Source organism: Syzygium oleosum, unplaced genomic scaffold, assembly GCF_021117445.2.
Source record: "Syzygium oleosum isolate NSW1041296 unplaced genomic scaffold, Sole_v2.1 Sole_v2.27, whole genome shotgun sequence".
In the NCBI taxonomy this organism is placed as follows: Eukaryota; Viridiplantae; Streptophyta; class Magnoliopsida; order Myrtales; family Myrtaceae; genus Syzygium; species Syzygium oleosum.
The window spans coordinates 1778765-1921977 of record NW_026607511.1 but is presented as its reverse complement, the minus strand read 5'-3'; the positions used below and the strand labels follow the sequence as shown (position 1 = coordinate 1921977).

General features: G+C 41.2%; 5 protein-coding genes, 1 long non-coding RNA gene and 1 pseudogene across 7 annotated transcripts; all 7 read left to right on the top strand.

Annotated features, from left to right (window-relative positions):
• The first annotated feature begins 12496 nt into the window (after positions 1-12496).
• LOC130135048 (uncharacterized) lies at positions 12497-13285 on the top strand (annotated as a pseudogene).
• A 10928-nt stretch (positions 13286-24213) lies between these two features.
• Positions 24214-25485, top strand: LOC115669746 (acetyl-CoA-benzylalcohol acetyltransferase-like). Its single transcript, XM_030590880.2, has one exon. The coding sequence runs from the start codon at positions 24214-24216 to the stop codon at positions 25483-25485; it is 1272 nt and encodes a 423-aa protein (XP_030446740.2).
• Positions 25486-31514: 6029 nt separating this feature from the next.
• On the top strand, positions 31515-36264 carry LOC115663388 (acetyl-CoA-benzylalcohol acetyltransferase-like). 2 transcript variants are annotated; one of them, XM_056303377.1, is made up of 3 exons: positions 31515-31655; positions 32708-32903; positions 34478-36264. In XM_056303377.1, exon 3 carries the CDS (start codon positions 34539-34541, stop codon positions 35808-35810), a length of 1272 nt encoding a protein of 423 aa, XP_056159352.1. In that variant the 5' UTR covers positions 31515-31655; positions 32708-32903; positions 34478-34538; the 3' UTR covers positions 35811-36264. The 2 variants fall into 2 exon arrangements, with proteins under 2 accessions (XP_056159352.1, XP_056159353.1); XM_056303378.1 differs by having other exon boundaries at positions 31537-31655; positions 32753-32903.
• A 20213-nt stretch (positions 36265-56477) lies between these two features.
• On the top strand, positions 56478-63376 carry LOC115663387 (uncharacterized). The gene is made up of 3 exons (XR_004003432.2): positions 56478-56525; positions 56755-56869; positions 63353-63376. It is a non-coding gene; the product is annotated as an uncharacterized LOC115663387 (long non-coding RNA).
• Positions 63377-72998: 9622 nt separating this feature from the next.
• LOC115684325 (acetyl-CoA-benzylalcohol acetyltransferase-like) lies at positions 72999-74309 on the top strand. Its single transcript, XM_030609061.2, has one exon. It carries the CDS (start codon positions 72999-73001, stop codon positions 74307-74309), a length of 1311 nt encoding a protein of 436 aa, XP_030464921.2.
• A 41843-nt stretch (positions 74310-116152) lies between these two features.
• LOC115684312 (acetyl-CoA-benzylalcohol acetyltransferase-like) lies at positions 116153-116632 on the top strand. Its single transcript, XM_030609051.2, has one exon. It carries the CDS (start codon positions 116153-116155, stop codon positions 116630-116632), a length of 480 nt encoding a protein of 159 aa, XP_030464911.2.
• A 16051-nt stretch (positions 116633-132683) lies between these two features.
• On the top strand, positions 132684-134024 carry LOC115684313 (acetyl-CoA-benzylalcohol acetyltransferase-like). Its single transcript, XM_030609052.2, has one exon. It carries the CDS (start codon positions 132684-132686, stop codon positions 134022-134024), a length of 1341 nt encoding a protein of 446 aa, XP_030464912.2.
• Positions 134025-143213: the final 9189 nt, after the last annotated feature.

Genomic DNA, 143213 nt, shown 5'->3' with positions numbered 1-143213 from the left:
AACAAAGCAGACTTTACTACTTCTGAGGTAATCGTAGTGCGCCCATGTAGCAGTGAATCAGTAATGTGTTCCCATGACTCTGATAAAGAAGTTAACAAGATCATGCCCTCCTCTTCATCATCTAGAATCTTATCGATATTCTGTAAATCCATCATGAGTTTATTAAACTTATCTAAGTGAAATTTGATAGACATATATTCAGTATATCTAAACTGAAATATCATTTTCAACATGTACAAGGGATTGTTCAAACCCTTTGTTACATAAAGTGCCTGAAGTTTTGCCCACAATGTTGAGACATCTTTCTCCTTGACTACCTCTAGTAACACCTCATCTGACAGCTTCAACAGGATTATACTCCTTGCCTTCCTCATTATCACGTCCTTTTTCGCACATTTTATTGTTTCAGACAACTTATCATTGCCCTCCAATGCTTCGGCCAAACCTTGAGTTATTAATAGCGCCTCTATCTTAACGTTCCACAAACTAAAGTTGTTCCTTTCAATATCAACCTTCACTTCAGACATAAATGCAGCAACATAATTTCTAGATAATAATCACACAAGCAAAAACTCCAAATCAAAATCCAGAAAATCCTATCCTAAGGCATTAATATCAATTGTTGTGATATGGACGTGGAAGCGCTAATTGGATCTTACAATTTAAGTGAATGCAAAATCATCGAAGAAATGAACGAGGAACAGTAAATGAGATCTTTGGTCCGAGTATCAATAACTACGTTCATAGAGAAAACCAGTAACAAATAATCTACTATAATCGGTTCCAAGTTATAATTGTTCACACACTCAAGTGTTTTCCACATCTAGATTAAGCCAAAACCCAAATTGTTTATAAATAAGCAACTCATTTTGATGTAAAATTTACAGCATAAATTATCGTGTTTACATTTTTTTTTTGGTAAAGATTATCGTGTTTACATTTGTGTTGCCGAAAACGAAGAACGTCATGGGTTCTCTCTCTTCTTCGCGCGGCTCCACTTCTCGAAGGGAACACACGTCTTCCTTCTCTTTTCTTGAGCGGCTCCTTCTGTCCTGGCAGCTCATATGCACTTTACTCAAGAAACCCTAAGCATCCTTAGCTTTTCGACTAGGGGTGAGCGCGGTTCCAGGGTAGAACTGGGAACCGGAGAACCGGACCTGGTGGATCCGGTTTGGTTCCAGGTTCCATGGACAGAGGGTCCGGTTCCCGGTTCCACATTTTTAGGAATCGGGAACCGGAACCGGAACCTGGAACCGGAACCGAAACCAAAGACATAAACTTAGTATTAGCAAAAGGACACTATAAGTGCCATAACTTGTGTACGGCGCTCACTTTGGTGCCATAAGTTTTTTTTGGATCACTTTAGTGCTAAAATTTTTGAAAAACGATCACTTAAGTGTCATAAGTTTTTTTTGGATCACTTCAGTGCTAAAATTTTTGAAAAACGATCACTGAAGTACTAAAATTTTTTAAAAACAATCATTTAAGTGCTAAAATTTTTGAAAAACGATCACTTAAGTGCCAATCTCCGGCGAGCCACGTCAGCTTCAGAAATTAATAAAAAAAATGCCACGTCGAATTTCCGGCGAAAAATTGTGTACGGCACCGGAGTTGGCACTTAAGTGATCGTTTTTCAAAAATTTTAGCACTTAAGTGATCGTTTTTCAAAAATTTTAGCACTAAAGTGATCCAAAAAAAACTTATGGCACCAAAGTGAGCGCCGTACATAAGTTATGGCACTTGTAGTGTTCTTTTGCCCTTAGTATTTAGAAACCCTAATTCCCAAATGCTCCCTTCTCCTCCTGATTCACACCCGATCCTCCATCATCGTCCCTCCAAAGCTCCCTCCCGCTTCCGCTTCTGCCTCGCTCCTCGCTCCCGCTTTCGCTTCCGCCTCGCCCTCGCTCCCGCTTCCATACTCTCCAGCTTCGATCCCGCTTTCAAGAACCATGCTTTCTCGCCTATAGATTCGAAAGGAAGCACTTTCGCTCTCAGTGGCCTCTCCGTCTTGGTTTCGAGCCATTGGAACAAGCTTCCGCAAGACCGTAGAAGAAAGATCCGAAGCTCCGGGAGCCGGAGACTTGCCTTTTCTCTTGCTCCAAGGGCTGTTCTATTTCGGATTTTGCCCATCTTCTTGCTGATTCTTGAGGTGACCCAAGTGTTTTAAGTGTTGGGTGTCACTGATTTAAGTCGAGGTACGGAATGTAGATCTTTTCGGTTGCTGAACTGCAGATTTTGGTGCTTGTCTATGGTTTTGTGGGTCTGTTTGTTTTGATTTGAGATTTGCTTCTGGGAGTTTTGGGCTTGCTGTTCTTGGTGATTCTAGTTGGTTTAAGAGGTCAGTTAAAGCTCAAAACTTCCTAGTCCTTAATTTAAAATTAGAGTGTCCTGCTCTTACAGTTTATACCATCTCCGTGTTTCACATTTTACTAATTGATCAGCCAAGACTGAAAAGATCTTATATGTTTTGGTACTCCTGCAGCGATAAAAGAAACTTATGCCACATTGAGAAACTCCTTTCATACATCTAGTTCTTGGCTGTACATAGTACTGTGAAGTATATGTGTGCAAACATGTGCCTATTGTCAAATCGTTTTTCTGTTTTAACACTTGAAGAAGAATATAATCCTTTTGTTCATTTTTGGGTAGTTTCGGCCTGGATTTATGAAAATAAGTAACAGGACCTACACAGGAAGTGCTGTAAGATTGTGCAATGACGTCCTTACATGTGCTTGTGCTTGTGCTTGTGCATGTGCGGGCACTTCTGTGTTCTTGCATGTAAGAGAGACAGAGACTGTCCAATGTGGATGTCGTAGTCTACCAAAGTTCTGGTGGAAATTGACTAGCTCCATTCCGTCTAATATGCTTTTGTAATTGTCATTTGTTTCCTCAATATTTAGTCTTATGGCACTCCCATCTATTGACTTATTTAAGTTACTGTTAAATAGTGACGATGGTTTATAGTTGACTGTGTAGACTTTTGAGATCAGTGGAAATTAGCCATTGATTTCTTCCAGTGGAACAACTGTATAATTAAGAGCCTATGCGGCATTGGCTTCTTTTGTTTGAATCTTTAGAACTTTTGCCTTGTCTTGTTCCTTATTTGGCTTTTGTTAATGGATGTTGCAATTATCTGGAATTCTCTGGTCACGGTCTTTCATATAAGAACACAGAACTAGGAACAAGAATTTGCTAAGACTTGTATATAGTGCTTGAAGGGGACAGCTTTTGTTATTTGTTTGACAGCCGAAATGCAATATTTCAGTTTCTTTGTGTTTTGATCTTTAGTTTTTTACTAGCAGCTAGTTATAGTTCTTGCCTATCATATTCTAAGCAGGCTAAGTGGGAAACATAAGACGAAGTTTCATATTATCTTGTGTAGTCAGGCAGATTGTTCCTCTGCTACTTTTACTTTCTTGTAATATTCAAAGAACATGATTATGCTCAAGCTATGTTCCGATGGAAGATTGGAAATGGGCGCTCTGTATCCTTCTGGTTTGACTGGTGGCACAGCAGGGGCCCGCTATACTTGCTTTTTAGTAATGCGGAGATCTATCAATCGCGCATTCCTCAGGATGCTACAGTGCGATCTTTCTACGAAGGTTCTTGGCAACCTTCTAACACCCTTGCCACTATTATGGGTTGGATGGATCCCCTTCCGTCTATTGTGGATAGCTCGTTGGACAGCTTCGGTTGGACACCTCATCCTTCTAATTCCTTTTCTGTTACTCTTGCTTGGAATCATATCCGAAGGAAATGGCATCCAACCCCCTGGCATTCCTTCATTTGGGATCGGCACATAGCTCCTCGTCATGCTTTTCTCCTTTGGTTAATATCCCTTAACCGGCTACCTACCCAGGTATTCTTGTTACAAAATCGCAGGATTGCCGATGCTATCTGTGCCTTTTGTGGATCTACACCAGACTCAATCAACCATCTCTTCTTTGAATGCACTTCTACCAGTAGATTGGCTTCTCTTTGGGTGACAAATTGCAGGCTACCTTGGCGCAATCGTCCCTAGCAAGAACATATCCTTTGGGCTATGAAAGTTTGCGGAGGATCTTCGTTTGCCCACCGCATTTCTAGATTTTCCTTTGGTGCTCTATGTCACATTATTTGGACCGAAAGGAACAACGCTATCTTCAGGAACAAAAGCGTTTTCATCCCTGGTATGCATAAGCATCTCTTCAAAGTCGTGAAGGACAAAGCTATTTCCATGGGGACAGTTGAGGATACTTATAGGAACCGCATTGTCCAGAGAAAGTGGGACCTTCCTCCTTCTATCTTTGATTAATGACGATTTTGGCTGATATGGTGCCTTTTGGAGCGGATTCCGGAGTTGTGGGCTTCACCTCCATGGTTCGGTTTGGCCCAGCTTATTGTGGTGGTTTTGGTTTCCGGCGCCTTTTGTCTTTGCCGCTGGTAGTCTTGCTCCCGCTGCCCGGCCCTCTTCAAGATTGCCGGAGTTTTTGGCGTCGCCCATCCAATCTGCGGCTGGATTGGTTGTCTTTGTCTTCTTATTTCTTTTTTCCATGTTCTTAGCCGTCCTTCGGCTTGTTATATAGTTCCTGCTGGACCCTCTTGACCTTGTATGGACATTACTATGTCCTAATATGGTCATGAGCTGGTTTGGGCTTAGGTTGTACTTGGTGATTTGGAAAGTTATACATATTCTTACCTTACCAAAAAAAAATGATTATATGAATATATACATTCACACACCAAGGAAGGAGGATTGGCAGTGGAATGTAAGGGTATTGTGGGTAGTGATGATAGGTTATCCTCTTGGGACAGCTTATCTTACATCTTTTTTGTTTGCTGGTTGATATGTGATCATTTTAAGTCTAACATCACCTTCTACTCACAATTTGTTCGAACAATGTGCTTTCATTGTTCATGCCATTTTGGATATTTTCATTATCTTGCTGCTTTCCTCCTCAATAATTGTTGCAATTATAGTTTAGTTCTATCCAGGCATTTGTAAACTTGGCATTATATCCCTTGAATATCACATCAGGGCATTGTGTATGTATCATTCGGATGATCTAATATTGCGTTTATTTTTGTTTTGTTTAATTCAAAACGAAATTAAAAAAAAGAACCTGTTGGAACCTGGAACCGACCCTGGAACCTGTGACAGGGTAGGTTCCAGGTTCTAGGTTCCGACGGGTAGGTTCTAGGTTCCTCATTTTGCGAAACCTGTACCCGAGGGTAGGTTCCAGGTTCCAGGCGGAACCTACCCGGAACCTGGAACCGCTCACCCCTATTTTCGACTATAAAAAAGAAGAAGATGGAAAAGGTATAGCCTTTCTTTTTTTTATTTTTTACTTTTCTTTCTTTTCACTTGGCCCCACTTGCTTCTTTTTGTACGTCCATATATAAAAGGCACATGAGTCCACTTGTTTGATCGCGGAGATATATATTTTATAAAATAAGAGTGCCCTTTATTTTGTCTTCTAGTGGCAGAGCTTCTCGCAATCAAACTTGAAGACACATCAAATTTTGAACAAATCAAAATATTCCAATGGGTCAAGTTCGGTACATGACTAAAACTCGAGAAACAATTTAGTAGAACCAGCGGCGCCGATGAGATCAACTTGTGCAACATCAGATTGGTCAGGATGAGTTGTCATTAAACGCCAACATTGCTCTTTTTACGAAAGCATTATACTGCTAGTGCTCATCGCATCCGGCGCAGCCTTCAATGAGGCACGTGCACGACTTTACCCGAATAGATCAAGTTCTGTTATGACGATGCTCAAGGAAAAGCTTGCTATCTCATCTGAGGGTCACATCCTGATCTGTGGTATAAGATTTGCAGATTTTGATGAGCATAACGGATGGGTTATTACTTGTTATTGCTCCAATCAATGCAATGATTTTACTATCCATGCTCTCAGTGATTTATTTTGATTTAGTGTACAATATATAATTTGCTTTGCTAGTTGCTCTTCTAACTTTGACCTTCAGTTTCTGAACTGGAATTCCTTCGATACCCTAACCAACTGTATTGACCCTGAGAGTGGGCCACCATTAGATTTAAAGTGAAATCATTGATAAATCAAGCACTACCGCTAATAGAAAAATTATTTTTATCTAATCTAGTAGTTACATAATCATTGTTGACACTTAAATTTTGCCTAATCATTTAGAGTTTAATTGCATAGAAAATTAGGATTTAATTTTTAACCCCTAAACCAAAATATTTTCATCAAAATTGCATGGCATATAGACATTAGGTGCATTTGCATTAATAGGGTCTATTAGAACATATAAAAAAAAAGGTTTTCGGGCCAAGTCAGTCGGCCCATCCTTCTTATATTCTTTTTATCTTCACGCGGCCCATTCTTCATTTTCTTTTTCTTATTTTCCCTTGCGGGCCGGCCCTTTTTCCCCTTGGCCCGGCCCGCGACTATTCATCTTCTCTCCCCCAATGTCGCTGGTACGGGGGAGAGATGAGACCGAATAGGGAGGAGAGGAAGCAGAAGCCAAAGAGGCGCGGGGCATGTCGGCGTGATCCTCGGGTCGGGATTAGACCGGCCATGGCAGGCTAGTGGTGGCAGGGGCCATGCGCGCCTGCCTGATGGCCGTCCTTAAATCAGAGAGAGAACTTAGAGGGGGAGGGGGATCGGAAGGATAGAGAGAGCAACAGCAAGAGAGAGTTCGGACGGAGATTGAGACCGAGTGTAAGCGAGGGGTGAGGCGTCGGGGCTCGGCCGATCGCGACAAGCGAGGCGGCGGCTTGGGCGAGCACACGGCTGCGGGCTGGTGAGGCTTTGTGGCCGAGTCGGTGCAGGGATCGGCGTTCGGGCCGGCCATGGGAGTCGCGGGCAGGTGAAGTGTCGGGCAAGGGCGAAGCCGAGAGGCTCGGCTGAGCAACCTAGAGCACCGTTGGGGGCGCCCTCGGCCGGGCCGAGACGAGCGGCAGCTCTCTCTCTCTCTCTCTCTCTGATTGTCTCCATCGAAGTCGAGACGAGCGGCAGGGAAGCGTCGGAGCTCGGTCGGCGTAGGTACGGTCACCGATTCAAGGTCGTCCGCGACACAGGTTGAAGGGCTGGCCACAGTAGGCGCGAGGCGTAGCAGCATCGGAGGGGTTGGCATTTGAGCCCACCATGGCCGGTACGACGACGGCAAGCTTGCACGAGTCAGGTCGGCGGCGGTCGGTTCGGGTTTAGTCGCCAATCGCCGCAGCTGCGACGCGAAAAGAGGCGGCTCAGCGTCAGAGGCGAGCGGCCGCGGTAGGCATGGCGTAGACATGGCGAAGGCGGTGGCAGGAGGCGCGGCAGGTCGCGAGCGCTAGGTCATCCAGGCGAGTCGGGTCAACGGCCGTGAACCGGGTCGAGCATTCGGGTCGCGAGCGTTAGGGTTTCAAGTAAGTCGGGTCGGCGGCCGGTGACCGGGTCGAGTGCACGGGTCGCAATCGGGTAGGGTTTGGTATTTGGGCCAATTTTAAGCCTATTAGGTTTTATTTAGTTTTGGGCCTTTTAGTAGAACTTGGGATAGGTCTTTTAGGTTTTCGACCTTTCGTGGGTGGGCCGAATTTGGGAATTGGGCTAAATTGTTAGTTAGTTTTTTTTTTCCTAGTGGGCTTGGGTGTTTTGTTTTTTTATTTGAATTGTAGGTTTATTCTGAATTGGGCCCTCATGGAGCCCACCTCACGGTGGACCTGGGCCAGCGCGCCCGGCTCGGCTCCGACCCGGGTCCGTTTTATATTATTTTAACATTAAAAAAATTTCGAAAAAAAATTAAAATTTAAAAAATTAAAAAATTTCGAAAAATCAAAAAATATTATTTGGACTTTGGAATTGGTTTTTCTTGCCCTATTGTGTGATTAGTGTCATGTTTGATTGCACGTTGCTTGGTTCACACACTTTGAATCGCGCGTTTAATTTAACATCGCACGTAGTTGATTGGGCATGTTAGGTTCTTGAGTTGATTATTGCTTACCCTAGTTCGGTTAGGAATCGAATTTTGAGACTCCCAATTAGTGTGAACACGTTAGGCGGTAATTGAACAAGGTTAGGTACCGAAAGGGCACTAGTTGGTCAATTAGTGTAATCAAGTCCCCGTACCCATTGAATCTCTGATTCGTAGAAGTGAAGCATTTCTCCCATGCTTTACTTGGGTGTCTAATCGACCCACCAAAAACTGATTAGTGGCGACTCCTAGATAAAATTGATTTGCATGTTAATAACTTAAATCTAAGTCGCGAATTGATATGGGCTTGGGAGAGCTCGATCTAGGTTTAACTTAGTAATCCATTAGCCAAACTCCTTAGGTGGCGAGCGTCAGTTCGGGGAGGTCGCGACAGCTTGGCGACTCCGATGGGGACTTGAATAGAATTCTTAGTGGACTTAGGCCGTTTATCTTGTTCAATTATGTCCCTAATGTGAATGTTCTTGCAATTGGGAGTTATAAGGTGATGAGCGATTGTTGACCCCTTGTTTTGCAGGTTTGGGGTTTGAGAATGAATGTTTATTTTTCGAACTCTTGAAGTTTCATTTGTTTATAAACTATTGTGCATGCTTTAAATGTTTTAGCACTACATTGTTGCACACATAGCCATGCTGCCGAACCTGAATCGCGATAGAATACTTTAGGATGGTGTTAAGAAAAATACAATCTCGAACGCGAGACTGCGACGTAGAGGTTGCCTTTCTTTTCCTCGAAAATTCTCTCTTGGTGTCGTAAGTGTTTATCTTTGTCCGTGAAACTGCGTGATTGTAGGATATTCCTTTCGACTGAGCCGAAATTAAGAGGACCTGGCACCAACGCAAGACTGCGACGGTCAGATCACCCTCTTAGCTTCACTTTGTTAAGCCGTCTAGAGTAGGAATCAGCCACACGTTACATTTGCATGTTTATGTGATTGAAAGTTTGTCATCCACTGTAAGTATGGTTTCTCTCTTTACTTGTTCACTTTTGGTTGAAACTTTCATTTTTGAAATTCGTGGAAATCAATCGAATGCCCTAGGTGATCTAAGCTTATAATTCAAAATTTCGGGCAATCACTCTTGACAGTGAGCCTTGGGCATAAATCTCAAACATCTCCGATTTGGCCCTACAAAACAGATGATCTTATCTAAATTTTCAATAATGGGCTTAAAATCACATTTTGTATAAAAATTCTTCCAAGTCAAGATTGTATTTTGAGGCACAAAATTGAAATCACATTTTCAACAAAACTCTTTCTTGTTCACATTTCGGAATCGGAATTCAAATCACATTTTGTGTATTCTTCTTAAAATAAGAATTGTCTCGTCTTTTCAAAAATCGAAATCACAAATCAGTCTTTCACAATTGATGCCACATCTTCTGCATGAAACTTTTGGAATAGAATGGGCGTTCGATTGATACCCACGATTTGATCTTTTAATGATGTATCCTCTTACTACGAAATCTTGGCGAAATACCAAATCCTCGCAAATAGGGATCATGGGGCACGTATCGTCGCCTTGCTTTCGTTATAAGAGGCGTCTTCATTGAGAGATCACTTTTTTCATTCATGTACTGACATTGTCTTCCTTTTGAAGGTTATACGCAACGGCCCTTCTTTGGAATCTTCTCGCTCGATCACACCAAGAAGTGGACTTAGAAGCTAGGATGAGATTTGTTCATTGCACTCTTCTATGTAAGAGTTTTTTGTACTTTGTCATCATCTTTATTCTTAGTAGGAATCATGTTTCGCGTTTTGAGCATTGATTGTGAACCCAATTGAATGTTTTTGTAAATCATGCAACTCAAATTCAAGGTCATAAGTAGCCTTTTGCTTTGGGTCCAATTGGCGATGCTTCAAGCTACCCATATGGATTGAATTTCCACAGAGACTTGGGAGAAACATTATGGGATGGTAAAATGTCGTCGTTCCAATAAGAACTTATCATGCAGCAATTGACTTGTTTTCCATTTTCTTTCATGAAAACAGGTAAAATGAAAGGGTTGTTCGAGATTGGCATTCACTTTCCCTACAAAACAAAAGTGTGGGTCCTTTGAACTCGAGGCGCATGCAGCAAGGCATGAGCGTCGAAGGAATTGCGTCGTAGAGAGTACAAAGTGATTCTCATTGTAATTGCCAGACGGATAACAGAAGAAAAGAATCATTACTCACAATGGGTTAGCAATGAAGTTTTTTTTTTTTTTTGGTAAAGGTAAGAGTTTGTATTACTTTTCTGAATCACCAAATACAAGGAAATGACAAGAGAAAACCCCGAATCCCGAATCTACATGAAGTCCGAAAGAGGGGGGGCACTCAACAAGGCAAAAACGAAAAACTAACAACCAACAATGCTAGGTACAAGATAGAGAAACTACACAACCAAATTATGAAAAAATGGAAGGTGAGAGTTCCCAGTTCCTTTGGAGTCGCCTATTTGTAGGTGTGTCAGCAATTTTCCCTAAGGATAGAGCTTTATCCTTCACCAGCTTGAGCAAGTGTTTGCGGATTCCCGGAATAAAGATACTCTTGTTTCTGAAAAGAGAGTTGTTCCGCTCAATCCATATGATGTGACAAAGAGCACCGAAGGAGAATCTAGCGATTCGGTGCCGGAAGGAAGTGCCTCCACAAACTTTGAAGGCCCACGAAAGAAGCTCCAGCCATGGACGATTGCGCCATGGCAGATTGCATTTGGTTGCCCAAAATGAGGCCACCGCTGGTAAGTAACATTCGAAGAAGAGATGGTTGATGGAATCGGGATAGTACGACGTAAAGCACATAAACCCGATTCAATCCGACGATTCTGCATAAGAAAGACCCGGGTAGGTAGCCGTTTTAATGACACAATCCATAATAAAAAGGAGTGGCGGGGGGTCAAGTGAGAGTCCCATATAAAGGAGTGCCAAGGTGCTGGATTGCCTTTCTTCCTTATGTGGTTCCAGGCCTGGGCCACCGAGAAAGATTCAGTCGGGTTTGGACTCCAGGTAAAGCTGTCCGGAGTGTCATCATCTAATCTTGGAAGATGATCCATCCATTCCAGGATAGAGTGGAGGGTTGCTGATGGTTGCCATGTAGAGTGGAAAAAATCCCGAACCGAAAAGTCCCGCGGGATCCGAGATTGGTATATTTCCGTATTGTTGAAAAGTAGGTAGAGGGGGCCTCTTGTGTGCCAGCAATCATACCAAAAGGATATCGACCGGCCATTGCCAATTTTCCACCTGAAAAGGGTCTGGGCTGAGACTCGCAAGTCGAGAATCTTCTTCCAAGTCCATGAGCAAAAGGTGGGCTTGGGTACAACCCAAAAGTTCTTCTTTAAAAAGTTAGAATGTATCCATTTACACCACATGGATTCCTTATCGGTGAAAAGGATCCATATGTGCTTTAGAGTCATGGCTCTATTATATTCAGTAAGCCTTCGTATCCCGAGGCCGCCTTCATCTTTTGGGAGACAGACAACATTGGATTGGCGAGTTGGCAGGTCTAGAAGACATAATTTCTTGAAGTTACAAAGTATACTGTCCGTCTTTTCAAACTCCATAAATAATCTCTTGGAATACACATTGGATTGGCGTTTGATTCATGCAAACATTTGCATGATGAAGTCTCCTCGCATCCTTAAGATTTTAAACTGGAATATAGGCGGCTTTTGGATTTAAGGCAACTAAGGCTTTAGGCACGTTAGCCTCCTAGATCTCCATTTGATGCACTTGCATAAATTGCTAAAGCACTACCACACGCTCTTCATCCGTAGTGGCTGGCTCTTCGATGGTGGGTTCACGATATGAACTTGGAATTTCTGGGGCTCACCAAGACACTGTTGATTCATGGTACAACTACAAGTGCCTATCAACATTGGTGTGATAGATCTAGGATCTACAGAAACTACGCGAAACATTTCACCTTGAATGTGATGCATTCCGAGGATGATTGAATTTGCTTGTCTAGGGAACAACTTCCTGATTCCATAGGAGAACTAAGTTTTCTAAGGTACATTGCTCTTAATGGTTCAACAATCAAAGAAATTCCCAGTTCAATAGAGTCCTGAACATAACTTGAGAAACTAAGTTTCATGTTGTGCAGATCGCTTGCGATACTTCTGATATAATTGGGAATCTCAGATCATTGACACAACTTTTCCTTGGTCCTAATTTGCTGACAGAGTTACTTGTTGCTGTGGGTCACTTATCCCGGTCAGAATACAGTCCATTAGAGATATGTCGAGCCTCATCGATATGGTCTAGGATAACACCATGATAACAACATTGCTAGAGTCTATAGGAATGTTTGAAAGGCTTCTCACCTTAAGACTAAGTCAATACGCACAACTCTAGCAATGACATGCTTCACTTGGGAAGTTGAAAAGTCTGGTTTACTTACCAGGAACTTCTGTCATAGAATGACCCCAGGAATTTAAGATGTTCACAAGCTTGACATCATTGAAAATGAGAAGGACAGCTTCTAAATGTGGAAGACAATCCATAACTGGTTGAACCTAATCAATCCGATGCCCTAAATCATATTGTTCTTCCAGAGTCGTTTACAAACTGCTGTTTATTGAGGGAAATGGGTGCTCATGCTTGGGGATTTTTGGGAAGAATCTCCGACAATTTTGAAAAGACTGCCTCCTTTCAGGATTTGGATTTGGGTCGTAATGATTTTTCTAGCTTTCCATCTAGTCTGAGGGAGCCTTGTACTTCTAAAAAAAAAACTCGATTTATCTCATTGTATCTGCCTCCACTTCTCGCGAGCTTGCTTGAGTCAAATATGGCGAATTGTAATGCGTTGGAGCGCATGTACGACTTGACAAATGTGGATGGTTTAGATGGAGCTGGACTTTACTAATTGCAGCAATTTAGTTGATGTCGCTGGTCTCCATGAAGCATCTAAGGCATTTTATTCCTGGTTGTTTGCAAGCCATGCATCCTAGCAATGAAGAGAAGAATTGAAAAGGTTGCTCCAAAGCATTTGGACAACTTGAATATAGTTGGGAGTGAGATTCCATGATGGTTTCATCAGAAAGTTTCTCATTTTGTTGCTCTAAAGAACCATGAGATTGGAGGAATAATTTTTATTGTTGAGGTTTCTCTGGACATTGTAAACCGGGGAAATTTTCCACTACTAGTAATCGTGGACATTAGAAGAAGGCTTCTCAGGCGTGAAGGTCTGATATGCACCGCGATATTGTACCTGATAGGGATCCCCGACACAAGTGAAGACCAGCTTTACTTGATTATATTTCCAGAATTCGAGCCAATGGTTGGGAGCTTAAAAAAGGAGATCACAAATTTTATTACTGGTAAGAGATCATCACGATCTCTCGTGCTTGCCTTGAAGCAATATGGAAAAGGCTAGTTTCCCACTAATGAAAGATGGAAGGACTTGCGGCTCTTGGCATAGACGATGATACCCTAGTGTTCATAAAGAGCTCCATTTCGAGAATCCACTAAGCCTTTACGCTTCACCATTTTCGGAAAACGAGTTCGAGGAGGGATGACATCTGAACATTCCTAAATTTGAAATTTGACCTTACGGTCACATTCGTAAATCCATTTCTTTCTTCAATCGTCAACATGGATGAAGAAATGCTCTTAAATTTTGTGCTTCGGGTAATCCCTGTTGTTCTCAAAGCAGAGTCCGCAGAAATTTTTCATCTTAGAGAATCTCATACCAATTTGACAACCTTCTCAAAAGAAGAAATGTGCGAAGATTCCTCAGCACCAAGGCTACGTCCTGGGTTGGTGACATCTATAACTCAGGGGAAGCTCTTTGACGGGTCCACATATATGGATGCGGATTATTCAAACGATATTGTCAAAAGACAAGAAGAGGAATGAGCTATGATCCATTTGGAATTGCTGAGCATTAGTAGCTGTAATTTTTGCGCCTTCAAATAGCTTCTCGGCATTTAATCCGGCGTGGAGATGATTATTGGTGGTTCGCGAAATGATCCTTCAAGGCGTGGATGTACACGAGCAAGAATCAGTCTTCAAATGGTGCCCCCGAGTAAAAGGTTGTAATCGTTCCAAGTTAAATTCGATTTATTTAAAGAATGACTTGTTCCTCCCCTTGTGCAGAATTTGTGAGGACAAAAAGAGTTGATGTACAGCAAATTTCCGGGAATCGACAGGATTGCATGAGGAGGACGACTTAGTCCATAACTGCGCCGCCCCAAAAAGAAAAGGGTGTATATCGTTCCCAAATTAGTCCAACCGAAAATGGAAATGACTTGTGCCATCTCTCGTTTTGCAGATGAAATAATGTGTTTGACCATGGCGACAACAACTTCTTCCAAGAAAGCATGATGAGGCAATACACATTGAAGGGGAGTGTATCTGATCATAGGAGCAACGCCTCCTGTCAACAAATCGTGACAAAACCATCCAATTTAGCACAAAAGGATGTATTGTTCCTAAATTAAGTTCAATCGAGAATGGAGATAACATGTTCCATTTCCTTTTTGCAGGGTGATAAACAGGGCAGGTCACTGAAAGGGTGGTAACCCTCACCCATGATGCATGATAAAGCGGAGTCATTCGATTCAACACAAAAAGGGTGTATCGTTCCTAAATTAGTCCAATTCAATTTTGGGATCGAACTAACATGTCTCATCTCTCATAGACAAAGGCGCACATTGACCGTGGAGGCGACGCCTCCTACCAAGGAAACATGCAATAGATGGGGCAAAGCATCCAAGGGACAATGCCATCAAATATCGAAACAATGCAGAAAAGTCAAGGTGAAGAAAGCAGATGAAGGGAGTTGCCAAACATACAAGGAAGCAAATTCAAATGAAAGGAGTTGTCAAACACTCAATAATGCGAATTCAAATGAAGGGAAACATCAAAGATCTGGAGGACAAATGCAAACGAGGGATAATGTTGTATCGTTCCCAATTTTTCAATCCTTAAAGGGTCTTTAACTAACACATTCCGTCTTATTCTTTATAGGGTTACCAGGTCACTGTACCACAGGTAAGTATCCTTCTTTCTAAAATCAAAGGGAAGTCAAATGGAGAATTTTCATCGCATAAAAAATCTTTGATATTTTTTAGAAACAACAAGCGCTAAAGTGGGAATTAAAAGAGCAAATTTGCGCAAAAGTTTGGAATGTCGTTTCATCCAAAAATTGCCTTTATGCTTGACGAATCATTCATTTTGAATCAAAATTCCCTGTGGAGATTGATCAATTCATGATGATCTCAACGAAATGAAAGGGAGATGTTAATTATGCCAAATGAGAAACACTTAAGATGAGGAAAGGCAAACCATTTCCAAACACGTTCTATAAGCACTTTGAGAAGAGCAAAAAAGAGAAACTCGTGTTGTTTAAGGATGAGAGATTCATTCGCGAATAGTACACAGATCGAAATGAAAAGAGGCATTTCCTTCTTATATCCTAAACACTACAGGTGATCATAGTTAAGCCCCCTTGAGCCTTCACATGTGAAGAATTTCTACAAAATACCCCTGTCAAGAACCACCCCATAATGGGGCAAATTTGGATGTTTTGGTTGACATTCCTTAGAGGAAAATGTGAGAAATTTTTCTTTGCTCTCACTCGCATCAATCTTTTTGTGGTAACTTCAAGTGAGTCCTTATGAAAGCTTGAAACATCCCGAAATGAAGAAGAGCATTCATTTCTCTACCCAAACACTCATACCTTTTGTTCAGCCGAGTTGAGCTTGAATATCCATTTCTAAAGCCCGAGTGATTGATTTCCCATACTGGGGCAAGGCACATAATTTACCAAAGCAATTGGTGTTTGTGTGACAATGTGTGGAAAAATCTCGAAAGTTCTAGGAGCTCAAAAGAGTCAAAAGACCAAAAGTCAAGTGAAAACTAGGGGGCATAAAAAAGCAGTGTGCCTTGTAAAAGCAAGGCCAATGCCCATTAAAAAAAAAAAAGAAGCATCGAGAGAAGAATTCTTTCGTGAAAAAAAAAAAGATGTCAAAAGAAAAATACTGGCAAAAAAAGAAAAATCATTGCAAAGGCAAAAACCGTTAGAAAAAGAGCAAAGCTCTTATGTTGAAATGATTAGCCGATGGACTCTCGAGACGGGTCAAGGAGTCATGCGCCTTTTGAAAAGACTAGATGATATGATAATGATGCCACGATAATCATCAGCTCTTAAATCTCTTTTGAAAAACTTGAGCCTTTTGAGCCTTTCACCAAGCCAATGTTACAACCCTTTCCAAAGCCTCTTCTGATTGGGATGGTTCAAGCAAAAATTTGGATTCCAAAGAAGCTACCGCTTGAAGAAGTGGGGGCGAGGTTATTTTATCTCATCTTAAGGTTTCTTGACTTGTAAACCTGGCAAAGATGCTGATCAATAATTATTTCATTTCTTGGCTGATAATGCTTATCCATTGTTGAAACCATGACCAAACCCACATTACGGTCCTTAAAAGACCTCTTGGATTGCTCAGTGCGTACTTATTGCGAATGATTCTCGAAACCTTCGACACTGGTAATGTGAGGTATATGGAGAGATCATGTCTATTTTCCACATTAATGGGTGGAATCAAACTGCCTTCTTGAGAGCATGTGAGGAGTCCTTTCTGACTAAGAAGTTCCCATTTGGCATACTTAACGAGCCCTTTTCATGAGCCAAGATTATTTTGACAAAAAATTTGTCTCTCGAGGGAATTTGAGAATTGATGATATTTTCCAAACCCGATGGCAATTATATGATATTGAATGATGCCGAATGTTTGCTAGACAATTGAAATCAGCTTGAATTGCTCATATAATCAACACTTCCTCAGTGATGATTTTCTTTTGATAGTGTCTTTCGTGACATTCGAATGATAATGATCTCGCTTGGTATGCTTTCCTTACCAAGACGCCTGTTATAACGTATTCCATTAGATGTGCAGTGGCCATTTCGGAATCTTTTTGCTTGATATATTTATAGCTTCAGAATTGTACGGTGAGCTTTTGTAGCCCGGAGCACCCCTTCGACCTGGTGAGCTTTCGCAGCCCAGAGCCTTTTTCCTTGCACGGTGAGCTTTTGCAGCCCGGAGCACCCCTTCGACCTGGCAAGCTTTTGCAGGCCCAGAGTCTTTTCTTTTTCCTTGCACGGTGAGCTTTTGCAGCCCGGAGCACCCCTTCGACCTGGCGAGCTTTCGTAGCCCAGAGGCTTGTTCCTTGCTCGATGAGATTTCGCAGCTCGAAGCACCCCTTCGACTTGGCGAGCTTTCGCAGCCCAGAGTCTTGTTCCTTGCCTGGTGAACTTTCGCAGCCCGGAGCACCCCTTTGACCTGACGAGCTTTCGCAGCCTAGAGCCTTGTTCCTTGCACGGTGAGCTTTTGCAGCCCGGAGCACCCCTTCGACCTAGCGAGCTTTCGTAGTCCAGAGTCTTTTTCCATGCATGCCCAGAACCTTTTTCCTTGCACGGTGAGCTTTTGTAGCCCGGAGCACCCCTTCGACCTGGCAAGCTTTTGCAGGCCCAGAGCCTTTTCTTTTTCCTTGCACGGTGAGCTTTTGTAGCCCGGAGCACCCCTTCGACCTGGCGAGCTTTCGCAGCCCAGAGTCTTGTTTCTTGCCCGGTGAGCTTTCGCAGTCCGGAGTACCCCTTCGACCTGACAAGCTTTCACAGCCCAGAGTCTTGTTCCTTGCCTGGTGAGCTTTCGTAGCCCGGAGCACCCTTTCGACCTGGCGAGCTTTCGCAGCCCAGAGTCTTGTTCCTTGCACAGTTAGCTTTTGCAGCCCGAAGCATCCCTTCGACCTAGCGAGCTTTTGTAGCCCAGAGTCTTTTTCCTTGCATGCCCAGAGCCTTTTTCCTTACACAAATAGCTTTTGCAACCCAAAGCACTCCTTCGACCTGGCATGCTTTCGCAGCCCAGAGTCTTGTTTCTTGCACGGTGAGCTTTTGTAGCCCGGAACACCCCTTCAACCTGGGGAGTTTTCGCAACCTAGGGTCTTTTTCCTTGCACGGCGAGCTTTCGCAGCCCAGAGTCTTTTTCCTTGCATGGTCAAAGCCTTTTGCCTTGCACGGTGAGTTTTTGCAACCCGAAGCACTCCTTTGACCTGGCGAGCTTTCGCAGCCTAGAGTCTTGTTCCTTGCACGGTGAGCTTTTGCAGCCCAGAGCACCCTTTCGACCTGTCGAGCTTTCGTAGCCCAGGGTCTTTTTCCTTGCATGGCGAGCTTTCGCAGCCCGGAGCGCCTTATCGACCTGGCGAGCTTTTGCAGCCCAAAATTTCTTTCTTTACATGGTGAGACTTCATTTAGCCAAAAACCCGTTCTTACACAGTATGGCGGGTATAAAAAAAAATCCAAGTCAAATCATCTCGCATGCATCTTCCTATGCTCTCCATGAACAAAATTTAAGTGTCTCTTATCTTTGAAAGGAACCTCTTCGAGCCCCCCTTCAAAGAGGGGCAGTTGTCGACACTTAAATTTTGCCTAATCATTTAGGGTTTAATTGCATAGAAAATTAGGGTTTAATTTTTAACCCCTAAACCAAAATATTTTCATCAAAATTGCATGGCATATAGACATTAGGTGCATTTGCATTAATAGGGTCTATTAGAACATATCCAAAAAAAAAAAAAAGGTTTCCGGGCCAAGTCAGTCGGCCCAACCTTCTTATTTTCTTTTTATCTTCGTGCGGCCCATTCTTCATTTTCTTTTTCTTATTTTCCCACGCGGGCCGACCCCTTTTCCCCTTGGCCCGGCCTGTGACTATTCATCTTCTCTCCCCCAATGTCGCTGGTACGGGGGAGAGATCAGACCGAATAGGGAGTAGAGGGAGTAGAAGCCAGAGAGGCGCGGGGCATGCCGGCGTGATCCTCGGGCCGGGATCAGGCCGGCCACAATAGGCTGGTGGTGGCAGGGACCATGCGCGCCTGCCTACTAGCCGGCCTTAAATCAGAGAGAGAACCGAGAGGGGGAGGGGGACCAGAAGGATAGAGAGTGAAACAGCGAGAGAGAGTTCGGACGGAGATTGAGACCGAGTGTAAGCGAAGGGCGAGGCGCCGGGGCTTGGCCGGTCACGACAAGCGAGGCGGCGGCTCGGGTGAGCACATGGTCGTGAGCTGGTGAGGCTTCGCGGCCAAGTCGGTGTAGGGATCGGCGTTCGGGCCGGCCGTGGGAGTCGCAGGCAGGTGAAGTGTCGGGCCAGGGCGAAGCCGAGAGGCCCGGTTGAGCAACCTAGAGCACCGTTGGGGGTGCCCTCGGCCGGGCCGAGACGAGTAGCATCTCTCTCTCTCTCCGATTGTCTCCATCGAAGTCGAGACGAGCGGCAGGGAAGCGTCGGAGCTCGGTCGGCATAGGTACGGTCGCCGGTTCAAGGTCGTCCGCGACACAGGTTGAAGGGCCGACATCCAAGCTGGCCACAGTAGGCGCGAGGCGTAACAGCATTGGAGGGGTCGGCATTCGAGCCCACCATGGCAGGTGCGGTGACGGCAAGCTCGCGCGAGTCAGGTCGGCGGCGGTCGGTTCGGGTTCAGTCGCCAGTTGCCACGGTTGCGACGCGAAAAGAGGCAGCTCAGCATCAGAGGCGAGCAGCTGTGGTAGGCGTGGCGTAGACACGGTGAAGGCGGTGGCAGGAGGCGCAGCAGGTCGCGAGAGCTAGGTCGTCCAGACGAGTCGGGTCGACGGCCGCGAACTGGGTTGAGCATTCGCGTCGCGGGCGTTAGGGTTTCAGGCAAGTCGGGTCGGCGGCCGGTGACCGGGTCGAGTTCACGGGTCGCAATCGGGTAGGGTTTGGTATTTGGGCCAGCTTTAAGCCTATTAGGTTTTATTTAGTTTTGGGCCTTTTAGTAGAACCTGGGATAGGTTTTTTAGGTTTTCGGCCTTTCGTGGGTGGGCCGAATTTGGGAATTGGGCTAAATTGTTAGTTAGTATTTTTTTTTCCTAGTGGGCTTGGGTGTTTTGTTTTTTTATTTGAATTGTGGGTTTATTCCGAATTGGGCCCTCATGGAGTCCACCTCATGGTGGACCCGGGCCGGCGCGCCCGGGTCGGCTTCGACAAGGGTCGGATGTGGAGATCCAACCCAGGTCCGTTTTATATTATTTTAATATTATATTATTATTTTAACATTAAAAAAAATTTTGAAAAAAAATTAAAATTAAAAAAAATTAAAAATTTCGAAATATCAAAAAATATTATTTGGACTTTGGAATTGGTTTTTCTTGCCCTATTGTGTGATTAGTGTCATGTTTGATTGCACGTTGCTTGGTTCACACACTATGAATTACGCGTTTGATTTAACCTCGCACGTAGTTTATTGGGCATATTAGGTTCTTGAGTTGATTATTGCTTACCCTAGTTCGGTTAGGAATCGAATTTTGAGACTCCCAATTAGTGTGAACACGTTAGGCGGTAATTGAACAAGGTTAGGTACCGAAAGGGCACTAGTTGGTCAATTAGTGTAATCAAGTCCCCGTACCCATTGAATCTCTGGTTCGTAGAAGTGAAGCATTTCTCCCATGCTTTACTTGGGTGTCTAATCGACCCACCAAAAACTGATTAGTGGTGACTCCTAGATAAAATTGATTTGCATGTTAATAATTTAAACCTAAGTCGCGAATTTGTATGGGTTTGAGAGAGCTTGAGCTAGGTTTAACTTAGTAATCCATTAGCCAAACCCCTTAGGCGGCGAACGCCGGTTCGGGGAGGTCACGACAATCATGATCTTATAATTGTCATCGTGTTTCTATTCTTGATATTTGTTATTAGGAGGCAAGTGTGAAATGTGTTAGAGAATTTCCACATCGGATAATTTGTGTGGTGTAAAACTGTTAATATATCTTAGTTATCTCATAACTCATTGGTTTAAGCTTTTGAGTAAATGTGGGTCTAACCGGATATGTTGAGGGGTTTAGACTTGGATTTTCTCTTGGTGATCTCCCCATGCAAAAGGTATCAGGCTTCTGTCCCACGCTCCCAACATTTGTTGAGTTTGTCTTGGATTATGTTTCGGGTATTTGATTCAAATTGAGTTTTGATACCCGAACTCGTGGTATGGAGTAATATAAATATTATTTTTTTTAAGTTATTAGGTTTTACAAAAAGGAGAGACATAAAGAGTTTTAGGTTTTCTCGAGTTACCTTTTGTAATCCTTGAATTTCCATAATAGATTTGGTTTCTTCTCTCCCCATGGTTTTCCCCACTAGGGTTTTCCATGTATATTTGTGTTTGTGTTTTTTTCTTTTCACTTTTAATTTCATTGTAGTTTCCGCATAAGTCATAATAGTATTTAAGTTGATAGACTATAGGGAATAGGTGATGTTCAAACCTAAGGCATGCCAAAAGCGGGAAATCTAAACACCATCACCTTATGTGGAACCGGGCATTCACAAAGGGGGTTGTAGTGACCAGGCCCCGGTGATTGTTGTACACAAGTGGTGTTATAAATATGCCAGGTTTCACGCAAGGTGAGACCTTCTACGCCTCCTCTTTTGGCGTGCATTAGGTTTCTTTATACAATACCTTGTTCCATTACGCTTATTACTAAAACATGAGTCGGAAAGAGTCTTAGGTTTTTTTGAGCCACCTTTTGTGATTCTTGAATTTCAATAGTGGATTTGGCTTCTCCTCTCTATTTGGTTTTTCCACAAGGATTTTCCATGTAAATCTATGTGTTTTTTATTTTTTCAGTTTTAATTTCGTTGTAGTTTCCGTATAAGTCATAATAGTATCTAAGCTTCAGGCTTGAGGGAATAGGTGATGTGTGGAGACCTAAGGCATGCCAAAAGTGGGAATTCTAAACGCCGTCGCCTTTCATAGAACCAGGCATTCACAAAGGGGGTTGCAGTGACCAGACCCCGATGATTGTTGTACACAAGTGGTGTTATATATATGCCTGGTTTCACAGAAGGTGAGACGTTCTACACCTCTTTTGGCATGCATTAGGTTTCTCTATACAATACCTCTTTCCATTAAGCTTATTACTAAAATTGGAGAGCATTCAAAAATTTCTTATGATTGTTTTTTCTTAAGTTATTAGGTTTTAAAAAAAGGAGAGAAAGAAAGACTCTTAAGTTTTTTCAAGTCACCTTTTGTAATCCTTGAATTTCCATAGTGGATTTGGCTTCTCTTCTCCCCATGATTTTTCCAACAGGGATTTTCTATGTAAATCTGTGTGATTTTTTATTTATTATTCTTAGTTTTAATTTCGTTGTAATTTCCACATAAGTCATAATAGTATCTCAACTTACATGCTTGAGAGAATAGGTGATGTGCAAAGACCTAAGGCATGCCAAAAGCGGGAAATCTAAACACTATCACCTTTCGCGGATACGGGCATTCACCAAGGGGGTCACATTGACCAGGCCCCGATGATTGTTGTGCACAAGTGGTGTTATATATATGCCTGGTTTCGCAAAAGGTGAGACCTACACCTCCTCTTCTGGCATGCATTAGATTCTTTATACAATACCTCTTTCCATTAAGCTTATTACTAAAATAGGAGAGAATTCAAAATTTTCTTCTGGTGCTATAATCATATAAAACCCAACATCATCAAATAATGCAAAAAAGAAGACTAGAACAGCATGAAACCCGTGGAAAGGAACAGTACTATGATGGAGATTGTACATGGAAGTACTTTTTCTGTGGGGTCACCATCACATGGGTGAAACCCTTTCCACGCAGTCTTCACCATAAAAGGTGCTTTCATGCAAACTGACGAACATAGTCTCGGAGTCTTTGTGATTGCTAATGCATAATTATTAATTTATGCAAGCTGTATCCCATTTAGCAGGGGCGAACACGGTTTCAGAATAAAATCGGAAACAAAAGAACTGGACTGGCGGGTCCGATTCCCAATTCTAAGGAGGGAGATTCCGGTTCCCGGTCCTATTTTTTAAGGAACCGCCGGTCCCCGGTTCGGTTTCCGATTCCTATAGGTACCAGAATAGAAATCGGAATTGCAACCGGGTACCATAATTGTAAAATTCCTACTTTTCTTCTCACTTTTTTGTCCTTGTGGTTTGTCCAATAACTAGTCTTTTGTTTTGTTTAACTAAAAATGAAATAAGAAAAAAAAAAGAACCTGTTAGAACCTGGAACCGACCCTGGAACCTGTGACAGGGTAGGTTCTAGGTTCCACGTTTCGATGGGTAGGTTCCAGGTTCCAAAAAATGAGGAACCTATACCCGATGGTAGGTTTTAGGTTCCAGGCGAAACCTGTAAGGAACCGGGAACCGCTTGCCCCTACCATTTAGGTAGGAAAATGATACTTCTGTGAATCCAAATGCATTAACATGATCTACAATCATGTTTTAATTTATTCATTGTGATCTTTGAATTTTAGCCCAATGTGCAACGTTGTTCATAAATTTTTAATTTATTCAATTTGGTCTTTGAACTTTTGGTACATATTCAATTTAGTCACTGGATTATATGAAAATATTAAATGTTGTCCTTCTATTAATTTAAGTTAATGGAATTTGCTGATTTGACTTCCAGTTCGGTATGTCAATAAAAAATAAACATTACATACGAATTATTCACATGAGATATTCAACTCGAATTAGAATATAATAATCCTTTTAATTTTTTTAAATTAAAAAGTGATTATCCACGTTATTTGATGATATGGATTATTATATCCTAATTTTAGTTAAATCTCTTTCGTGGATAATCTACATGTAACGTTATTTTTTTGTCCACCCTTCAAACTGACCGAATTGGAAGTCCAATCAACAAATTCTATTATCTTGAATTAATGGAATGATAACATTGGATATTTCCATATAGTCTAGAGACTAGTATGAATATTTATCAAAAGTTTAGGATTATATCGAACAAATTAAGGGTTCAGGGACGACATTATACATTAGACTAAAGTTCAAGGACCACGTTGAACAAATTACAAGTTCAGGAATAATATTGCACATTAGGCCAAAATTTAGGGACTACATGTGTAATTATCTCATGGTATTATTAGTTTGATAGAGAATGAAAACAAGTAATGGAGCAAAGGAGGACCGGTAGCAACTTAATGGATTCTGCATTACGAGGGCTTGTACATTGGATGCTTTTTTTCTGGTTTTTACTGTCACACACTCAACAGCATAAGGCGGCCAATTAACCTGCAATTACAAGAAAATCTCTGCAAGAGCTTACGTGGTGGCTCTTTTTTTTTTTTTTCATCAAAACCTTTTACAGCCGCCCACAGACTAGATTTTTGTTGGATTATCTAGGAGTTCTCTTATAAATAAATGGTTGTTGAGCAAATATTATCTATATAACCAATCTTCACCCACCAGGTTTGAGTGCACCGATTCCAATTTGTTGGGGAATCTTGGAGTGACCGGAAGAGATTCAAGTATGAAGATCGAAGTGCAAAGCAAGAAACTGATCAAGCCATCGGCTCCGACGCCGAACCACCGTCGAAAGCTAAACATTTCATGCGTTGATGAGCTTGTGCAGCCACTGTACGCCGGTTTCCTTTTCTACTACCGGGCTGATGGCGAAAACCATGAAGAGGATATTTTCCAAAGGATTTGCCTTTTGGAGGAGTCGCTTTCGGAAACTCTAGCGATCTTCTACCCTTTAGCTGGTCGGTACGTTGAGGAAGGGCTCTTTATTGACTGTAACGACAAAGGAGTAGAATTTGTGCACGCCAAAGTGAATGGCCAGCTCGATCAGCTCCTCCAGGGAGAATTTGACACAGACCTACTTGGCCATTTGTCCAAGTTCCGAATGGGACCAGCCAGCAATCCCCTAGTCATGATTCAAGCAAACGTGTTCGAGTGTGGGGGACTCGTGATCAGCCTGCGCTCTTGTCACAAGTTAGGCGACATGTGCACCATGGCGACATTCATGAACTCATGGGCTACCGCGTGCAGGAGCGGAATCCACGAAGTAGCCTCGCCGTATTTCGAGCTGTCCTCTCTATTCCCAGTGAAGGGGTCGGGGGTAACTCTTATGCCTCCACTTCTTGCTGGAGTAAAACTCACGATGAATCGGTTCTTATTCAGTGGCGCGGCCCTATCGAGATTAAAACTAGCTGGGCCTAAAAATGTGCGGATATCGAGAGTGGAGGTCGTGTCCGCACTGTTATGTAAGGCATTTGTAACTTTGGATCGAGCTAAACACGGGCGCCTGAGGCCCCTTGTCATTTGCCAGAGTATGAACTTGCGTGGGAGAGTTAATCTACCAATACCAACAAATGCGTTCGGTAACTTCATCACCAAGGTCACCGCCCGACACACGATGCATCAGAGCAGCCTGGATTTCGAAGTGTTTGTGAAGATGATCCAGGATATGTTCGCGAGCGCCAAGACAAGGTTTGCAGCGATAGCGGACAGAGAGTCGTGCATGGATATGGTGAAGGAATCTGCAAGAGAATACAAGGAAAGGGTTAACAGTGACGAAGATAATGTGGTGGACTTTACAAGCTGGTGTGGTTTCCCATTCTATGACATCCATTTTGGGTGGGGGAAGCCTGACTTGGTGAGCAACGCATGCAATCCTGTCCGTAAGATTTTTCTCATTGATAGTAAATCTGAGGGTGGAATCGATGCATGGATTACAGTAGGCCAAGAGGAGAAGGTTCTTCTTGAGCAAGACCCTGACATTGTTGCTTTCACTTCCTGAAAATTCTATTGGCAGTGGGCGGAGCGGTTGCGTGCACTCCCTTCCATCCAAATCGCGAGATCTGTTGAGATATAATAAAATTGATTTTCGTTGTTGAATTGTCAACATCTCTTGAGATCGATGGTAAACCTCTCCGTAGCGTTGTTCTTTCTCAGAGATCTCAATCACTCGGGAAGCATGTGGTTCATGACTTCCAAGTTATTCGGCTGCAATTACTCTATAAATAGAGTATTATGTGAAGTTTAGGAGCAAGCCACAAGGGCAAAAAGTTGCGGGTGTGTCCTTGTACAAGCTAGCGAGCTTTAAGTGTTTTGTGTGTGGTTTGAGAAACTATATTGTAATAATTGTGTGAGACAATACTTTGTTTGAGTGTTATATTTGTTTCGCAGTTTGGTATAACAAGCACGTCTCCAACGTCCTATTACAAATTCTCATTTTACCATCGCCGCTATGTTTCCGCATCGCAACAAGATCCGGGAGTTATTATTGCCTGCAGGGGGCGTTTACAAGCACCCATTGGTGGTAAAATTTCTCTAAATCTGGCTTCAGGTTCCCAATAAAGGTGGACAGACCCACCAAGCTATACGGAACTTATGTACTTCGATGCAAGCATTGGATGTCTAATAAGAGAATATTTACTTAGTAGGCTTGTTGTAATTTGGACACGATAAATCCGGCGAAATCCCCCGATCAGTCCTCTTAGGCCAGCATCTTGGCTCACCGCTGCCGCTGCCGCCGCCTCCAGTACTCACTGCCCACCATCTGCACAATCCAAATGATCTCCAAGACATTCCCCACCACGCTCGTTTGCGTCGTGCCACCCAACTACCCGTCTTTCTCTCGCTTCCTCGCTCATTCCCACCCTTGTCCTCTCTGCATCATTCATAGGTCACAGATCCGTGGCACTCGTGGTGGGCCATCATATATGTGGGCTCTCGACCTCCGTATTGGAGGTCCCCAGCTCCACAGAGAGAGAGAGAGAGAGTCGCGGCCAAGATCGCCAGAGACGACAGCTGCGGCGGCTGAGACGACTGCCGAACAGCGCGGCAGTGGCACGACAGGCTCTGCAATCGTCAGACCTACATTAGTCAGGGCTGGGGAAGAAGGGAGGGAGAGAGGAAAGAAAAAAATAATGAAAAATGCAAATAAAAAGACGAGAATAAACCTCAACCATTCAATACTCATTATGCCGAGGCGTCACTCGGACGGGATACACTTCAAGTGTTAACCAAGCACAAGAACTGCAGTTTGGACTCCACCGAGAATGCAAGAAATATTTTCGTGGATAATAAAATTATTTATTTATTTTTATTAGCGATGTAAGTTATCATTTTTTTAAAATTATTTTTAAAATTATTTATTCAAAATACGCGTTTGCACTATTTACTTTAGGAAAATTGTCTACCTGTTTACTATTTGTTATTTCCCTTTTCTAACCCTCAACCTTCTCTCACTGGCTCGACATCATACCTCTCTATCTTTGCCTCGAGCTCTAACCTTTGTGGCCATGGCCACTAGGTCTAGATCAAGTGACGTCATCGGAAGAAGAGGAGAGGGAGGGGGGAGAAGGTCGACTGCGGTGGCGAACAAATGTGTTGTGGGTGTGAAGGTTAGGATTCACGGGGAGTTGAGGAGCTTGGAGATTATAAGAGGGGTAATTTGGTTCTTTCGGAGTAGGGATTTTATCTACCTGTACCCAACTAATAATTTAAGAAACAAGAAATGGAATTGCTCTTGGTAAAATATGAAGTATGTATTCGGTACATTCTCATAAAATGCAGGGAAAAAGCCACAAAATCTTCAAACTATGTACACGGTAACACATTTACCTTGAACTCTTTTTTGTAATATATAAAACCGCAAACTATGTTCAATATGACACATTTATCCTAAAGTTTTTTTTTATGCTATAAAAAATTCCAAACTTGTACCTTGGCGACATGTTTACCGCCAAGGTTTTGTTAGATTATTTTTCAGTCAAAATAATATCGTTTTTATTTCATTTAAGTTCCGTGGACGCCTTGTCAACATGGTTTGCTTTCTGGTAAATTTTTAATGGTTCTCATTAACAAAATTTTGACGGAGGTAAATATGTCACATAGGTATAAATTTGGGATTCTTGGAGTCACAAAAAAAAGTTTAGGATAAATGTTTGGGCATAATTTAGAATTTTTGGTGATTTTTGCACTAGAATGTAAAAGGCAAAGGTGTGTTATGCAAAACTGGCGCAGTTTGGAAAGATACACCTGCAAAAGTTATAGATATGGATATAAATAACATATAGGAAAATGCTAGCGCTAGTGAAATATGTACAGTGAAATGATTTGGGTTTTCAAATGTAATAAGCACACGTCTTCCTTCTCTTTTCTTGAGCGGCTCCTTCTGTCCTGGCAGCTCATGTGCATTTTACTCAAGGAACCCTAAGCATCCTTAGCTGTTTGGCTACAAAAAAGAAGAAGATGGAAAAGGTATAGCCTTTCTTTTTTGGGATATGTGCATTAGAAGTCTTAAAACTTGTCACAAAAATGCAATTGAGTCCTAAAACTTTCAAAAAGTGTAAACAAGTCCTAAAACTTTTCACGAAAGTGCACTTGAGTCCTAAAACTTGTCACAAAAGTGCAAACAAGTCCTAAAACTTGTTACAAAAGTGCAAACAAGTCCTAAAACTTTCAAAAAGTACAATCAATGGAAGGACTTGATTGAACCAATTTGACAAGTTTTAGGACTTATTTGCACTTTTTTAAAGTTTTAGGACTCAAGTGCACTTTCATGACAAGTTTTAGGACTTATTTGCACTTTTTGAAAGTTTTAGGACTCAATTGCACTTTCGTGACAAGTTTTAGGACTTTGAATGCACTTACCCCTTTTTTTTATTTTTTTATTTTCTTTCTTTTCACTTGGCCCCACTTGCTTCTTTTAGTACGTCCATATATGAAAGGCACATGAGTCCCCTTGTTTGATCGTGGAGATATATATTTTATAAAATAAGAGTGCCCTTTATTTTGTCTTCTAGTGGCAAAGCTTCTCGCAATCAAACTTGAAGACACATCAAATTTTGAACAAATCAAAATATTCCAATGGGTCACGTTCGGTACATGACTAAAACTCAAGAAACAATTTAGTAGAACCAGCGGCGCGATGAGATCAACTTGTGCAACATCAAATTGGTCAGGATCAGTTGTCATTAAACGCCAACATTGCTCTTTTTACGAAAGCATTATACTGGTAGTGCTCATCGCATCCGGCGCAGCCTTCAATGAGGCACGTGCGCGACTTTACCCGAATAAATCAAGTCCTGTAATGAAGATGCTCAAGGAAAAGCTTGCTATGTCATCTGAGGGTCACATCCTGATCTGAGGCATAAGATTTGTAGATTTTGATGAGCATAATGGATGGGTTATTACTTGTTACTGCTCCAATCAATGCAATGAGTTTACTATCCATGCTCTCAGTGGTTTATTTTGATTTAGTGTACAATATATCATCTGCTTTGCTAGCTGCTATTCTAACTTTGACCTTCAGTTCCTGAACTGGAATTCCTTCGATACCCTAGCCAACTGTATTGACCCTGAGAGTGGGCCACCGTTAGATTTAAAGTGAAATCATTGATAAATCAAGTACTACTGCTAATAGAAAAATTATTTTTATCTAATCTAGTAGTTACTTCATCATGATCTTGTAATTGTCATCGTGTTTCTATTCTTGATATTTGTTATTATGAGGCAAGTGTGAATTGTGTTAGAGAATTTTCACATCGGATAATTTGTGTGGTGTAAAACTGTTAATATATCTTAGTTATCTTATAACTCATTGGTTTAAATTTTTGAGTAAATGTGGGTATAATCGAATATGTTGAGGAGTTTGGACTTGAGTTTTTTCTTGGCGATCTCTCCATGCAAAAGGTATCAGGCTTCTATCCCACGCTCCCAACATTTGTTGAGTTTGTCTTGAATTATGTTTTGGGTATTTGACCCAAATTGAGTTTTGATACCCGAACTCGTGGTATGAAGTAATATAAATATTATTTTTTCTTAAGTTATTAGGTTTTACAAAAAAGGAGAGATAGAAAGAGTTTTAGGTTTTTTCGAGTCACCTTTTGTAATCCTTGAATTTCCATAGTAGATTTGGTTTCTCCTCTCCCCATGGTTTTCCCTGCAAGGGTTTTCCATGCATATTTGTGTTTGTGTTTTTTTCTTTTCACTTTTAATTTCGTTGTAGTTTCCGCATAAGTCATAATAGTATTTAAGCTGATAGACTATAGGGAATAGGTGATGTGCAAACCTAAGGCATGCCAAAAGCGGGAAATCTAAACACCATCACCTTATGCGGAACCGGGCATTCACAAAGGGGGTTGTAGTGACTAGGCCTCGGTGATTGTTGTACACAAGTGGTGTTATAAATATGCCTGGTTTCACGCAAGGTGAGACCTTCTACGCCTCCTATTTTGGCGTGCATTAGGTTTCTTTATACAATACCTTGTTCCATTACGCTTACTACTAAAACATGAGTCGAAAAGAGTCTTAGGTTTTTTCGAGCCACCTTTTGTGATTCTTGAATTTCAATAGTGGATTTGGCTTCTCCTCTCTATTTGGTTTTTCCACAAGGATTTTCCATGTAAATCTATATGTTTTTATTTTTATTTTTCTCAGTTTTAATTTCTTTGTAGTTTCCGTATAAGTCATAATAGTATCTGAGCTTCAGGCTTAAGGGAATAGGTGATGTGTGGAGACCTAAGGCATGCCAAAAGTGGGATTTCTAAACGCCGTCACCTTTCATAGAACCAGGCATTCACAAGGGGGGTTGCAGTGACCAGGCCCCGATGATTGTTCTACACAAGTGGTGTTATATAAATGCCTGGTTTCACAAAAGGTGAGACGTTCTACATCTCTTTTGGCATGCATTAGGTTTCTCTATACAATACCTCTTTCCATTAAGCTTATTACTAAAATTGGAGAGCATTCAAAAATTTCTTATGATTGTTTTTTCTTAAGTTATTAGGTTTTATAAAAAAGAAGAAACAGAAAGAGTCTTAAGTTTTTTTGAGCCACATTTTGTAATCTTTGAATTTCCATAGTGGATTTGGCTTCTCTTCTCCCCATGGTTTTTTCCGCAAGGATTTTCTATGTAAATCTGTGTGTTTTTTTTTATTTATTATTCTCAGTTTAATTTCGTTGTAATTTCCACATAAGTCATAACAGTGTCTGAGCTTACATGCTTGAGGGAATAGGTGATGTGCAGAGACCTAAGGCATGCCAAAAGCGGGAAATCTAAACACTGCCACCTTTCGCGAATCCGGGCATTCACAAAGGGGTTCACATTGATCAGGCCCTGGTGATTGTTGTGCACAAGTGATGTTATATATATGCCTGGTTTCGTGAAAGGTGAGAACTTCTACACCTCCTCTTCTGGCGTGCATTAGATTCTTTGTACAATACCCCTTTCCATTAAGCTTATTACTAAAACAGGAGAGAATTCAAAATTTTCTTCTGGTGCTTATATCATATAAAACCCAACATCATCAAAAAATGCAAAACGAAGACTAGAACAGCACGAAACCCGTGGAAAGGAACCCTTTCCACGCAGTCTTCACCGTTAAAGGTGCTTTCATGCAAACTGACAAACATTGTGTCAGAGGCTTTATGATTGCTAGTGTATAATTATTAATTTATGCATGCTGTATCCCATTTAGCAGGGGTAACACGATTTCAGAGTAGAACTGAAAATAAAAGAGCCGGATCGGTGGGTCCGATTCTCGATTCCAAGGAGGGAGGTTCCGGTTTCCGGTTTCATTTTTTAAGGAACCGTCGGTCCTCGGTTCGGCTCCCGATACGGGAACCGAAACCGGGTACCATAATTGTAAAATTCCTAATTTTCTTCTCACTTTTCACGATCCACTCTCAATCTCAGCTCTCAAACTCTCATTGACGGCGTCACACTGAACCTTCCGCGTTCCACCCTGACGCCGAGCCTCTTCCACCGCCGCGACGCTGAGCCTCTTCCGTCACGACGCTGAGCCTTCCGCGTTCCATCGTGACGCTGAGCCTTCCGCGTTCCATCGTGACACTGAGCCTTCCGCGTTTTGCCGCGACATTGAAACCCTTCCGCCGTTGCGACGCTAAGCCCCTTTCATCACTTCGCTTACCTCGTCTTCTGCTACATTCAAGAATCAGGTAACCAAAATTTCTTCTTTGCCTCCTTCTGGTTCATTTTTGTAGATGAGGTGACGGCAGTGGCCGATTTGGTGTTGCGTTGTTGACGACTCTAGGGTTTCTGTCAATTTGGCTCGTGCGGTTGTTAGAGCACTTTGAAGTTGGAGTTTTGTTCCTGCTTGTTTGTTTGCTAAAATTGTTGTAATGGCTGAGTTGATTTTTCGTTTGGGGCAAAAGGGCATCTGAATGGGTATAGATATAGCCATGGCCAGGTCTCTTTGCTTTGAACTAATTTTTCCGAATTGGTATTAGTATAGATAAAGCATTTCTATCTATTTTTCCTTACTTTTTGACTTGTAGCCGTAGCCTGTAGGAGTTGGTTTTGGTTTTAAGTGAATGGAAGTGGGAAAAATAGAGTGTGAACTCTGACTTATATAAATTAATCAAGTGAAAAAATAGAGTGTAAACCTTGACTCTATTCGCCTCTTTCCTAGTGATTCACGATCTAACAAGTCAAAAACTCAACACTGCCACACGAAATCAATTCATCCGAATGGGTAAAAGGGCATATGTTTTTTCCAATTAGAGGATAGCTTTGTCTGTGCCACCCTAGTCTGAACAATATTTCCAAGGAAAATCTGAATACTACTCAATTCTCCCCTACTTATGGATTTGGTAGAGAAATTGACATCTTTTCTAGTCTAGAGGAGCTTGGAGGGGAATATGGGTTATGTGATTTTGTCCTTGTGTTGTGTCTGCTTCTTTTGTTGAGAATTTTCTTATGGGTAGGTTTGGGATGTGATCATGGGGGAAAGGGTGATCTTTTTAGATCCAGTTGGGGTCAATGCAAGCAAACTTGAAATCATGAGTATAGCTTATGTCACCGGGAAACTTGCTACTGTCAAGAATTTATCTCGTTCGGTCTTTCTCCGATGGCTTTAATGTAGAATATTTAGAAATTGTTATTACTATGGATATGGTTGTGGTAATTGATCTCGGCTCATTTATGCTTTATCATTTGTGGTATATATGAAAAATCTGATTTGATTGTGAGTATATGGACTAAATTGCAGCTTGGAGGAAGACACTGGATTAGTTTTTAGATTTGTCATTGGTAGGACTAATGATGGGGTGAAGATGATGGAATTGAAAAGGGAAGTGGCACAGTATGATGACTTCTTACTGTTGGATATAGAAGAGGAGTACAGCAAACTCCCCTACAAAACGTGAGCGCCATTCTCTCTCTGTGTGATCGGCTTTAAATTGCAGGTTAGCTTTCTTCAAAACCGCCTATGCACTTTTTGATGCTGAGTTCTACGTTAAAACAGGATGATATCTATCTCAGGCCATCATTTTTAATCTTGCTCAACATATATGTCAACATGTATGGCTGTTATTATTGGTATTTTTTACACATACCACAAATGATGTCATGTTCTTTTTTTGTGATATCCATCTTGATTTTGATGAGAGTCTTCATCCTTAGTTGCAAATGATAAACAAATCCATTATGTAACAGGCCACTCTTTATTCTTTAGACCTTTACAATCTTCGTGGTTTGTCCAATAACTAGTCTTTCGTTTTGTTTAACTAAAAATGAAACAAGAAAAAAAAAAAGAACCCGTTAGAACTTGGAACCGACCCTGGAACCCGTGACAAGGTAGGTTCCAGGTTCCACGTTTTCATGGGTAGGTTCCGGGTTCCAAAAAATGAGGAACTTGTACCCGATGGTAAGTTTTATGTTCCAGGTGGAACCTGTAAGGAACCGGGAACTGCTCACTTCTACCATTTAGGTAGGAAAATGATACTTCTGTGAATCCAAATGCATTAACATGATCTATAATCATGTTTTAATTTATTCATCGTGATCTTTGAATTTTAGCCCAATGTGCAATGTTGTTCATAAATTTTTAATTTATTCAATTTGGTCTTTAAACTTTTGGTACATATTCAATTTAGTCACTGGATTATATGAAAATATTAAATGTTGTCCTTCTATTAATTTAAGTTAATGGAATTTGCTGATTTGACTTCCAGTTCGGTATGTCAATAAAAAATAAACATTACATATGAATTATTCACATGAGATATTCAACTTGAATTAGAATATAATAATCCTTTTAATTTATTTAAATTAAAAAGTGATTATACACGTTATTTGATGATATGGATTATTATATCCTAATTTTAGTTAAATCTCTTTCGTGGATAATCTACACATGTAACGTTATTTTTTTGTCCACCCTTCAAACTGACCGAATTGGAAGTCAAATCAACAAATTCTATTATCTTGAATTAATGGAAGGATAATATTAGATATTTCCATATAGTCTAGAGACTAGTATGAATATTTATCAAAAGTTTAGGGATTATATCGAACAAATTAAGGGTTCAGGGACGACATTATACATTTGACTAAAGTTCAAGGACCACGTTGAACAAATTACAAGTTCAGGAATAATATTGCACATTAGGCCAAAATTTAGGGACTACATGTGTAATTATCTCATGGTATTATTAGTTTGATAGAGAATGAAAACAAGTAATGGAGCAAAGGAGGACCAGTAGCAACTTAATGGATTCTGCATTACGAGGGCTTGTACATTGGATCTTTTTTTCTGGTTTTTACTGTCACACATTCAACAGCATAAGACGGCCAATTAGCCTGCAATTACAAGAAAATCTCTGCAAGAGCTTACGTGGTGGATCTTTTTTTTTATTTTTAATCAAAACCTTTTACAGCCGCCCACAGACTAGATTTTTGTTGGATTATCTAGGAGTTCTCTTATAAATAAATGGTTGTTGAGCAAATATTATCTATATAACCAATCTTCACCCACCAGGTTTGAGTGCACCAATTCCAATTTGTTGGGGAATCTTGGAGTGACCGGAAGAGATTCAAGTATGAAGATCGAAGTGCAAAGCAAGAAATTGATCAAGCCATCGGCTCCGACGCCGAACCACCGTCGAAAGCTAAACATTTCATGCATTGATGAGCTTGTGCAGCCACTGTACGCCGGTTTCCTTTTCTACTACCAGGCTGATGGCGAAAACCATGAAGAGGATATTTTCCAAAGGCTTCGCCTTTTGGAGGAGTCGCTTTCGGAAACTCTAGCGATCTTCTACCCTCTAGCTGGTCGGTACGTCGAGGAAGGGCTCTTTATTGACTGTAACGACCAAGGAGTAGAATTTGTGCACGCCAAAGTGAATGGCCAGCTGGATCAGCTCCTCCAGGGAGAATTTGACACAGACCTGCTCGGCCGTTTGTCCAAGTTCCGAATGGGACCAGCCAGCAATCCCCTAGTCATGATTCAAGCAAACGTGTTCGAGTGTGGGGGACTCGTGATCAGCCTGCGCTCTTATCACAAGTTAGGCGACATGTGCACCATGGCGACATTCATGAACTCATGGGCTACCGCGTGTAGGAGTGGAGTCCACGAAGTAGCCTCGCCGTATTTCGAGCTGTCCTCTCTATTCCCAGTGAAGGGGTCGGGGGTAACTCTTATGCCTCCACTTCTTGCTGGAGTAAAACTCACGATAAATCGGTTCTTATTCAGTGGCGCGGCCCTATCGAGATTAAAACTGGCTGGGCCTAAAAATGTGCGGATATCGAGAGTGGAGGTCGTGTCTGCACTGTTATGTAAGGCATTAGTAACTTTGGATCGAGCTAAACACGGGCGCCTGAGGCCCCTTGTCATTTGCCAGAATATGAACTTGCGTGGGAGAGTTAATCTACCAATACCAACAAATGCGTTTGGTAACTTCGTCACCAAGGTCAACGCCCGACACACGATGCATCAGAGCAGCCTGGATTTCGAAGCGTTTGTGAAGATGATCCACGATATGTTCGCGAGCGCCAAGACAAGGTTTGCAGCGATAGCGGACAGAGAGTCGTGCATGGATATGGTGAAGGAATTTGCAAGAGAATACAAGGAAAGGGTTAACAGTGACGAAGATAATGTGGTGGACTTTACAAGCTGGTGTGGTTTCCCATTCTATGACATCGATTTTGGGTGGGGGAAGCCGGACTTGGTGAGCAATGCAGGCAATCCCGTCCGTAAGATTGTTCTCATTGATAGTAAATCTGAGGGTGGAATCGATGCATGGATCATAGTAGGCCAAGAGGAGAAGGTTCTTCTTGAGCAAGACCCTGACATTGTTGCTTTCACTTCCTGAAAATTATATTGGCCGTGGGCGGAGCGGTTGCGTGCACTCCCTTCCATCCAAATCGCGAGATCTGTTGAGATATAATAAAATTGATTTTCGTTGTTGAATTGTCAACATCTCTTGAGATCGATGGTAAACCTCTCCCTAGCGTTGTTCTTTCTCAGAGATTTCAATCACTCGGGAAGCATGTGGTTCATGACTTCCAAGTTATTCGGCTGCAATTACTCTATAAATAGAGTATTATGTCAAGTTTAGGAGCAAGCCACAAGGGCAAAAAGTGTGATCTTTAAAATAGAGAGGTAACAGTCGTTGCCCATATGTGAGGGAGAGAAAAACTAAAAGAGTTGCGAGTGTGTCTATGTATAAGCTAGTGAGCTTTAAGTGTTTTGTGTGTGGTTTGAGAAACTATATTGTAATAATTGTGTGAGATAATATTTTATTTGAGTGTTATATTTGTATCGTAGTTTGGTATAACAAGCGCGACTCCAGCTTCCTATTATAAATTCTCGTTTTACTATCGCGGGCTTTTACGAGCTGACTTAATCTCAACAAGGACTCGGTTACGTGGGACTCACATGGACCTCATAATTTTGAAGGGCTGAGATTGAGTGGGCTGACGAACACTCGGTGTAGGTAAAATTTCTCTAAATCCGGCTTCAGGTTCCAATAAAGGTGGACAGACCCACCAAGCTATATGGATCTTATGTACTTCGATGAAAGCATTGGATGCTTAATAAGAGAATATTTACTTAGTAGACTTGTTGTAATTTGGACACGATAAATTCGGCGAAATCCCCTGATTCTCTATGGGATATTAGTATTGGTGAAAATGAATAATTTACTAAGCTCAAATATATCATGCCCTAGCAATTTAAGGCGTGGTGGCCGAAGGGAGCATATCCCATTGGTCAATGTTAAAGTTGAGGCAGTGAGATAGAGTCTCAATACGTTATGATTAAAACTCCTTGAGATTGCATATTATCTATTGTGGGCCGATCTTTATTCTACATCATGACAATTCGACAAATACTAGAGATATCTAATTTCGGTAATAATTAGTTGTCCAGTACATGATATTGATTCCAAGGATGTTCTTGCATTAGTTTTTGACTGCACGGATAGTTGCGTGTAGCCATGTTCTCGCTCTGCTACATCATGTACGAGAGATTGTGCAACTCTAACCCTCTCGTAGGGTTTCTCTCCTTCGGAAGAACTACCATCTTCCTCATAGGGAGTCTTCCTCTCCCTTAGTTAGAGTCTACCTCTCCACTGTTGGTAGTTTGTAAAACAAACGAAGAGGTGCCTCGTCCCACTTGGCAGTTACTTATTAGCGGTTATATCGGAAGGAAAGGTTGTATCTGTTTATACATATTTTTCGCTATTAATTACACAACATTTCTGTTCAATAGATTATTTTCTTCCATTTTTCATTTCTTTCATATTCAGCCATTGTTTTCAATTGTTTCCTTTTGAGAGTTCTTCTGGTATTCTCATTGAAACTTTGTTGTATCCTGGAGAATTTTTGCCAGTAATCATTAGCAACATTTGTGGGGCAAATAATTCCTTAAAGAGAGAGTTGTCATAGCTCAAAGCCCGACTCCATTCTTCTGCCCAGTCACTTGATTTTTCCCCAACACTTCGGCAACAATGGAGTCAGAGTCAATCAAAGTCATGAATCAAGACATGGTGAAACTGGACCAATTTTTTTTTTTTTGGGTCAGAAAATTGGACTAGTTTGATGGCAAGAATTTCGCCCGTTGGAAAAACAAGATGATGTTTCTTCTCACTACCTTGAAGATTTCCTCCATTCTGGATTCCAATCTGCTGCCTATAGAGGATCCAAAGCCTACCATTGAAGTAAGACAGCCAAGTGCAAAAGCCGTTGAAAGGATCAACAAGGAGAGGAAAAAACTTGAAGAGGACGAGTTGCTTTGTCGTTGGCATATTCTGAACACATTGTTCGAGGGAAAAGTGTCAAAAAAGTCCTAAACCTTTTGCATTAATGCCAATTGAGTCTTAAACCTTTTTTTGATGTTAATTCAGTCCTAAATCTTTTGCGTTGGTGCCAATTGAGTCATAAACCTTTTTTGGTGCCAATTTAGTCCTAAACCTTTTGCATTGGTGCTAATTCAGTCTTAAACTTTTTGCATTGACGCCAATTTAGTCCTAAATCTTTTTTTGGTGCCAATTCAGTCCTTCGACACGTGAATAGCTATTAGCCCGAATGACTGAATTAGCACCAATGCAAAAGGTTTAGGACTGAATTGGCACAAATGCAAAATGTTTAGGACTGAATTGGCACAAAAAAAGGTTTCGGACTAAATTGGCATCAATGCAAAAGGTTTATGACTGAATTGGACCTTTGCAAAAGGTTTAGGATTGAATTGGCACCAAAAAAAGGTTGAGGACTAAATTGGCACCAATGCAAAATGTTTAGGACTGAATTGGCACAAAAAAAAAAGTTTAGGACAAAATTGGCACAAATGCAAAAAGTTTAGGACTTTTTTGACACTTTTCTCCATTGTTCGATTGATTGTATGATTTATTCACTGAGATGATGTGACATCCTGAAAATTGGTCCATTTGGGATTTATAAAATACTGAGTTTTATCAAATGTACTCGTAGTAAATTCTCACTCGGAACTGATCATTCCTGGGATACTAACCATTGGGGAAAGGCTGACTGGAGATTTAAATTCGTACGACTAAGAGAAAATTCGATCGTGAATTGGCTTTCGACCATAAAATCGTCGAGGTGACATTTTGAGCCACTGTTGGCCGATCCGAGGATAACTAGGGGTCAGTTCGCCACTGTCATAGTAGTAGATCGCTGGTGATTCCGCTGGACCACGAAATGAATTGACGAACGATCCTGAACTTATACCAAACGATCGTGCCCCTCGGATCTAGTGATTGATCCTCGCGATTTAAATGACAACCGAAGTCATCGCGAACCGAATGAACTTGCACGTGACTCGATTTATTATCAGTCACAGGTCGAATATGCGAATTTCCCCAAAAAGCCGCCCGTTAGTTTGAGAAACACTCGAGTTGCGTTTAATAAAATTTAATTATTTAATTGAGCCCAAATTAGACATCGGAAAATTAAGAAGTCACAACGGGACGTTAGGACGACGTTGCGGTTAGAACGTGTAATTTTGGATTGTCCCGATTCCTTCAGAAAAATTCAATTTTGGCGAGAAATGAGAGAAAGGACCATTTTGCCCTTGGGAATTTATGAAGGGCATGTTTTATGAAGGAGGGGTATTTTGGTAATTTTGCCATAGTTTTGGAAAATGACAATTTTACCCTTGGACTTTTTGAGAAATTCCTGAATTGCCCTTGGATATTTTGGGTAAGACTCGATCTCGGCCGTCGGTTTCAAGATAAGATCGAATCTGGGCCATCGATTTCGTTTGTGAGAGAGGGGCAAGATTGTAATTTGCCATTTTGGTCCAAGTTCCACTATTTGAGTCAAGACTCTCTCTCTCTCTCTCTCTCTCTCTCTCTTCATTCTCCCTCTTCTCTCTCCGGCTAGCCCCCTCCCCACCATGAGCTTTCTCTCTCTCCCTCTTTCACCGCCGATCGCCCCTCCCTTCGCCTGTACGCCGGCGTCGCCGCTCACAGCCCGCCGTGCCGCCGTCCTACGCCGCCGTACTGCACCACCATCACCACCCCGTGCCGTCCGTCTCTCTCTCTCCTCACCCGTGGCCGTGACCCACGGCAAGGAAGCCGTGCCGCCGCCGTGCGTCGATCGCCGTCCGTCGAGCCAAGCCGCGCCGTTCGCTGCCGTCCTTGCCAATTGCCGCCACTTGTCGCTCTAGCCGAGATAGTCTAGGGCTCGGTAAGTCGCGCCCTAAACCCAATCTAGGACATTGGGTATCGACAGGTGATTTTAGGTTGAAATCGGGTTTATGTGGATGTGAAATTGTACGATTAGGATGCGGAATCAATTAGCGGGCCTAGGATTGAATTCGGGACATTTTTAATGGATATTTCGAGGCCAATAGGTGGCTGTGATTGGCTGTTCAATGGGCTGTGATGTACTAATCGGGATGAAATTTGGATATTTAGAACCGGCGATTAATTGTGAGAAAATGTCGTGAAGGGCCGGAATTGATTTGCCGCCGTTTGGTTGGGGAAAAATGGCAAATTGTGTGTTTAATGTGTGTTTGAAATATCACTGAATTGTGGTGATGAAATTGGGTGCGTGGTTGCATAATTAATTGATTGAAATATGCCTATTGTGTGCACGCTTGGGCCAGACTGAATGAATTGTTAACTTGGGCATGTCAAATGTGTAGTGAGCATGAATTGTGTGTGAATTGATGCGTGCTCGGGCCACATGTGACTGGCCGATTGAGTGGCAAGTAACTGTTGAGCATGTGCATGAGCAAGAGAGTGAATGTGGTGTGGCATGTGCGATCGTGAAAATTGTGCTGTCCTGAGGCGTGTACTTCAACGCGGGTTGTGCAGTAGGTGATAGATGTTGAGCCTGAGGCGTGTACTGTAATGCGGGCGAGATACATGGCCTGAGGCGTGTACTGTAACGCGGGCCCTAAAGTGTTGTGATAAGTTTGTCGCAGTGGACCTGAGGCGTGTACTGTAACGCGGGCCACTGGCGAGAGTGTAAAAAAGATGTGGTTAGACCGGAACGAATGCGCAAGAATGAGAATTGAGCATGCATGTGATTGCATATATTGTGGTTGCGACTAACGTGCAGGGTGCAAGCAGGATAGGCCAGGTAAGATCAATTGATGTGTCTGCTATATGATGAGTGTGTGTGTGTGTGTGATTATATTTCGTGATTGTCTGGAGGTACGTGATAGCCTAGGTGGGGTTTAGGGGTGTACTTACTGAGATATATTCTCATGGTTGTTGCAACCAAACATTTCAGAACCCCGGCAGGAACCATGAATCCCCCGCCGCCGTCGCCGCCGGAACGTTTTGGGGTACCAGTACACATCGAGTATAAGGTTACAGAGTTTCCTATGGGCGACAACATGACCTGGATTAAGCACAGTACCACGGTATTTGTAGAAGTAGGACTACCTTTATGGGAGACCCATGTATACACTGCCTGGTTTTCCGGGATGGAGTTGATGAGTTCGGGCAAGTCAGGGGTTTTGATGTTCCTTTTGATTTGGTTGGGGATTGGGACCCGTCTGCCATACCTCCTATAGACGGGGAATTGACTAGTGCGGAAACTAGTTTAGCGCAATCTGGATTGCATCCAGCCCCAGTAGCACAAGGATCTTCAGGGGCTGAGCACGAACCCGAGCCCGAAGGATCGCAAGCAGAATTCGACCCGATGACATAGATTTAGAACCAATTCCCAAGGAGGAACCAGAGGAGGTAGAGTCCGAGGCAGAACCCGAGAGTGAGCCTGATGAGTCTGAGGAGGAACCGGAGTATATACTCCCATACAAGCAGTTTATGGATCCCAATTTCGTACCTGAGGACGACTTCTTTGGGGGACCGGCTGAGGAGGATCAGTATGAAGTTCCAGCCGAATCGGGAGACATTAATCATCCGATTGAGATTGAGGCAGAGCCGGAGTCCTCGGAGGACCAGACCGTTCAGGGGAGTTCAGATTCAGACGACGAGGAGTCGGACTCAGAGTGGACGCCGAGTAAGGGGCGTAGGGGCTAGTATCGGGGTTGAGAATAGGTTTTTGGAAGAGTACCATTTTTGAGGTTAGAATACCAGGTCATCGAACCCTTTTTGCTGTCGGTGGTTTGTAATACGGTGTGCAATTGTATATGATGGTTGTAACTTGTAAATATTTTATAAGTTTGATAATGGAAAGGAATATGTGTATATTCTCCCTGAATGTTTCCCCAGTTTTAAATTGTCCGGGTATAATTGGGTTATCCGCTGTTGATTTAAATCTCTGATGTTTATAAGTGAGGTCGGCGATACCCTAGGCTGTCGCTTAAAAGGACGAGTAGAGGGTGTCGTGCCCTAGATGGGGTTCGGGGCGTGACATCCCCGTTTGAATTGGTATCAGAGCAAGGACAGCTCGATCTAAACTGGTCGAAGTTGGAGTGATAAGGAGCAGAGAACCCGGGGTAGTATTTTGGGGAGACTTTAGTGAGTTATAGGGCGAAATAAGCTACACGTGCCTCCAGATTGTTTGTTGTGATTGATTGAGTGAGTTGATTGTGGTAATTATTGAAATGCAGGTGCATCTGGACTCGAGGTAAGTGTTCAGACCCTATTGATTGTGGTCTAGTGATGGTAGTGATTGATTGCCTGCTGAGTAAATTCTTGCGTTAATTTACTGCCTAGGACTAGACTGATCTAGTTGGCCTAGGTTACTAATTCCTGAGTGGAATTATAGCAGGTAGGAGAGTGGTAGAATTGTGACGATGAGTAGCGAAGGAAGATGTGTAGGAAGAGTCCCAAGAAGGGGCGCAGGGAGAGGAACAAGGGGTAGAGGTCGTGCTCGAGCTAGAGCTATAGAGGACCTTGGAATAGGTGCAGGAGCGATAGAAAATCTTGAAGTTGATGCTGGAGCTGCAGTGGACCCCCGAGTCGATGTTAGACCTGTAGAGGACCCTAGAATGGAAGCGGTCATGAGGACCCTAGAGCAGATTGGTAATATAATAGGACAGCAGATTCAGGAACAAGCTGCTACGATTGCCCAAGCTGCCGAGGCCGCTGTGGCCACTGCTGTCGTTAATAATAATGAGAATCAAGGGCAGGGGCAAGGGGTTGTGAATAGGCCAATGCACCAATTGGTAGAGCAGTTTATGAAGTTAAAACCGCCTAAATTTTCTGGGAAAGGTGACCCTGAGGCTGCACCTCGATGGGTAGAGGAACTTGAGAAAGCTTTTGAAGTATTAGAGTGCACTGATAATGAGAAAGTAACCCTAGCAGTATACCAGTTGCAGGATAACGCGAATGATTGGTGGAAGGCCACCGGGGATAGAATATTTCCGGAAGGTACTGCCCGGACTTGGACTGCTTTTACTGAAAGTTTTTATGAGAAGTATTTCTCGGCCAGTGCCAGGGAAAGGAAGTTAGCCGAATTTATGAGACTCCGCCAAGGCCTGATGACGGTAGATCAATACGAGGCGGAATTTGCGAGATTGTCTAAGTTTGCGCCGAGAATGGTAGAACATCCCGATGATAAGGCGCGAAGATTTCGGGATGGATTGAAGGTTGATATTCACAGCCAGTTGTTATTGGTAAATCTGAGGACGTACGAGGAAATATTTGATAGAGCTCAAGTTCTAGAGCGAGATCAAGTGGAAAGGGCTGTTGCTTCTGGATCGATGTTTGTCCAGGGTAGAGACAATCGTAATCCTGGGAAGAGGCCGATGTTGGATAATAGACGTTTTACTCCTTTCATTAGAAGAAATATTAGGAAGTCAACCCGAAATCAGAATGGTCCCTGTAGAATATGTGGAGGTAGGCACGCAAATGGACCTTATCCAACCCGGGGCGGAGCGTATTTTGGATGTGGAGGATTTGGTCACCATATAAGGACTTGCCCCAATCCCAGACAGAACAAGCCACCTGCGTTGCCGCCACCTCGGAACGGAAATCAGACTGGAGTGGATCAGACAGCAAATCAGAATAGGCCTCATGCACAAGGACGAGTGTATGCTATGGCCAGAAGAGAGGCTGAGAATGCACCAGGGGTTGTCACAGGTACGATTTCTCTGTGCAACCATGCTGCGTATGCTTTATTTGACCCTGGGGTGTCACATTCTTTCATATCAAAACAGTTTGTTGAGTTGATTGGATTGGAACCGCAAATGCTTGATGTTGTGTTATGCGTGACGACTCCCTTGAATGATAAAATACTGGTCTCATTGGAGTGTACAAATTGCAAGATCATAATTGGGGATAGGGAGGAGAAGATTGATTTAGCAGTTCTAGATATGTACGATTTTGATGTGATAGTGGGTATGGATTGGCTGTCTAAGCAGAGGGCCGTAATGGATTGCAATAGCAGGGTGATCCAATTTAATCCCGTTGGACATCCGGAATTTAAATTTGTGGGAAGTCGAGGAGGACCCTCGATTCCATGGATTTCGTCGCTAGAAATGACGAAGTTGCTGAATGAAGGGTGTCAAGGATTTCTAGCAGCTGTAATTGATTTGACAGTTGAAGAACCGAGGCATGAGGATATAGCGGTAGTGTGCGAGTATTCTGATGTGTTTCCTCAGGAATTGCCGGGATTATCGCTGGAAAGAGAAGTAGAGTTCGTAATAGAGTTGGTACCTGGAACCGAATCGATCTCGAAAGCACCTTATAGGATGTCGTTATCGGAGTTGAAGGAGTTAAAGGTGCAGATGCAAGAATTATTAGACAAAGGATTTATTTGTCCCAGTGCGTCTCCGTGGGGAGCGCCGGTGTTATTTGTGAGGAAAAAGGACGGATCATTGAGATTGTGTATTGATTATAGGCAGCTGAATCAGGTGACAATTAAAAATAAATATCCCTTGCCGAAGATTGATGATTTGTTTGATCAGTTGTAAGGGGCTTCGGTGTTCTCTAAAATTGATTTGAGAACGGGATATCATCAGTTGAGGATTAGGAAGGAGGATATACCGAAGACGGCATTTAGGACAAGATATGGACATTATGAATTTACTGTAATGCCGTTCGGATTGACAAACGCCCCTGCTGCCTTTATGGATATGATGAATCGAGTGTTTAAGGAATTCTTAGATCAATTTGTGATCGTGTTTATAGACGATATATTAGCATACTCGAAGAGCCTAGAGGAAAATAAATTTCATTTGAATCGAGTGTTGCAGACTTTAAGGGAGAATGCGCTGTATGCTAAGTTAAGCAAGTGCGAATTCTGGCTCAGTCGAGTAGCATTTCTCGGTCATGTAATTTTTAGGGAAGGAATCTCAGTGGACCCATCAAAAATTGAGGCAGTAATGAAATGGCCTAGACCAACGATGGTAACAGAAGTTCGAAGTTTTCTGGGCTTGGCTAGATATTATCGCCATTTCGTGGAAGGATTTTCGGCGATAGCAACGCCGTTGACGCATTTGTTGAAAAAGGAAACAAAATTTGAATGGACTGATAGATGTGAAAGAAGTTTTCAGGAGTTGAAGCATAGATTGACATCAACATCAGTATTGACGATTCCATCAGGATCTGGAGGGTATGAAAGGATTAGGGTGTGTACTCATGCAAAATGGGCGAGTAGTGGCCTACGCGTCAAGGCAGTTAAGACCACATGAGTTAAATTATCGGACGCATGACTTGGAATTAGCCGCAATAGTATTTGCCCCGAAGATTTGGCGACATTATTTATGCGGAGAGAAATTTTAGATCTATACCGATCATCAGAGCCTTAAATATTTATTTTCTCAAAAGGAACTTAATATGAGGCAGCGTCGGTGGATGAAATTGTTGAAGGATTATGATTGCGATATTTTATATCATCTCGGGAAAGCTAACCGGGTAGCCGATGCGTTGAGTCGGAAGTCAAGCCTAGCCCATTTGATGGTCAAGGAGTGGACTTTGTTAGAAAAGGTGCGAGACTCGGAGTTTAGATTCGTAGTAAGTCAAGTCTCGAGTTTGCTGGCTACGTTTAGAATTGAACCGGAAATTCAGGCTAAGATTAGAGTGTTGCAGTCTGCGGATCCAGAGATTCAAAGAATTTTAGAGATGGAGGAAGCCAAAAGAAAGCCAGATTTCCAGGTATCGGAAGATGGAATATTAAAGTTTCGTGGACGCTTATGTGTACCCGACGATGCAGAGCTTAAGGAGGAAATTTTATCGGAGGCGCATCGTAGTGATTATAGTATTCATCCGGGGAGCACGAAAATGTATCAGAATTTGAGGCAACATTACTGGTGGAATGGTATGAAGGCGGAAATCGCTAAACACGTAGCTAAGTACCTGACGTGCCAGCAGGTAAAGGCACAGCATTGTAAGCCTGGAGGATTATTGCGACCCTTGGAAATTCCAGAGTGGAAGTGGTAGCACATAACTATGGATTTTGTGACGGGGTTGCCAAGGAGCCAAAGGGGCCATGATACTAGATGGGTGATAGTCGACAGATTAACAAAGTCGGCACACTTTTTGGCCGTGCGAAAGGATTTCACATTAGATCGATATGCTGAGTTGTACGTGCAGCAGATAGTTCGTCTACATGGTGTACCAGTGTCGATAACCTCAGATCGTGATCCTAGGTTTACCGCCAGCTTTTGGAAAAGTCTGTAGACGGCGTTAGGATCCAAGTTACAGTTTAGTACGGCTTACCATCCTCAGACAGATGGCCAGTCTGAGAGGACGATTCAGACTTTAGAAGATATGCTTCGGGCATGTGTATTGGACTTTCAGGGTAAGTGGGAAGAGCAACTGCCTTTAGTAGAATTCGCTTATAATAATAGTTTTCAGCAGAGCATAGGAATGGTGCCCTTTGAAGCGCTATATGGCAGGGCTTGTAGGACGCCCGTGTGCTGGGACGAAGTGGGAGAAAGAACTATAACCAGGCCAAAGTTAGTCGAGCAATCAATTGAGGCAGTTAAGGTGATTCGTGAAAGGCTGAAAACAGCTCAAAGCCGTCAGAAGAGTTATGCAGACAGAAGGCGAAGGCCTTTAGAGTTTCAAGTGGGGGATCATGTATTTTTGAAGGTGTCGCCCGTAAGAGGACTGTCCAGGTTTGGTAAAAAGGGCAAGTTGAGTCCGAGGTACGTGGGACCTTTTGAGGTTTTAGAAAGGATCGGGGATCTAGCGTATTGCCTTGCTCTTCTCCTGAATTTATCGCAAGTGCATAATGTGTTCCATGTGTCGATGTTGAGGAAATATGAACCGGACCCGACGCATGTACTGAATTATGAGGAGATAGAAGTAGATGACAAAGTGTCATATGTCGAGAGACCGGTAAGAATCAAAGATCGTAAGGAGCGAGTTTTGAGGAGCAAGACAATCCCGACGGTCAAAGTTATTTGGGAGCACCACGGGACTGAAGGCGCAACTTGGGAAAGTGAAGAGATGATGCAACGTCTATACCCCTAGCTGTTTGAGTAGTAGTAAGATTTGTAAATTTTGAATAGTGGTGAGATTTATAAATTTCGAGGACGAAATTTTTGTAAGGGGGGAAGAGTTGTGACATCCTGAAAATTGGTCCATTTGGGATTTATAAAATACTGAGTTTTATCAAATGTACTCGTAGTAAATTCTCACTCGGAACTGATCATTCCTGGGATACTAACCATTGGGGAAAGGCTGACTGGAGATTTAAATTCGTACGACTAAGAGAAAATTCAATCGTGAATTGGCTTTCGACCATAAAATCGTCGAGGTGACATTTTGAGCCACTGTTGGCCGATCCGAGGATAACTAGGGGTCAGTTCGCCACTGTCATAGTAGTAGATCGCTGGTGATTCCACTGGACCACGAAATGAATTGACGAACGATCTTGAACTTATACCAAACGATCGTGCCCCTCGGATCTAGTGATTGATCCTCGCGATTTAAATGACAACCGAAGTCATCGCGAACCGAATGAACTTGCACGTGACTCGATTTATTATCAGTCACAGGTCGAATATGCGAATTTCCCCCAAAAAGCCGCCCGTTAGTTTGAGAAACGCTCGAGTTGCGTTTAATAAAATTTAATTATTTAATTGAGCCCAAATTAGACATCGGAAAATTAAGAAGTCACAACGGGACGTTAGGACGACGTTGCGGTTAGAACGTGTAATTTTGGATTGTCCCGATTCCTTCAGAAAAATTCAATTTTGGCGAGAAATGAGAGAAAGGACCATTTTGCCCTTGGGAATTTATGAAGGGCATGTTTTATGAAGGAGGGGTATTTTGGTAATTTTGCCATAGTTTTGGAAAATGACAATTTTACCCTTGGACTTTTTGAGAAATTCCTGAATTGCCCTTGGATATTTTGGGTAAGATTCGATCTCGGCCGTCGGTTTCAAGATAAGATCGAATCTGGGCCGTCGATTTCGTTTGTGAGAGAGGGGCAAGATTGTAATTTGCCATTTTGGTCCAAGTTCCACTATTTGAGTCAAGACTCTCTCTGTCTCTCTTCATTCTCCCTCTTCTCTCTCCAGCCAGCCCCCTCCCCACCGTGAGCTTTCTCTCTCTCCCTCTCTCACCGCCGATCGCCCCTCCCTTCGCCTGTATGCCGGCGCCGCCGCTCACAGCCCGCCGTGCCGCCGTCCCACGCCGCCGTACCGCACCACCATCACCACCCCGTGCCGTCCGTCTCTCTCTCTCCTCACCCGTGGCCGTGACCCACGGCAAGGAAGCCGTGCCGCAGCCGTGCGCCGATCGCCGTCCGCCGAGCCAAGCCGCGCCGTTCGCCGCCGTCCCCGCCAATTGCCGCCACTTATCGCTCTAGCCGAGATAGTCTAGGGCTCGGTAAGTCGCGCCCTAAACCCAATCTAGGACATCGAGTATCGACGGGTGATTTTAGGTTGAAATCGGATTTATGTGGATGTGAAATTGTACGATTAGGATGCGGAATCGATTAGCGGGCCTAGGATTGAATTCGGGACATTTTTAATGGAAATTTCGAGGCCAATAGGTGGCTGTGATTGGCTGTTCAATGGGCTGTGATGTACTGATCGGGATGAAATTTGGATATTTAGAACTGGCGATTAATTGTGAGAAAATGTCGTGAAGGGCCGGAATTGATTTGCCGCCGTTTGGTTGGGGAAAAATGGCAAATTGTGTGTTTAATGTGTGTTTGAAATATGACTGAATTGTGGTGATGAAATTGGGTGCGTGGTTGCATAATTAATTGATTGAAATATGCCTATTGTGTGCACGCTTGGGCCAGACTGAATGAATTGTTAACTTGGGCATGTCAAATGCGTAGTGAGCATGAATTGTGTGTGAATTGATGCGTGCTCAGGCCACGTGTGACTGGCCGATTGAGTGGCAAGTAACTGTTGAGCATGTGCATGAGCAAGAGAGTGAATGTGGTGTGGCATGTGCGATCGTGAAAATTGTGCCTTCCTGAGGTGTGTACTTCAACGCGGGACGATGCCCGGTATTACCGGAAGACTGCCAGCCTGAGGCGTGTACTTCAACGCGCGTTGTGCAGTAGGTGGTAGATGTTGAGCCTGAGGTGTGTACTGTAACGCGGGCGAGATACATGGCCTGAGGCGTGTACTGTAACGCAGGCCCTGAAGTGTTGTGATAAGTTTGTCGCAGTGGACCTAAGGCGTGTACTGTAACGCGGGCCACTGGCGAGAGTGTGGAAAAGATGTGGTTAGACCGGAACGAATGCGCAAGAATGAGAATTGAGCATGCATGTGATTGCATAGATTGTGATTGCAACTAACGTGCAGGGTGCAAGCAGGATAGGCCAGGTAAGATCAATTGATGTGTCTGCTATATGATGAGTGTGTGTGTGATTATATTTCGTAATTGTCTGGAGGTACGTGATAGCTTAGGTGGGGTTTAGGGGTGTACTTACTGAGATATATTCTTATGGTTGTTGCAACCAAACATTTCAGAACCCTGGCAGGAACCATGAATCCCCCGCCGCCGCCGCCGCCGGAACGTTTTGGGGTACCAATGCACACCGAGTATGAGGTTACAGAGTTTCCTATGGGCGACAACATGACCTGGATTAAGCACAGTACCACGGTATTTGTAGAAGTAGGACTACCTTTATGGGAGACCCATGTATACACTGCTTGGTTTTTCCGGGATGGAATTGATGAGTTCGGGCCCATCAGGGGTTTTGATGTTCCTTTTGATTTGGTTGGGGATTGGGACTCGTCTGCCATACCCCCTATAGACGGGGAATTGACTAGTGCGGAAACTAGTTTAGCGCAATCTGGATTGCATCCAGCCCCAACAGCACAAGGATCTTCAGGGGCTAAGCACGAACCCGAGCCCGAAGGATCGCAAGTAGAATTCGACCCGATGGACATAGATTTAGAACCAATTCCCGAGGAGGAACCAGAGGAGGTAGAGTCTGAGGCAGAACCCGAGAGTGAGCCTGATGAGTCTGAGGAGCCTAAGGAGGAACTGGAGTATATACTCCCGTACAAGCAGTTTATGGATCCCAATTTCGTACCTGAGGACGACTTCTTTGGGGGACCGGCTGAGGAGGATCAGTATGAAGTTCCAGCCGAATCGGGAGACATTAATCATCCGATTGAGATTGAGGCAGAGCCAGAGTCCTCGGAGGACCAGACCGTTCAGGGGAGTTCAGATTCAGACGACGAGGAGTCGGACTCAGAGTGGACGCCGAGTAAGGGGCGTAGGGGCTAGTACCGGGGTTGAGAATAGGTTTTTGGAAGAGTACCATTTTTGAGGTTAGAATACCAGGTCATCGAACCCTTTTTGCTGTCAGTGGTTTGTAATACGGTGTGCAATTGTATATGATGGTTGTAACTTGTAAATATTTTATAAGTTCGATAATGGAAAGGAATATGTGTATATTCTCCCTGAATGTTTCCCCAGTTTTAAATTGTCCGGGTATAATTGGGTTATCCGCTGTTGATTTAAATCTCTGATGTTTATAAGTGAGGTCGGCGATACCCTGGGCTGTCGCTTAAAAGGACCAGTAGAGGGTGTTGTGCCCTAGATGGGGTTCGGGGCGTGATAGATGAAATCTGCTAGAGACATATGGAATGCACTGGAATTAAAGTGCAAGGCAGAGGAGCAAGGTACCAATAAATATTTGATTGAAAAGTATTTTAACTTTAAATTTGTTGATATAAACTCTTTCTGGAGCAAGTCCATGAATTGCAAGTGCTTGTCAGCGAAATTCGTGCCCTCAAGATTAACATTCTAGAATCCTCTCAAGTTGGAGCAATTATTACAAAATTGCCTGCAAGTTGGAAAGATTATGGAAAAAGGATGCTGCACAAGTCAGAGGACTTCACTTTGGACCAAATTCAAAAACATCTTTGAAGTGTGGAAGAGTCACGTTTACATGATAATTTTAGCTTATATGAGACCAAAGTGAATGTTGTGGAGGGTAATGATTTCAATCCAAAAAATCACCAGAACTTGATAGTCAAGAAACGTCATAAATTTTATGAAGACACAGAATGAGAAAATACAATTCTAATGGTACTATCCAAGCTTTTAAGGCTAGGTTAGTGGCCAAGGGGTATAGACAAAAAAAAGAATAGATTATTTTGATACATATGCTCTTGTAGCACGTATAACATTTATTCAATTTTTTTTTTCTTTAGCATCCATATATGATATTTGCGTTCATCAAATGCATGTCAAAACTGTATTATTGAATGGAGATATAAATGAGGAATTTATATGGAATAACTAGAGGGTTTTATTCTTCATGGAAATGAAAGGAAAGTATGTAAATTGGTTAAATCTCTTTATGGGCTTAAACAAGCACCTAAGCAATGGCATGGAAAATTTGATTCAGTCACATTGTCAATGAATTCAAACACAATAGTCCTGATAAGTGTATTTATTCTAAATTCACTAAAGATTATGTTGTTTTAGTTTGCATATACATTGATGATATGCTTATTTTTGGAACAAATATGACTGGAGTTATTGAGACTAAGGAGTATCTAACTTCCATTTTTAAAATGAAAAATTTGGGCGAAGGAGATAATATCTTGGGTATTAAAGTTAGAAAACATAGCGGGGGTTATTCTTTGAACCAAAGTATTTACGTTGAAAAAAATGTTAAGTAAATTTAAACATCTTGGTTTCAAAGAAGTGAGTACTCCATATTCAATTGAATTATAATAATGGTAGAGCAATAGCACAACTTGAATAGGCGAGTTCTATAGAGTCTTTAATGTATGCAATGCATTGTACTAGACTTGATATTGCTTTTCTCCATGTGTAAGTTGAGTAGATATACTAGTAATCCAAGTAATTTGGAATGCTATTACTGGAATTTTTTATTATCTGAAGAGAACTAAATATTTGTGATTGTTTTATAATGATTATCCGGTTGTATTAGTAGGATACACCGATGCTAGTTGGATCACTAGTGTGGATGACAAACATTCAACTTCCTGATGGATTTTCACATTAGGTGGATGTGCTATATCTTGGGCAAGCAATAAACAAACATGTATAACTCACTCAACAATAGAATTTGAATTCATTGCTTTAGCAACAACTGGGAAAGAGGCTGAATGGATTAGAAATTTGTTAGTGGACATCAAATTGTGGTCTAGTCCTATGCCTCCTATTTCTATCCATTGTGATAGTCAGGTTACTATGGCAAGAGCTTATAGTAGTACTTATTAGGGCAAGTCTAGACATATCAATCTAAGATACGATTATGTGAGACAATTGATTCAAGATGGTACCATAACAATTGTCTATGTGAGGTCAAGCAAGAATCTAGCTGATCCCTTTACAAAGGCTTTACCAAGAGATGTGGTAAAGATGACCTCAAAAGAAATGGGGCTAAAACCCTTTGACCAAAATCATTAGTAATGGTAACTCAACTTAATACTATTATATTACTAGTTATAAGGTTTAATGGGTAAGAACAAGTTACAGAAAGTGATTGTTTGATATTGACATGAGCTTGGATATGAGAAGTCAGTATCGTCTGTTACGTTATGTAGGCTGAGTTATATTCTTAATGAAGTATAATGCAATTTAGTAATGTGTTTATTAGTAATAGAAACACATGGTAGATACTTCACCTATGTGAGTTTAGAAGTGGTGCCACTTCTCACGAAAGTTAGGGTTACTTTCTAGAGAGTTAATGAAATAGGAACAATCACAAGGCCATAATAGTGTTTAGTAAATTATAGAACTTCTCATTCAAACAAAATGTTAGTATATGTGCGGTTTGTTCGATTCTATTATTACGCATATTAATCTTGTGAAAATTTGGGCCGTATATTTTTAAAATTTTATTTTATTTTTGTTTTACAAATCAAGTAGGGGATTGTTAGTAGTTTGTTTGTAAAACAAACAAAGAGGTGCATTGTCCCACTTGGCGGTTACCTATTAGTGGTTATTTCAGATAGATACAACCTTTCAAAGGTCGTATTTGTTCATACATATTTTTCTGTTCAATAGATCATCTTCTTCCATTTTTCGTTTGTTTCATATACAATCATTGTTTTCAATTGTTTCTTTTTTGAGAGTCCTATGCTATCTGGTATTCTCATTGAGACTTTGTTGTATCATGGAAAACTTTTGCCAGTAACCATTAGCAACATTTGTGGGGCAAATAATTTCTTAAAGAGAGTGTTATCATGCTTCAAAGTCTGATTCCATTCTTCTTCTCGATTACTTGATTTTCCCCCAACATCCACTTCATTGGAGTTTTCTCCTTCTTCATCGCATCAACTTCACTGATTTCCTTCTTCATCCATTTCTCATTCAAGGTCGCTGACTACCCCCTGACCGTAACGAGGACGATCTGTTTCGTTCGTGCTGTCATGTTCTTTGCTGGTTGCGTGCCAATGAAGGAGATGCTCCTTCAGCATCGACTTGTTGGAGCTCGGTGATGCCGGTGCTCGAGTGTTTCCCCGTTACTTTGATTGCTGAAGTTAGTCCCCATTTACTCCTTTGAACTGGAGTATGGTGATACTTTTGGTGCTGTTACGGGATTGCTTGATTAGTTTAATAGATGATTTTATACAAATATTTTGAGGCGAGGTGTATGTGGTTCTACATGTTTTGTGTAATTGAGTACACACAAAGCGTTTGTTTTCATGCCTGGTAGAAAGCTGTCGGAGAATTGTGGCGTTTTCATTGTGATTGGTGATTGAGGAGTAAATCTTTTTCTGTGTTTTGTGGAAAAGGGAGGCGGGCCAATATATGCCCCATCGTAGCTAGGGGTATGCAATACTAGTTATCTAAATTATCCTATATGTTAAGGAGAAATCTATCTAAAAGTCTATTCTAATTTATTCTAGAATCCACCCTAACATGAAATCTAACCTATGATGCAAGTTTTGTAATTTTTATAAATGAAGAAAGTAATCAAAGATAAGCAAAATATCATCCACCAAATATAACGACAATTCAAAATTGAAAACATCATCTCAACTTGTAATTTTTGCAAAAATAGAGTCAATATCCTAATCTTAAGGCTTAAAGATCAAGATAAATTTTCTAACCGCACAATCTAATAATTTTATCTAAGGGCTCATAGATGGATTAAAAAGATTATATCGTGTTGCGGACTAGGAGATAAATCCGAATCGATATATATCTATCACTCAAAATATGCATGTTAGATATTGATAAATATATATTAGGTAATAAAATATCCTAATCAAATTTGGATGGTATTTTACCTAATTTTGTGGATAATGTTGCCAAATTTGAACTTCAATGGAATCGGCTCGGATTCAGGGCAAGGTGGGACTCACGGATGGTACCTCGGCCAAAGGGAGCATGGTCAAGGTTTGCTGGATGGCTCGCGGCGGTACTCTTAATAACCAGTGAAATTCACAGCTTGGCAAGGAGTGGGTTCCGGCTTTGCTTAGGGATACGTCTTGAGGAAACTCGGTAACTAGAGAAAACCTGCACAAAACTGAACCAAGAACACCAAGGAGAGTCTCCTCACTGCTCTGACCAGGGCTGGAATAGCTAACGGCTCGGAGGTGTCGCAACTCAAGGCAGCACAGGGAGTTGCGGCGGGAGCAGAGGCACAAGGCTGGACGTTGCTGGTGTCATCGGATGACCGCACTGGACTGAAAGATCGCCGGAATTGCTGTGGGATCGTCGGTCTAAGGAAGAACGTGTCGTGGACAGCAGCAGCGGCTGTGAAGGAAACCGGCGCAGGGAGACGTCAAGCGCGGCTTGGCATGGAATGACGTCACGGCCGGGCTGAGCAGCGAGCTGGGAACGTCAGGGAGGATCGCCGGAGTTGGAGCAGCTTCACAGGCGTGACAGGATGAGGCCAGGAGACAGGCGGCGCCACCGAAATTCGTCGGCTTGCTCGTTTCTATCTTTTCTTTTTTATATGCCTCGATTTTCCTATTAATTCATGGAGAGATGATGGAGTTGATAGTGGAAAGTGTTGGCTGGGCTGGGTCCGCCTCATTAGTGGGGCCCAGCCGACTAAAATAAAGAGAAAAGAAGAAAAGTCAAAAAGTCAAAAAAGGCAACAAAAGCATCCAGAGAACAGGGGAGAAAAAGGAAGAAAAGGGACTGAGCCTTGTGATTCCGATTCGAGGGCAAACGTTATTGGAATTGGGTCAAATTTCAGTATGTTGTTCGTGGGACCGAGGGCTATGAGTTGATCGGTTTCGTTCGTTGAGAATCTCCTTCGAACTCTCCATTCGCGATTAGGATTTTTTTTCTTCATTTTTGTAAATCTACTTTTTGGTGATGGAAATATTGATGTATTATTGATGTTGTGCCTCTAGTGTGTGACTAGATAAGAACTTTGTGTATTATATTATTCTTGGCGATTAGTGGAAGATTTTGGGACGGTCCGTGATTTTTCCCTCATTGGATTTTCATGTTAAATCTTGGTGTCGTTGCATTTGTCTCCTTATATTGCTAGAATATTATTAGTTATTGTTAGGATTAAGTTGATTTCGATCGATTTAATTGTGAGAGACATATTTATCTTTGATTGGGCTTGGTTCTTGGTGAATTGTTGGCCCGGTTCTCTCCAACAGAAAGTCATCCTGCATCTTCCTTCAAGCTGGACCCAATATTGCCGTAAACATGCTCATAGAATGGTCAGCCTTCCTGCTCCTTCATGTTGACCGAATATTTGGCGCCCAATAAAGATCTCCATATATTTTTTAACCCTTATTTAAAATCATATATATCCGCATGCTTTGGTCACATCGTAGGTTTGACAAAATCTTACGCGCTGCGGTTAAGCTCAAAACTTCCCTCACTTGAGTCCATTCATCGCCGGTCCGATAAATATTAAAATACTCATAATAATCTGTATGCAATTTAACTGATCTTTTTGTTTTTGAGTCACAATCGATTCCTAATTTTTATATATAATAAATACCTAAATTGATCGCTAGAATTTAGGTGTCAACAGCTGAGCTCAAAGAGGTTTTGTTCAAAGATAAAAATGATACCTAAATTTTGATTATTGTGAATACAATGTGATGATTTTTTTTTTTTGTTAGGATATGGATCTCAATGAGTCCACACCTATTTTCTAATATGATATGAAAATGAAAATGTTAATGCAAAGATAGAAAACATTTTTGCAGTTACTTACATGAAGATTCGGGAAAATAAACTAGGGGTACGGAACAGTTTTTGAATACCTGCCAAGTATTTGGAATCCCACCCAGATATTTGAAAGGCTTGAAAATTTCTGGAAAGTTATCTGGAAATCCACTCAGATATTTAGATAACTAATCTAGAAACCCACTCAGGTAGTTGAGAAAAGTTATCTGTCAACCCACTTAGATTATTGGTCCTACCCACTCAAGTAGTTGAGAAAAAGTCATCTGGGAACTCACTTAGATGATTGGATAGACAACCCGAAAACCTACTAAGGTAGTCAAGAGAAGTCACCTATAAACCCACTCAGATGATTAGATGGACAACCTAAAAAGACCACTCAAGCAGTCAAGAGAAGTCATCGCAATCGCATGGTTAAATGCCGAAGCAGTTCAAGAAGCTCCACGCAGCATCGGCAATATGTTGAATTGTTTGCTTTCGTTTGCCAAATAAATATCGAGCTTCCAGTTATTTAATCGGACATATGCTTAATTTACACGTAATAGGCAAGTGTGGCGGGGCCTTGAGAGATATGCGCTGATAGTATCACGAAAGTTTGATTTCTGAGGGATACAGGGCACTTATATACAGGTGAAATGTGATAATCATGCCCTCTGCATTACAGAGATATCTCTTCTTGCCATGCTATTCCTAATTGGATTGATGTAACTTTAACTTATCAGTTAACCTATTTGATGCTGTTTAGATGCATAATAAGTTGTGTAGTGATGTCCAACAAATTCATTACCTCAATCTTTGTATAATGGTCGCGTCTTTTTCATTTAATTGTCATTAATTGACGTTCTTTATCTGTTCTCAGTGGAGATCATGATTCACGCGTACCTTTACACTGGCACTGAAGCATGGACCAGGTCACTCGGATGCAAAATTGTCGACGAATGGAGGTCGTAAATCTCCAACGAGCAGGTCGCTGGGTAAGTTCTTACTTCAGCCCGTCTTTTGCAGTACTACTTGGTGTTGGAAATATGGGATAAATTGATGGGTGAATGAATGAGAAATTGATGCTCAAAAAACACCCTTGAGTTGGAAGTGGGAAGAGGAAAAACACTATTCCCACATCGGAAAAGAAAGAAGGCTATGGAGTGCTTTATATACAGTTACACTTATTTGAAGTGGTAATTATCATAGCACAAACTCTCTTCGCTCGCGCGCAGCGCGAGGGGTGCAAATCCGACACCCGACAAGTTGAAACTTAGGCGCGAGCGCACATCCCGCGTACACGATTGCGGGACCGAAAAGTGGGCCTCGCGATGAGCCCAATTTTGCCTTCTAATTTATTTTTTCAACTCAAACTGTTACGAATTTCGTAACGTCAGAATTAATCGTCCGTTATTCGTATTGATTTTGTAACGGCAGATTTAATCGGCCGTTATTATTCCCGAAATGCTCTCCCTCTCCCCTGCGTTCTATTTTTATCGAAATCATTATTCCTCTGTTTTTACACGCTCTCGCATTTACCTTGTTTTTAGGTAGTGTTCATTTCGAGTTTGTTCAAGTTCGCCGAAGCTTGGAAGTGCCCCCGCTCTCTTCTTCGCTGTCAACCGTTGTATCCTCGTGAGACGACGTTCACGAAACCTCGGTCGCGTCTTCGGAGGGAACGAACATTTTTAAGGAAACCGTGTCAAACACAGCCTCGGTATTCATTTGTATCGATTCCAACTTTATTATTGCAATTTCGTTTCTTTACAATACTCGTATTGTTTGTAATATTTATGCTAATGCCGATTTGAATTTTCGTAACAATCTTAAAACAGATTCGCGCTTTTACAAATTCAAATGGCTACTGGTAAAGAAGTCGTGGATGTGGCTGCAGGAAACGATGGTGTCGATGTGGCTGCGACAACATCGCCAAAAACTCGCCTATGCCTCGCCGTCCAACCGCCTCATCCTCTGTTCCTTCTGTTTTCGTCCACCATGGTGAGAAACCCGAAAAGTTCGACGGATCGAACTTTAAAAGGTGGCAAAGAAAAGATGCTGTTTTATTTAACAACCTTGAATCTTGCGAGATTCTTGACTCGAGGAAGCTCCTAAGTTATCCAATGAAGAAACGGATAAGCAAGTCTTCAACGCCGTTGAAGCATGGAAGCACTCGACTTCCCGTGTCGGAACTATGTCATGAATGGCCTACATGACTCATTGTACAATGTCTATTGTGCAAAAACGACGCAAAGGAGTTATGGGAAGCCTTGGACCGAAAATATAAAACAGAGGATGCCGGAGCAAAGAAATTTGTTGTCGATCGATTCCTTGATTATAAGATGGTGGACTTTAAAACCGTGATCAGTCAAGTGCAAGAAATTCAAGTGATCTTGCATGAAATTCTGGGAGGGAATGATCTTGAGTGAAACCTTCCAAGTGGCTGCTATTATTGAAAAGCTACCTCCGGGTGAAAGGATTTCAAAAACTATCTCAAGCATAAGCGAAAGGAAATGAACCCGGAAGAGCCGATTGTTAGACTTCGAATTGAAGAAGACAATAGAGGATTTGAACGCAAAGGGTTCAATCCGACTACAGACTAAGGCAAATGTTGTGGAGCTTAGGCAAGGCCACAAGAACAAGAAGATTGCCAAGCCAAAGTTGGGACCAAAAGGAGGAGTTTCCAAGAACAAGTTTCAAGGAAAATGCTTCAACGTGGTAAAATGGGGCATAGATCTATGGAATGCGAGACTGAAGAAGAAGAATTATGAGACAAATATTGTGAGTGGCATCGCTCAAGACGTGTCAAACATAAACCTTTACGCAATGGTTTCAAGTAAACTTAGTTGGGTCCAATCCGAAGGAATGGTGGATTGACACCGGTGCTACTAGGCACATATGCTCCAATAAGGACACTTTCACAAATCTTGAACCAATTAATGGGGAAAAGGTTTTTATGGGAAACTCGCCTCTTCTCATCGAAGGCCAAGGGAAGGTGTTGCTGAAGATGACCTCGGAAAAGAGCTAACTCTCAACAATGTTCTTTATGTGCCGAAATCGAAAGAACCTGGTTTCGGGTCTCGTTGAACAAGCATGGATTTCGTATGGTATTTGAGTCGAGATAAAGTTATTTTGTCTAAATCCGAATGTATGTGGGAAGGGATATGTAACGATGGGCTTTTTAAGCTCAATGTAATGACAATTATCAATAAAGATAATAAGTCTTCCGTTTATTTGCTTGAGTCTTCCAATTTATGGCATGGTAGACTAGGACACGTTAATTATGATACATTGCGTAGATTAATTAACTTGGAACATATACCTTCATTTCAAATTGATTCAAAACATAAATGTGAAATTTGTGTTGAGGCAAAATTAACGAGATCATCATTTCAAACAATTGAAAGAAACACCGAACCCCTTGAATTAATTCATAGTGATGTTTGCGATTTGAAATTCGTACAACGAGAGGTGGTAATAAATATTTTATTACCTTTATCGATGATAACACTAAATACTGTTATGTGTATTTGCTTAAAAGCAAAGATGAAGCCTTAGAGAAATTTATTCTCTATAAGAATGAAGTTGAAAATCAACTTAATAAGAGAATTAAAAGATTGAGAAGTGATAGAGGTGGCGAGTACGAAGTACCAATTGGTGAATTTCGTGCACAACACGGAATTATACATGAAATAACTGCGCCTTACTCTCCTCAATCAAATGGTGTTGCTGAACGTAAAAATCGCACATTGAAAGAAATGATGAACGCGATATTACTAAATTCAGGTTTGTCTCAAAATATGTGGGGAGAAGCTATATTGTCAAGCAATTACCTTTTAAATAAGGTACCTCGAAAGAAAGAGGATAAAACCCCTTATGAGTTATGGAAAGGTAGGAGACCATCCTACAAACACTTGCGAGTGTGGGGGTGTCTTGCAAAAGTGGCGGTTCCAACACCAAAGAAGACAAAGATAGGTCCTAAAACAATGGATCGTATCTTTATAGGCTATGCACATAACAGTAATGCATATCGATTTCTTGTACATGAATCTAAAATTCCGTTATACACAAGAATACGATCATGGAATCTAGGAATGCATCATTCTTTGAAAATGTATTTCCTTGTAAATCCAATGATGGATCAAGTTCATCTAAACGAAAGAATGAAACTATGAATGAAGAAAGTCACGATTCGGCTCATGAAATTCATGACTCGATCATGAACTAGAACCGAGACGTAGCAAAAGAGCAAGAGTGGAAAAATCTTTTGGAAATGATTTTCTAACTTATTTGTTAGAAAAGGAACCATTAAATTATGCGTAAGCTGTAAATTCTTCCGAGGGACCTCTTTGGAAAGAAGCAATAAAAAGTGAAGTTGATTCTATTTTGCAGAATCATACTTGGGAGCTAGTGAATCTTTCTCCCAGTTGTAAGCCTTTAAAGTCCAAATGGATTTTTAAAAGGAAAATGAAAGCAGATGGCTCTGTTGATAAGTACAAAGCCGACTTGTGATCGAGGATACAAACAACGAGAAGGCTTAGATTACTTCGATACTTATTCTCCCGTGACGAGAATAACTTCCATTAGGATGATACTTGCAATTGCAGCATTGCGAAATCTCGAAGTACATCAAATGGATGTAAAAACAAACTTTCCTAAATGGTGATTTGGATGAAGAAATATACATGGAACAACCCGAGGGTTTTATAGTTCCAGGACAAGAAAGGAAAGTCTCAAATTGGTGAAATCATTGTATGGCCTAAAACAAGCACCAAAGCAAAGATGACATGAAAAGTTTGATAATGCAATGATTACCAATGGTTTTAAGATCAATGAATGTGATAAATGTGTCTACATTAAAGAGACGACAAATGGCTATGTCATTTTGTGTCTTTACGTAGATGACATACTAATTGTTGGTAGTGATGATAAAATGATCAAATCTACCAAGTATATGTTGAATTCAAGATTTGACATGAAAGATATGGGACCTACCGATATGATTTTAGGAATTAAAATCACAAGAACATCGAAGGTCTTATTTTAAACCAATACACTATGTGGACAAGATTCTTGAAAAATTCAACATGAATGATTCCGGTATTGCTAGAACACCATTAGACAATAGTCTTCATCTTTCCAAGAATAGAGGAGAGGGTATTTCTCAAGTAGAGTACTCTAGAGTTGTTGGAAGTCTAATGTACTTAATGAGTTGTACTAGACCGGACATTGCCTATACGGTTGGTAAATTAAGTAGATATACAAGCAATCCGAGTGCCGACCATTGGAAAGCAATAGTGAGAGTATTCAGGTACTTACGATATACTCGAATTATGGCTGCATTATACCGGATACCCAAATGCCTCGAAGGATATAGTGATGCGAACCGGATATCTCGATATAAAAGACTCAAAATCTACTAGTGGATATGTATTCACACTAGCAGAGTGCCTCTATCTTGGAAATCCCAAACAAACTGTTATAGCATCCACAATGGAATTTGAATTTATAGCATTAGATAAATGTGGTGAAGAGGCCGAATGGCTACGCCATTTCTTAGAGGATATTCCAAAATGGCAAAACCCGTGCCACCAATAAGTATATATTGTGATAGTCAATCTGCGATTGGAAGAGCACGAGTAATATGTATAATGGTAAGTCTAGACATATACGTCGTAGACATAATACCATTAGACAACTACTCTCAACAGAATTATCTCTATTGACTACGTAAAGTCAAGGGATAATATTGCGGATCCGCTAACCAAAGGGTTAAACAGAGAGTTAGTTGAGAAATCGACAAGAGGAATGGGACCGAAGCCCATGAAAGAATAAGTTGGTATAAAGGAAACCCAACCTAGTTGACTGGAGATCCCAAGATCTAGGTTCAAAGGGACAACCTAATTATATAAACTTAGTGATATCACTTTGTGGGGTTATCCCTAAAACCATTCCTATATAAAATAACAAAGTGATATTGTAATGGAAAGGATAGCATTTTGCTTTAATGATTCTTAAGTGGAGTAAACAAATTACTCAAAATTAAGTAATCACCTATGTGAGAGAGAAGTGGGGCCGCTTCAAGGAGAATTATTTAAGGGCTAAATTCTTTAGAAACTCTTGAGAACCAGGTTGATGTTCATGGCCAAAACGAACATAACTATGAGAACCGAACAAACGTTTAGATGATTCCTGTGAAGTGTATGGTTCATTTACATAAGAAAGCCGAATGCTTCAAGGACATCATGTCTACTGGACAACTAGTAAAGTAAATATACTTTCACAAGGGAAGGTTCAAAGGGTAATACCTACCTATCCTATGTAGGTTTCAATTGTTGAACACTATCACAGAGTCAAAACTAAAACAATTTTCATTCATGTGGGGGATTGTTGGAAATATGGGATAAATTGATGGGTGAATGAATGAGAAATTGATGCTCAAAGAACACCCTTGAGTTGGAAGTGGGAAGAGGAAAAACACTATTCCCACATCGGAAAAGAAAGAAGGCTATGGAGTGCTTTATATACAGCTTACACTTATTTGAAGTGGTAATTATCATAGCACAAACTCTCGCCTCGCGCGCAGGCTGCAGGGTGCAAATCCGACGCCCGACAAGTTGAAACTTGGGCGCGAGCGCACATCCCGCGTACACGATTGCAGGACCGAAAAGTGGGCCTCGCGATGAGCCCAATTTTGCCTTCGATTTATTTTTCAACTCAAACTGTTACGAATTTCGTAACGTGCGGCGCATTTAATCAACCGTTATTCCCATGCGTATTGATTTTATAACGGCAGAATTAATCGTCCGTTATTCGTATTGATTTTATAACGGCAGAATTAATCGTCCGTTATTCGTATTGATTTTATAACGGCAGAATTAATCGTCCGTTATTTGTATTGATTTTATAACGGCAGAATTAATCGTCCGTTATTCGTATTGATTTTGTAACGACAGATTTAATCGGCTGTTATTATTCCCAAATGCTCTCCTCTCCCTGCGTTCTATTTTTATCGAAATCATTATTCCTCTGTTTTTACACGCTCTCATTTGCACTGTTTTTCGGTAGTGTTCATTTCGAGTTTGTTCAAGTTCGCGGAAGCTTGGAAGTGCCGTGCTCTCTTCTTCGCTGCCAACCGTTGTATCCTGGGAGACAGGACGTTCACGAAACCTCCTCGGTCGCGCACTTGGAGGGAACGAATCTGTTTTAAGGAAACCGTGTCAAACACAGCCTCGGTATTCATTTGTATCGATTCCAACTTTGTTATTGCAATTTCGTTTCTTTACAATACTGTATTGTTTGTAATATTTATGCTAATGCCGATTTGAATTTTCGTAACACTTGGCACTTGCAAAGTATGATCTTACTGACGAGTACTCACCTTCAAATAGTAGAAATGTCGAAATCGCTCACTCACAGGCCATTGTGGGTGATTATGCTATACTGCTCTAAGCATTGAAGCTTTTTCCAACTTGTTTCAGGTATCTGCAAGGGTATGACCACAAAACCTCACATTTGTAACTATCAAGGTCAGGAACCAATGAACTTTCTTACCAATCATATCTTAAGACTCACAATTCGCTATACGAAAAGACAGAACAAGGTCACGACATCATCATGACGAGTGTGCTGTTTTCTGCATATTTTGGTTGCTCCGTCAAAACAACTGGAATGTGGCACAAAGCGATAGAATAATGCCGATAATATTTACTTGATCTCTGTGGATGAAAGATGTGTCAGTGTACAAAACAATGTCAAAAGTTCTTCCTCAATGTCTAGGACAAATTGAAAGCTGTCTGTGTTTAAATCCTACTGAGAAGCTCAATTTATCTTTAACGAACTAGTTTTGTATAATGTTTGAAGATGAGCTATTTGAACTTCGAATTCACAAATCCTGACCACTGGGTAGTTGATACCGAAGATAAAACCCCTTTGTTTCACTTTCATGGCAAATAAGCAATTCCATTCTCTGTTTTACTGGAATGCACTCAAGCCGATCAATTTCTATTTGCACATGTGCCGTTCATTGTATTAATCATCTCCTTGCGTGATGCCAATTATAGTCCTTTTGTCATCGGTGCAGGGAGCGGGCCATACGGTCCCTCAGTTCAAGCCACAGGAATCATGGGACTCCTATACTCGTTGGTTTGATGGAAAACCAATATGGCATGACTACATTGCCTCTGGTTTACTGAATTGAAATCCTTCTACCGTTTAGGCTAAGAGCGGGACAAATAGAACATGTACTCAAAAAGTTCATCAAGTTTTCAATAAAATCTGGGCTTTGCAGTTTCTTAAGTTGTCCACTGCTCTTAACACAACCGACTTGAATTTGGTTTGCATTCTAACATAGGGAGAGATCAGTTTCAAACTTTTGTTCATTGTCTCCAAAGAGACTAGAAGAAATGAGCTTTTGTTATTGCACCCGGTAAAGTTCGACCGATGTAATCCTCCCTAATCATGCACTCATTCTTGCTATACTTTGTGACTTTATGTACTTATTACTGATCTTCGGGTTAGGCTAATAGGTGTTGTTGTAATTTAAAATCACGCATCAAATCTTGTGAGGCAATACAATGAAGATCCCTTAGAACCCAAAACCCTGTATCGTTTATGGTATCCAAGGAATAGTGCTTCCGCGATGCCAAACGAATTTTCTTGCTCCTAATCTATCATGGCTGAAAAAAACAAGTAAACATCTATAATCAATCCTTACATCAAATTTCATCTTGATGAATGTTTTGCCCAATTACCACTTAGCTTATGACTACCGATGTTCCATACTGGCATGCCCAATTTCATACTTGGTTGATTAGATATGACTTACTTGGGGAAAAGTATCAAAAAAGTCATAAACCTAGTGCATTTATGCCAATTTAGTCGTAAACTTTTTTTTGGTACCAATTCAGTTCTAAATCTTTTGAACTAATGCCAATTCAATCTTTCTGGCTAATTTTGGCTGGATTTTGCTGACGTGGATGCCAGTCGGCCTACGTGGCACCGTCAGCGCTAACGTGAATAATTTTTAATAATATTTTAATATTTTTTTCGATTTTTTAATTATCTTTTTCTATTTTTTTCTTTTCTTTTCTTTCTTTCTCCCTTCCTCCCTTTGTTGGTGACCGGCCACCGGCCATGGCCAGGTGGGCTGCCCTCGCCTGGGCGAGGGTCGTTGTTACTCAGTCAGGCGAGCCTCGACGTGGATTGGGTGACCCCTGGCTAGGTTGAGCGAGCCCTGGCGAGGGCTCCCCTTGCCAAATCTGGAGAGGCCAACCCTCACCTAGGGCACGGCGGCCTGGGCGAGGGAAGCCTCGCCAGGGCTCGCCCTCGTGCAATCGAGGGTCGCCCTAGCCCAGGCCAGGACGGCCTCACCGGCCATTGCTCTTGCCAAGGCGACACCCGGTGAGGCCACCGTGGCTTGGGCGAGGCCAGCCTCGCCAGATCTGTCGAGGCGAGCCCTTGTTGGGGCTCGCCTAGCCTGGCCGGGTAACGACGGTCCTTGCCCAGGCAGGGGCAGCCCGCCCGGCCATGGCCGGTGGCTGACCATTGCTTGTGGCCGGTCACCGACAAGGGGAGGAAGAAAGAAAAAAAAAATCAGAAAAAATATTAAAATATTATTAAAAATTATCTGCGTCAGCGCCAACGGTACCAAGTAGGCCGGCCAGCATTCACGTTAGCAATATTTGGCCAAAATTAGCCGGAATGACTGAATTGGCACTAGTTCGAAAGATTTATGACTGAATTGGCACAAAAAAAAGGTTAGGATTGAATTGGCATCAATGCAATATGCTTATGACTTTTTTGACACTTTCCCGACTTACTTGGGTATATCAATGGCATACTCCCTTGTGCTCCTTGTACAATCGCAGTGAGCTGAAGGAAAGCCACAAACAGTGAGCCCAGCTTGTGCAACATCGGGTTTGTCAGAATCAGTTGTCGCTAAATGCCACCATTGCATCAATTTCTAAAAGTATTATATTACTGGTGCTCGTCGCATCTGCAAACAACCTCCAGTGAGGACGGTAGAAACTTGCGCGACTTCACCTGGATATATCAAGTTCTAGAATGATGATGCTCAAGGAAAAGCTTACTCTCCAATTTGAGGGCTACTTCCAGATCCGGGGTACAACAAGATTTGCAGATTTCGATGAGCATTATGACTGGCTTACTGCTTGTTAGTGCTCCAAACAATGCAATGATTTTATTATCCACGCCCTCAGTGGTTTATTTCGATCTAACTGCTGCTCTTCTAACTTTGTTCTTACTCATAACTAGCTTTTTAGCAAGGGCGATTCACAAAATTTTTTGTGTCTCAGTAAAAACATAGATTACATTATTTAAGAAGGATACGATACAAAAGAGTGATTTTATGGAGTAGTTCTGTTTATTTAAAGGATAGAAATCTGCTATTGCAATCTAATGCAACATCGGTCTTTTTCCAATTCTCAATGCTTGGTAAATCACTTTGCAGTATAGTTTTATTGGAAAGAAAGGAATGCAAGAGCATCTTTTAACATAGATAACCCCCAACTGAGCTTAGCCATTGGTAGAGAAAGTACTCAAAAGATGCAAATACTGGTTAAGAGGTTCAAAGCAGATATGGATCACGCCAGTGAGTGCAATGTTCAGCACATCATTGCCAGGGGCCGGCGAGGGCTGCCCTCGCTCAAGGCCGGCAGAGGGAAAAGGGAAAAAGAAAAAAGAAAAGAGAGAAAAAGAATAAAGAAAAGAAGAGAAAAGGAAAAAAGAGTAAGAAAAAAAGTAAAAATGGAAAAGAGAAAAAAAGAAAAAAAAGGAAAATTTTTTTAAAAAAATTCGAAAAATATTAAAATATTATTAAAATTTGTCAATGTCAATAATGCCGTCTTACATGGCACAACCGTTGTCGACGTAGTTTGGCTAGCATCCATGTCAGCGATTTTCGGCTAAAATTGACTGGATGGACTCAATTGGCAAAAATTAAAAAGGTTTAGGATTTAATTAGCATAATTAAAATATTTAGAACTAAATTGATAAAAATGCAATAAATTTAGGACTTTTTGGATAAGTTTCTCGAAAATTTCCAAATCCAATTTGGTAACCCTCCACTCTTCTATTATAACTATTTATCTTTCTGTACATATACTTAGACACAATTTTGTAGGCAAAAGGACACTATAAGTGCAATAACTTGTGTACGGCGCTCACTTTAGTATCAAAAGTTTTCGCTGGCTCACTTAAGTGCCAAATCGGAGGAAAAACGATCGCTTAAGTGTCAAAAGTTTTTTTTGGATCACTTAAGTGCTAAAATTTTTGAAAAACGATCACTTAAGTGCTAATTTTTTTGAAAAACGATCACTTAAGTGCCAATCTCCGGTGAGCCACGTCAGCTTCAGAAATTAATAAAAAAAAATGCCACGTCGGATTTCCGTCGAAAAATTATGTACGGCACCGGAGTTGGCATTTAAGCGATCGTTTTTGAAAAATTTTAGCACTTAAGTGATCGTTTTTCAAAAATTTTAGCACTAAAGTGATAAAAAAAATTTATGGCACCAAAGTGAGCACCGTACACAAGTTATGGCACTTGTAGTGTTCTTTTGCCCAATTTTGTACCTCAAAAAGTGTTGTTTTGACTCATGTAAAAGTTTGATCTTTTCAAATTTGAACAAATGATCAATCATTTGACTATCCGAATAATTTCGCTTTTTGAATTTTCTATCAATCAATCTCTACATTCAATTGAACTTCTCTAAAGGTGAATTCTTCGTAAATTCTTTAGATGTGGCTTTTAAGTTTTTGTTTTCCTCGGTCTTTCATATATTAGCTTTTCAAAATATTTTCAAAACAGATAATAAAAAAAGGAAAAGGAAAAATGTGGAGAAGAGGTGATACAGGAGTATTTAGTAGGAGTGTGCAAATTCCAAGGTGGGTGGGGTATTTGCACTTTTTCATATTTACTGGTTCCAATTTTTTGAAACCAAGAACCTACCCCCGTAGGCTCTTGGAATGACCCTAAAATATAGAACTTGTTAATTCCACGAGTTCCAGAATACCATGTACTACTATGTATTTTTCTCAATTTTTTATTTAATAAAATTTATCTCAATTTTAGTTATTAAAATATTGAATATTCAAGATAACACATAAATGGATTACATGTGACCATATATATTCGTGTCTAATAGTAACATAATTCTAAAACTTTTTTTTTGTCAAAGAAACATATTATTCATTTCTATGGATATGTAATAGAGATACGTAGTTCAATTGCAAATCAAGACAACAAAACAAGTTCCATATGAGAAGATGAATCATCATAATAAGGTTATAGGTCATACGCTCAAAGAGCAGATTTGGGATTTCTTCAAACCAAAATCAGTGGCCGATCAACAGATTTGTCTTCAGTAATGAGCACATACAAAGATCTTCATCTGTTGCTACGACTTTGCCTTTCGCTGGTGCGTGCCTTGGTTCGGCGTCCCCATCACCATCGCCGTGCAGAGTAATAAGGTTGAATGCACACATATTTGACGCCTGTGAGAGCGAAACTTTCACGAAACTCTTCTGATCTCCTTTGAGACTAGATTTGTACACCAAAGAAACTCGAGGAAAGCGAAAACCCAAAATTATAATACACAAAAACCTCAAATCTAGACTAGATTGGGATAAAAGCCTCCCCGAAACGGAAGAGAGGAACTTCTAGACTTAGACTAGATCAGAAGAGAAAAGCTCCTCAAAATGGGAGGAATACAAGAAACAGAGAATAGTGAATCAAATCAGCCAAAAAAAAGTAAAAAAGGGAGGGAGGGAGAGATCTCGCTTAAACCCCCCATCCGTGAAGGTTGAAGAAAAAAGATGTATGAAGATAGGAGGGAGACAAGAGAACCCTGGAGAGGAGAGTGAAAAAGGTAAGGCCTGGGGTTACATAATTCTAAAACGTTAATAACATTAAAAGTAAAAAGGGAAGAAAAGACAAAGAATTAAATCAACTTGCACCAATCGTTATATCCATGAGTTTAGATGAAAACCTGTCCCAGTGCACCAATCAACCGTTAGCTATTATACCATTTGGTGGGAATGCCCAACAACATGCTAAGTCTCGAATCTGTAAATATATTCAGTTGAACTCACATTTACTTGAAAGTTTATACCAATGAATTATGAGCCAACTATGGCATATTAATAACCTCACACCACACAAATTCTTCAATGTGGGGCTTTTCCAAATACAATTCATACGCGTATCTCAATAGGTCTATCACGCTTGGTGGTGTGCTGAGTTAGTTTAGTGCTCTTTTGCTGCAATGAGACTATTGTGATCTGTCTTTTAGCTAAGATTCGATGATTACACATGGCCACTTGATTAATCTAGTGAGTAAAGAATCCTCATTAAAAACCTCATGTTTGCCTTGCCTTTTGCGTTTGATGTGAGGAATAATATCATAATGAGTGCCTGAAAAATGAATAGATAGAATTATCACGCCAACGATTTAATTAAATGATCAATGATTACACACGGCCACTCGATTAATCAAGTGACTAAAAATTCCTCATCGAAACCCCATGTGTACGGTGTTAACTGACATGCTGATAAAAAAAATGATGCCAAACTAACCGACAGTTTCAAAACAATAGAATAAACTTAATGGGAAGCACATTTCGACCAAAAAAAAATGTGAAGCACATTGAATTATGGTACTGCCATTTCAATATCAAATCAGAAACTTGACATCCTGTTCATCTATGTCAACATGTGGAGGCGATCTCCATAAGAAAGAGGGGGAAGAGCCAAATCAAATGTGAGGCATCATTAAGCAACAACTAAGTCATATAAGAACATTCATAGATAGAATTAGCACACCACCATTTAATTAAATGATCATTGGCACATATGGTCCCTTGATTAATCATGTGAAGGACGAATACACGTCAAAATTCCCGTGTTTACGAAACAAATTGATTAGCTGGTAATAATTGATGGCTTGCTAGAATAGAATATACTTAGTGTGAAGCAGATTAACTTTTGATAATTGTTAGGGTTAATACCACAAAAAATCCCAAACTGATATACATGTGACAACAAAAAACTCTGAACTAGTACACCTGTAACAAATTTTTCCCCCGTTAGTTTTCGTTGAATTGGATTAATATTACGAAATCACTTCTGATACGGAGGATAAAACGCCAAACTGGTACATACGTCAACTGTCACATGTCATTTAACTCAGTAATTCGAATGTAAAATTCAATGAAAACTAATGAAGGCTAAATTAGTCCAAGGTGTATCAGTTTGGATTTTTTGTGGTCAAAAAATTAATTTGAAATAAGTTTGTTATAAATGTACAGATTTGGGGTTTTTCATGAAATTAACCCTAATTGTTATAATGAGTCTTGAGTTTGAGCCTGTTGGACGGGAATCCGGCCCGAATAAAATGTTTCTTGATCGTGGAAATTGAAAAGAAAGAAAGATGGGCACATTATTTTTTCGTTGCTACTGGAGTCGGTCAAGCTATACAAGAAAGGAAAGCCCACGAAAGTTGAAGTTTTTGTTTCTCGATGTCTTGAATCGAGCAAATCAGACTACAATTAGAAGTCAGCGCAAGAAAGAAATAAAAGAATAAAAAAGGAAATGCTGATATCCGCTTGCCTATTTTCTCTCGGTAGGACTTCTTTGACTGGTCTTACTTGGAAATCCCTCCGGCGGTGCTGTACAATATATATTTGTTTAATGGCTTGTGTCGGAGATTCGAGCTTGCATGTGTTTTGCAAGCCACACCGTGAACGTTGCAGAGTGGGGTTTCGGAGAACTGCACAAAGAGTTTTACATCAAAGATCTCATGTTTGTAGTTGATTAAATTTTGTGATAATATTTATCAATATTTTTGCGAGATTGAAAGATTATTTTGTGAAAAATCGTGTGACTAATCACTGTGTGAGATATTGAGTGTAATTGGAAGTCAAAAAACACCGAAAATATTTTAATGATTCTAGTGTGATTGTAATCTTCATTATATCGCTTGATCTACAGTCGAATTCGTTGCCCGTTGACATAAGTCACTACGACCTTCGAACCATATAAATTTAATGTCCGATTTATTTTTTTATTCCGTCCATTATATTGTTCGATTGCTTGCTTTCTGTAACTATAATTCCATTTTCATGTAAAATCTGAAACTTGACAACCTGTATATCTATATGCACATGCCAAGGAGTGACGATGATATAGATGCAAATCCACAATATAGCGTAAATAAATTATATCGTGTAGATTGATCTCGTTTTACAAGTATATTCTTCACAACAAAAAAGTAGAGAGCAAACATGTATATATCTATAGTCTATAGTATTTTTTTAGGGAGAGAGTTTTCTTTTGATCTTTCCACTTAGTTACCTTTGAACCAAGTTGTGATAATTGCTTGAATTAACTTAAATGAATACATGGGATTTTGTCATTTCGCAATTGAAAGTCAAAACCGCCATTAAAATTTACACTCTCCTACTTTCCACTGCCCAAGCGTAAGTAGTTAATTGTCATACAAAAATGAAATAGAACATATAGTTGCCGGTTCTTAGCTAGGAAACTATTTATCATCTGAAATTATTTCATGGGCATTAGCGGCTCAATGTAACGTAAATGGCGCGTATAACACACACATGGTCCACGTTCACTAAGAAAGTCTTGTTAGTCGGTTCTTTTGTTTCTCATGTGGCGTTTTTGTAATACGATTGTGCTGCATAGTCTGTACTACGAGGAATATTGTCCAAAAACTCATAAACTTATTGTACGATGATCAATTTAGTCCTAAACCTTTCAAATGTGTCAATTTAATCATAAACCTTTTAACGATTTGCCAATTTAGTGTTTCTAGCCTATTTTGGCCGGAAATTGGTAACGTAGCAGTAGAGCCTCGCCGGCGATCAGCTCTCGTATGTGGGCCGGTTGTCGGCCATTGCTGAGGCACAAAATTTAGAATAGCAAATATTTCCTTTTAAGACTTAATTCAATTAATATGTCCCCCTTCCTTATCCTAAATCAAGACATTTCACTCCAAAATATATATTTGACTATATGGATTTAAATTTTAATTCAAGACGATATATTTATATCTCAACTTTACCTCCACTAAAAAAGGATGGCACATTGGCAAATTAATTTGTACAGGTGCGGTGGTGTTCTGTCGTTTTAATTTTTCCCTCTTTCTTTTTTTGGGTAAAAACCACTAAAAATTCTAAACTATACTCACTATAACACATTTACCATAAACTATTTTTTGTAACACAAAAAACCGCAAACATGTACCTATGTGATACATTTACCCAAAACTTGTACTGTGTGACACATTTATCCCAAACTTCTTTTTACTAAATGAGCTTAATAAATGAGTGATGTGACTGAATTTCGACTATTTATCTTTTATTTTTCATTTGTCCAGTAATTAGAAAAGGTAAATTTAAGGTTTATTTTTCCTTGAATTTAGAATATGCTGCTGTAGATAATCTGTGATCTTTAAGAGAGAAGGAGATAATTAATAAAAAAAAACTACATCTTTACTCAATTGGCTTGTCATTTAATTTTTTTGAATCAAAAATATTTATATCCGAACAATATGTATAGGAAAGGAAATAATCTAATCTATTAAGGATATTAGCTATACTAGAAAATAACGAAATATTAAATACTATCCCTAATATCTAATAATATTCTCTAATAAGGAAATCTTTAATATTCACAAATATACTTCATCAGCTGAATTTAATATCAGATTGTTTTGAAACTAATACTGCATGTATGTTATAAGAAGGTGAAAATAGGGCGAGGTGCACATGGCCAAAAAATGTGATAGGTCTAGAAGGTATTAAGTATTAGATCGTACCTCGGATGGATATAATATATACCATCGTTCCTCACATTGTTCTTAAAACAAATATTGATGTGGGAGATAGTAAAAGGACATACAACTAAGAAAAGTGTCTCACATGCAGTCTTAAGATGCATGTTAATTCCAAGACTAAAATATCGTCTTGGTGCGCTCTATAAAACGCGCATTGGCACTGGACAGATCTTGCACACTACCATATTCACCATCCTTGTTTCACTAGACATCTTCCATAGTTGCACTTCTACACGTCTTGTGAAGCAATCCAAGAATGAAGGTGGAAGTACAATGGAGGAAGTTGGTCAAACCGTCAGCGCCAACGCAGCACGACCGGCGAAAATGGAGGCTAACATCACTGGATCGGCTTCAGAAGCCAATTTACATAGGCGTTATCTTCTCCTATAGAGATAATGCTGAGAACCCAGGAGTTGATATTTCTCAAAGGCTTCACCAAATGGAGGAGTCACTTTCCAAAACCCTGACACTCTTTTATCCTATGGCAGGGAGATATATCGAGGATGATGGTTGTTTTGTTGACTGTAACGACCTTGGAGTGGAGTTCATCCATGCCAAAGTGGATGGCCAGATGGATAAGCTTCTCCATGGAGACCCCGACAGGGATTTCCTCATTCGTTTGTCGGAATACCCGACCAACGTAGTAGGCAATCCGTTGGTTGTGATTCAAGTGAATGCGTTCGATTGTGGCGGATTAGCAATTAGCGTGCGCTTTACACACAAGATCGGCGACATGTACACCATGGCCAAGTTCATCAATTCGTGGGCTTCCGCTTGCCGAGGTAATGTAGACACGATAGCCTGTCCAAGTTTCGAGTTGTCATCTCTACTCCCAGCGAAAGAGCTGGCGGTTCCAAACTCTGGTCCACAACGTAATGGCAACAAGGAACTCATCATGAGTAAGTTTAGGTTCAGCGCTAATGCTTTATCGAAGCTGAAAGCCTTAGCTAGGGACAATGCAAAGGATTCGATGGCCAACGATTCCCAGCATTCAAGGGTGGAGGTTATTTCGGCACTAATAGTTAAGGCTTTCCTCAATATTTGCCGAAATAAACATGGCGAAAAAAGGACTTTCGTAGTCTGCATACCAGTTAACTTGCGCGAGAAAATCAATCTGGCAATACCCGCGAATTCTTGTGGCAATCTTGTCGTTGATGTGTGGGCGCGATCTGGTCAACCAACGGCTGGCAAAAGCAAGTTGGAGTTCAATGGAATGGCAAATGTAATGCGCGACATGATAGCGTATGCCAAAACGAAGTACGCAACAGTAGTAGACGGGGAGGAGTTATGCTCGATGGTGGGCGATTCTCTAGCCGAATATGTCAAAATCGCGGCCAGAGGCAAAGATAGTCTGTTTGGTTTTACTAGCTGGTGCCGGTTCGGGCTATATGAGAATGACTTCGGGTGGGGAAGGCCAGTTCTCGTCAGCAACGCGCCATCGAACTTCAAATCAATTTATCTTATCGACGATGAAGAGAGCGGAGGAATCAATGCATGGATAACCATGGATGAAGCTGAGACGATTCTTCTTAAACAGGATACGGAAATCCTGAAATTCACTTCCTAGTTAGAGATAGAGATGTTGCCTGATAATATCATTTGTAAAGTCATCATTTCTTACAATAATGTGAAGAGGGACAATGAAGATGATGAACTCCAGTCTCTAGTATTTGTAACATCTGTTTGGTTTCTTGAATAAAGATGCTTCTTGTGGACAAGATCAACTCTTGACTAATGTTTACCAGTTTATTAAGTACCTTCTTATTGCAGTTATCTTATCTTCTAAAGGGGTTGATGTAATTCCATTTTTATAGTATGATTGCCACTGGAAATTCATTCACTTAAAGTTATGAGTGGGTGTATAATACATAAAGGGTTGGGAACCTAGAGTTTGTTAAATTTTAAATTCACCTCCTTCAGTGGAAACTCAAATACCAACCGAAGGATTAGCTTCCCTTTCCTCTCTCTCTCTTTCCTTTCAACCCAGTACATCGACTTACCGCCGCCGCGAGTATGGCACATTGGCAAATTAAATTTGCACAGGTGGGATGTGTCCTGTTCTTTTTTGCCCTCTTTCTTTTTCCTTCCTTCCTTCCTTTTTTTTTTCTACTTTTTTTTTCCTATTTCCTTATTCTTCTCTGAGCACCTCTTCTTCTCGCCCGCCACACATCACGTCAACGATACGAGCAGTCATTTTTAGGAAAACATGTTCCGAGTCATTTATTTTTTGCGAAACAAACAGAGCCTAAATTATAGTTACGGAGAACTTTAGCTACTACTAAACAGCAGCATTGATTCTTTTGCTTGGACACTTGGCTGTCATTGAGAGCAATTTTGGTCACACATTGATCACGGACATCTACATAGACTTTAACAACAAAATTACACCCAAAATTACACTTTCACTATTGACTTGCTAATTTGAGGATATACATATTCTGTTATGGTAACCGAGATCTATTCATTTGACGAAAATTGGAATAGCTTATAATCGTAACTACAAAATACATAATGCCTCCTGGGAAAGCCAATAAGAGAGATATTCATGTACGAAAATAGAACTTTTTAATTGCCACCATCTCCATTAGAAAAGGTTCATGTTATAATTGGTGCTCCACTATCTTCATCAGCAAAGCTTTGAAGAGTCACAAAGCTTGTCTGTCTAATTTACATTTCAAGCTTTTCCTCAAATCCATTTGATGGTGATCATGTATCTCATGATATCTCCAGGGGGCGCTTTTACTTAATCAATCCATTTGACTTAATGCTAAATCTTCTCGAGTATCTAGCTTAAACTAACAGTTTGTGGCCACCAAAACCTATTAGACAGTAGAAGTGATATCCTGAAGTTCAAAGTTTATTGCAGGGTTGGATGCCTTGCATTTTCTTTTGGGGCCTATCTTGGACTCTGGCCAATCTTTTTTGTCCACATCATTAACAAAATGGTTTACATTTTATAACTTAGCGCTTCTACTTCTGTACAAGGCTGATAGGACGAAAAAAAATCTCGAGCGTGCAAAACCGAAAGCCAGGAAGCCTCTTTCCAAGAGCTAAGAAATGCCCAAGACACAAAAGGGCCGGAGATGCGCCAATAATGTGACTTGAAATTGTGAAATCATGGAAGATAGTGTAACTCTTTCACTTATGGATTATCACGCTCCATGTTGTGCTGAGTTAGTTTAGTGCTCAATTGATCTAACAACGCTATGGTAAGGTCTCCAACCGCTCTTTACATATATGTCTTCTCTTTGCTGTTTGTGTCTTATATCTTCTATCATTGTTTTCACCAGTTTATCTCGTCCACAACATTGGATTTCTTCAGTCGATGATTGCATAAAAGCATCTGTATGTCTCTTCTAGTTTCTATTTCTCCTTCCATTTTCCCTTCTACATGTCTTGCTGGAGTGAATGTCCTTGTGTTTCGATCATCCTCTTCTGCTCACCTCCGAGCACAAACCCATTCCATACCATATCACCTCCGCGCCACCCTGTCTTGTCTATGTATAATTCGTAACAATACGTGGTATGGTCATAGTCGGAGAACTTTGATCATCTGTTTGGAATTATGAAGGTCTTCAGTTTCACTTATGCTTCAGTTTCACTTATGGTGTAATACTAGGCTTAATTTTGACTGTTTTAGCTGTCGGAGCAGCTCCGAGTGAATCCCTCATTACTCACGTACACGCGTCGATGGCACTTTACCCTTTAAACATCATGCATGGTTACATATTCCGCCATTGTCCTAACCGTTATTTCAACCTCAGGCTCGGTTAATTAACTAAGAGAATTCCAACTTCGATAACTGCGTTCGAAAGGAATCTTAGCAAGGACCCTGAAGTAATGTGGCTTAACAGCGGACCCGGTTACTCCAGCTTTGACGGAAATGTTTATGAACATGGTATTTGACTTAAGCACCGAATTGATACGATGATCTTTTCACACTACTTGTAGAAAAGTCCCATTTTCATGTCCATACCTATTGCAGGACCATTTAATTTTCAAGCAGGAAAGTCAAAAGGAAGCTTTCCTACACTGCAGCAGGAACTAAAATATATTGTACCTAGGCATAGCCAAGCTCTTCGCGCGCACGCCGGAGGGGGAGTTGGAAAATTGTTTTTTCAAATGAGGTTGGAGATTACCCCACACATCTAAATGTGAAAAATAAAGAAAAGAGAAAGTCATGAATAATTAAGTACACATTTAATTACTTAAGAAATATCATGCAGGATACTCAGTAGAGTTTTATAGAGTGCCTTGCACACGATACAGGGGGGATTACACCCGAAACTCCGGAACCTATCCTGTAGCCACCTATTCCAAAATTTCGAAACCTGAAACCTGCCATACGAGCTCTAATATCCACTCTGGAATCCATCCTACCACTAAGGTGTCAACTTTTGGGTGATATATCTAAAGTGTAAATTTGTCCCCTAACTTTAACCCATTAAGCTCAATTTGACTTAACCTTTAAGTTTTTAAACTCATCTTCACATGACCTTTAATGTTTAAACAACCCATTTAGACACTTCTATATCGCCCAAATAACTTAATAAAACGGTGTCACTAAAGGTATGTGACACGGGCACTGTTATTACATCCAGAATATCATATAACTTTACGACAAATCTTGTCATTAAATATAGAAACTTCATAAGATCAACATAGTTTTACAATATCGTGACATATTGTAAAACTTCTCGCCAATTACTTGTTGCCACCCCAAGAACCATAAATCTGCCGTCGGGTGTGATGGGATGGAAGACTACCATACCATAGAAAACATATAAGAAAACATTATGGATTGACATGGGACACTCCCCAAAGCATGTGAGAAAACTCCAATTTGTGTCGGACTTGCAGGAACATATCATATGTCAATTTTGTAATTAAAAAATTGTCCTATGTGACCAATGGAGTCGTGACAAAGGTTGTTGGCATGACAGGACTGTCTCTAGATCCTCCAACCATTTCTAACATTATTCTTTGTGAATGAGACAAAGCAGGGTTTCTTCATTCTGAGGCTGGTCAACGAAGGATCCGTAAGAGTTTTTGTGATGTGGGCTACATTAATTGATATTGTAATTTATCATTTTACAGGATTGGTATAATAAAGTAAGATATAAAGATTTTTAAATAGTCTAATGTACGACTGACTAGTGTGAGTCGAGTAAAGCCCGACCCATGATGAGAGGACCTGACTTAAAATTTTATAAATAGAGTTTAAGTCTCTCCTCTAACCTGGATATACAAATGATCTCACATAAGGAGCAGATGCTAACTGTGAGAGGCAATCTCATTGAACCAGTATACAGAGGGTAATAGAGGAGAAGACTTGCGCTAAGGATTATCGCTATTTCGCATCAAGAACGATGGATTCTAAATCAGGTGCGTAAATCTCTTTTACTCGATTAATGTGTTCTAGATTCTAGTTATGGAGATCTTATATGTCATTTTATTGTGACCAACAGGTGGTATCAGAGCAGCTATAGCATAGAACTCGAACGTACTGTTTTTTCCCATTTTCGTGAATTTTTTGTTCTTCAAAAATTGATTTTGATTGCATAAATGGAATGTACTCGACAAGACAAGTGTTTTGATGGGTGGCACGCCACCAGGAGATGTTGCATGCACTCCCACGCGTAGCCCCACGTCATGGGCGGCGGCATGCGGCGCCCAGTGCGTGCAAGGGAGCTGACGTCATCACGACGTCAGCAAAAAGATACGAGACCCGCGAATAGGTACATGACCCGAACCAACTTGTTAGCTCGACCCGGTTGATCGGGTGACCCCCGATCCGTTGACCCACCCGAACCAATTCATCCGTTGACCGGACCGGTGAACTGGTCGGACCATAACCCGTTCGAACCAGCAACCGGTCAAACCATCAACGGTTGGACCGGTTAACAGGCTGAATAAACCAGAAGCGCGTGTGTTCCACGCACCGTGCAATGTGGAGGCATGTGAGGGCACGTGGAGGCTCCGATTGGAGTGTTCTTGGTACCTATGTTCTCGTATTGAGATGCTCTACAGTGTGGTATATTTATTTTATATTTTTTATACTTTTATGGGTGTGAAAATACACATGGAACCCTATATATGTGTATTTTTTAGAGTATCTTTAAGTATTTTCATGTTTTTCTCTATGGTTTTGGAAATATAGAGGTTAGCTCACATGAATGTTATCACATAAAGAATGTGTAGCGTGTAATTCATTGTCTATTAATGAATTGAACAATGTAATTAGCATGGCATGTGATTTTAGGGACAAATTGCCCCTGTCTTCAAGTCTAAAATTGCATGTATATAATGAATGTGAGACGTAAAGTTTATATCCCTGGTATGAGAGAGTTTCATTGATTCAATAGAGTTGTGACTGCCAAAGTGGCACACTTAATTGGGTTTGAGAAATATCAATCTCATATTGTGGTGGGATGTCTCTTGTTCTAGTGCATGATCATACTCCCAAAGGAGGTGATTGTGTATTGGTTCATGGAGAGACACATGTACGTCATATAGTGGTCATACACCCAAAGGTGGTGAATTTACCAAGCTTGTAATAAATTCTCATGGCCGCTGTAATGTGGAAAGTATATAACTATATGTCATGTATTTTGCCTAAAGGTGTTTATATGATGATGTATGTAACTTTCAGGATGTGTACTTATAAGATTTTCAAGTTATATAGTTCTCACATGATGCTAATTATAAACATTGTTTGTTCCAAATCAGTCATCTTCTCTTTAAACGGCAACTCCATTGTGATTGAGGTTCTGACAGGTTCAAACTTTAACAAATGGAAAGAGCATTTTATGCTTGGGATGGAGCTGGCAAATGTTCATATTGCTCTTACTGTGGAGAAGTCGACAGATCTTACTAACATCAGTATAAAAGCCCATAAAGTACAATTTGCTAAATGGGAAAAGAGCAAAAGAATTTGCTCATTGTTAATGAAGCGGTCCATTCAGGAACACTTGAAGAGTGGTTTGCCAGCTGACTGCTCTGCTAGTCAAATGATGGAGACTTTGGAGGCTAGAAACCGAGTCTCGTCTAATGCTGAAATTGGAACACACTTGCAAACACTTTTCAGCATGAAGTATGATAGTTCTACTGGAGTTAGGGATTACATTCTAAGGATGGTAGACCTACAAATAAAACTTTAGGTTCTTCAAGTTACTATTCTTATTGCTTGCATTGTGCATCCAGCTTTAAACAACCTTCCACCTGATTTTGAGATTATGAAGATTAATTATAATTCCCAAGATGAAACATGGCCAATTAATGACAAGATATGGTAGCGGCAGAAGAAGAGAAATTGAAGAAAGAAAGAGGGCACATTGCCCTGTATGCTTCTACTTCCAACAATAAGAAGAGTAAGAGGTTCAAACTCATACTCAGAAAGGAACTAATAAAACCACCGATCATTCTAATAGTCTATGTCCTAAGAAAGCATCCTTGAATAAGGATGATGGCTATTGCTACTTTTGTGGGAAGAAGGGTCACATAAAGAAAGACTGCAATAAATATAAAACTTGGTTATCCAAGCATGAGCATGTAGGTAATGATTTTTTGGCATTTGTTTGTGAATCTAACTTATCAAAAAGCCCCATCCAATTTTTGGTGGGTAGAGAGTGGGACAATTAATCATGTTGCGCTTACCATACGGTGATTCATAAAGAGAAAGAAACCAAATCAGGATAAATCAAAGCTCACCCTATGAAACAACTATAAAGTCGACGTCGAGTTCATGGGAGATCTCATTTTAATTCTACATTCTAGTTTTAATTTGATATTAAGGAACACATTTTATGTACTTTCCTTTAGACGGAACTTAGTTTCCGTATCCTATTTGGATATGTATGGCTACTCTTTTGAAATAAATAACAATACTATTTCTATGTTTTTGAATTCAAATAAGGTTGGGTGGTGCATATGTTCAATGGATTGTTCAGATTGTGTTTAACTCTTAATGAAATGTATGTCGCTTATATGGTTCAAAAGGTTTTTTCCAAAAGACCTTCGCTTAAGGAACAGTCTTATGCGTTGTGGCATAAACGTCTTGATCACATCTCTAGGGAAAGAGTGGAAGGCTTATAAAGGCCGACATCTTACTTGCTCTTAAAAGTGACCTAGAGACTTGCGTAGACTGTTGTAAAGGTAAGATGACTAAGATAAAAAAGAAAACTACAGTCTGTAGTTCTGACCTATTGGAGGTCATTCATACTGATATTAGTGGACTTTATACAGTAACCTTATGTAGAAATTTTTATTTCATCAATTTTATTGACGACTATTCCCGATATGGTTATATGTACTTGATTAAGGAAAAGTTTGAGTCTCTTGACAAGTTTAAGATTTTTCAAACTGAAGTCGAGAAACAGTTAGGAAAAGTCATAAAGGTTATTAGATCTTATTAGGGTGATGAGTATTATGGCAGGCATTGATATGCTGAACAGCTTAAAGGACCATTTGCCAAATACTTGGAGGCTTGTAGGATAGTAGCTCAATTTACTATGCCTGGGAGTCCTGAACAAAATGGAGTGGCCGAAAGGTGCAATCCCACTCTTATGAATATGATGAGGAGTATGACTAGTAGGACCAACTTACATCGTTTTTGGTAGGTGAAGCTTTGAAAATAGCTCTCTGCATATTAATTCGTGTTCCTACTAAAGCTGTTCCATTGCCTCTGTCACGCTCCGAACCTCATCGAGCGCGCGGCATCCCTTACTTAGGTCGAATCAGTGCGACATCCCAGGAAATCGTCGCCGACCCAAAGATTCCATGAGAGTAAATTCCTGGCGAAAACAAATCATATTATCCCGGACAATAATATTGGAGAACCAGGAAGAAGCAGACTACTAAACTACCAAACAAAATACTATACCTCGATATATAAATATACAACATCCAATTCTTGACAACCAAATACTTCCAACACTCCTCAGATTTACATTAACTGATAGTACACACCCGAACTGATTTCCTGATTACACCACCAACTATTCACATCAAACACTCACTAATTTAATATCAAACTTATAATACACGCACACCAACTGGCTTCTACGGATCGCGTCCTCGACCTCAAAAGGGATTTGCAGCCAAGGAATATTCTACTCTTGAATGCTCGGTGTGCATCGGGATCCCCAAAACGCTGCGGCGGTAGCGGCGGAAGGTTCAAGGCGCGGGCGGGTGCTCTGAAATGGTTTGGTTGAAACAACCATGAGACACTTCTCAATAAGTCACAACCTAAACCCTACCTAGGCTACCACGTATTCCAGACATATCCAGACACAACCAAGCAATAAACACAAACATCGTCATCCATACGATCATACTAACCTGGACTCTTGGCATAAACAGCCTGCACATTAGTCCGCAATCAAAATAAACAATTCTCACACGCATCTCAACCACACGCACTATAAATCACTCGCATTCTCAAGCCCACGTACACATCGAACACACCACATTTCCAATCCCACATTCCACACTCGGTCACGCACCAATCACATCATTTTCATTAACTTGCCATCGCGACCCGCGTAAACACGCCTCAGGCCTGATCTCACTTTCCTTGGCCCGCGTAAACACGCCTTAGGCCCACACGATCGCGCCCCGAGCATCACACGCCTCGGTCCGATCCTATTCCTCAGCCCGCGCTAAATGCGACAGGCCTACGTGATCGTGACCCGAGTTTTAGAACGTCTCGGCCCGATCCTATTCTCACCCGAGCTGATCATGCCCCGGGCCAATCTCATTTCCCATTTCCTCGATCCTCAGCCTGCGCCAAATGCGACAGGCCTACGTGATCGCGACCCGAGTTTATAATGCCTCGGCCCGATCCCATTCTCAAGCTCACACACATTCTCATTAAATTCTGTGCACATAATTGCACCCAATACATCACAACCACACCGTCATATCACGAAACACACGATCAACACACAAATTGGCATTTTTCCACACCCAAGCATTATCAAATCAGTTCAGGCCCTTCACGGCATTTTCACAAAATCTCGAGCCGGACCTAACGGTACCAACCACACAACAAACAACACCCCACAGCACATAACACAACCCATCACAGCCATCAATCACCCTTTTTCGCCCTCAAAATCACCATATTTCACTCCCGGCTCTTCACGACGCTTTCACGAAATTCCAAACCGGACCTAATAGTACAAACCATATGTCCATCGGCACATCACAGCACATAGAACCGCACAGCACAGCCATCAATCTGTCATTTTCACACTTAAAATCACAATATTTCATTCCCGGCTCTTCACGGCACTTTCATAAAATTCCGAGCGGGACCTAATGGTACTAACCACGTACCGAACAGCCCGTCACAGCACACTAAACAGCTAATCACAGCCATCAATCGACCTCTAAAATTCCACCAAATCTTCCCGATTTCGCACCTAAGGCCCGGTAATCCAATTAATTCCTAATTTCCACCAAATCGCATCTAAATGGGTCCGAAATAACCTGATATACTAGGCGGGGTTTAGATCGCGACTTACCGAGCTCTAAACTAACACGGTTAGAGCGAAAGCGGCAGCAAAACCAAGATCTAACGGTGGCTTGCGGCGGCGGTGACGATCGGCGGTGATCGGGAGGAATGGCGGGCGACGGTGACTTGGGCGGGGGCCGGTGGGACTCACGGCCAAGAGAGGGAGAACGAGAGGGAGAGAGAGAATCACGGTGGGGTGAGGGTGGCGTGAGGCTCGGCGGACGGGCGGTGCGGCGGCGCGGCACGGCGGCGGTCCGGACGGCAGCGCGGCGGCGACACGGCGGGAGGGGGAGCTCACGGTGGAAGGGGGAGAGAAGAGAGAGAGGGGGAGCCGTGGGGGAGGGGAAATGAGTGAGGAGAGAGAGAGAAATTTGACTTAAATAGTCAAATTTTGACCAACTTGACAAATTACCAAAATGCCCCTCTCTAATCTTTTCATCCGACGGTCCAGATTCGATCTTATCTTGAGATCGACGGCCCAGATCGAATCTTACCCAAAATATCCAAGGGCAATCTTATAATTTCTCAAAAAGTCCAAGGGCAAAATTGTCTTTTCCAAATTTTGGGGCAAAATTACCAAAATGCCCTTGCTCCATAAAACTAGCCCTTTAGAAATTTCCAAGGGTAAAATGGTCACTTTCTCCGTTTCTCATCAAAATGAATTTTTCTGAAGGATTCGGGACATTCCAAAATTACACGTTCCAACCGCAACGTCGTCCTAACGTCCCGTTGTGACTTCCAAATTTTTCCGGTGTCCGATTTGGGCTAAATTAAATAATCAAATTTTATTAAACGTAACTCGAGCGTTTATCAAACTAACGGGTGGCTTTTTGGGAAAATTCGTATAGTCGACCTGTGACTGATACTAAATCGAGTCACGTGCAAATTTATTCGGTTCGTGACGACCTCGGTTGTCATTAAAATCGCGAGGATCAATTACTAGATCCGAGGGGTACGATTGTTCGGTATAGGTTCAGGATCATTCATCAATTCATTTCGTGGTCCGGCGGTATCACCCGCGATCCACTACTCTGACAGTGGCAAGTTGACCCTTGGCTATCCTTGGATCGGCCAACAGTGGCTCAAAATATCACCTCGACGATTTCATGGTCGAAAGTCAATCCACGATCGAATTTTCTTTAGTCGTACGAATTTTAAATCCCTATTTAGCCTTTCCCTAATGGTTAGTATCCCAGGAATGATCAGTTCCGGGTGAGAACTAACTACGAGCACTTTCATAAAACTCAATACTTTATAAATCCCAAATGGACCAATTTTCAGGATGTCACAACTCCTTTTGAGTTATGAACTGGACGTAAGCTTAGCTTGAATCATCTTAGAGTTTAGGGATGTCCTGCAGAAGTGAAATTATATAATCCAACGTTAAGTAAGTTGGATTCCAGAACCATCCAATGTTACTTTGTATCTTATCCAGATCATTTGAAGGGGTATCAGTTTTATAATCCCAATGGAGGCACAAGAATTGTGAAATCACAGATAGAGAAGTTTTTGGAATTTGATGTGGCCGAAGAGAGTAGTTGCTCATAAACTATTGAGGATAACAGTATGGTGGGGAATACTGTGTCTTTTTCTCTACCTATATAGACGAATGTAGAGCATCCTATACCATAGACTGAACCTGTTGTGGTCTAGGATCCTGTTGTTGATGCAATTCTTGATGAAGTTCCTCATGCCCTTCAGGTGTAAGATGAGGTTGAAGAAGCTCCACTCAAGAAATCCATTAAGCAGAGATGATCAGCTATACCACTAGAATATATAGTCTATCTAGCAGAGCATGGCTACGATATCGGCTGTGTAGTTGATCCAGTGACTTATGTAGATGATGTTTCTTGTCAAATACAATGAAAGACGAGATACAGTCTATGAAACATAATGATGTTTGGGAGCTGGTTGAATTGTCTCAAGGTTATAAACCCATCGGCTGCAAATGGGTGTACAAGACTAAAAGGGACTCCAAAGAAAAGATTAAGAAGTTCAAAGCCAGACTGGTAGCTAAGGGTTTCACTCAAAGAGAAGAAATAAACTATGAAGCAACTTTTTCTCCAGTCTTTTTTAAAGATTCTTTTAGGATAATCATAGCTTTAGTAGCTCATTTCGATATGGAGTTACACCAAATGGATGTTAAAACTGCTTTTTTGAATGCAGACCTTGATGAGGAGGTTTATATGGAGCAACCTGAAGGTTTTGCAGCAGATGATCAGGTAAGCTTGTGTGTAGACTAAAAAAGTCAATTTATGACTTCAAGCAAGTTTCTAGACAATGGTATTTAAAGTTTCATAGTATTGTCATTTCTTTTGGTTTTGTTGAGAACAAACTGGATCATTGTATATACTGCAAAGTTAGTGGGAGGAAATTTATTTTTCCCGTACTCTATGTAGACGATATCTTGCTTGTGAGTAGTGATCTTGGACTATTGCACGAGACAAAGCAAATGTTGTTAAATAATTTTGACATGAAGGATCTTAGTGAGACGTCTTTTGTACTTGACATTGAGATTCATAGAGATCGTTCTCACCGTATATTGGGTTTATCTCAGAGGGTATATGTTAGATCGTATTTTGGAAAGATTCGATATGTAGGATTGCAAGCCAAGAATTATTCCTGTCAATAAGGGTGATAAACAGAGTTTATCACAATGTCCTAATTCAAATATTGAGAAAGCTCGAATAAAGGATGTACCTTATACTAGTGCACTTGATAGTATTATGTATGCTCAAGTTTGCACTATACCAAATATTGCTTTTGCAACGGGACTTCTAGGCATATATCAATCAAATCCAGACTACGATCACTAGGTTGCTGCTAAAAATGTTTTCATTTACTTAAAGAGAACAAGAGACTATATGTTGATTTACAAATATGTTCAAGACCTGCAGTTACTAGGATATTTGGATGCAGATTTTGCTGGCTGTTAGAATGAATTGAAGTCGACAACACGATTCATCTTTATGTTAGCAAGAGGTGAAGTATCATGGAAGAGTGAGAAATAGAAACTATGTCATCCTCTACCATGCAAGCGAAGTTTATAGCATGCTTTTCTGCAGCTACTCAGGCAATTTGGCTCCAGAACCTCATTAGGGAGTTGATCATATTTGATTTTGTGGATAGACTTATACAATTATATTATGATAATAACTCTCCAGCGTTGTTTATCAACAACAACAGATGATGTTTCAAATTAGCTTACCAACTATAGATAAGTAAATACTCTTAAGATATGAAATCTTTTTGATATTTTTTTTAAATTTCAAATTAGCTTACCAACTATAGATGAGTTATGCTAAAATTGTCACATGGGGGCGACGCTGCTTCAAGGAGGGCTTAGCAATGGTGTGTAGCGGATGCCTCTCACAAACACACATCCAAAATTCACGGTTTTTGTTAGTGAGTAGACAAAACCAATGGTTTGGCACAATAGACTAGGCCACCATTCATTTTGTATTCTAAGTCATGTTCGTAATAATTTTCCAACTCGTTCGTCTTCTGACTCAATCGTAGGTTCTAAGTTATCATGTGATGCGTGTTAGTGCAATAAGAGTCACAAACTTCCGTTTGGAGTATCAACTCTTGTGAGTCATTTTCTGCTTGATATTATTTTTTCCGATGTTTGGGGTCCCGTGTCAATTGCTTCAATTGATAGTTTCCGTTATTATCTTATATATGTTGACCACTATACGAAATACACTTGGCTTTATCTTATAAGAAAAAAATCGGATATTACCCAAATTTTTGAACAGTTCAAAAGCTTGGTTGAAAACAATTTTCTGTTTCCATTTGAAACTTATACTCGGATGGTGGCGGAGAATTTCAAAACCTAAAACCTTTTCTTGCAAAACACGGAATTTCCCATCTAACCACACCGCCACACACACCGAAACACAATGGAACCGCAGAAAGATACCACCGACACATAGTTGAAATCGGACTCGCCCTATTACACAAAGCAAACCTACCACCGTAATTTTGATCATATGCGTTTCAAACTGCTACATACTTAATTAATCGTTTGCCAGCACCCATTCTAGACATAGACTCACCATTTCAAACATTATTCCAAATGGCTCCCAATTATAAAAAACTTTGCACATTTGGTTGTCTATGCTATTCGTGATTACGTCCATAAAACACAAATAAACTTATGCCCCGTTCTTGACAATGTATATTCTTAAGGTATTCGTTGTCACAAAGTGCGTACAAATGTTTTGATCCACAAAATAATCGTCTTTATATCTCGCGTCATGTTGTGTTCGAAGAAAACACATTCCCGTACCAAACACTTCTCCAGTCTAAGAATGTCTTATCATCCTCTCAAAGTTCACATCTTCCACCAACTTTTTGTCTCCCAGTCTTATTGCCAAACACCGGACCACCTACACAAGCGCGCCCCCTCATAGCAGCATTCCAGCCCGTGCTGCATCCCCGTCGACTTCCCAAACTTGAGATTAATCCCAACAAATGCCACCTTTTGGAAACCTACCCTATGCATCCGCATCTATTACCCCAAATCAACATGCAACAAACACCCAAAATTTTACTCCTTCCAACTCACCCGAAACCCAACTTGCCACTATCAACAATGACCAAACATTAGAACCCATAAATCCACCTACACGAACTCACAAAATGACAACTAGATCCCAAAATAATATTTTCAAGCCCAAACAAATCAACCACATCACCACCAAACATCCACTTCCACCGACTATAGAACCAACAGGAATTACACATGCTATGTGCGATCCTCAATGGCGTGAAGCAATGTCGGCTGAGATCCTTATTCGTAACGGGACTTGGGAACTAATACCTATTGATCCATCTTTGAATATTATAGGTTGCAAAGGGGTTTATTGGATAAAAAGACGTGCGGACAGTAGTATTGAGAGGTACAAGGCACGTCTTGTGGCCAAAATTTTTCACCAATGACCGGGCCTTGATTATACCGATACATTTAGCCCGATCATCAAACCAAATACCATTCGGGTGGTCTTATCATTGACTCTAATGCGCGGATGGACATTGAGACAAATGGACGTCAACAATGTCTTCCTCCAAGGAACCCTCCAGGATGAGGTCTACATGTCGCAATCGCCTGGTTTTAAAGACCCAAAAAAACCAACACACATTTGCAAACTTCGCAAAGCCATATACGGGTTAAAGTAGGCTCTACAGGCTTGGTACAATGAGCTAAGTTCATTCCTTCTCGCAAATTCATTTGTCAATTCAAAGAATGACAGTTGACTGTTCATTTACTCTCATGGCGGCATTCAAGCCTATTTTCTAGTGTACGTAGATGACCTCATTATCACAAGAAGTGACCAGAATTTTATTTCGGACTTCATCACCGCTCTCTCTAATCGGTTCTCAATTAACAACTTGGGGCCACTGAATTTCTTTTTGGGAATTGAAGTTATTCCTACAAAGACTGGCTTACTTCTTTCTCAACAGAAATGCATAAGAGAGCTACTTGAACGCTTCAAAATGGGAGACGCAAAAGCAGTAGAGACTCCATTAGCCACGGGTCAGTCTTTTTCTGTCCATGACAAAGAACCACCAGCTGATACTATAGAATTTCAAAGCTTCGTTGGCGCACTTTAATACCTCAACATTACTCGTCCGGACCTTGGTTTTGCGGTAAACAAGCTATCTCAATTCATGCATAAGCCGACCACAACCCACTGAACAGCCGCAAAACGGCTCTTACGCTATCTTAAGGGAACATTATTCCAAGGGTTGCACTTGAGACGCGATATAAAACCTGTGCTTCATGCCTACACCGACGTAGATTGGGTAGGAAATATTGATGATCGCACATCTACTTCGGGTTTTGTCATTTATATTAGGGACAAGTCTATCTCCTTGAGTTCACGGAAGCAACGATCGGTTGCACGGTCATCTGTTAAGATATGAAATCTTTTTGATATCTTTTTTTTTGAATTTCAAATTAGCTTACCAACTATAGATGAGTTGGCATTCCTTGATTTTGCTTTGCCAAAGATTGTATTTTTTCTTCTCTTTATAAACGTGTACAATCTATAAATGTATAGAAATGAAAATCATTCACAAACGTTGAGCATTTATATGATATCAGAGCTTTCTGCTCCTAAGGGCGTTTTGATCCGGCCATTCTGCATTTTTTTTTTCAGTAACCTTCTGCATCCTCCAGCCATGGAAGTCACCTCAGAATCAGCTCACACCACCACAAATTTTGATTTCAGTTCTATCGGGACAGCCACACCTAATGGTCTAATTTCAATCTCGGCGGCCGTCCAATTGCCATTCAAGCTCTCCGCTGCAAATTATCCCTCTTGGCGTGGTCAATTTCAGGCGTTGCTCATTGGTTATGATTTAATGGGATTCGTTGACGGGACTTCCATCTGTCCGCCTCTCACCATTTTAGCTGGAAATCAAACAGTGCCAAATCTAGCCGCAACAACTTGGATTCGCCAGGATTAGCTCTTGCTTCATGCAATTTTTGCATCCGTATCCGAAGCCGTGATTCCTTTCATTGCCTCTTGCAATTCGTCACACGCTCCCTGGACAAAACTCATGAATTTATATGCAAATAAATCCCGCTCAAGGGTTATGCATCTCAAGGATCAGCTCTCTACCACTCGCGGAAACTCACGTTCTATTTTAGACTTTTTGCAAGAACTTAAAGCCCTTGCGGATGAATTAGCAATCATTGACACTCCTCTCTTCGATGATGATTTAGTCATTCATGCACTTCGGGGACTTGGAACAAACTACAAAGAAATCGCAGCAGCGATTAAGGCTCACGAAAACACAATCAGCTTTGAGGAAATGCATGACAAGTTAGTGGCCTATGAAACCCAACTGAAACTAGAAGAAATCAGACTTGAAGCAGCACCAGTCACGGCCCACTACAGTAACAAAACCTGTGGTATAGGAAGCAACTCCCGCTGGCCCAACAATCGCAGCAACCGTCATCAAAATTATTCCCGATCTAACCAGCATCATGGATCCTCTCACAGAAGGTATTCTGATCGGTACAGCAGAGAGCCTCGTCCGACATGTTAGTTTTGCGACCAATATGGACACTTGGCCAAATCTTGTTTTCCATTCCGAAATAGTCCCGCGAGCCTACTGCTCATGTTGCAATAGCTCCACGTCAAGAAAACTATTGGTTACTAGACTCGGGAGGATCACACCACGTCACATGTAGCCTCAACAATCTCACCACTCACTTAGAGTACGAAGACCCCGACGAGATCGTCATTGGTGATGGCACAAGTTTGCGTATTAGTCACGTTGGTTCTAATAGTTAATCCTACCCAAACCAAACTTTTAAATTGTCCAATGTTTTATGTGCATCTCATAGTGCAAAAGACCTAATTTCTGTCTCACAATTTTGTCGCAATAACCACTCATCTATCGAATTTTTTGCCAATTATTTTTTTGGTGAAGGACCTTCGCACGGGGGCGACGCTGCTTCGAGGAGGGCTTAGCAATGGTGTGTATCGGATGCCTCTCACAAACACACATCCAAAATTCACGTCTTTTGTTAGTGAGCGGACAAAACCAATAGTTTGACACAATAGACTAGGTCACCCTTCATTTCGTATTCTAAGTCATGTTCTTAATAATTTTCCAACTCGTTCATCTTTTAAGTCAATCGTAGGTTCTAAGTTATCATGTAATGCATGTCAGTGCAATAAGAGTCAAAAACTTCCGTTTGGAGTATCAACTCTTGTGAGTCATTTTCCGCTTGATATTATTTTTTCCGATATTTGGGGTCCCATGTCAACTGCTTCAATTGATGGTTTTCGTTATTATCTTATATTTGTTGACCACCGTATGAAATACACTTGGTTTTATTCTATAAGAAAAAAATTGAATGCTATCTAAATTTTTTAACAGTTCAAAAGCTTAGTGGAAAAATAATTTTCTGTCTCCATTCGAAACTTATACTCAGATGGTGGCAGAGAATCTCAAAAACCTGAAACCTTTTCTTGTAAAACACGAAATTTCCCATCTAACCACACCACCACACACAGGGGAACATAATGAAACCGCAAAAAGAAAACACCGACACATAGTTGAAACCAGACTCGCCCTATTACACGAAGCAAACCTACCGCCCTCCTTTTAGTCATATGCGTTTCAAACTGCTACATACCTAATTAATTGATTGCCAACACCCATTCTAGACATGCACTCACCATTTCAAACACTATTCCAAGTGGCTTTCAATTATAAAAAACTTCGCACATTTGGTTGTCTATGCTATCCGTGGTTACGTCCATACAACACAAATAAACTTATGCCCCGTTCTTGACAATGTATATTCTTAGGGTATTCGTTGTCACAAAGTACGTATAAATGTTTTGATCCACATAATAATCGTCTCTATATCTCACGTCATGTTGTGTTCGAAGAAAACACATTCCCGTACCAAACACTTCTCAATTCTAAGAGTGTCTTGTCATCCTCTCAAAGTGCACCTCTTCCACCTACTTTTTCTCCCCTAGTCTTACTATCAAACACTGGACCACCTGCACAAACGCCCCCTTAGAGCAGCATTCCAGCCCATGCTGCATCCCCGTCGACTTCCCAAACTTCAGATCAATCCCAACAAATGCCACCTCTTGGAAACCTATCCCATGCATTCGCATCTATTGCCCCACATCAACATGCAACAAACACTTAAAATTTTACTCCGTCCAACTCACCCGAAACCCAACTTGCCACTGTCAATAATGACCAAACATTAGAACCCATAAATCCACCTACACAAACTCACAAAATGACCACGAGATTCCAAGCCCAAACAAATCAACCACATCACCACCAAACATCCACTTCCACCGACTATAGAACCAACGGGAATTACAAAAGCTATATGCGATCCTCAATGGCATGAAGCAATGTCGGCTGAGATCAATGGTCTTATTTGTAACGGGACTTGGGAACTAATACCTTTTGATCCATCTTTGAATGTTGTCGGTTGCAAATGGGTTTATCGGATAAAAAGACGTGCGGACGGTAGCATTGAGAGGTAGTCTTGTGACCAAAGTTTTCACCAACGATCGAGCCTTGATTACGAGAAAATATTCAGTGGTTTGATATCACCACGTCATCCGCCTACATGGCATATTTAAACTTACGTGGCTCCACTCAAAACGGGACATTTGTCCTCCGACGTGGAATTAAAAAGTGAACCGAAAGCTCTATTATCTCTCTCTCCTCTGGCCGAAAGAACTGACACACGCAACAATCAATGCTAAATTTATTGCCACTTTTCTCTCTCCTCCTCTTTGTATAAGAACTCATTTCAAGTCTTCCATCAACACCTCTCTGTTCTGCAACGTTCCTTCCCTAATCCCTTTCTCTCTCCCTCACGAGAAATACTCACTCGCTCGCCTCAAGCCCCCCCTCTTCCTCCTCCTCCTCCTCCTCCTCCTTCGCCTACGTCTTCGTCGCCGCGTTGCCTTTCCGGCTCCGGCACTGGCCTCTCGAACTCTTCTTCGTCTTCTACTCTAGTCCGTTCCCGATTTCCAGCTCGGTTACGTAGCCAACGATTTTGAAACGAAAGAGACTTGTGTGGCTGGATATTCCGGTGGCGGTGCTGAGTTTTGGGGGTTCCACTGACGCAACCGACGGCCGCGAGGAATATTGTGACGGAGGAGAGAGAAAACTGAGTACTGTGAGACAACTCTCTATCCTGTTCTTTTTTTTTTGGGGTGGAGGAGAGGGAGGAGTATGGCAAAGCCATTAGCCTTCAACTATGTTTGATGCTTGAGGAGCAGTGACATGGTGGCGGCAGGGGGCGGTGACCATCAAGGCTCAACGGCGGCAATGACAGGGCGTAGTGAACGTCTAATATTGGCAATATCTTTTCCTTCTTTTTTGGAATTTGGTGCCTTATTGCTGAGATTCTACCTTTCGAAAGTTGGAAAGAATTCTTCTCTTTTCTGTCATTGAGTAAACGGCCCCTACACGGTTGCCTTGTTAGTTTGCTTTTACCTTGTTCAATAATGAATCCTTTCCATGTACGCTCGATCATTCTATGTTCGACCATATTTATATACCCAAATCCTTGACTTTCGCCAAGGATCGAGGTAATCACGCGCCCACAAATTTAGGCCATATTCTCGAGAAAAATATTTGTCGAATCAAATCTCCAATGACGCCTTCCTTGCCGACCAAAATAAAAAGTGAGGCCTTCCTCAAATTCGTGAGTCCATCGTTAATGAAAAAGAATCCACCCAATTCTCTTCCTTTTTTTGAGCGTTCCCCAACAATGACCTTTACCGTTGGTTAGCTTAATCTGTAAACTGTAATATTTCAATTATTATAAAACTTAATTATTCTTTTTAATCATGTATCATCGGTGAAATTTCAATCCAGATAAGGCAAAGTGCAAGCGAATTCCGAATCATTTTCAACATTTTTGTATATAAGTCCCAAAATCAAGCTCAGTCATTTCATCTCATGAGGCACTTCCTCCCCAACATTTGGGTAGGAAAGTTGATTCTTTATGTAAATTCCTTACAATGAGATAAGGAAAAGCGAACATAAAGGGAGAACAAAAATAAAAATTAAAAGGACACCGACAAAAAAAAAGGAAGGGCTAGAAGTTTTGCATTAAACATGGACCACTTGCAAACGCAGAACCAGCAGATGATGAAGCAAACAAACAAGAAGTTTCCAGCCACATTATATATCTTCACGCCTGCTTTTGTTGTCCATAGTTTTCTCTCTCCTCCACCACAATATTCTTGACGTAACTGAGCCGGAAATCGAGAACGGACTAGAGTAGAAGACGAAGAAGAGTTCGAGAGGCCAGCGCCGGAGCCGAAAAGGCAACGGCGGCGACGAAGATGTAGGCGAAGGAGGAGGAGGAGGAGGAGGAGGAGGAAGAGAGGGAGGGCTTGAGATGAGTGAGTGAGTATTTTCTCGTGAGGGAGAGAGAAAGGGATTCAGAAGGGGAAGAAAAGTTGCAGAACAGAGAGGTGTTGATGGAAGACTTGAAATGAGTTCTTCTGCAAAGAGGAGGGAGAGAGAAAAGAGGCAATAAATTTAGCATTGATTGTTGCGTTTGTCAGTTCTTTCGGCCAGAGGAGAGAGAGATAATAGAGCTTTCGGTTCACTTTTTTAATTCCACGTCGGAGGACAAATGTCCCGTTTTGAGTGGAGCCACGTAAGTTTAAATATGCCATGTAGGCAGATGATGTGGTGATATCAAACCACTTAATATTTTCTCCTTGATTACACTGATACATTTAGCGCGGTCATCAAACCAAATACCATTCGGGTGGTCATATCATTGGCTCTAATGCATGAATGGACATTGAGACAAATGGACGTCAATAATGCCTTCCTCCAAGGAACTCTCTATGATGAGGTCTACATGTCGCAACCGCCCAGTTTTAAAGACCCATAAAAACCAACACACATTTGCAAACTTCGCAAAGCCATATACGGGTTAAAGCAAGCTCCGCGGGCTTGGTACAATGAGCTAAGTTCATTCCTTCTCACAAATTCGTTTGTCAATTCAAAGAATGACAGTTCACTATTCATTTACTGTCATGGTAGCATTCAAGCCTATTTTCTAGTGTATGTAGATGACCTCATTATCACAAGAAGTGATCAAAATTTTGTTTCGGACTTCATCACTGCTCTCTCTAATCGGTTCTCAATTAAAGACTTGGGGCCACTGAATTTCTTTTTAGGAATTGAAGTCATTCCTACAAAGACTGGCTTACTTCTTTCTCAACATAAATACATAAGAGAGCTACTTGAATGCTTCAAAATGAGAGACGCAAAAGAGGTAGGGACTCCATTAGCCACGGGTCAGTCTCTTTTGGTCCAAGACAAAGAACCATCAGCTGATGCTACATAATTTCAAATCCTCATTAGTGCACTTCAATACCTCAACATTACTCGCCCGGACCTTGGTTTGCAGTAAACAAGCTATCTCAATTCATGCATAAGCCGACCACAACCCACTGGATAGCCGCAAAATGGCTCTTATGCTATCTTAAGGGAACATTATTCCATGGGTTGCACTTGAGACACGACACTAAACCAGTGCTTCATGCCTACACCGACGCAAATTGGGCAAGAAACATTGAGGATTGCACATCTACTTCGGGTTTTGTTATTTATATTGGGGCCAATCCTACCTCCTGGAGTTCTCGGAAGAACGATTGGTTGCACGGTCATCTACTGAAGCAGAATACCGAGCCATTGCCACGACCTCAACGGAACTCATTTGGGTAAAATCTTTGCTTCAAGAACTTGGCATTCACATGGACATGGCACCAAGCTTGTATTGCGATAGCATAGTTGCCACTTATGTTTGTGCAAATCCCGTCTTCCATTCCCGAATGAAATACATTGAGATAGATTACCATTTCGTTTGAAAACTTGTTAAAGCCGGCAAGATGCGAGTCTCCCATATTTCCACACATGATCAACTTGCCGACATTCTCACAAAACCGTTATCAAGGCTGCGGACAATACAATTACGAGACAAGATGGACGTTTCCAATGGAATGTCCATCTTACGAGGGCGTGTTAAGATATGAAATCTTTTTGATATCTTTTGAATTTCTAATTAGCTTACCAATTATAGATGAGTTGGCATTCCTTGATTTTTGCTCTGCCAAAGATTGTGTTTTTTCTTGTGGCGACCGACCTCCGGTTTTATTTTCAAAAACGAGAGTCTCGCCTGGTACCCGCTAAGTCTAAGTTCGGGACTTAACTCGGGCTCTCCCAAGCCCATACCATATCGCGACTTAGGGTTTAGATTTTTAACCTGCAAGTGGTTTTTATTTAGGAGTCGCCACTAATCAATTTAGGATGGGTCGATTAGAAACCCAAGTAAGGTGACAATAGAATCAACCTACTCCTACGAACCAGAGATTAAATGAGTTCGGGGACTTGGTTACATTAGTTGGGTAACTAATGCCCTTTCGGTACCTTTCTACCATGTTCATTTCAGAAAATATTTGTTAGGCAATTTGGATTGATTTTAGGACCTTTCTCCTAATATGTGAGGTGATCAAACGAGTGCACAATCATTAGTGATTAGCAATTAAGATAGATATGCAGTCTAGGGTTCTAACACTAACTAAGATGACAACATTCAAAACATGATAATTGATGTAATTATGTTCTAATTAAAAACACAACATGCATAATAATAATACAACAAAGGTGAATATAACATACAAAGTCCTAGTGCATAGTCTTATAGGCCAATCTGATTTAAAACATGATTGATAATTAGATGATCCACATAATTTAGAAAATATTCAGGAAATACTAATTTCTAAACTATTTCTTTTTTTAATATTTTTTTAGAAATAATAATAATAATCACGATTACAATTTTTTTTGATTTTTTTAAATTAAGAAAATAAAATATTAATATAATAATCAAACCGGGTCAGGTCGACGGACCTCGGGTCGATCGGAACCGACCCGGGTCAACGAATCCGACCCAAGTCGTTGACCCAGGTCCTAGATCGGATCGGACTCCTCGCCCGACTCGGATTCGACTCGATTTTGCCCCCTCACAGACCCATTCCAATTTGCTATGTTTTCCCCTACACCGCAGGGACTTCGACGGAGGTGGCTGAGACACCACTTGTCTCGGCCCGGCAATGCCCGCTCTGGCGTTATCCCAAGCAGCCCGGATCGAGACTTGACCTCACGTGAGTCACCGTTCGATCACCTGGTCACTAGCCGGCGATTAAAACTAAATCGGCTTCATTGAGGCATTTCAACAAACACCTAGGGTGCGTGACTGAAAGAAGGAAATTTTGACCTCTTTCGGGACTCCGGCTTGCTCTGACGACCACGGCTCGCTCCCGACGGCGAGTATGAACTGGGTGATGATCGGTATGGACCGGGATTTGTGCCTAACGGCCGGCGTGAGTCTTGGCCACTCAACTCACAAAAACAAGGGAGAAACAAGGGAAAACAGGGGCTGGGTGGACTTACCAGTCGAGGACGTTGGCTCGGTGGATCGCCGGCGGCTCTGGCTCACCGGGGGAACTCTTGTGGCTGTGTTCTTCCACCTGCAAGCCAAAGATCAAAATTTTTTTACCCAATCCCTCTCTTTCTCTCTTGGTGTCTCTCTGTGCCCTGTTTTTGGCTGCCAAAAGACCCCGTGTGAACCCCTGCCCTTCTCTTTCTCTTCTCCGCCGCATATATAGCGGCCGCCTGTCGTTGCTCCTGCCCAGAAGTCGTCATCTTAATGGCGCTGCACTGGCCAACCTGCTTTGCGACTTTGGTGGCTGCGAAAAGTCTACAATCTCCAGGCGGCCGGTCGGGGCAGAGGCGAACAGAGGAGAGAGGAGAGGGGGACAGCCGGGCCAGCGGGGTGAAGAAGAAAGGAGTGGGCTGGGCCAGGCCCAGCCTGCGCGAGAGGAAAAAAAGAAAAAGGAAAAAAAAGTCGAGCCGGCTGGGCCCGCGGGGGAAAAAAGAGAGAGGGCCGGGTCAACCCAGCCCCGATCCGGCCCATTCCGATTTAATTTTTTTTTTAATTTTTTTATATAAAAGAGGAAAAATATAATCTAATATTGCAAAATGCACCTATGTCTATATGCAATGCAATTGAAACTAAATGATTTTTTTGGTTTAAGAATTAAGGACATTAACCCGTAAATTTTGTGTAATTAATTTTGGGCAATTAAAAATAGTTGTCAATAGCTACCCCTCTTTGAAGGTGAGCTCGCAGAGGCTGAGCTTGCGGAGGCTGCATTCAAAGATAAAATGACACCTGATTTTGGCCCATGCATGTACGATGAATGTTATTTTTGGCAGGACCATGGGTCCCATTTTTTATGATGCAATATAAGATGATGCATGCTAAAGCAAATAAATACATACATGAGGCTACTTACCTTACCAATAGGGTAGAGTAATCCTAGGTAGTTGATATTGTGTGTCGAGGACCCGAACCTATCTTCGGTCACCTCGACTGGATTTCGTTTGTCTAGGACTCGAATCTATCTTCGGTCGTCTTGACGAAGGAAATCGTCTGTTTAGGATTCGAACCTCTCTTCGGTCGCCTCGATGGGATTTTGTTTGTCTAGGACTCGAACCTATCTTCGGTCGCTTTGACAGGGTTTTGCTTTGTCAAAGTACTTTGCATCCTATCAGAGGTACCTGAAAAAGGCTTCATGTGAACAGAAGGGGTCAATCCCATGTTCGTAGGATACCATAATAATCGTAGGTACCTGGTGAACAGAGGGGTCGGTCTAATGTTCGGTTGGTGAATAGAGGGGTCGGTCCAATGTTCGGTTTTTACCTGTTTAGTACTCGAATCTTTCTTCGGGCGCACCACAGGGTCATTAAAGTGCCTGCTTAGTCCCCGAAACTGTCTTCGGGCGCACCACAAGGTGATGAAAGTTCCCGCTGAGTACCCGAATCTTTTTGTTCTGGCGCACCATAGGGTGATGAAAGTGGCTACTTAGTACCTGAATCTCTTTGTTCAGGCGCACCGCAGGGCGATGAAATCGCATGTTTGGTACCTGAATCTTTTTGTTCTGGCACACCACAAGGCGATTAAAGCGCCTGTTTAGTATCCGAACTTCTCTTCGGACGCACCACAGGGTGATTGAAGTGCCTGTTTAGTATCCAAACTTTTCTTCGGACGCACCGCAGGGCAATTGAAAATGCCTGCTTAGTCCTCGAAACTGTCTTCGAACGCACTACAGGTGATGAGTGCGTGCTTAGTCCCCGAAGCTTTCCTCGAGCGCACCACAGGGCGATGAGTACCTGCTTAGTCCCTGAAGCTTTCCTCGAGCGCACCACAGGGCGATGAGTGCTTGCTTAGTACCTGAATCTTTTTGTTCGGGCGCACCATAGGAAGATGAAAGTGCCTGCTTAGTACTTGAATCTTTTTGTTTGGGCGCATTGCAGGGCGATGAAAGTGCCTGCTTAGTATCCAAACTTCTCTTCGAACGCATCACGGGGTGATTGAAGTGCTTGTTTAGTATCCGAACTTTTCTTCAGACGCACCACAGGGCCATTGAAAGTGCCTATTTAGTATCCGAACTTTTCTTCAGACGCACCACAGGGCAATTGAAAGTACTTGCTTAGTCCTCGAAACTGTCTTCGAGCGCACTACAGGGCGATGAGTGCCTGCTTAGTCCCCTAAGCTTTTCTTGAGCGCACCACAGAGCGATGAGTGCCTGCTTAGTACCTGAAGCTTTCCTCGAACGTACCACAGGGCGATGAGTACCTAGTGGGTCCTTGCCAGCAGGTCTTGAAAGGGACTCTAGTATGCAAAAACGTACTGTGTTAGCTCCACTTAAGAGAATATTTGAGAGTCTTTGGAGACAATCCAGACGTTTGGCGCTCTTTGAGTTTTTAAGGACATTTTATCTATCAGAGACGATTAGAGCAAACATGCATGTATTCATCAAGGATATAGACAAACTAGGCTATTCCGGAATGCGCATTTCAAAGTTCACTGGAGCTATAGATAACTCAGTTAAAGCTCATGCATAATGGTTTTTCCATGTTTGCATCATCAAATATCCACCAGGGGTAATTATCAATTAAGACAATTTTTGCTCGCAAGGTGGACTTCTCAAGATGCTGAACGAGGGACCTTCAATTAGAAAGGACTTTCCACTCGCTCTCATTGAAAAAAGGTTATTTGTCCCAACCATTAATGCGGGAATATTGAAAACACTCAATCTGACCGTCGTCACATCAACAAGGGTCTGAATTTTCTCACAAGCGACACGATCTTACCAATCTAAGAGGTCTTTATCCGGACCGTAATATAGGCTTGGTCAATGGCTTAACAAAAGATTGTCCAAGTCAAGGCCGTGAAAGAAAATATTCTGCAGTCATCTCCGGGTTTACAAGTCAAGAACCCTACAAAATGAGATAGAAGTAGTCTTGCTCGCACTTCCTCGAGCGATGTTTATAAACATTTGAAATTCCACATTAACTTGAGTGCCCCAATCAAAAGAGACTTTGTGAGGGACATAACGTATGATTGGCTCAAGGGTTGAGAAATAAAGGGGTCCCCGGCTCAACAATGTGTGTAATGATGAGAGTTGGTGATCATCTTGACATTACCACCAGTCTTCCTCCTCGCCGTCGGGATCCTCTTTGCAAATTCCATTGGATACTTTCAAGCTTTGGTTTCTTGGACTTTTTGTCCGTCAATTGCAACTTAGATTGGGATACAAATTCCATTACAGCCGGAATTCATTTTTTGATTATTTTGTCTATGGGCATTGGCCTTGCTGTTATTAGGCACATTGCTATTTTTAGGCAAAAGTACACCAGAAGTGCCACAACTTGTGTACGGCGATCACTTTGGTGCCATAACTTTTTTTCGGATCACTTTGGTGCCAACTTTTTTGAAAAACGATCATTTTAGTGCCAATGCTGACGTGGCTCGTCGGAAATCCGATGTGGCGCTGACACGGCTCGCCGGAGAGGTCCAATCAGCATTAAAAACTAAAAACGACGCTGTTTAGCCCGCTGATGTGTACTTTAAAAAAAAAAATTATATTATATTAAATAATAAAAAAATTAAGGCTGCAGCAGCGGCAAGGCAGCCCTCGCCGCTGCTGCCGCCAACCCACCACCGCTAGGAAGGGCCGACGGTGGTGGGCGCAGTGGTCGGCGAGGGTCGCCTGTTGACACCTAATTTTTAGCCGACGCGTCATTAAAAGCAGAAAATTCGAGATTATGATTTCCTATCACAACGGAACCCGTTTCTTGAACAAAAAGTGTCGTTTTATAATTGTGTTTGTTGGCCTAGCATCTGTTAACAATTTTCTATTCATTTCATGCAAAAACCCGAAAAGTCAAACGGTTGACTTTCGAGTTGACTTTTTGGTCAACCCTTTGACCAAAAGTCAACCCCAGGTCAAATTGGGGCTTTTCGCATAAAAAGATTCCTTTCAAGTTCAATTTCACTTTAGAAATGGAAATTCCAGAAAAATTCAAAGATTTGATCATAAAATCAAACTTCTAGTGAAAAGTCAACTAGGGTTTGACCAAAAAAATTGAAAAAATACAAAAATCCAAAAATCATCTTATTTTACATTCAATTTGCCTTTGGCATTTGAAATTTTACAAAAATCAATTTAGAATCAACTTTTTCCCAATTTGCGGAATTTGGTTCAAATTGGCAAAAAATGAAATTACTTCATTTCTAGTCATTTTTTAGGTTAGTTTCCTTCATGACATTTGATCTAGAGGTCATCTTATATTCAATTTTGGAACAAATTTTGTAATTCTAAGCAAAACACAAAAAACCCCCAATTTTGGCCCTAATTAGTGATTTGGATCGATTCTTCATGATTTGCGCAATTGAGGCACGAATGAGCCTAATTTCTTATATGAAATCCAAATTCAAAATCAATTTTGGAAGATTCACATGAATTTGAGGCAATTTGATCAATTTAGTGATCAATGATTAAGAAGTCTAAGGGTAATTGGTCTAATCAGTGCAATTCAACTTGACCCACTCTAGACTAATATTCAATTTGATGAATTGAGACTCAATTTGGTTAATTGGACTTCAATTAAATTTGTTAATCTAGCTTGGCCATGCAATTACCCAAATTCAAGAGCAATTGAGACAAACAAGTTAAATTGGATCAATTTGTGCATCAGTTCAATCCAATTTCATTGAATTTGATATTGACGGGGTCAATTAATCATGATAGAGATCAAATTGTACCAAATTGGAACAAATGGAATCAAGGATTGAACTAGTTCAATCAGGCCAAATTCGGGGCTAACCGGCTCAACCCGGTTTGATTCAAATTGAATCGGTCCGATCAGACTGGCCATTTTCCGGTCGAAAATCCGGTGATCGACGGTCCATTCCGACTAGCCAAAGCCGGCCACATCCTTTTGAGCCCAAAAATGACAAAAATGCCCTTAATTGAAAATTACGAAAATGCCCCTAAGTGAAAATTACCAAAATACCCTTCATTAAGGATTAAGCAAATTAATTAGGGGATAAGCAAATCAATCATGGCCATTCATTTAGAATTGATCATGTCCATCCATGATGCCATGTCACCAATCCTTAGCCCTTAAAAAATATTTTTAATCTTTAAGGATGCATTTTAGGCCATTGGATCAATCTAAGGGCTAAGATTCAAAGTTAAGGGGAGTATATAGTGTTTTTTCCCTCCAAAATTTGGGGGGACACTCATTTTCAGATCTGGATTCTCTCTCCTCTCTCTCTCTCTAAACTCACGTTCTCTCTCTCTTTCTCAAAACTCACGCATCTCTCTCTCTCTCTCTCTCTCGTTCTCTCCCGGTCACCGGCCATCCCTCCTCATCGCCGGTCATTTTCCGGCGGATCACCGCCTCACCGTCGTCCCCCACGGTGTCACGAGGTCAGTCGCAGCACCAGCCCAGCCTGCTGGTGGCCGGAGCTTCTCATTCCGGCGAGTTTTCCTTCACGGCAGCATCACCGGTGTTGCTGCCGGTGATTTGATCTGCCGGTTCAAGCGGCTGAACCGGCCAACCAGCGTTCCCTCAGGCGATCCAGAACCTCCAGCAGTGTTCCTCGGCGTCTTCATGTGGCTGTGGTGGCCGGTTTCTCGTTGAACAGCCACCGGATCGTGCCTTTTGATTTAATTCTCTGTTATTAGTTCACTAGTGCGAAAACGAATCGATTCTCACTATAGTTTGTGCAATCTATTATCATAGGTTGGCCGAGCTTTCCGAGACTTCTCCGTGCTGTTCTTGATCTGAATACGGAGGCCGGATCGCTCGATTGTGCGTCGGGGCATCGTTAAACAAGGTAAGTTCACTTGAATGTGGTTCTGTGAATTCGTATCCAGGAAGACCTGCATGTTTGAGATGCTGATTTGAGCTCGTTAATGTCGAAATCTGGCAAAATGACAAACTAGAGAATCGTAAAAAACGTCTCAAGCTTCGATTTGATATATCACATGCCTCAATCGGACTTAATTTGCTATGTCAAAACACTTTCGGAAGTTAGGATCAGAATCTGGATTGTGATGTTCAAGTCTGTTCTGATGATTTCCTGATTGACGTTGTGCTGTTTGATGATTTTTCTGATTTTTTACGATCATTTTTTGAAAAAACCTTCTTCATGAAAGTTGTAAAACACATCTTAATCTGTTCATCATAAAATTTTCGTAAAATTCCAACCATGTTATTCTGGTACGATCTGCAACGTCATTTATGCATGATTCGGGTGACAGACTGGTTTCTGATTGACCTTCGTGTGTTCTTCGATTTTCATAAATTCGTGTGTTCAAAATATGGAAAATTTTTCTTCAGGAAAGTTCACACTGAGATCGAGATATTTCTATTGATACTAATTTCATCAAAATCGGAATTCATTCAAATTTTCAAAAGGAATTTTCATTATCTAATCAGTATCTGTGTTCAGATCTGATTTTCATTCCTTTGGAATCCAAAAGATGTTTTTCCAAATTTGATTTTCATTCCTTTTGCAAAAAATCAAAATTACAAAGTCGTTCATTGGGGTCTCATTATGTTGACTGAAAATTTTGAGGGCCTAATAGCAATTTTTAGAGGGTCAATCTGTTTAAAATTTCATAAAAGGTCTTCTCGGGTTAAAATTTGATTTACAATTGAGTCCTTTGCAAAAACCGAATTTTATAAAAATTTGGAGGACTTTTTAGCAAAAACTCAAAACATGAAAGTTGTTGCACACGGAGAATCCCAACTGTCTAAAACTTTTCACGCGGTTTTGATAAGGTTTGTTATTTTTCCCGCCATTATTTTGAAATCCATAACAGAATCGGGTCCAGCCTGTCACCGAGAGTGAATTTGTCATTTTCGTGAAAATCGATGAGGATTTAGAAACAATGGTCTGCTTGACTTTTGATCCTCATGTCATAAGCTTTCTAATGACACCTGAATCACTTCATTTGGACATCATTAGTTTAGTTAATCACATCTGAACAGAAGCAATCCGAATTAGATAATAACTGAATAAGTGGTCTCCTTATGAAGCCCACTTCTCATTGTTTGATTGGCTTCGAAATAAGGCCCATGGGCTTGAATGCATGCTTATTTCATTGCTATGCATCTGTTTGTTAGATGAATGTTAGGCCCGGTGCATGTTCGGCGGGCAGCCCATTGTGATCATTTAGAACCCGACTTTAGGGGTTAATTGATATGAGTCGCCGTTTTGTGAATGCAAATGGTAGCCCAATATCATTAACCATTGATTAAATAATATTAGATGATTAGGTGGGTGGTGAATCGAAATGCATGAAAAACAAAGGCCGATCCCGAGGCCCGTTCTTGATTAGTGAATTGTTTGCACCATTGTTTGTCATGAATGTATGTTGTGAATGCAAACACCGATACCCGAGAGACGGTCCATGGGAGGATGATCCAAAGTTCTAAGACCAAGACGATTGACCGATGTCCAATCCGGTCTCAATTTGTATTCATTTAATGATGGCGATAGACCGATGTCCGATCCGGTTTCAATTTGTATTCAATTCATTCATTCCCGATCATGTCTCGGGTTTTCAATTTGTGTTGTAATAAACACCCGACGAGTTGCGGTTTTTTTACTTTCTCGCACTTAGAACTAGCTCGTCTTTTCAATACTTTGAGTGTTTACTTTACGTAATGCCTTTCAATACAATCGTTTCTTTCTTTCTTTTCTAGACTAAAATAGGATTAGTTTAGAATCTTAAATGAAAACACAAAAAACAAGATGCATGATCACATTGTGGACTAAAACTTTGACATGAAAATGGTAAAGAACAAATGCATGACAACTTAGATAACAACCATGTTAAGTTTAGCGGTACTGAAAGGGCGTTAATAGAAATATTAACGTAAGCTAGTCCCCAAACCTTTGATTTCTGGTTTTCGTAGAAACCAATACGAAATTCTCACGTATTGGTTAGGTATTCTAGCTGACCTCCGACCTAGGCTAGTTGCGACTCCTAACAAAGATAAAATTGATCCGCTGTCACGCGAGGTATGAATTAGGGAAGATTCACGTTCATGAATAATGGACTGTACGGATGAACCATCTTTTATGATGTACCGTATGGACCGTTTCATGAACACTTACCTCTAAACCCGCCTCATCGAGTTCGGCCCTCGAGAGGTAGGTCGTGACATCGCCGGCCCCTGGCCGAGACCCGGCGACCCTCGCCTCGCCCAACGAGGGCCGGATTCGGCGAGGCAAGACCTCGTCGTCGCGACCTAGGCGACGGCGAGGCGAGACCTCGTCGTCGCGACCTAGGCGACGGCGAGGTCTCGCCTCGCCTAGCGAAGGCGAGGCCGACCTCGCCGTCGCGATCGCTGGGCGAGGTGAGACCTCGCCGTTGCTTGGGTCGCGACGGCGAGGTCTCGCCTCGCCGGATCCGGCCCTCGGAGACCACTGCGCCCACCACCGTCGGCCCTTCCCGGCGGTGGTGGGTTGGCGGCAGCAGCGGCGAGGGCTCCCTCGCCGCTGCTGCAACCTTTTTTTTTTTTTAATTATTATTATTTTTCTAAAAATTAAAAAATTCGAAAAAAAGCCACATAATTTCCACGTGTACAAGTTAGACCATTTTTTTTAATATAAATGCCAGGTCAGCTTTTTGGCCGGAATTTTGGCCGGAGTCACTAAAGTGATCTATTTTCCTCCGACTTGGCACCAAAGTGATCCGAAAAAAAGTTATGGCACCAAAGTGATCGCCGTACACAAGTTATAGCACTTATAGTGTACTTTTGCCGCTTTTTTTATCCCTTAGTTTTCAGCATTTTTTTTATGGGCGTTGGCCTTTCTTTTACCAAGCACACTGCTTTTTCATGCCCTCCAGTTTTTAACATTTTTTTTTTATTTTAGCACTTGTTTTTATTTTACTTGACTCATGGATTGGGCCGAGTAAGTTAAAACAATGCAGTGCTATTTGACTCCTGAGGTCTTTATCTTCAGTTAGCGCTCCAGATCTTGCCGTTTGAATTGGAGTGACTTTTACTTTGCCTCGGTGTGGGGAATGATCACCAACTGGGTTCATATGAAACGAAACTACAGGCTCAATTGGGCTAGCAAGGGATATAAGTGTATGGGATAGAAGAAGAACTTTTCTTCGTCATCCTAGGGTACTTAAATCATTGTGAGAGTTCATCTACAATAATAACACTCAAAGATTGATGCAAGTGAGAGCAATAAAACTTCTATTCACTTGTCTCACCTCGTGCCGCCAACTTACCTCCAGTTACCCCAGTGTAGGGTGGTTCTTAATAGGGGTAATTTAAAAGGAACCTCCAAGTGTACGGGCTCAAAATGGTTAGCAAATGATAGTTAGTAGTATATGGAGCAGAGAAATGAACTGCCTCTCATCATTTTAGATACTGTACCTTATGCGAGAAATCACTTTACCTTGTAGACATGGAATCTTTTCACTCGTCTTGCCAGGGATTAGTACATGGATATGTGTATAGACTAAGGATTGCCTTTTGTCATCCTGACACATCTCGTTCAGCATACCCGAGCAGTTCGATACCATTCGTTGAATTGCCAAAATTTTCACATGGAATTGGTGAATTAAATAGGTAAAATTACCGCGCAAAATTTATTTCCAAAAGACATGTGATGCATTTAAGGGGAGAATTAAGTATCTATTCGCTGTAACATGCTCTCTCTTTCTTTGATTCTTTCTACTCTTATAAAAATAGTTTTAGGGAAATAAATACTTACCTGTGCTGCAGCGGCGGCAAGGCAATAAGAGAGATCATGTTAATGAACGGCTCTTTGAAGGGCAGAAATTGAGAACGATACAACATTACCCTTCATGTTTCACTTCGCTTGAGTTTAAACTAGCAATTCCTTGAGCTTTCTCAAATGTCAACAATTCCTGTTGAGAATAACATGAGCTCATGTTAGTAATAAGATGATTAAGGGTAAATTGAGAACGATACAAATTACCTTTCTTTCATTTTGCCTTCAAAGCTAGCAGAGTCTTTTCATTCAAAACTCCTTTCTAGTTGATTTTGAAGCTCAAATGAAATCCTTTATAATTAAGGGTGCTTCCAACTAGGCGATCCTATTTTCGGCGCATGCTGTGTCAATGCGGTCCTGGTGCGTTTGATGAGCTTCTCAGGAATCCTCTGATTCCTGACTACACAGGGTATGTGCAATTACTTGCATGGGGATCTTCACAGCAAAGCTAATTTCTACTTTAAATGTCTTTGACTGATATGGGCGTGACTACCGTCGAAACTTTCATGATTGTCAAGATTAGCATTGGTGCCATTTTGTCGTATGCAAAATCCTTTCCAACTACTTGTGCTAGACCTTTATTCAAATTTGTCCTATATAAAAGGAAATGATATGTTATTTCTATGATGAAGTGGATGAACTTTAGGAATGAAATATACCCTTTTTAATGGACTGGGGGGAATTCCATGCCCCCTAGTCTACTCTTCCAATTAAGCGCTTCCTACATTTTAAGGGAAAAACACATTAGCTGTTTATACAAACTTGGGCTAGGACAAGGAACGAGGTACATCCTTTTAATATTTCGTTATGTTTTGTTCGAGAGGTCCCAACATTTGCGCTCTATCCGGCTCCCTAGCATGTTAGAGTCTAGCATGCTCCTCAGTTCGTCACTTTCTTGTGCGAGATGATGTTCCGCTCATCGTGGAGTCAAGGAATGCTCAACACTCCCTCTGACTCTCTGGGACTGGTATCTCACACAAGTAGTAATGAGATTTGCCCCACATTTCATCTTGAAGGTTGGATGATCTTCGTCTGGCTTGCCCCAATCGGATTAGCCGGTCTGCAATCACCACCAGGGTCTGACGTGTTCTTCAGTTTGTCACCATCATTGGAACTTGATGTGTCATTTCTAAATGCCCATTCGTAATAACAAAATCAAAAGGGACTATGCTCTGAGACACAAAATGAGCGAGTTAGAAAAATAAACAAGGCTGTGAGCATACATACTTTTCTACCACCGTTCTTTTTCGATCTTTTTTGAAAAATGATAAAATGTTCGTTTTATTTTCAAAAGTTTAGAAACGAGCGAGCATGAGAAAGCCCGGGCCTCATAACACTTTCCTTCACATGGTTGGACATCATCAACGGGCCGGTTTGAGATACTTCCTTAGGCCCTCAAAACATTATTTATTTACAACAAGTCGATTTACAACCTTAGGGGAGGGGGAGTTTAAAAAGGCATTTCTTCCCGTAGAAATGACTATAAAAAACAAAATACAAGGATGACCCCTTTTTCAGGGATTCATGTAAAAGGGTGAGAGGAGTTCTACTCAAGCAAGCTTGTACTTATTTCCTCCACCGGTCGAGAATGAGAAAGCTTTCTTGTCCAGCAAACTCTGGATTCGACGCTTAAGAGTGTAGCACTTATCAGTTGAATGCCCTACCTCACCAATATGATAGTCACACTTCTTGGATGAATCATAGTTGGAGAAGTTCTCAGGATTAGGACGCATCGGCTCGGTAGAGAGTAAGCCCTTCTTCCAGAGAATTGCCAGCACTTGAGATGGGGATCCGAGGAGTGGAGTGAACTGTTTTTTGTCACTTCGCCTTTGAGGCGGCTGGCGGCCTGAAGCCAACTGCTGCTCACCGCTCATCTAAACTGTCGGGGTGGATGAGCAATCTGGGTGTATGTGAAATCCACATCTGCAAGGAACTCATTCTCCTTTTTTGTGCCGAGTCTATTGCTTGTGGAGGCGGGGTCAGTAAACCACCATTCGCCCATCGGAACTAGTCAATTAAGTGACTTAACAGTGGCACCAACCAGTCGGTGTATGTATCATACGAAAGAGAATTAATGAACAACTTCTTTTGTTCATGATCGGGAAGTTCTGGGGTGACCTGGGTGGCCAAATTCCTCCATTTGGTAGCATATTCTTTGAACGATTCACTCTTCTTCTTTTTTTCCGTGCATTCGAGGTCGTCAAGAGAAAATGTGACGTCGAGGTTGAATTGGTACTGCTTGAGGAATGCATCCGCAACATCATCCTAAGATTTGAAGGCATCTACATCTTTTGATATATATCATGTCAAAGCTGGCTCTGTCAAGCTTGCTTGAAAGGTCTGGATCATGAGAGATTCATTATCGACATACTGGGTCATTTGGACATGATACTCGTGCAAGTGATGCTTGGGGCATGAGGTGCCATTATATTTCTCGAATTTTGGCATTTTGAATTTTTCCGGTACCTTGACCCTTTTGTACACAGACAGGTCAAGTGGGATAGAATGTTGCGGGCCCTGTAACTGCTTCAACATTTCCTCAACCTTCACAAGGCGTTTGTCATGTTCCGTCATTGGCGTACTCACGAGTTTGGCCTCCTCGATCTCAAGTGGGAGTAGATCTTCTTCAAGCATAGGCATCTTGCCATTACTGGCTGTGACTTGATCGTTGCTAGCGGATGAATGTGGTAGCACCACCTCAATTGATGCAGGCGTGGGAGTGAGTTTGCCATGAATGGACTCCACCTGCTTCGTGAGATTTTCGATTGCGTTAAGGGCCAGAATCATCTCGTTTTCCACGTTAGTGAGATGAATCGGCACGTCTTCCTTGGCCATTTTTGCCTGGCAAATTGGTATAATTCATAACTACCTGTTCGAAAAAAATGGCAACGAATGAGTATAAGACCTCATAAGGGATCAGTCTATGACTTAGTCTAGTATTGTATCTAGCTATCACGTATTTTTTATTTGCAAAATATAAGAGAAACAAACAAGTTTTTTATTTATATATTCATTACACCGGCAACCCCAGGGTTCGAACCCCGGTCGCCTCGGACCGCCTTCACTCCATGGTACCACCAGGCTGAGGCTCTGGTAGTGTTACCGGGGCGCGCCCTTTTTTATTTATACATCATTTTCTCCCTTTTTTTTTTTGAAAATGACAATAAATCGCATGGGAAAATGATGATTTATAATGTGCTTATAAAAATAAGGGTATGAGTTGGAAGTAAATATTTTGAAAAGTTTTAGTAACTATTTCTTCCAAAATGACCACGGTATTAAATCTACAACTAACCTAGACTAATCATGGACTGACTAGGACATACGAAGATAAGTAAATTGCAAAGTGCAGAGATAGAAAACTTACTTTATCGGGAACCATGGCAATCACAGAAGCATGCACATGAGGAGTGAGGTTTGATTTACACATCATTTTCTCCCTTTTTTTTAAATGACAATAAATCACATGGGAAAACGATGATTTATAACGTGCTTATAAAAATAAGGGCATGAGTTGGAAGAAATTATTTTCAAAAAGTTTTAGTAACTATTTCTTCCAAAACGACCATGGTATTAAATCCACAACTAACCTAGACTAATCATGGACAGACTGGGACATATGAAGATAAGTAAATTGCAAAGTGCAGAGATAGAAAACTTACTTTATCGGGAACCATGGCAATCACAGAAGCATGCACATGAGGAGTGAGGTTCGATTTCTGTCAAGACTGGTTCAGCAAAGTGAAGCTAAAAGGGTGCCTGACCATCGTAGTCTCGCGTTGGTGTCAAGTCATTTTAACCTCAGCCAAACCGAAAGGAATATCTTATAGTCACGTGAATAGCGACTAAAGATAAACACTTTATGATTTTTTAGAAAGAAATTTCGAGGAAAAGAAAGGCAACCTCTACATCGCGAGCTCATGTTCGAGGTCGTATCTTTCTTAATACCATCATGCCCTATCACGGCCCAGGTCTGGCGGTATGGTTGTGTGTGCAACAGTATAGTGCTAAATCATTAAAGCATGCACAACAATTCATAAACAATCACCACTTCAAATGCTTAGGAAATGAACCCTCACTCCCAAACTCCGAACCTGCAAAACAAAGGGTTAACAAAAACTATGCCCCTTATAACTCCCAACTGTAAGAACATTTAACACCTCAAACGTTAGAGACGTACCTGGAATCCTTGCTGCTAAACAAAAATATTTTTGAACAGGATAAAATTTTAGGCCTAAGTCCACTTAAGAAAAACTATTGTCCCTAATGGAGTCGCTAGTCTATCGCGACCGACCTCTGGTTTTATTTTAAAAAACGAGGGTCTCGCCTGGTACGTGCTACGTCTAAGTTCGGGACTTAACTCAGGCTCTCCTAAGCCCATACCATATCGCGACTTAGGGTTTAGGTTTTTAACCTGCAAGTGGTTTTTATCTAGGAGTTGCCACTAATCAATTTGGGGTGGGTCGATTAGAAACCCAAGTAAGGTGATGGGAGAATCAACCTACTCCTACAAATTAGAGATTAAATGAGTTTGGGGACTTGGCTACATTAGTTGGGTAACTAATGCCCTTTCGGTACCTTTTTACCCTGTTCATTTCAGAAAATATTTGTCAGGCAATTTGGATTGATTTTAGGACCTTTCTCCTAACATGTGTGGTGATCAAACGAGTGCACAATCATTAGTGATTAGCATTCAAGATAGATATACAGTCTAGGGTTCTAATCCTAACTAGGGCGACAACATTCATAACATGATAATTGATGCAATTATGTTCTAATTAAAAATGCAAAATGCATAATAATAATACAACAAAGGTGAATATAACATACAAAGTCCTACTACATAGTCTTATAGGCCTATCCGATTTAAAACATGATTGATAATCAGATGATCCACATAATTTAGAAAATATTCAGGAAATACTAATTTCTAAACTATTTTTTTTAAAGAAATAAAAAAATGATTTTTTATATTTTTTTAAAATAATAATAAAAATCACGATTACAATTTTTTTAAATAAAAATTAAGAAAATAAAATATTAATATAATAATCAAACCGAGTCGGGTTGGCGGGATCCGAGTCGGTCGGAACCGACCCGAGTCAACGGATCCGACCCAAGTCGTTGACCCGGGTCAAATCTCCGGATCCGAACCGGGTCAGGGTCAACCTGGGTTGTTGACCCAGGTCCTGGACCGGATCGGACTCCTCGCCCGACCCGAATCCGTCCCGAATCTGCCCCCTCACAACCCACCCCAATTTGCTCTGTTTTCCCCTGCATCGCGGGGACTTCGCCGGAGGTGGCTGAGACACCGCTCGTTTCGGCTCGGCAATGCCCACTCCAGCGTTCTCCCAGGCAGCCCAGACCAAGACTTGACCTCACCTGAGTCGCCATTCAATCACCTGGTCGCCGGCTGGCAATCAAAACTAAATCGGCTTCATTGAGGCATTTCAACAAACACCTAGGGTGCGCGACCGAAACAAGGAAATTTTGACCTCTTTCGGGACTCCGGCCGGCTTCGACGACCACGGCTTGCTCCCGACGGCGAGTATGAACTGGGATGAGGATCGGTATGGACCGGGATTTGCGCCTAACGGCCGGTGTAAGTCCCGGCCACTCAATTCACAAAAACAGGGGAGAAACAAGGGAAAACAAGGGCCGGGTGGACTTACCGATCGAGGACGTCGGCTCGGTGGATCGCCGGCAGCTCTGGCTCATCGGGGGAACTCCTGGGGCTGTGTTCTTCCACATGCAAGCCAAAGATCGAAATTTTTTTACCCAATCCCTCTCTTTCTCTCTCGGTCTCTCTCTGTGCCCTATTTTTGGTTGCCAAAATACCCTGTGTGAACCCCCGCCCTTCTCTCTCTCTTCTCCGCCGCTTATATAGCGACCGCCGGTCGCTGCTCCTGCCCAGAAGTCGTCATCTTAATGGTACTGCACTGGCCAACCTGTTCTGCGACTTTGGTGGCCGCGAAAAGTCCACAATCTCCAGGCGGCCGATCGGGGTAGAGGCGAATGCAGAGGAGAGAGGAGAGGGGGACAGATAGACAGCCGGCGGGGAAGAAGAAAGGAGTTTGGGCCGGCTGTGCCCAAGATGCGGGGAGAGGAAAAAAGAAAAAGGGAAAAAAAAGTGGAGCGGGCCGGGCCCGCGGGGAAAAAAAGAGAGAGGGCTGGGTTGACCCGGCCCCGACCCGGCCCATTTCGATTTTAAAAAAAATTAATTTTTTTTAAAATTTTTTTAATTAAAAGAGGAAAAATATATTCTAATAGTGCAAAATGCACATATGTCTATATGCAATGCAATTGAAACTAAATGATTTTTTGGTTTAAGAATTAAAGACATTAACCCCTAAAATTTGTGTAATTAATTTTGGGCAATTAAAAATAGGTGTCAACATTTCTTCTCTTTATAAACGTGTACAATTTATAAATGTATAGAAATGAAAATCATTCACAAACGTTGAGCCTTAGCATATGGCGATCAAGTTTTGATCATAAAGGAAATAGTTCATAATGGTGTCACGACAGTGGTTGCAGATCCTCTAACTAAAGGCCTTCGCCCTTGTGTGTTTGAGCGACATGTAATTAACATGGGTTTAGGAGCATCATGGGATGCTGTTGTTTAGTGGGAGCTATTTTATTTTTGCTCTAATAAAGTTTACATATGTGTTTTTTGTTACATTTAGTGACATTTTAATATGTATCAACTCATTTATATTCAATAGGGTGTTTATGAATGAATTGTTATTATGTTGAATATATATATATATATATCCGGTGAAAATCTCAGGGTATTATGTAAACCTTGAGTAAAGGCTAGGCTAGGTGCATCCAGTTATTAGCCTTAAGAATATACCTTATTACACATAAAGTAAAGTTAACAATAATGATAAGACATATGTAGGTTCGTGGGAACCATAAGGATATTCTCTAGTGACACATTAGGTTTTGTGATACTTAAGAAAAGAGAATACGGACTGACAAAGAGGATGATATATAAGGTATTACTCTTTTTGAGGTGTTATCCAATTGTCACACTACCATGTTGAATCCATATTAGTAAAGTTAAAAGCATTTGTGACCATGAAATGCTCTATGGGTATACATGCAGTTACCGCCATGATTCGGTATTTGAGACTTTATGGGATCGGATTGACTATTAAGAATTATCTCTAGACCAACATTAAGGTGCGCACATACAGTACAATTTCAATTAATACAGCCCGAGTGGGAGAATGTAAGAGTTTTTATGATGTGGGCTGCATTAATTGATATTGTAATTTACCTTTTTACGGGGTTGGTCTAATAAAGTAAGATATAAAGATTCTTAGATAGTCTAATATGGGACTGGTTAGTGTGCGCTGAGTAAGGCCCGGCCTGTGATGAGACGACTTGGTTTAAAACTCTATAAATAGAGCTCGAATCCCTCTTCTAACCCGGATACACAAATGATCTTATATAAGCAGCAAATGCTAACTATTAGAGGCATTCTCATTGAGCCAGTGATACAAATGGTAATAGAGGAGAAGATTTGCGCTAATGATCGTCGCTATTCCTCATCAAGTATGATGGATTCCAAATTAAGTGCGCAAATCTCTTTTACTCGATTAATGTGTTCTATATTCTAGTTATGGAGATCTTAGATGTCATTTTATCGAGACCAATAGGATCTTGCATCTCAAATTAGTTTGATTCGTGTCAACAACCAGGTTTTAATAAAGAAAAAAAATTGACTGTGGTTTTCCATCTTGTTGGCGCATAGACTTCGTGTGGTTGAATGGTTCATGCAAATAATGAAGGAGTCTAGCTTTAAAGGAATATCCCAAGCTTTGCCAACTTATTGCTTTACATCAACGAGGGAGAAACTATTCCACTAATTATTGGGTTGGTAAGTTGCGCGATCAGAAGATTTCAAATATGTTGTCCCATCTAGAACAAATGCTTAAAGCAACGATGCTCAGAACAAATACTTACCAACTTCGTTGACACTTTCTAACTCTTATATGAAATGGTCTTTCAGTTGAGAGAATTAATAAATTTAGTGCTGCGGGCCTTGAGATTTTTTTAATTTATTTTTTTGCTTATTACTTAAAACGGCATGTCAAATGAAATGTTTAAAATTTAATTTTTAGTGGCCTTACACTTATAATAATTTTATGCATGAAACTCGGGGACATGTCACTTGTTATGACCTATACGAACTAAAATATTATTTGGGAATTTTTTTTTATTATTAGTTTATTTCAGTATAAAGGGTTTGAGAGATCGAACTCTATAAATAGGGTGATAATCACGAGTAGGTAAAAGCACTGTAGTGAAGCCAACTTACGGAAAAAAATGAAGATTGAAATAGAGAGCAAGAAGTTGATCGAACCCTCAGCTCCATCAGCTGATCACCTTCGCAAGCTAAAAATCTCTCTTATTGATCAGCTTCAGCCTCCAGTTTATATTGGTGTCATTTTCTTCTATTCCTCCAAAAACCATGTACACGATCCTTCATTCGTACCTATTAGCGAAAGATTTCAGCTGCTAGAGATAGCACTCGCGGAAACCCTAACCCTCTTTTACCCTCTTGCGGTCGATACGTCGAAGAGAAGTGCTTGGTTGAATGTAGAGACCAAGGGGTGGAGTTCATGAAAGCCAAAGCTGATGGCATTCTTGACCAATTTCTCCATGGAGAAACTGACCCCGAGGATGTCCTCAATCATTTGGCAACTCAACCTCATCCATTGGACGAGATTATGCCACCTCTGTTGGTTGTCCAAATGAGCACGTTCGCTTGTGGCGGCATCGCGGTCGGCCTACGCTTCGCACACAGGATTGCCGACATGCACACTATGTCGTCCTTCCTGAGCACATGGGTGATGGCATATCGTGGAAGCATTCACAAGGTGATCCACCCATGCTTCGATCTCTAATCTATTTTACTGCCAAGAGACTTGCCCAAGGCCGAGCCTCCCATCAGACTAATGCCAGGTGCGAAATACGTCATGAAAAGATTCGTGTTCGACAGCCAATCCATCTCGTAACTCAAAGCCGTCGCGAAGAGGAAAGGGTTCGATTCCAAAGGGAACCCTCACGTGTGGAACTAGTCACGCCGCTCGTGTCAATTGCTCTCTAGGACATTACCAAGCTAAAAAACGCGCAATCCAAGCCATTTCTAATTACACACATGGTGAACTTGCGTGGAAGGACAGATCTTCTACCACGCGAGAATTCGTGCGGCAATCTCTACACGGTGGTGCACTGGAAGTCTGCGGTCGAGGTGAACGAGCCCGGGTTACATGGCTTGGTGGGTTCAACGCGAGATGCAATAACAACCTCAGTTGCTAAGTTAGTGAATGCGATAGACGAGGAGCATTTGGGCGAGATGAAGTCGATGGGACAGTTTCAGGAAGAACTGCGAAAAAGCGACACCAACGTGCTTGCGTTCACCAGCTGGTGTCGGTTTCCGCTGCACCGGGTTGATTTGGGTTGGGGTGAGCCTGAGTTTGTGAGCAGCTTATGCTCTCCATTTGACTCGGTAATTTTGATGGATCACAAGAAAGGTGATGATGATGGTGGAATTGTGGCACGGGTGAGCTTGACTGAAGACAAGATGGGTCTTTTCCGTAAACAACATGACATTTTAGAATATGCTTCCAATAAGTAGAAAGCTTCAATACGAATTGATTGAATATTTCGCCAAGGCAGTGAAATGCACGATCCTATCATATAATTGTCCGCATATGATCAGTGGAATTTATAATTTATACATGCATATCGTATAGTCAAATGTAATGTGAAGGGTAAATGGACAATCTTCTATTTGATTGATTTGGATTGGCGCAAATTACTTGCGCATGATCATACCAATTTCTTGCACATCATACTTTTGGACCATGTCAGCACGTATGTCGGTTTCAGTTTACCGAGGGACTTTGATTGGAAATTTTTTTGCAAATTCAAGTATTCGATTGCAAAAATTTGTATTAGGAGGACCACATCGAAAAATGCAGTACTGACTAGAAGTCTGTCTCGATAATTGATCTTGACGTGCCAAACAAAACGAGGGGAGTCCAAGATGACTCATTGACGGCTCGGTTTGAACGCCTCACTCGGAAAGGAGTAGGTAAAGCATTAGTATTCTCTACGATTGGTAAGTACTTTGTATGTTAATTTCAAGTAATCTACCTGCTCAATTTGTATTTTAATACCCTGCGGTTAGTGAACCATCGCCAAGTTAGTTCAAGAATGGTTCAATGACTGTTGACACCTATATTTTAATTGCCCAAAATTAAGTACACAAATTTTAGGGGTTAATGTCCTTAATTCCTAAACCAAAAAAATTATTTAGTTTCAATTGTATTGCATATAGACATAGGTGCAATTTGCAATATTAGAATATTTTTAACCTCTTTTAATTAATTTTTTTAAAAAAATTAAAAATTAACAAAAATTCAGAATGGGCCGGGTCGGGATCGGGTCGACCTGGCCCTCTCCTTCCTTTCCCCTCCCTGCGGGCCTAGCCCCCTTCTTCTTTTCTTCCTTTCGCGTGGGACTAGGCCCGGCCCAGTCCACTCTCCCTTCCTCTCCGACTCGCCTGTCCCTCTCTCCTTTCCCCTCTGTTCTCCTCTGCTCTGACCAGCCACCTGGGGGAGGTGGACTTTCCACCCCACTGCCCAGCCGCAGCCACCAAAGTCGCGGAGCAGCTAGGCCGGCGCAGGGGCCATTAATGACGATAACTTTGGGGCGGGGCAGGTGGCCGGCGGCCCCTATAAAGGCCGTTGAAGAGAGAGGAGAAAGGGGGTTCGATTCAGGTGAAAAACAGAGACTAGAGGAGGAGTCAGGTGAGTTTTTGGGGACGAGCCGAGAGAGAGATAGAGAGCTTCTGGGGGCCACCGCGTCTCAGCCACCAATCCTCGCCACCGAGCCCGGGGCGGTGACACACAGAGAGAGGGCGGAGGCGGCCACAGTAAGAAAAAGTCCAAAAACAGAGCATAGGGATTGAGAGAGTACCGAGAGCAAAAAAAATGCAAGTGAGTGACTTGCAGGGACTGAAGAAGAAGCAGCCCGTCTCGCCGGTGCCTCCAGACCAGCCAAAGACCCCCCAGACACACCGCCGACCGGTGAGCAGTCCCAGCCCTATTTCTAGCCTGTTTTTGTGCACCGGTCAGCCGGGGTTCGTGCTGGTCATTTCGTGCGAATCCCGACCCATACCGACGTCATTCCTGGTCCATACGTCACCAGTAGAGTTGAGTCTTGGTCGGCAGGGATCGCCGGGGCCCTGAAACTAGTAAAAAACTCCCGGTTTAGTCTATGCACGTTGAGTGTTTGTCGAAATGCCTCAGTGAGGCCGAACTACCGGCGATCGGCTCATCGAACGGCGAGCTGGAAGGCCGACGGAGCTTTGTGGGAGTCCTGTGAGGCGAAAACCAGGCCGGAATTGGCTTGGGTCGGCCGGCAAGATGCTGGATCTCACTTGGCCGATGCCCCTGCATGTTTGTACACACATAGACCAACCCGACCCGGGTCAACGACTCGGGTTGACCATTTGACCCGGTTCAGATCCGGAGATCCGACCCGGGTCAACGCGATGGGTCGGGTTCGTTTACCCAGGTCCGTCCTGACCGACCTGGATCCGCGACCCGACCCGATTTTTATATTATATTATTATTTTATTTTTAAAAAAATTAATTAAAAAATTAATTTATTTTATTTTATTTTTAAAATTAGGATATAATTCAGATATAAGTATTGTCTAATATTTTTCTAAATTATGTGACATATCTGAATTTTTTAAATTGTTGTTGTATTATTATTATACATGTTTTTTTAAATATAATTACATAAATTGTCATGTTTAAATCAAATAAACCTATAGGGCTATATGGTAGTATTTTGCATGTTATTTTTACTACTGTTGTGTTATTATTATTCATGTTTTTAATTAGAATATAATTGTATAAATTGTTATGTTTTGAATGTTATCGCGTTAGTTAGGGTTAGAATTCTAGACTACATATCTATCATAATCACTAATGATTGTGTACTCGTTTGATCACCTCATATGTTAGGAGAAAGGTCCTAAAATCAATCTAAATTGCCTGACAAATATTTTCTGAAATGAACGGGGTAAAAAGGTACCGAAAGGGCATTAGTTATTTAACTAGTGTAATCAAGTCCCTGAACTCATTTAATCCCTGGTTCGCAAAAGTAAGCAATTCTCCCATTGTCTTGCTTGGGTGTTTAATCGACCCACCATAAACCGATTAGTGGCGACTCCTAGATAAAAATCACTTGCATGTTAAAAACCTAAACCTTAAGTCGCGTTATGGTATGGGCTTGGGAGATCCCGAGTTAAGTCCCGAACTTAGACTTAGCGCGTACCAGGCGAGACCCTCGTTTAAAAAAAAATAAAATAAAATCTAAGGTCGGTCGCAACAGACTGGCGACTCCGTTGGGGAATCCCGTGCATTTTTTTTAAAAAGTGGACTTAGGCCTGAAATTTTGTCCTGTTCAAAAACATTTTTGTTTGGCAACGAGGATTCCAAATACGTCTCTAACATTTGAGGTGTTAAATGTTTTTGCAGTTGGGAGTTATAAGAGGCATAGTTTTTGTTAACCCCTTGTTTTGCAAGTTCGGAGTTTGGGAGTGAGGGTTCATTTCCTAAACATTTGAAGTGATGATTATTTATGAATTGTTGTGCATGCTTTAATGATTTAGTATTACACTATTGCACACACAACCATGCCACCGGACCTGGGCCGTGATAGGGCATTTTAAGATGGTGTTAAGAAAGATACGACCTCGAACGCGAGCCCTCGATGTAGAGGTTGCTTTTCTTTTCCCCGAAATTTCTTTCTAAAAAAAATCGTAAAGTGTCTATCTTTAGCCGCTATTCGCATGACTATAAGATATTCTTTTCGATTTAGCCGATGTTAAAAGGACTTAACACCAACACGAGACTGCGATGGTCAAGCACCCTTTCAGCTTCACTTTGCTGAACTAGTCTAGATAGAAATCGAACCTCACTCCTCATGTGCATGTTTCTGTGATTGCCATGGTTTCCGGTAAAGTAAGTTTTTTATTCCTACACCTTGCAATTTACTTATTTTCGTGTATCCTGGTTGGTCCATGATTAGTCTAGTTTAGTTGTGGATTTTATACCATAGCCATTTCGAAAAAAAATAATCACTAAAACTTTTCAGAATATTTACTTCCAACTCATGCCCTTATTTTTATAAGCATGGTATAAATCATCGTTTTCCCATGCGATTTCTTGTCATTTTAAAAAACAAAGGGAGAAAATGATGTATAAATAAAAAAGGGCGTGCCTCGGTAATACTACCAGTGCCTCGGCCTGGTGGTACCCGGGAGTGAAGGCGGTTCGAAAGACCAGGGTTCGAACCCCGAAGACGGCAACTAGGTTGCCGTTGTTGTAAAAAATATATATATAAATAAAAGAATTTTGCTTCTCTTTTTTTTTTGGCAGAAAAAAGAAACTACTTGATAAGTAGAGTAAAAAATATAGTACTAGATTAAGTCATGGACTGATCCCTTATGTGGTCTTATACTCATTCGTTGCCATTTTTTTTTTAACAGGTAGTTACGAATTATACCAGTTCGCCAGGCAAGAATGGCTGAGGAAGACGTACCGATCCGTCTCACTAACATGGAAAATGAGATGAAGCTGGTCCTCAACGCAATCGAAAATCTCACAAAACAAGTGGAGTCCATTCATGGGAAACTCACTCCCACGCCTGCATCAATTGAGGTGGTGCTACCACATTCGTCCGTAGCTAGCGATCAAGCCACAACCAGTAACAGCAAGATGCCTATGCTAGAAGAGGATCCACTCCCACTTGCGATCGAGGAGGCCAAACTCGTGAGTGCGCCAATGATGGAACATGACAAACGCCTTGTGAAGGTTGAGGAAATGTTGAAGCAGTTATAGGGCTCGCAGCATTCTATCCCACTTGACCTATCTGTGTACAAAAGGGTCAAGGTACCAAAAAAATTCAAAATACCAGAATTCGAAAAATATAATGGCACCTCATGCTCCAGGCACCACTTGCACATGTATCATGTGCGAATGACCCAGTATGTTGATAATGAACCCCTCATGATCCAGACCTTTTGAGCAAGCTTGACAGGGCCGGCTTTGACATGGTATATGTCAAAAGATGTAGATGCCTTCAAATCTTGGGATGATGTTGCGGATGCATTTCTCAAGCAGTACCAATTCAACCTCGACATCACATTTTCTCGTGACGACCTCGAATGCACGGAGAAAAAGAAGAGTGAATCGTTCAAAGAATATGCCATCAGATGGAGGAATTTGGCCGCCCAGGTCACCCTAGAACTTCCTGATCATGAACAAATGAAGTTGTTCATTAAGTCTCTTCCATATGAATACAGACACCGACTGGTTGGTACCACCGCTAAGTCACTTAATTGACTAGTTCTAGTGGGCGAACGCATCGAAATGGGATTGCGCGAAGGGTGGTTTACTGGCCCCACCTTCACAAGGAATAGACTCGGCACGAAAAAGGAGAATGAGCTCCTTGTAAATATGGATTTCACATACACCCAGACTGCTCATCCTCCCCCGATAGTTCAGATGAGCGGTGGGCAGCAGTCGGCTTCAGGCCGCCAGCTGCCCCAAAGGAGAAATAACAAAAAGCAGTTCACGCCACTCCTTTGGCCTATGTCTCAGATCCTGCCCGTTCTTTTGGAGAAGAAGTTGCTTGCTAAAGAGTCAAAGCGTGAAAATCCTGAGCATTTCCCCAACTACGATCCCTCCAAGGCATGCGACTATCATTTGGGTGAAATGGGACATTCCGTCAATGACTGTGTTATCCTGAAGAATAAGGTCCAGAAATTGTTAGATACAAAGATGTTTTTATTCCGCAACTCACCACCCAATCAAGCAGGAGGCGCGGATATTGTCATTGAGTAAACTAAAGACTCAATTTTCCTCCCTTAAAATAGAGGCATATTTAATAGTTTGAATCCTCCCTTATGTAAAATTTTTTCTTACTTTCTAAAGTCTCATCTGTTTTCTAGGATTCCCAGTTTCCTGAATTTTCAATTATGCTTGGAATTTAAGTATTGCAATTTCCATTCCAACAAATGTAATTTGCTTGAATTAATTCAAAAGAATTACAAATGTTTTGTTTTGAGGGCTTGAGGAAGTATCCCAAATCGGCCTGTTGACGATATCCAGCCATGTAAAGGAAAGTATTCTGAGGCCCGGGCTTCCTCATGCTTCCTTATTTCTAAACTTTTGAAAATAAAACAAACGTTCTATCATTTTTCAAAAAGACCAAAGAAAGAATCATGTTAGAAAGATATACATGCTCATAGCCATGTTTTGTTTTTCTAATTCGCTCACTTCGTGTCTCAGAGCATATCCCCTTTTGATTTGTTATTAAGGGGCATTTGGAAATGACACAAACTAAAGAGCAGTCAGGCCCTGGTAATGATCGCGGACCGACTAATCCGATAAGGGCAGTCCGAGCGAAAATCATCCAACCTTCGAGATAAAATGTGGGGCAAATATCAGTCCCAAAGAGTTAGAGGGAGTGTTGAGCATTCCTTGCCTCCATAATGTGCGGAGCATCATTCGGGGACAAACCAAGAAGAGATTATCCCTTTTGAAAGAAAAAGGCATGTCTTATTCCTTAATAAATTTTGGAAATGACATTCCATCCATTTTCTTTTGTATGTGACGAACTGAGGAGCATGCTAGATTCTGACGTGCTAGGAAGCCGGATAGAGCACAAATCTTGGGACCTCTCGAACGAAACATAACGAAATATTAAAAGGATATATCTTGTTCCTTGTCCTAGCCCAAGTTTGTGAAAGCGGCTAACGTGTTTTTCCCTTAAAATGTAGGAAGCACTTAATTAGGACAGTATACTAGGGGGCATGGAATTCCCCTAGTCCATAAAAAAGAGTATATTTCGTTCCTAAAGTTTATCCACTTTAGCATAGAAATAACATATCCTTTCCTTTTATATAGGACGAATTTGAATAAAGGTCTAGCACAAGTAGCTGGAAAGTACTTTGCATATGACAAGATAGTGTCAATGCTGATCCTGACAATCATGGAAGTCTCGACGGTAGTCATCGGAAAAGATTACGACACCCATATCAATCGAAGACATTTAAAGTCAAGATTAGCTTTGCTGCGAAGATTCCCATGCAAGCAATTGCACATACCTTACGTAGTCAGGAATTAGAGGATTCCTAAGAATCCCCTCAACGTACCGAGACCACATTTACACAGCATGCGCCGAGAAGAGGACCACCTAGTTGGGAGCACCCTTAATTATAGAGGATTTCATTCGAGTTTTAAGACAAACCCGGAATGAGTCGCAAAAGAAAAGACCCTGCTAGCTTTGAAAGCAAAATGGAGGAAGGATAATTTGATATCGTTCCCAATTTGCCCTTTATCATTTCATTTCTAACATAAGCTCATGCTATTTTCGATAGAAATTGTCAACATTTGAGAAAGCTCAAGGAGTTGTCAATTTAAACTCAAATGAAGGGAGTCACGAAGGGTAATGCTATATTGTTCCCAATTCCTATCCCTCAAAGAGCCATTCGTTAACACGGTCTTTCTTATTACCTTGCAGGCTTGCCTCACCATTGCAGCATAGGTAAATATCTTTTTCCCTAAAAACTCTTCTCATAAGAGTACAAAGAAATAAAGAAAGAGGAAACATGTTAAAGCAAATGGATGCTTAATCCTCCCCTCAGTGCATCGCATGTCTTTTGGAAAGGAATTTTGCATGGTAATTTTACATGTTTAATTCACCAATTCCATGTGAAAATTTTGACAATTCGACGAATGGTGTTGAACTGCTATGATATACAGAACGAGATGTGTCAGGATGATGAAAGGCAATCCTTAGTCTATACACATTCTCACGTACTAATCCCTGCGAGACGAGTGAAAAGGTTCCATGTTTGCAAGGTAAAGGGATTTCTCGTATAAAGTACGGTAGCCAAAATGACAAGAGGTAGTTCATTTCTCTACCCCATACACTACTAGTGATCCTTTGCTTATCCATTTTGAGCTCATACACTTGAAAGCTCCTTTCAAATTACCCCTGACAAGAACCACCCCACATTGCGGCAACTCGAGGTAAGTCGGCATCGCGAAGTGAGAAAAATGAGTAGAAATTTTCTGGCTCTCACTTGCATCAATCTTTGAGTGCTATTATTGCAATTGAACTCTCACGATGATTTAAGTGCCTTAGGATGACGAAGAGTAATTCTTTTTCTATCCCATACACTTATATCCCTTGCTAGCCCAATTGAGCCGACAATTTTATTTCGTACGAACTTAATTGATAATCATCCCCACATTGGGGTAATGCGAAAGTCACCACAGTTCAAGCATCATGGTCCAAAATGCCGGACGAAGATGAAGACCCCAAGAGCCTAATAATATGGTCTTATTCAAACTTGTCTAGGCTAGTTCTTGACAATACCAAAATCATAGCAAAAAATGATGAAATGAAAAAAATGAAAAATGGAGGGCGTGAAAAAGCAGTGTGCCTGGTAAAAGCAATGCCAATGCCCATATATAAAAAAAATGCTAAAAACTAGGGCCATGAAAAAGCAGTGTGCCTGGTAAAAGCAATGCCAATGCCCATAGACAAAAAGCGATAGAAAAAGGCGAAGGAATTTGTATCCCCAAGCAAATTTGCAATTATTGGACAAAAGTCCAAGAAGCCAAGGCGCCAAATTACCCCGGGAAGTTGTCTAAAAGGATCTTGACGGTGAAGAAAAAGACAGGTGACAACGCCAAGATGATCACCAACTCTAACCCATTATACACACATTTTTTAGCCTAACGATCGTTTTGTTTCTCAACCTGTAAGCCGAGCCTACGTTACGTCTCTCATAAAGTCTCTTCTGACTAGGGCACATGAATTAACGTAGAATTTCAAATGTTTATAAATATCGCTCGAGGAAGTACGAGCAAGACTACTTCTATCTCATTTTGCAGGGTTCTTGACTTGTAAACCCGGAGATGATCACGGAGTATTTTCTTTTCATGGCCTTGACTCAGACAGTCTCATTTGTTAAGCCATTGACCAAGCCTACATTACAACCATGAAGAAGACCTCTCAGATTGGTAGTGTCGTACTGCTTGCGAGAAAACTCAGACCCTTGTTGATGTGACGACGGTCAGATTGAGTGTTTTCAATATTCCCGCATTAATGGTCGGGATAAGCTAGCCCTTTTCAGTGAGAGCGGGTGGAAAGTCCTTTTTGACTGAAGATCCCTCATTCAGCATCTTGAGAAGTCCACCTTGCGAGTGAAAATTGTCTCAATTGATGATTACCCTCGGTGGATATTTGGTGATGCAAACATGGCAAAATCATCATGCATGAGCTTTCAAAATGTGCATTCTGGAATAGCCTATATCCCTGATGAATGCATGCATATTTGCCCTAATGGTCTCTGACAGATAAAATGTCCTTAAAGACTCAAAGAGCGCCAGACATCTGGATTGTCTCCAAAGACATCCCAAAAACTCTCGAATATTCTCCCAAGTGGAGTTGACACAGCACGCTTTTGCATACTATAGTCCCTTTCAAGACCTGCTGGCCATGACCCACCATGCAAATAATCAAATCCTCGGGCGAGGACCCCCAGGTGCTCATTGTTTGAGCCTTTTCAAGACCTGCTGGCGAGGACCCACCAGGCAAATCATCAAATCCTCGGGCAAGGACCCACAGATGCTAATTGTTTGAGCCTTTCCAAGACCTGCTGGCGAGGACCCACCAGGCAAATCATCAAATCCTTGGGCGAGGTTCCCCAAGTGTTCATTGTTTGAGCCTTTCCAAGACCTGCTAGCGAGGACTCACCAAGCAAATCATCAAATCCTCGAGCGAGGACCCCTAGGTGCTCATTGTTTGAGTCTCTCCAAGACCTGCTGGTGAGGACCCACCAGGCAAACCATCAAATCCTCAGGCGAGGACCTCCAGGTGTTCACATCAAGCCTTTTCAAGTATCTCTGACAAAATTCAAGTACTTCGACAAGCAAACAAAGTCCAGTCAAGGCGACCAAAGATACGTTCGGGTCCTAGACAAACGAAATTCAGTCAAGGCGACCGAAGATTAGTTTGAGTCCCCGGCAAACGATTTCCCTCCGTCGAGACGACCGAAGATAGATTTGAGTCCTCGACATACAATATCAACTATCTGGAATTACTCTACCCTCCTAGTAAGGTAAATAGTTTCAGGTATGTTTTTATTTGCTTTAGCATGCATCATCTTTTATTACATCATAAAAAATAGGACCCCTAGTTCTGCCAAAAATAGCATTCATCATATATGCATGGGCCAAAATCAGGTGTCATTTTATCTTTGAATGCAACCTTTGCGAACCCAACCTCTGCGAGCTCACCTTCAAAGAGGGGATTGTCCAAAATTAAGTACACAAAATTTAGGGGTTAATGTCCTTAATTCCTAAACCAAAAAAATTATTTAGTTTCAATTGCATTGCATATAAACATAGGTGCAATTTGCAATATTAGAATATATTTAATCTCATTTAACTAAAAATTTTTTTAAAAAAATTCAGAATGGGCCGGTTCGGGGTTGGGTCGACCCAGCCCTCTCCTTCCTTTCCCCTCCACGCAGGCCTAGCCCGCTTCTTCTTCTTTTCTTCCTTCCGCGTGGGACTGGGCCTGGCCCAGCCCACTCTCCCTTCCCCTCCGGCCTGCTTGTCCCTCTCTCATTTCCCCTCTGTTCTCCTTTGCTCTGACCAGCTGTTTGGGGGAGATGGACTTTCCACCCCACTGCCCAGCCGCGGCCACCAAAGTTGCGGAGCAGTTAGGCCAGCGCAGGGGCCATTAATGACGACGACTTCCAGGTGGGACAGGTGGCCGGCGGCCCCAATAAAGGCCGTTGAAGAGAGAGGAGAAAGGGGGTTCGGTTCAGGTGAAAAATAGAGACCAGAGGAGGAGTCAGGTGAGTTTTTGGGGACGAGCCGAGAGAGAGACAGAGAGCTTCTGGGGGGCCACCGCGCCTCAGCCACCAATCCTCGCCGCCGAGCCCGGGGCGGTGGCACACAGAGAGAGGGCAGAGGCGGCCACAGTAAGAAAAAGTACGAAAACAGAGCATAGGGATTGAGAGAGTACCAAGAGCAAAAAAAACACAAGTGAGTGACTTACAGGGACTGAAGAAGAAGTAGCTCGTCTCGCCGGTGCCTCTAGACCAGCCAAAGACCCCCCAGACACACCGCCGACCGGTGAGCAGTTCCGGCCCTGTTTCTAGCCTGTTTTTGTGCACCGATCGGCTGGGATTCGCGCCGGTCATTTCGCGCGAATCCCGGCCCATACCGACGTCATTCCCGATCCATACGTCGTCGGTAGAGGTGAATCTTGGTCGGCAAGGATCGCCGAGGCCCTGAAATTGATAAAAAAAACTCCTGGTTTAGTCTGTACACGCCGAGTGTTTGTCGAAATGCCTCAGTGAGGCTGAACTGTTTTTGGTCGCTGGCCAGCGAAGCTTCGTAAGAGTCCCATGAGGCGAAAACCAGGCCGGAATTGGCCTGGGTCGGCCGGCGAGATGCCGGATCTGGCTTGGCCGACACCCCCGTGTGTTTGTACACGTGGGGACCAACCCGACCCAGGTTGACCATTTAATCCGGTTCGGATCCGAAGATCCAACCCGTGTCAACGCGATGGGTCGAGTCCGTTGACCCAGGTCGGTCCTGATCGACCCTAGATCCTCGACCCGACCCGGTTTTAATATAATATTATTATTTTATTTTAAAAAATATATTTTTTTAAAAAAAATTAATTAAAAAATTAAAAAAATTTCGATTTTTTTTCTTTTTAAAATTAGGATATAATTCAGATATAAGTATTGTCTAATATTTTTCTAAATTTTGTGATATATCTGAATGTTTTAAATTGTTGTTGTATTATTATTATACATTTTGTATTTTTTTAAATATAATTACATAAATTGTCATGTTTAAATCAGATAAACCTATAGGGCTATATGGTAGTATTTGGCATGTTATTTTTACTACTGTTGTGTTATTATTATGCATGTTTTTAACGATAATATAATTATATAAATTGTTATGTTTTGAATGTCGTCCCCTTAGTTAGGGTTAGAACCCCAGATTGCATATCTATCTTGACTGCTAATCACTAATGATTGTGCACTCGTTTGATCACCTCACATGTTAGGAGAAAGGTCCTAAAATCAATCCAAATTGCCTGACAAATATTTTCTGAAATGAACGGGGTAAAAAGGTACCGAAAGGGCATTAGTTATTTAACTAGTGTAACCAAGTCCCCGAACTCATTTAATCCCTGGTTCGTAAAAGTAAGTAATTCTGCCATTGTCTTGCTTGGGTGTCTAATCGACCCACCATAAACCGATTAGTGGCGACTCCCAGATAAAAATTACTTGTAGGTTAAAAACCTAAATCCTAAGTCGCGATATGGTATGGGATTGGGAGAGCCCGAGTTAAGTCCTGAACTTAGACTTAGCGTGTACCAAGCAAGACCCTCATTTTCTTTTTTTATAAATAAAACCGGAGGTCGATCGCGACAATGACAATCTTCAGGAAGAGGTACTTACAAGCGTGTTATTTTGAGTAAAATGGATCTGTACTGTTGGATTTGAAGGGTTTCATGTAGGTAGCTAGGGTTGGCAATTAGTGTGCTTGTGTCATGGTCTTATCGTATCATATGATATTGTCCTATTAAATTTAGGTTTAATGCGATCACGAGACAGCTAAAACTCGTTGCATATTCTTAAAGCCCAAGCACTGTACTGTCTGGCACAACACGACATGACACGTTTAATGGGCTTAAGATATAACTTTTCATATATATGTGTAAAAATGTGTTCAAACGTATTCTAACGTGCCTAAAAATGCAACTTAATTCATTGTGTCGATATGAGTAACCCGTTGACCTATTTTACTAATTGTGTCCAAGTGTGTTGTAAATGGTTTAAAGGGTGAACCTGCGAATAACACATTTATTACTTGTAATACATTTCTTACCAAAGGTTTAAATTTTTATCAACTATTATATGAAACCATCAACCTTTATTTGAATGACTTACCAACATTTCTTCGATTAAGTTATTAACTAGTTTTGGGTTACTGACTCAAGTACCTTCTATTTGCCTTGCTTGCCAACTTGTAATAATTACCAACTCTTTTTAGAAATTACAAATCTCAATTAGAATGATATCTATTTTTTTCTCTAATTCAATTACCGACTAGTTTTATGTTTCCAACTCATATTTGGGTTAGTTACCAATATTTATTTTTTCTCTACATAAACCAATTTCAATTTGTTTACCTTTCTTATCAATAACTTAAATTTATCAACTTGTATATAAAATCACCTACCTTTATTTGTGTGATTTTTCTTTGATTAAGTTAGCAACTAATTTTGGGTTAATAACTCTTGAGTTTCTTATCAAGTTTTTCTTTACTAACTATTCTGTTGAGCTATACCATTTTTATTTGTTTTACATACCAACTTTTTGAAATTTTACAAACTCTTTTTACAAATTTGAGTGATTACTAACTTTTCTTCGATTAAGTTATCAATTAGTTTTAGGTCACCAATTCTTATTTGAGTTAATGACAACTTTTATTTGTTTTCCTTTAACTTACCAACTTCTGTTATCTTTTACAAGAAAAACTAGCTTCTCTTTCTTTTACCCGCTTTTTTTTACTTCTTATCAACTCTTAATTTACCCACTATTTAATGTAATTAACAAACTTTGCCTTTTGAACGACTAAATAACTTTTCCGATTAAACAACCAATCAGCCATGTTTACTAACTCTCATTGAGTTGCTTACCAACTATTCTCTTGAGTTTCACCACTTTAATTTATCCTAGGTTACCGATTTTTTTACAATTAAGTTATCAACTAGTTTTGCGTTACCAATTTCTTATTTGAGTTAGTTACCAATGCTTATTTAGTTTTTTTTTGCAATTAATGACTTCTTTTGTCTCTAACAAAATGAATCTTCTCTTATCTATAACCAACTTCTATTTACCTTTCTTACGAATGCCTTAAATGTATTGTATTGTTATATGAAATTACCAATCTTTATCTGAATGATTTACCGTCTTTTTTCCTAATTGAGTAGCTCTTAAAAAATATTCATTCCACCGCTTAAAAGGAGAAGTAATCTCAGCAAAAAAGTGCACAAGATAAGATTTGGTCAAACTTTGATGGGATGAAGATGAGAAAATATTATGTGGGTTTGATGAATTTCTCCCCACAAATAAGACGCCTACACACGCGAGGCTCGGGGTGAGGCGCCTACGCCTACACCAGCGACACCTTCTCGCTGTGATTTGGGCAGCCCGTCCATTTGTATCCCCTTGCACCAGCGAACACCAGCACTTCAACAGCTCCACCCGCCGCGTCTGCCAGCAATCTGCGAGCGCCCGTGACGTCGGCGAGCCCCTGCGAGCTTCCAAGTCCTGCTGCCGCTTCCCTACTCCTCCCGACATCTCTACTGTGCCGTGACCACTCCTCGCCGCCGGTTGTTGTTCAAGTCGAAACCCCAATTAAGGCAGTTACTCGATTGAATATTTAACTACCTAAATTGAGATTATTTGATTCTAACTTGATTTGATTGGATTTGTTAGGCGTTACCGAATAGGCAGATTCCTTGTGAGTCGTTTAATATATATGTTTGATAATTGGGGTTATGATGTTTGGGACTAAAGATTGGAACATCAATTAAGTTTGTTTCCTTATTTATAAATATTAAATGAATATAGTCAATCATGCAGGGTGGTATATTTTATATGTAATTAAATTAGGCACATGCATCATATAAGCAATGTCTAAAAAGATTGAATTGCATTCACGTTTCCTAAATTAGAAATTCATATCTTAGATGCATTAGGAATCATATAGTAATTTGAGAAAATCATAAACTTCATTTAGTGCATAATTATGATTTAATATATATTATTCATAATTGGTTAAAGTCATTTACTTTTAATCATAAAAAGAAAATACCAAAAATAGTTAGCATTGTATTGTTGGGTCATCTTTTAATAAAGGTCATTAAGTTGTATAAGGCGTCATAAAGTTTAGTATTTTATTTATATAAAATGAAAAATACACAAATAATCTCACATAATTTAGATAATAGGATTGGACATAATGGAGCTTTTGGTTTGGTTAGCGCATCAAAATTCTCTTACCTTTTCTAGCAATTTATTTATTATTTTGATTTATCGAGTGTTAAATTCTTCTTTGTACACGGGCATGATCACCAATCAAATGTTATTGGTTTAAAATTAAAATTGATGATATTTTTATAATAAAAGAAAAGGTACCAAAAACACATTAGATTTATTTAGCGTAATCAAGTCCTGTATTCATAAGATCTCTGGTTCGCTGAAGTAAAATGTTCTCGCATTTTACTTGGGTTTCTAATGAACCCATAATAGATTAGTGGCGACTCCTAAATGTTTAAAATTGGATGTTTAATTAATTAAATTAAAACCCTAAAGTTGAGATTGGTATGGGCTTGGGATTATCTGCGCTAAGTGTTTGCTTAGTAATCCATTATCTTTCTTTTGGTGGTTCTCTAGGAAGGTCACAACATTAACCCAACGGAAAAGTTGGTAAATTAAAAAAAAATACACATTCATAGAAATGTCATTAAAGAGTCGATAATCCAAAACTTGTGGATAATTTGATAGAAGAATTGATGAATTAATTAAATAAAAGTTAGTAATTTCATATAAGAGTTGATAAAATCAAGGAGTACTTAAAAAGGTTAAATAAAAGTGGGTAAAAAATAAGAATAGTTGGTAATTAAAAAGAAAGATACACTTAATGAGTAACTAAAACGATAGTTGGAAACAAAAATATTAGGTAGGTAAATTAGCTAGAGACAAGCTAGTGAACGACTAATTAAGGCCGGTAATTTCCAAAATATTTGATAAATTCAAGGTGTTGCTAAGAAGTGCAAATCCAATTTGGTAAAGAAAAAGAAAGTCGGCAAATAAAAAAATCAAATAAAAAACTATGATAAGTAACTCAAATAAGCGTTACCTTAATATTATGTGGTAGTTTAATGGGTGAATGTAAGGTTGCTAACCAAGATGTTTGTAATTCAGTAGAAAAGTTGATAAAAATTTAAAAAACAATTATACGTTGGTAAATAAATTAAAGGAGAGTCAGCATTCAAAAAATAGTTGGTAACTTAATTTGACAGAACTTTAACTTAGGTTGGTAATTTCATATGTGAGTAATTAAATTTGAAACGTTAGTAAGTTATGTAAGTTCCCTGAAAAACGAAAGGTCAACGGTCATATTTTTGCCTACAGATTTTTGACACTTACCCGTACTTGTTGAAATTTACAAAAATTATTATTTTTGAGCACATAGCAATAGAATTATGCATCGTTCATTAATCTGGCAGCATACAAGTAATACTTAGATAAATATGCGGGATATATTCCGAATCTGTAACGTGACTTTCTATGTCAAATTGGTCGACCAATCTTATTATGCGTAGCACTATTCCAAGATTTAAATATTGTTTAAGAAATCTATAAAACAAGCAATACTAAAACATGGGACAGATCTTAGTGTAAGCCTTCTGAAATAGTCCTCCTTCGACCAAATTAGTTCCATATCGAAGTACTTCTGCACATATCCTGAAATCCTCCAAGAATGAAGGTGGAAGTACAGTGGAAGAAGGTGGTGAAGCCGTCGGCGCTTACGCCTCATCACCGGCAAAAACTAAAGTTGTCTTCAATGGATGAGCTTCAAACGCCAAATTATGTCGGCATCATCTTCTACTATAGAGATAATGCTGAGAATTCAGGAGTTGATACTCTTAAAAGGCTTCGCCGAATGGAGGAGTCCCTTTCGGAAACTCTAACAATCTTTTATCCTATGGCAGGGAGATATGTCGAAGATGACGGTTGCTTCATCGACTGTAACGACCACGGAGTTGAGTTCGTGCATGCCAAAGTGGATGCCCGGATCGATCAGATTATCCGTGGAGAGCCTGATTTGGATCTGCTCGATCGTTTGTCGAAATTCCCGACTGAAGCAGTGGGCAATCCCTTGGTTGTGATTCAAGCGAACGTGTTCGAGTGTGGCGGATTAGTCATTGGCCTGCACATTTCGCATAAGATTGGCGATATGTACACCATGGCCATGTTCATGAATTCGTGGGCCGCCATGTGCCGGGGAAACATGCACAAGATAGTTTGTCCAAGTTTCGAGCTATCGTCTATATTCCCGCCGAAAGAGCCATCCTTTGGCAGTTGGCCTGAACCTGGTATTGGAAATGAGAAATTCGTCATGAGTACCTTCAGGTTCGACGGTAAGGCTATATCCAAACTGAAAGCCCAAGCTACGGCAGATGCGCCAGATTCAATCGCTGATAATTGGCAGCCATCAAGGGTCGAGGTCGTTTCAGCACTAATAACCAGGGCTCTTGTTGATATCGATCGAAACAAACATGGCAAACTAAGGCCTTTCGTGGTTTGCATGACGATGAACTTGCGCGAGAGAATTGGCCTTGCGATACCTACTAATTCTTGCGGTAATCTCTACACCACGATTGCCGCTCAACTCGATAGATCCATGGCCGATGAAAGCAAGTTGGTATTCCAAGAAGTGGTGAACATGATAAGCGAAATGGTACGCAATTCCAGAGCAAGATATGCAAAAGTAGCAGATGCAGAGGAGCTACGTTCAATGGTGAAGGATTCTCTAATGGATTTCACGGAACTGGCGTTCACAAGTGAAGAGCATTTGATTCCTTTCAGTAGCTGGTGCCGGTTCGGGCTATACAAGAACGACTTTGGATGGGGATGGCCGGATCTAGTCGGCCTCGCATCACTGAATTTCAAGTCGGTTTTCCTAATCGACGACGAAGACAACGGAGGAATCTATGCGTGGGTGACCCTCAAGGAAGATGAGATGATTCCTTTCAAACATGATGCGGAGATCCGGGCATTCACTTCCCTAGTCGGAGATACATGTCGCCTAAACTATTAGTACTCATTGTACTTTAAGAATTTCATAGACCGTGCAAATCAGAATGACGAATTGAGGTCTTAAAAGAAAATATAGAGTATACACCTCTAGCGTAAACGAGATTTTACCCAAATGTCCTCACTAGTTATATGTACATGATTTTGTTGGATTTCGTGATGTTTTTTTTGTTGGTATGATTGTCAAAAAAAGTTCTAAACCTATTATACGGTAGCCAATTCAATCATAAACCTTTCAATTATGTCAATTTAGTCCTAAACATTTTGAGGATTTGCCAATTTAGTCATAATTTTTTTTTGTGTCAATTTAGTCCTAAATCTTTTGACAATTTGCCAATTTAGTCCTAAACCTATTATTTGGATATTTGGCCGGAAAGACTACATTGGCAAATCATCAATAAGTTTAGGACTGGCAAAATCATCGAAAGGTTTAGGACTAAATTGGCAAATCGTCTAAAGGTTTAGGACCGAATTGGCCTCCTTAAAATAGGTTTATGACTTTTTGAATAATTTTTTCATTTTTTGTTCTTGTGAGAGAATTCGTACATTATGTTTATAAAGTCCGTATGTGACAATGGCAACAAGGAATCAAAACTATTCAAGAGAAGCTCCTGCTAAAGCCTGCGAACTCCATATTCTCCTCGCCCTAAAGGAAGGAAAAATTCCGGAATTCTCCACTAATGCACATGTAGAAGGGGACAAAAATTGAATTATATTTTTTAAAAGGAAAGCGAAAGAAAAAGAAGTATGACAAAGAAGCCGGCAAGGATCTTAAATGCATCAAAAGTTGTCTCCGAAAAGACAAGAATTGCTCGTCTCTTAGACCAATCTTTAGACTCTATCGACACTACTTACAACTAGATGGTTGTGAGTGAGAATCTTGTTCCTAGCTCCATAGCGACTGGGGATGGAATCTGTCAACAAGCATTACTCAATTTTTGTCGAATAATACGAGGGATTGCACCTAATTTTACGTCCTCATTTGCCTAGAAAATATAATGGCTAAGAAAGTGATCATTAATGGATTAAATATGTATGTGAAAAATAGCTGAGACAAGTGGGCATAGTGATCGTTTCAACAAGAAGTTGTAAGGTATGTTTCTAAGGATAATATGTTTCTAAGGTGCATGCATAAATCAAGACGTATTTATAGTTAGAGCATAGAATTTTATATGATGTCTACCAAAATATGGATGATGACATCATAAATAGACAATCATCTAGAAATAGCAATAAAATGATCAAGTTCCTAAATCTAGAAAACACTACCTGTTTTTATTTTATTTCATATTCCTTTTGTTTTAGGCTCACGCTATTTTCACCCCTTTATTGGCTCCTAATACTCTCCTACCACATTAAGGCCATGTTTGGTTCAGCATTTGGAATGCTCATTTGGGCTCTAAAGTCCCTTGGCCAAATGCAAATGGTGTTTGGCAATTTTTTTTACTCACTTTGGGGAGATGCAATTGCATTTGAAATGCTCCCCAAGGGACCTTTGGCCAATGTTCCAATTTAGGTGCTTTGGGAAGTTGCATTTTCGGAATGCAACTTGCATTGTTCATGGACAGTGTTCATCTTCCCCAAACCGAGGTCCGGCAGCCGACGACCGCCGCCTGAGGGCTAGCCTGACCCCGGCAACCATCGCCTGGGGGTCGCGCGACCCCGGCGACCGCCGCCTGGGGTCGCGCAACCCAGGAACGCTTGGCCTGGTTCGCGCGACCCAAGCGACGCCCAAGGTCCGGCGACCCCAGGCTGTGGTCCCCAGGGTCGCGCGACCCCAGGCGGTGGTGGCCGGCGACCAGATCTAGCCGGCGGCGGTGGCCGCCGGTTTAGCTCCACCGGAGCTTTTTTTTTTAAAAAAAAATTAGCAAAAGTCCTTTAGCCCAAGTTAATTTTAAAAAACACTTAACAAACACTACTTGCATTTCGGAAAATCCCTTTAGCCCAAAGGTATTTGCTTTCCCCCAAATGCATTCCCCCAAAGTCGAACCAAACGGGCCCTAATTGAGGAGGGTAGCTCAAGTTGTCACCCTTCCTACTTGGAAAGAGAGATGTGTGGAGTTCGACTCTCCACCTTGTCGGGGGAGTTGGGGATGGGGACGTGTGAGTAAGGGAGTAGGGTTTCGAAACCTGCACACAGCATATAGCACACATAGTGGCTTGTAAAATAGAAATAAGATAAAACTAGACAAAAAAAAAACACCCCCGGCCATATTGAACTGACTACATTATCCCTGGATGATCTCACTCCTAATTTAAGATTATTTTTTACCTTTTTTCTTCTTTTTTTTTGTTTTAATTTTACTAAAAGACAAAGCTACTCACCTCCCTTTGAAACAACTTTTTTTCACCCTAGCCGCTTCTTCCGCACGTATTTCATTTTAACATTTCCTTCATGTTTGTCTTCTTTGAACTTATTATTCACCGTTGTAAATTGAACAATCACTAATTATATATTGGACTAAAGAAATGTTAATTCTATCTACAAATTGTTTACTTTATTTTCTTAGATTATCTTCACGATCATGAATTTCAACTTCGATATTGTGGTTGATATATGTATTATACACAATGCATTGTAAATTGAGCTCGGGGACTTGTTCACGCTAAATTACTCTAATGCCCTTTTGGGTACCATTTCATTTATTTATGAAAACATTTATGTAGGCAATTTGAATTAATTTTAAACCTATTCACTAACATACGAGGTGATCATACGGGTGCGCAACCATTAATGTAACATTCAAATAATCCAAAGCATTTAATAAATTACAAAGACAGAGAGGGATTTACTTATCTCGAAGTAATGTAAGTATCTGCAACAAATATTAATTAGAAACGCACATTCAACCTAGGTATGGTTTGACCGGTTTGCGGTAGGGGTGTCAAAACCAAACAATATACCCGAACCGGAACACGAACCGATCCGACCCGATCCGAAGTTTTGGGCATTTTCGGGCCGGGTCAACTTCATGTTTGGGTATTAGCTAAGTAAATGGGTATCTCAATGGTTTCGGTTCGGTTCGTGTTTAGAACACGAACCAAACCGAAACACATATATTTTTATTTTTATTTTTTATTTTTAGAACCGAAACACATTTCACTTTGTAGCACTGTCGTTCAACTTTGTCCTCCTCCAGAACGTGAAATCGCCCGTCGTCGTCAACTTCGTCCTTCTCAACAACTCTGCCTTCGTCCTCCTCATCTACTCTGTCGCCGTCATCCGGTCCAAAGAGCTCACGAGTCACCATAGTCTGTCTCAAAGTGGTGTCACTAGATCAACGATTCAACCGGCAAAATTTCAAGTCTTCATCTGCATTTGTGTCTTTGGTAGATAACTTGATAAGTACATCAAGCAAAGATGCATACTTGCATCAAATCCGACAACTTTCAAGCAAATGACAGGACAGCATGATGTAATTCCCGGGCAAATCCATGACAAAATCGGTAAAAAGCATGGTTTCGGAGCATCCTGACCCGCATTAAGCAGAAACCGAAACGTGAGAACGGAGATGAGAGGCAATCAAAATCCCCGAATTTAGAGGCAATCGAGGGCGACGAAAACCAGGGATACATGGGAAGCGTCAATTTAGATAAAACAAACAATAAGCACCAACCTTCGAATCAATTGTAACATCATCAAATATTAGCTTGAACCCAAAAAGACCTTAAACCCGAAACCCAACCCGATTTTTGCATTTCGAGTCATGTTCGGTTCGGGTCAAGAGTCCACATATCTTTTATGATTCGGGTCGAGTAGGGTAGCGTGGAGACTAGACCCAACCCGACCCATTGACACCCCTAGGTGTAACTTAACCTTAATTTATAATAAAAATCTAAAACACGAATCCGAACCGAACCGACCCGACCCGATCGTGCGGCTATATCATGTTCGGGTCTTGTTTCGGATTGGGCCAAGCATACATATTCATTGTTTCGGATCGGGTTGGGTATCATGAAAACCCGACCCGACCTGACCCGACCCATTAACACCCCTAGTTTGCGGTGGTTGGTTGGCTTGCGGCTAGACTACGTCGTGGGTGGCTCGGCTCGGCAGCACGCCGATGGCAGGAGCAGCATCGGTCTTGGTGTTAGGGACTCATTGCAGTCAGCTGGGACCGGAGCCGCGACATGGACCAGCACGAACAACGAGCAAGGGGAAGCAGTAATTTGGGCGGCGGAAGCAGTAGTGGGCAGCGTTGGTGCAGTAGCTCAGAATCGTCGTTGATTTAGGGCTCATCCTAGCGCATCACAGACGGCAACAACATCTTTGTCACCTTGGAGGAGCAGCAAGAGCGTCGGGTTTGACACGGGTCAAGAGTGTGGACACTTAAATTTTTGCCCAAAAATCATTTTCGAAAATTGGAACTTGTTTTTCACAAAAAATATATTTCATTAGATGTCAAGTTCTTGAATCGCGGATGCATTTAGTACAACTTTTTATTTGATATTTATTCCCTTAGAATTTGTTTTAAAAAATGACATAAAAAAGATAAAAAATATATATAATAAAAAGAACAAAAAAAATTAAAAAAAAAATTAAAAGAGAGATGGCATGGGCAGACGTTGATTGAGGCAGTGGAGAACAAGGAATACAGCTCCCGTCGGTCACCAACCACGCACACACTCACTCACCTTCACACACTCACCTTCCGCAAGTTGGAGGATGGATTGTCAGAATTCATTCAAAGCCACAAAACCAACAGTAAGAGGATGTCGTTCCTGTTTTCAAGAAAATGGACCAAGACAAAAAGAACAAATGAAGAAGAACAGGGCATGGGCTGAAATCAAACGTTGAGGGAAGCAGAGGAATAGCAGTGGATAGGAGCATTGATCGGCGCATGAAATTAAGGAAAGAAGGCAGAGGACAAGTTGAACATCCAGCGCAAGACAAGGAGAGAAGATAGAAGATAGACTGAAGATAGAGTGAAGCAATGAGTAAGCAGGGCGTGGGCACTGAACAGTGGAAGCAAGAGGGAGGATGCTGTTAGATGTATGCCCTAAAGTTACCATGTTAGGGATTTAAGTTGCACTTTCAATTTTATTATTTATTTAATGGCAATGACATATTCATTCATTTATCCAATTATTTAAATATATGAATGATTCCATAAGATCAGTTGTGACTGGACCTATTCTTGAGACGTTAAGAATATGTGTGACAGGTTCACAGTTAGACTGAATCTTTAAATTGTTCCTGGTCGATGGATCATTGAGTGGATATCAATAATCCTGTTGAGACCGGTATGTTCTTAGCTTCACCATTAAGTATTGGATATTTAAGGGAATGACGAGTCACGAGTCATTGGGTATTGTGATGCCCGAGCAAGAACACAGGTGTTTGTATCAGACAAGTTCACTGAACGTGACACACATATAACGATTAGCAACATGGAAGCTTTTAGCGTGGTCAATGCCTAATCGTTCATGCTCTGGTCTTGTGTAAATAATCCTTAGACCTGAGGCACGGTGTTGACTTGTGTGTTGGATGGCTATGGTTCACAGGTGCACATATTGCTGGTTCGTTGATCCGTCTCTGTACTTGATGGCCATAGTTCGTTCACATACGAAGTTACACGTGTGCGCAAAATGGAATCTGTCTCCTTGTTATACACAAGGTACAATAATGATGTCCTATGCAATCTAATCTTGACATTGCATTAAAATCGTCGACCGGAGTTGTAACCGAGAATGAACTGTTCATGTCTCATATAAAATGCATGTCAATTAGATTTGTGCATATGATCGAATTGATGACTTGACAAATATTCCATGGTCTTTGTTCGATCGGGACATAGTAAGGCAGAGGGATTGAATTACACTGTATCCAAAGCTGACGGGTTCATTATGTTCTTAAAATATTCACATTGTCTGGGTAGCCATGACATATTGCTAGATGTCAATCATGGCTTGTAGGATTTAAAGGTTGATCGGGACAATCAATTTTCTTGAGAGTACTAACGTGTTAGTGCAAGTCCTACTACCAGCTCAGTGATGAATCTAGGAATGTCACACACCATAATCAATTTAGGATGACGTTGTACGGAAGATGCAATATTGCAAATATATTTGCAATTATGGCAATCGATTAGTCAGATTGAGATTAAATTAAATGTGATTTAATTTAATTTTATTTCAGTCATGAGCGTGCATGCATATGATGCACACGCAAACCTAAAGTGGACACATATTAATGTGCCATATGATCTTGCACTCTTAATTTTATAAAATTAAATTAATTAAAAATGTACACGGTCAACAAATGTTGACCGTGTGCAGCACACGATCAGCTCCTTGCTGATCGTGTGTGTTTTAATTTAAAATTATAAAAAAAATGAAAATGATGATGATGGTGGTGCATGCACACGGTCAGCAGTTGACCTTGTGCATCACCCACGGTCAGCAACTGTTGCTGACCGTGGGCATCATCCACGACCAGCAACCGTTGCTGGTCGTGTGCTATATGCACACACGATCAGCGACGGTTGCTGATTGTGTGGTGAGTATCCATGCGATCAGTTACTGTTACTGATCTCACAAATAGAATGGTGTCAGCAACAGTTGCTGATATAAAAAAAAATACAGAGAAGAAAGAGTGCAATGAGTGTGCGTGAGAGTTAAAAATAGTTTTTTTCTCTCTTTCGACGTCGTGACTGAAATATCAAGAGTGCGGAGAATTGTCGCCACAAGATTGCTAGCACAATTCTATCGGTGATTATCCGCAAGTTCTTCCTTCCGTTCATCGTGCGATTGGTGGTGTGTCTGAACTAGAGGTCCGACGGTTGTGGGGCTCGAACTGAAGAACATCCGAACCGAAATCGTTTTGGGCACGTTACGAGAGGTAATCCGATTAACCCCCTATGGTCTTCCGATTTTTAATTGAAACGCACGAACAACGCTTTTGGAGATACATGTGTAGTTATATCTTTCCGCTGCGTTTATATTTTTTAACTATGCATGTTCCGTAGAAAACCAACAGTGGTATCAGAGCCAATCCTTAGGCGTTCTCGTGTGTTTAATTGATTTTGGTTCATATATATTTTTGCGATCCAATGGCCAATTTACTTTGTTGAGAGAATTGCTTACTCTTAAGTGGCCTATAGAAGTTGATTAATTTATATGATAAATTGGATCAACTGAGCAAAAATTGGAACTAAATCAATTTTGAATCAAAAATCCGTAGCTTGTTTTCTTTTGCTTTTGTCTTCTACAAAATGATTCGCAACTATGAATCTAGAGGCGATAACGCTACCATCACTTGGAATCACGCACGTGAAATTTGTTTCACCGGCTTTGATTTCTTAACGTGGCTTACGTTGCTCGGCCATGAATTTGATTCAGTGCAGAATTTTATTTGTGCCTTCCAAAGCTTTAAATTTAGAATTTATGGCTTGCGAGGAAGGGTGGTGATCATGGAAAAACCCCTAATCAATATGATTGATGTATGGATGAATGTATGATGATTACAGGTATTTTTGGGGTTGTAATTATTAAATGGAGGCTGCGTCCTTCTTTTTATTTTCCATGTAATGCATTTTTTAGTATAGTTTAGTATTATCAATTGTTGATGTAAACATTACACGAGGAGGAGCCATTAAGCCGGAGAGCTCTATGGGCCTGGTCCGTGAAGAGTTCAAGGATCCAAGAAAAAGTGAAGAGCATGTCTTTATTATTAAAACATTAAAATGGCTAAATGGGGCTCATTGGCTCGAGACCCATTGAGCCATAATTCCATGATCACCACGTAGGATAGATATTTATGCATTTGATATCTATTTATTTATTCAGTTGTTATGCATGTTAAACCGATTAATGTGCAAAGTGAGACCATTAATAACGACCCAAATCTCCTTATTAATTATATTAAGTCGAAACGGGTTTCGGACTCGTGGCCTTCCATCGTCGTGGTTTGGTCCAACATTATAGTGGTTGATTGACTAGCTATGGATACATAGGGGTCAATTCCCATTTATAATATTGGATCACTCCATTATGCATATGATGTTGTGGGGTTGAAGCCGAACGATTTCCAATAACTGTCAGGTGAGGGGATCGTTTGTGTTTTCAATACTTGCATGAGATGATGGGTTAGACTTAACTATGATCATGATGTCAATAACTGTCAGGTGAGACTTTCATGGTCTAGAGGCCGAAGTTATGATTGGGACTCGCATATGATGCGTTGAACAAGTTGGTTCACTCACTAAGTTCATAGAACACCAATAACTGTCAGGTGAGGCGGACTATAGGCTAGTGGGACTCCAATACCCACTAGTAATCTTTACCCAACAAAGATTACCGTTTTCCCATTTTAAGGAGTATGGGATTCGAAAAATTTAGTGGGAGGCACTACTTCATTTAAAGGCCAAAATGAAATGGTTATTTTGAAAGACAACGGCTAACAATTTATTTTCTGCACAGATATATTATTACTCTGAAAATGGTGACCACTAACCCACTCGCTTCTATACTTGACAAGAATTGTTTGACTGGACCCAATTTCACTGACTGGGTGAGGAATTTGAGAATTGTTCTCAATTCGGAAAAAATCGGGTATGTGCTTGATCAAAAGATGCCAAACTCCTTTCCTAAGGGTGGGACCCAAGAGGAGCGCGTTACTTATGATAAGTGGCGTGATGATGACCTAAAAGTTAGGTCATACATGCTTGCTTCAATGAACAATGAATTGCAGAAGAAGTATGAAATTATGGAAGATGCTAGGTCGATAATCTTGCACTTAAAAGAATATTTTGATGAGAATGGTCGAGCCTCTAGATATGAGATATCTAAAGCATTGTACCGTATGAGAATGGCTGAAGTATCATCGGTTAATGATCATGCTTTGAAAATGATATAGCACATCGAAGAGTTGGCTAGGCTCAATCTTGTTATGGATAATGAGTTAGCTGTGGATTTGATCCTCCAATCTCTGCCCGATTCCTTCTCTGGTTTTGTCCAAAACTTCCACATGCATAAGATGGAGAAAACTCTTGCTGAGTTACATAGCATGTTGGTAGTTTATGAGAAGGAAATGCACAACACGAGGCCCAATGTGGTGGCTATGGCTAAGGCTTCTTCTTCAAAGAGTAAGACTGTTTTGAAGAAAAAGAAATGGAAGAGGCCTGTGAAACATGCTGTGCAATCAAAGCCCAAGGTTGAAAAAGGGAATTGTCATTACTGTGGTGTCAAAGGG

Excerpts from the sequence above, each read along its gene's own strand:
- LOC115684312 (XM_030609051.2), top strand. The coding sequence starts at position 116,153 with ATGGTGAACTTGCGTGGAAGGACAGATCTTCTACCACGCGAGAATTCG.
- LOC115663388 (XM_056303377.1), top strand. The coding sequence starts at position 34,539 with ATGAAGATCGAAGTGCAAAGCAAGAAATTGATCAAGCCATCGGCTCCG.
- LOC115669746 (XM_030590880.2), top strand. The coding sequence starts at position 24,214 with ATGAAGATCGAAGTGCAAAGCAAGAAACTGATCAAGCCATCGGCTCCG.
- LOC115684325 (XM_030609061.2), top strand. The coding sequence starts at position 72,999 with ATGAAGGTGGAAGTACAATGGAGGAAGTTGGTCAAACCGTCAGCGCCA.
- LOC115684313 (XM_030609052.2), top strand. The coding sequence starts at position 132,684 with ATGAAGGTGGAAGTACAGTGGAAGAAGGTGGTGAAGCCGTCGGCGCTT.